Raw genomic sequence first — 138,741 nt, 5'->3', positions numbered from 1 at the left:
CCAAGTTCGAAGGGCGTTAAAAAACGCCATCCCTAGGAGCACCTGCGTGGCTCAGCTGGTTAAGTGACTGCTTTCACCTAAGGTCGTGATCCTGGAGTTCTGGGATCGAGTCCCACATCAGGCTCCATGCTCGGCAGGGAGTCTGCCGCTCACTCTCTTTCTCCCCTAAATAAATAAATAATAAATCTTAAAACAAAACAAACAAACAAAAAAAACCACTCTCCCTGGGCTGCCTATCACCCGCTAGCTGCCTTCCCGTTTTTCTCTTCCCCTTTGCAGCACGACTCCTCCCGAGAGGGAACCCACCCTGTCCAGATTTGCCTCCCCGCTTGCTGCCTGCCAAATCCGACCAGGTCCTTGTCAGATCCCGGCAGCTGACCCCACCGACCAGAGGCCGACTTCTAGAGACCCTGTCTTGGCTTGTTATCCACCCACCATCCAACCCCATGCCCGCTTCTAGTTTTTATCTCCCTGGGTGAGCCCTCGGGGTTTTCCTCTGCTGAGCCAGCCCTTGGACCTCTTCTCTTTTCACAGCTCACAAGCTACTCACCTAACCCTGTGGGTGGTGGTCTGACGTGGCTTTACACTCCATCTCTATTCCCATTTTCTCCTGACTCCCGTGGCCATGTTTAACTGCCTCCTGTTCATCTGTTTGAATGTATTAATGGGTGTCTTAAGTTCACTTGAGGTCATCCACCAAATACAAGGCACACATCCTCCAGCATTCCCCAATTCAATAAATGTTATGTCCTTTATCCCGTTTACTCAGGTCAAAGTTCTTGAAATCATCCTTGACTCTTCTCTTTGACCTTATCTTCAAAAATATGCTGAATTCCAACCACTTGTACCCTAGTCCCAGCCAAATCATTTCACTTGCACAGTCTGTTGTGCTAGGATCCTACTGATTTCCTGGCTTCTACTATTGATTCGGGAGGTTTTATGTGTGTGTGTGTGTGTGTGTGTGTGTGTGTGTATTATATATATGCCGTTTCTGATTACTACACTTGCCCTGTATACTACTGAGTGGCAGGGGCCCAGAGTGTATAAACTGCTTTCCCCAGGTTCTCATGCTGGAGCTTCTAAGAAACTTCTACCATGGGAAGGCATAAGCAGGAAATAAAGGAGGAGGAGGAGAGTAACCTGCTTGCTTCTGGATTCAATAGTGTAATCGTTGCTTGTACAGTAAAAGGGGCCCATTCCTGACTCTTAGCAGTTACTTCCTCAGTCCAAGCGACACTTTCGTAGTAAACAGAGGATGACAGTGACAGGCACCAGAGCTGGTGTAGCTCCCATGGGTTTCACCAAGAGTATTTTTAGCAGCCTCTAATCTTTGCTATCGCTCCATTCTTCCATTTGATATGTATGACTCCTAAAATTCCCTCTGCCTGAAATGACTAGAGTGGTTTTTTTTTCCATGGCTGAACCCTGATTAACACACCTTTCTACATCCTTTTCTCCAGCTGGCTGTCATGGGTCTTTGTTTATATCTGTCTTTTCCACTGGAATGTCTTATAAAGTCAAGGACTTTATCTTTCATGTTCTCTGTAATATTAGCATCTAGTGTAGAATGTGGCCATTGGTTGGTATTCAGTAAAGATTTATTGAATGAATGAATGATAGATACACTGATGATTAGTCTCAACGTCTTGGCACTGTCCACATTTGTGGCTTTCTCAATAGGATGTAAAAACTGAGGGTTATTCCAATGAACACATGAAAAAGAGCTCCACATCACTTGGCATCAGGGAAATACAAATCAAAACCACAAAGAGATACCACCACACACGAGTGAGGATGGCTAAAATTAACAAGTCAGGAAATGACAGATGCTGGCGAGGATGCGGAGAAAGGGGAACCCTCCTACCCTGTTGGTGGGAATGCAAGCTGGTGCAGCCACTCTGGAAAACAGCATGGAGGTTCCTCAAAAAGTGAAAATAGAGCTACCCTACGACCCAGCAATTGCACTTCTGGGTATTTACCCTAAAGATACAAATGTAGTGATCTGAAGGGCCATGTGCACCCTGATGTTTATAGCAGCAATGTCCACAATAGCCAAACTATGGAAAGAACCTAGATGTCCATCAACAGATGAATGGATAAAGAAGATGTGAGATAGATAGATATATAGATATAGATATAGATGATATAGATAAATACTATGCAGCCATCAAAAGAAATGAAATCTTGCCATTTGCAATGATGTGGATGGAACTAGAGGGTATTGTGCTTAGCAAAATAAGTCAGTCAGAGAAAGACAACTATCATATGATCTCCCTGATATGAGGAAGTGGAGAAGCAATGTGGGTGGCTTGGGGGGTAGGAAAAGAATAAATGAAACAAGATGGGATCGGGAGGGAGACAAACCATAAGAGACTCTTAATCTCACAAAACAAACTGAGGAGGTGGGGGTAGGGAGAGGGTGGTTGGGTTATGGACATTGGGGAAGTTATGTGCTATGTTATGTGCTATGGTGAGTGCTGTGAAGTGTGTAAACCTGGTGATTCACAGACCTGTACCCCTGGGGCTAATAATACATTATATGTTAATAAAAAAAAATTGAGGGTTATTTAAAGAGAATCTTAGGAAAGGAAGAAGTTGTCATGACCATCAAACTCTTCTCCTCTACTTCTCCTTTGCCTTCTTATGGCCAAAAGAACTGGGGGGGGGGGGGCAGTTCACATGGACATACCATATTAAAGGGAGAGTGTGGGCTTCTTACATTCAGGAAGAGCTCTAGTCTCTAACACATACCAAGTCTTTAAACCAACTCTGACTAGCAAAGCGGCCTGTGACTAGCAGCCCAGCCACCGAATGTCAATATTGAGGATTGTAGAACAATGTTTGAATTAGCTCAGTATACCCAATTATCTTTTTAACCTGATCTGAGTGGCCACTTTTTTAAAACTCTTAGCTAACAGCCATTGTGTAATGGACCAGGTAAATCAAAATGCAAATTCTGCCCCAATTTTTTAAAAAATGTAAATGATGAACATAATTCCAAAGTGAAAATAGAAGGGGAATCAGTATCCTCTAAGTAAGGTAATCTCTAAGGGGCAAAGGCGGTTTTTGCTAAGGATGACTTGTGAGGATTTCTTTAAAAAAAAAACTATTATGACTCTAATGGCACAGTCACCTAGAGTTTGGATTCTTAGAGATTCTTAAACATTTTCTTTATTAGTCCGAGAAGTCGATGGCATTCTGTTGGGCGCCATTTTAAAAAATCGCATCAAAATACATTCAACAGAACAAGGTGATATGTGTACGGACCCAATGAGAGACTCATTCTTTGACCACACTCCCAAGTTGAAATATTCTCCCTTTCAGCCTTTGAATATGATAAACTCATTGATTCAAGTAGCTGTGAGCCAGTGAAATCACCCCTCCAAGATCCAGGACTAGGGAGTGAGGGCGTACAAGCTATTTCTTCCAGGAAATGTGATAGACTGGTGATTTGAGTCTGCCTTCCCACCATACTTTTCCTCCATCCCTTCTTTTTTGTTGTAAAAGACAATTTCTTTATCGTGGGTAACCCACTCTGTGTCCCCTCTTCATCACCTCAGGGTTTCCATGTGACCCATGCCTATCTAGTCAGAGTATCAAATCTTCCTAGCCCACAGTGATTGATTTAGGAATTTCCAGGTGGCCCAGGAACTTTTGTTAGAACTATCACCAAAGATGCTTTTCTTTTTAAATTTTATTTATTTAAGTACTTTCTGCACCCAATGTGAGGTTTGAACTCACAACCTTGAGATCAAGAGTCATGTGCATTACTGACTGAGCCAGCCAGCCACCCCCAGTCCCATCACCACCAACCAACCCGGGGACATGGTTTCCCTATGGGATCACTAGCTAATTTGTTGATACTCTAAGAGAAATGACTTGCTAAGAAGAAAGCTAATACAGAGGAAGGCAGAGCTCGGAGACAGTGTCTTCATAAGACTACTTGTATCTAGTAAGGCTTAAAGCTAAAGGCACATCTGTGAAGTACATCTCCAGTTTCTTAAGCCAATAAATTTCCAAATATTAGGGACCTGAAATTTGAACTGAATCTTTGCCACTTGCTACCAAAAGAAACTTTATTATAGAGAGACTTGCTACATTCAATTAATTCTGTTGTTCATGTCCTTTGATTAATTCCACTATGGGGTAAAAGGAGTTAAAAGATCTTAAATGTGTGAAAATATACATAAGCAGTCAATGTATTCGTTGCAGGGAGCACAAGGTATGAGCAAACCTTCCAGCTTCGTAGGAATCCAAATTAGGGCCAGAAGGAAGAGAGGAGTCCTGGACATGCACTCACAACGTTAGTCTCTCTGAGATCCAGAGAATGGAGGGTGACTATTTCAGCTTTACCTTTGAGAAAACTCTCCCTGCTGACAACTGAGGAGATCAAATATATAAACTTTGCGTATAAACTACAGTTGTTTCAAATAATAAACACTGCATTTTTATTTGCTGTGACATAAATATAAAATAACGTGTGAATTAGAACTGTATACAACGGAGAGGCACCTGGGTGGCTCAGTCAGTTGAGCATCTGCCTTCTGCTCAGGACATGATCCCAGGGTCCCGGGACTGAGCCCCACATCAGGCTCCCTGCTCATCAGAGAATCTGATTCTCCCTCTGCCTGCTTTCGTGCTCTCTCTCACTCTCAAATAAATAAAATCTTAAAAAAAAAAAAAGAAATGTATACAATGAATTATTACAGAGTCATCCCACCTTTGTGTCTACCACTAGAACATTACCAACATCCCTGTTATGCCCCTACCTAATCTGCTACAGAATTTCTGGGTGATAGCAAACAGGTGCTAACATGTTTAACTTTCAAATCATTCTCCAACATGCTTACACCCATTTTATTCCCCTCTGATAACATATGAGAGTGACTCATGTCAGTTTTGAGAAATGAACTCTTCTGGTGGTTCTGTAGTGGTATCTCTTGGTGATATTACCTTGCATTTTCCTGCTGGCTAATGATGGTGGACACCTTCTCCTATGTTTATTGAATATTCACCTGTCTTTCCACGGCAGGGATAACAGATTTTATGAGAGGTGTTTAAGACAACAAATTTGAACTGAAGCCTCACTGTCCTACCTGTCCTAACAATATACGCTTCTTCAGTGAATGTTTGCCTGATAATGATCTAAAAAAATCTGAAAAAGAATTTTTTTCAATGATATTTTTAAGTAAGATTAGTGTATAGTTCTGTGTGTGTGTGTGCAACCTTTCTTGGGTTTTGTTATTGATGTATTAATATTATCAGTCAAAGGAAAGAATGAACATAGAACCCAAGCACAGACATTACACACATGCATGCACAACCCACATACCTCTAAGGAAGAGGAGACAAAAACCTTATACAAAAGTTTATCCAGATATATAGTTCTTATGTTCTCTTGAGAAATAGAAACAATATTTGAAAAAAAAAAGCTGGAAGTAATAGTTTAATAAATAGATTAAATAGAATGAAGAAATAGACAAGAAAAAAAGAGGACAGACAAGTAATTAAAACTCAGGAATGACATGGAAGAGAAAAAGTATCCCTTAACAGAGGTAGAAGCCAGCTCCAAACATCAGAAGGTAAAATAAGCAAGAAATAAAAAGGAAAGTTTGGCCAAATGCCAGAAAATGAAATGAAGATAAATAGTGCATGGTTCCACATACACCAGTTGTGGAAGGTAATCAGAATCACAGAGGCAGAAATAGCATGGTGTCACCGAGTGCTGGAGGCTGCTGATGGTGATGGGGAGTTACTGTTTAATACAGTTTCCACTTGGAATGATGAAAACAGTTCTAGAGATGGATGCCAGTGAACACACTTGATGCCACTGAATTACACACTTCAAAATGGTTAAAATGGCAAATCTATGTTATATACAATTTATTTATTTTTAAAGATTTTATTTATTTATGGAAGACAGAGCATGTGCACGTGCACACACAAGACAGGGGAAGGGGCAGAAGCAGGGGGAGAAGCAGGCTTCCTGCTAAGCAGGGAGCCTGATTTGGGACTGGATCTCAGGACCTCTGGGATCATGACCTGAGCCAAAGACAGACACTTAACTGACTGAGCCACTCAGGCACCCTATGTTATATACAGTTTAAAAAATGAAATGAGAGGGGCGCCTGGGTGGCTCAGTGGGTTAAGCCGCTGCCTTCGGCTCAGGTCATGATCTCAGGGTCCTGAGATCGAGTCCCGCATCGGGCTCTCTGCTTGGCAGGGAGCCTGCTTCCTCCTCTCTCTCTCTCTGCCTGCCTCTGTGCCTCTATGCCTACTTGTGATCTCTGTCAAATAAATAAATAAAATCTTAAAAAAAAATGAAATGAGAAAAAGTTGTAAAGCTTATTGCAACAAGATGAAAGGTTCTTCAACACAATGGAGGTCATTTATGAAAAGCCGATCAGGGGTGCCTGGGTGGCTCACTTGGCTGAGCATCTGACTCTTGCTTTTGGCTCAGGTTGTGACCTTGGGGTCCTGGGATCCAGCCCTGCGTAGGGCTCCACGCCTGGCAGGGAGTCTGCTTAGGATTCTCTCCCCCTCTCCCTACCCCTCTTACCCTCTCCCTGCTTGCTCTCCCCATCTCTTTAAAATAAAGAAATAAGGAAGGAAGGAAAGGAAGGAAGGAATGGAGGGAGGGAAAGCTTGACAGCTAACATCATACTCAATGGTAAAAGACAAAGCTTTCCCCCAAGATCAGGAACAAGACAGAATATCTAGTTTTGCCTGGGTGGCTCAGTGGGTTAAGCCTCTGCCTTCGGCTTGGTCATGATCCCAGGGTCCTGGGTTCGAGCCCCACATCAGGCTCTCTGCTCGGTGGGGAGCCTTCTTCTCCCTCTCTCTCTGCCTGCCTCTCTGCCTACTTGTGACCTCTGTCTGTCAAATAAATAAAATCTTAAAAAAAAAAAAAAGAATAGCTAGTTTTGCTACTTCTGTTTAACATGGTATTGAGGTTAGAGGCAGAACAATTAGCAATTCTTTGTTATCTCAATCCCAGACTTGGGGCCCTCCATGTTTTCATAAAATGCATACTTCTCTGACACTCTCAGCTTTTAGGTTCACTTAGCTGAGGAACATTTTGGAAATGCTAGCTTCTGCTCAGGCATACTTTTATCGTTTTCCTTAAGAAGATTTTATCCTTTTCTTGTTAAATGTATTGCTGAATATTTAATCTTTTTCTTGCCATTGTAGGTAAGGCCTTTCTTCTCATTATATAATCCAGGTGGCAGTTGCTGGGTGTGTGGGAGGACTGTTAATTCCTGTATGTAAATTTTGTGTCTTGTTAAAATTTTCAAATTCTCTTATCCTTTGTAGTAGTTTTCAGCTGATTCTCCTGGGTTTTCCCAGGATACAATTGTATCATCTACTAAACAAGGTGAATTTTATATTCTCCATTCCAGATTTAGACCACTGGTTTCTTTCCCTGCTCAATGGCTATACTAGTGTAATAACCCGATGGGATAGTGGAAATGCTGGTTGTGTTTAGGACTTCAGAATAACATTTCCAAAGTTTCTCTACTAATAGTATGCTGGCTTTAGGCAAGAAACATGCACATGCGTGCAGGTGCGTGCACACACACACACACACACACACACGAGTAGGTTTATGTGTCCACGTTCTGTAAAGTCATGTTCGGGAAGTATCCAGGGATGCTTTTTTGAATGTGTACAACGAGAATGATTGAGCATTTTGTCCAACAACTTCACAGTGCTTATAGAGATGATCCTATAGTTTTTCTCCTTAGATCTACTTTGGCGATTAAAGATATTAATTGGTTTCCTCATGTTGAAAAATTCTGGTTATTGTTATTAAGTTGCTAGATTTGATTAATATTTTATTTTAGAATTTTTCAGGTGTGCCTGGGTTGCTCAGTTAAGTGTTGGGCTCTTTAAAAAGATTTATTTCTGGGGTGCTTGGGTGGCTCAGTGGGTTGGGCCACTGCCTTCGGCTTGGGTCGTGATCTCAGGGTCCTGGGATTGAGTCCCGTGTTGGGTTCTCTGCTCAGCAGGGAGCCTGCTTCCCTCTCTCTCTCTCTGCCTGCCTCTCTGCCTCCTTATGATCTCTGCCTGTCAAATAAATAAATAAAATCTTTTTAAAAATAAATAAATAAAATAAAAAGATTTATTTCTAATTTTATTTTTTTTTTGTTTATTTTTCAGAGAGAAGTAGAGTGTGCACAAGCAGGCAGAGTGATAGGTAGAGGCAGAGGGAGAAGCAGGCTCCCTGCCGAGCCAGGAGCCTGATGCAGGACTCGACCCCAGGACCCTGGGATCGTGACCTGAGCCACGCAGGTGTCCCAATTTTTAATTTTATTTTATTAAAGATTTTATTTATTTGACAGAGAGAGACAGGAAGAGAGGGGACACAAGCAGGGGGAGTGGGAGAGGGAGAAGCAGGCTTCCCACTGAGCAGGGAACCCAATGCGGGACTTGATCCCAGGACTCTGTGATCATGACCTGAGCAGAAGGCAGATTCTTAATGACTGCACCACCTAGGTCCCCCCCCCTCCCCCTTTTTATAGAGGGAGAGAGAGCACAGGGGCAGGACAGAGGGAGACAGAGAGAATCTCAAGCAGACTGCCCACTGAGTGTGGAGCCCGACCCAAGGCTCAGTCCCACAACCCTGAGATCATGACCTGAGTTGGAAATCAGGTCTGAGCCAGACATTTAATTGACTGAGCCACCAAGATGCCCCTAAGCATCTGACTGTAGATCTCAGCTCAGGTCTGGTCTAAGGGTTGTGGGTTCAAGTCCCAAATTGGGGTCCACCCAGGGTGTGGAGATTATTTAAGAAAAAAATTTTTTTTCAACAATATTTTTAAGTAAGATTAGCTTATCATTCTCTCTCTGTGTGTGTCTCTCAAGTTTTTATATTGATGATATTAATATTATTCTTAACTTCATAAAGAGAATTTTTTTCCTTTTTGTATGCCTTGGAAAAATTTAGAGTAGGAGTGATCTGTTATTTAAAGGTTTGGTGAAGTTGTTTTTTTTTTTTAATTAAACTATCATGACCTGGTGTTTTGAAGGAATTTATTCTTGCAATTTTCGTGATTTTATCTCTGAAAATCAGTTTGTTTAGACTTTCTATCTTTCATTGGGCCAACACTGGAAAATTATATGTTTTTTAAATAAAGTTATCCACTTAATCAAGATTCCAAATGTATGGAATTGTGCAAAATAATTTGTCATGGGCTTTTGGGGTAAATTGTTGTATACATGTACTGGATTTTTTTTTTAAGATTTTATTTATCTATTTGACAGACAAAGACCACAAGTAGGCAGAGAGGCAGGCAGAGACAGAGAAAGAGGGAAGCAAGCTCCCTGCAGAACAGAGAGCCCAATGCGGGGCTCAATCCCAGGACCCTGGGATCATGACCTGAGCCGAAGGCAGAGGCTTACCCCACTGAGCCACCCGGGCGCCCCTGTGTTCTGCCATTCTATCCATATATGCTTTCTCTATAGATTTCCTTCAATAACAATGATTGTATTTTTTTTTCTTTAGAAAAAATATATAGTCTAGAGGACTGACTGAATGCTGTAGTATGTATTCACATAGCTCATTTTTTTCTGTATCCAACCAGTGCACTTTACCATGTAAAAATTTGGAATCTGCCCCCATTTCTCTGTGAAATTTTTAATCTTGCGGCTGCTCTGAGAGCCTCCCTGTGTCCACACAAACAGGTGTTTCATTTATTTTAACTTTTTGGAAATGTTATTTGGTGGCTTAATGAATAACCATCTCCAGTGTCATCTCTCTTTTTCATGACAGGTACAGCCTGGGAGCCTCTGGGGCATTTGGTTAATATCTGGCAGGATTTTGTCATTCTGCATCTGGGACTCACAATTACCAAATGCTTATTACCATCTCATCTCTACCATGGGGGCCTAAACCCCGGGAGGTACAATTTAACCAAACTGCAAAAGCGTCTGCCCTAAGGAGGCTGCTGAGGCTTTATGATTCAACTTTACTTCCGAAAAGCAAACACATAAAATCTCTTCCCTATTAACCTCTAAGCTTCTTTAGAAGCACAAAAGTGCTTCTTGCTATGGTACTTAGTAGGCACTCAGATTTCTAAAATAACCTTTTTAAGTTATTAAAGTTATACTTTAACAATATGGAGTACTTGTGAAAATGCATAAAAATATAAAGTAGAAAATTTTAAGTTGCCTATTATTTCACCCCTCTAATATAAAAAATGGAGTATTTCAATGTATTTTATTCCAGTATTGTAGGGGAGGGACAAGATGGCGGGGAAGTAGGAGGAGGTGCCTTTATTCCAGTACTGTAAAATTGTTTTTATGCCAGTATTTTTTATTTATTCACAGATGTAGGGCTACACTGAATATGTGATCTTCTCCTATCCCATGTGAAAGACATGGTTTTTAGTACCTCTATAATGTTTCCTTGTATCATTTCTCTAATGCTTCCCTAACAGTGGACACTTAAATTTCTTCTCTTTATAAATAAGATTTTTTAAAAGATTTTGACAGAAAGAGACACAGCGAGAGAGGGAACATGAGCAGGGGGAGTGGGAAAGGGAGAAGCAGGCTTCCCACTGAGCGGAGCTTGATCTCAGGACCCAGGGATCATGACCTGAGCTGAAGGCAGAAGCTTAATGACCGAGCCACCCAGGCGCCTCTATAAATAAGATCGTGATGAGCATCCTAGGTGTATGAATTACTAACATACCTGAATCGTTCCTCTGGACAATTCCTAGGGATAGAATCCCTTCATTAGAGGGTGTAAACTGTCAATCGACCTTCTCAACAGAAGAGAACTTCTGTTGAATCCTCAGGTGTTTTGTTGAATTCCAGGTTTGTTTTATTCCTAGGAGTTGACAACAGACCAGCCTCCCTGTGCCTTTGCCAGCTTGGGGCCCTGGATGTGGAATGAATGAATGAATGGACTAATTCTCAGTCTATGCCAGATTCCATCTCTAACCAACACTGACCTATTTCCTGAGAGCCCACTTCTGCCCATGCCATAGGATCGATGGTGTTTTACTTGGTGCTTGATCTTTGAAAGGTCCTTCACCAAGCCAGGGTTCACCAGAGAAGCAGAACCAGCAGTAGATATGCACATATGGGTTTATATCCGTTTGTTACAGCAAACTGGTTTGCACAATGCTGCTTAAGCATTGTGGTTGTCAGGGCCTCTGGGGCTGGAAGTTGGGAGTCAGTGGGGGAGGCCATCAGAAAAGATGAATATAAAGCAGAGGAGATCTAAGGCAGACTGGGAGCCCCAAGAGGTTGGGACCCCATGAGGAGAGACTGAAACTCCCATCAGTTCCTGTGGCCTTTAAGCTCAGGGACAGAGGCATACCACCAAAGCTGGCCGCCGTCAGGGAGCTAAGCGCACCCATCTGGCCCTTGAGTCAGACAAACGGAGGAACCACCAAGGTAAGAGAGGGCAGGTACCACTGCAGACCGGCATCAATGTGCCTGTCTTTCCTTGGGATTTTCTCTTGGTGTATTTGTTTTCACTGTTGTGAATACGATCTTTTTTTTTTTTTTTAATTAAAATTTCTAATTGGTAATTCATGATGCAGAAAACTCTTGGGGTTTTGAAGGCTGACTTTGCATCTTACAGGTTTCCTAAATCCCCTTCGTTCAAATCATTTTTCAGCTTTTCTGTAGTTTCTGGGCGGGTGAGCTGATTACATGCAAATAATTGCATTCTTGTCAATTTCCTTCCTGCTTTTGCACCTCGGTGGTAACCCTGGTTGGCTTGAAGAGGAGGGGAGCCAGCAGGCTTGCTCATCATTGCAGGAGTTAACTGTGAGGTTTGCTCTGCTGCTATGTCCACTCCTGGCACTTAATTCTGTGAGCTCTGCTCTGGTAGAGTGTTTATTTAGAAACGAGGATTCAGGACTTTGTGCTCACACTAATACGGCTGTCACCTCAGGCTACTGAGGAGGGATAGGTCTGTTTGTCCCAAATCTTCCCGAGAGCCTGCTTGAATTATCCTGGTGATGCCCCAGAGCCCCTCGCTGTTCTCTGCATGTAACTCTAAGCCCCGTGATTTTCTGGCATTTTGTAGGAAACTGCTATTTATAGCAGCCTTCTGCTTAGAATCTGGACTGCGTTTCCTCCTAATTTTCTGTCAATCTGATCCCATCAGTTTTTTATCACTTCAGAATTGCCCCCAAGCTCAGTAATGGTATTTTTTACCATGTCAAGGGGACTTGGAGCCCGAGGAAGAGTGATGTTAAATGTTCAGTCTGCAATGACACCTAATCTCCCCTACCGATAAATTTTTAATGTTTTTTTCTTCATTTCCATTATTTCTTAAAAACAGCATGTAATTGTTTTTTGAAGCATGTCTAAGAGAGGAGAAGCCAAAGCTCCCATTCCTCTTCCATGTTTCTTCTAGTTCCTCACCAAGAAGAATCGTCGTTAATCGTAAGTGGGTCAGGTCCCGGGGCCCTGAGCCATATTTATTAGTGGAGTAAGAGCTTCTAAAAATTAAGGTGCGGGGGAAAGGAAAGAGACAAAAAATGAAAAAGAGGAAAGCTTTCTTTGCACAGATATGGAAATATCTCTAGAATACATTGTTTTGAAAAAAGCAAGATGATGCACGGTGTATGCTGCCATTTGTTTAAGAAATTGCGGGAATAGGGTGCCTGGGTGGCTCAGTCAGTTAAGTGTCTGCTTTCGGCTCAGGTCATGATCCCAGGGTCCTGGGATGGAGCCCCACATCGGGCTCTCTGCTCAGCAGGGAGCCTGCTTCCTTTTCTCTCTCTCTGCCTGCCTCTCTACCTACTTGTGATCTGTCAAATAAATAAATAAAAATCTTAAAAACAAACAAACAAACAATTGTAAAACTTCAGAAGAAACTAGTGACTGTTTCCTCTGGCCAAGTGTGGTCGCGGACAAGGGTGCTTCCTCAGGGGAGGTGAGGAGGCCTGCTTCAGCGGTGTTCAGCTGTTCATGTATGGCTGCTTATTTATTATTTTACTTATTTCATTTTCTCTTCTGTAACTCCACTATGAACTTTATTATGAATATGGAATTTATGACTGTGAAGTTTATTATCCCATTTGGTTGTTTTTTTTTTTTTTAATTATTCATTTAACATACAGTGTTACTGGAGCGCCTGGGTGGCTCAGTGGGTTAAGCCTCTGCCTTCAGCTCAAGTCATGATCTCAGGGTCCTGGGATCGAGCCCCGCATTGGGCTCTCTGCCCAGTGGGGAGACTGCTTCCCCCTCTCTCTCTGCCTGCTTCTCTGCCTACTTGTGATCTCCATCTGTCAAATAAAATCTTAAAAAAAACAAAAACAAAAACACACAGTGTTATTATTATCTTCAGTGACTCATCAGACTTATGTAACACCCAGTGCTAATTACCTCCCATGCCCTCCTTAATGTCCATCGCCCAGTTACATCCCCCATCCGCCTCTACTCCAGCAACCCTCAGTTTGGTTCCTATGGTTAAGAGTCTCTTATAGTTTGTCTCCCTCTCTGATTTCATCTTGTTTTATTTTTCCCTTTCCGCCCCTATGATCCTATTTTGTTTCTAAAATTCCACCTATGAGCGGAATCATATGATAATTGTCTTTCTCTGATTAACTTATTTCCCTTAGCATAACACCCTCTAGTTCCAGCGACATCATTGCAAATGGCAAGATTCCATTTTTGATAGCTGTGTAATATTCCATTGTATATATACACCATCTCTTCTTTATCTATTCATCTGTCGATGGACATTTAGGCTCTTTCCATAGTTCGGCTATTGTGTACATTTGCTGCTATAAACATTGGGGTGCAGGTGCCCCTTTGGATCACTATATTTGTATCTATTAGGTAAATACCCAGTAATGCAATTGCTAGGTCGTAGGTAGCTCTATTTTCAATGTGAGGAGGACCCTCCATACTGTTTTCCAGAGTGGCTGCACCAGCTTGCATTCCCACCAACAATGTAGGAGGGGTCCCCTTTCTCCGCATCCTCGCCAACACCTGTCATTTCCTGACTGGTTAATTTTAGCTCTTCTGACTGGTATGAGGTGGTATCTCACTGTGGTTTTGATTTGTATTTCCCTGATGCTGAGTGATGTTCAGTACTTTTTCATGTGTCTGTTGGCCATTTGGATGTCTTCTTTGAAGAAAAGTCTGTTCATGTCCTCTGCCCATTTCTTGATTGGATTATTTGTTCTTTGGGTGTTGAGTTTGAGAAGTTCTTTATAGATTTTGAACACTATCCCTTTATCTGATATGTCATTTACAAATACCTTCTCTCATTCTGTAGGTTCTCTTTTGGTTTTGTTGACTGTTTCTTTTGTGGTGCAAAAGGTTTTTGTCTGGATGAAGTCCCAATAGTTCATTTTTGCTTTTGTTTCCCTTGCCTTTGGAGACTGTCTGGCAAGAAGCTGCGGTGGCTGAGGCCATAGAAGTTGCTGTGTTCTGCTCCAGGATTTTTAGGGATTCCTGTCTACCATTTAGGTCTTTTATCTATATTGAATGTATTTTATGTACGCTGTATGGAAATGGTCCGGTTCCATTCTTCTGCATGTGGCTGTCCAGTTTTCCCAAACCATTTGTTGAGGAGACTGTCCTTTTTCCATTGGATATTCTTTCCTGTTTTGTCAAAGATTAGTTGACATTGGATATTCCATTGGATATTCTTTCCTGTTTTGTCAAAGATTAGTTGACCATAGAGTCCATTTCTGGGCTCTCTATTCTGCTCCACTGATCTATGTATCTGTTTTTGTGCCAGTACCATACGTCTTGATGATTACAGATTTTTTTTTTAAGATTTTATTTATTTGACAGAGAGACAGAGATCACAAGTAGGCAGAGAGGCAGGCTGAGAGAGAGACAGGAAGGGAAGCAGGTTCCCTGCTGAGCCAAGAGCCCAACGCAGGGCTCGATCCCAGGACCCTGGGATCATGACCTGAGCCAAAGGCAGAGGCTTTAACCCACTGAGCCACCCAGGCGCCCCTGATTACAGTTTTCTAATAGAGCTTGAAGTTTGGAATTGTGATGCCACCAGCTTTGCTTTCCTTTTTCCACATTCTTCTGGCTCATTGGGGTCTTTTCTGGTTCCATATAAATTTTAGGATTATTTGTTCCAGCTCTGTGAAAAAAGTTGATGGTATTTTGAGAGGGATTTCACTGACTGTGTAGATTTCTCTAGGTTGCATAGGTATTTTAACAATATCATGGTGAGGATTTTTTTTTTTTATAAACATATAATGTATTTTTATCCCCAGGGGTACAGGTCTGTGAATCGCCAGGTTTACACACTTCCCAGCACTCACCATAGCACATACCCTTCTCAAAGTCCATAACCCCACCCCCCAGCAACCCTCAGTTTGTTTTGTGAGATTAAGAGTCACTTATGGTTTGTCTCCCTCCCAATCCCATCTTGTTTCATTCATTCTTCTCCTACCCCTTAACCCCCCATGTTGCATCTCCACTTTTTCATATCAGGGAGATCATATGAGAGTTGTCTTTCTCCGATTGACTTATTTTGCTAAGTGTGATACCTTCTAGTTCCATCACAGGTAGACTGTGTAGATTTCTCTAGGTTGCATAGGTATTTTAACAATATCATGGTGAGGATTTTTGAATTGTGTTCACTAGGGGTATCGCTCTATAATTCTCCTTTTTGGTGGGGTCTTCGGTTTGCAGATCAAGGTAGTGCTGGTCTCATAAAAAGCATTTGAAAGTTTTCCTTCCATTTTGATTTTTTGAAACAGCTTCAGAAGAATAGGTATTAATTCTTCTTTAAATGTTTGGTAGAATTCCCCTGGGAAGACTTCTGGCCCTGGGCCTCTGTTTTTTTTAGGAGATTTTTGATGACTGCCTCAGTCTCCTTGCTGGTTATGGGTCTAGTCAGGTTTTCTATTTCTTCCTGGTTCAGTTTTGGTAGTTTATATGTCTCTAGGAATGCATCCATTTCTTCCAGATTGTCTAATTTGTGACATATAGTTGCTCATAATATGTTCTTATAACTGCTTGTATTTCTTCAGTGTTGGTTGTGATCTCCCCTCTTTCATTCATGATTTTATTTACTTGGGTCCTTTCTCTTTTCCTTTTGATAAGGCTGGCCCAAGGCTTATCAATCTTATTCTTTCAAAGAAACAGCTCCTAATTTCGTTTATCTGTTCTACTGTTCTTTTGGTTGTTATTTCATGATTTCGGCTCAAATCTTTATTATTTCTCTTCTCCTGCTGGGCTTAGGCTTTATTTGCTGTTCTTTCTCCAGCTCCCTTGGGTTTAGGGCTAGGTTGTGTGTTTGAGAGCTTTCTTGTTTCTTAAGAAAGGCCTGTAGTGCTACATACTTCCCTCTTAGGACCGCCTTCGCTGCATCCCAAAGATTTCGAACAGTTGTGTTTTCATTTTCATTTGTTTCCATGAGTTTTTAAAATTCTTCTTTAATTTCCTGGTTGACCCATTCATTTTTTAGTAGGACGCTCTTTAGCCTCCATGTATTTGAGTTCAAATTTCTTCTTGTGATTGAGTTCCAGTTTCAAAGCATTGGGGTTGAAAATATGCAGGGAATGATTGCAATCTTTTGGTACCAGTTGAGACCTGATATGTGACCCAGTGTGTGATCTATTCTGTAGAATGTTCCATGTGCACTTGAGAAGAATGTGTATTCTGTTGCTTGGGATGGAATGTTCTGGATATATCTGCGATGTCCATCTGGTCCAGTGTGTCATTTAAAACCTTCATTTCCTTGTTGATCTTCTGCTTAGATGTTCTTCCATTGCAGTGAGCAGGATGTTAAAGCCCCCTACTATTACTGCATTATTGTCGATGTGTTTCTTTGAATTTGTTATTAATCGACTTATATAATTGGCTGCACCCATGTTAGGGGACAAATATTTACAATTGAGATCTGGTTGGATAGACCTTTTAATTATGATACAGTGACCTTCCTCATCTCTTATTACAGTCTTTGGCTTAAAATCTATTTTGTCTGATATAAGGATTGCCACCCCAGATGTCTTTTGGTGTCCACTAGTATGATAAAGTGTTTTCCTCCCCCTCACCTTAAATCTGGAGGTGGCTTTGGGTCTAAAATGAGTGTCTTGCAGATGGCATATCAATGGGTCTTGATTTTAATCCAATCTGATATCCTGTGTCTTCTGGTCGGGGCATTTAGCCCATTTACATTCAGGGTAACTATTGAAATATATGAACTGAGTGCCATTGTATTGCCTGTAAGTTGCCTGTTACTGTATATTGTCTCTGTTCCTTTCTGGTATGTTACTTTTGGACTCTATCTTTGCTTAGAGGACCCCTTTCAATATTTCTTGTAGGGCTTGTTTGGTGATCACAAATTATTTTAGTTTCTGTTTGTCCTGGAAGATTTCTTCACTTCTTCTATTTTGAATGACATCCTAGCTGGATCACATATTCTTAGCTACCTATTTTTCTCATTTAGCACCCTGAATATATCATGTCCATCCTTTCTGTCCTGCCAGGTCTCCATGGATAGGTCTGCTGCCATCTAATCTTTCTACCCTTGTAGGTTACAAATCTCCTGTCCTGAGCTGCTTACAGGATTTTCTTTGTCTCTGAGATTTTTTTTTTTTAAGATTTTATTTATTTGACAGAGAGAGAGAAATCACAAGTAGGCAGAGAAGCAGGCAGAGACAGAGGGGGACAAAGGTTCCCTGCTGAGCAGAGAGCCTGACAAGGGGCTTGATCCCAGGACCCTGAGACCATGAACTGAGCCGAAGGCAGTGGCTTAACCCACTGAACCACCCAGGTGCCCCTGTCTCTGAGATTTGTAAGTTTCACTATTAGATAATGGGGTATTGACCAATTTTTTTTTATTTTGAGGGGGGGTTCTCTCTGCTTCTTGAATTTTGATACATCTCCTTCCCCAGATTAGGAAAGTTCTCTGCTATAATTTGCTCCAACATACCTTCTGTCCCTCTCTCTCTTTCTTCTTCTTCTGAGATCCCAATTATTCTAATATTGTTTCATGTTATGTTATCACTTATCTCTCCAATTCTCCCCATGTGATTTAGTAGTTATTTATCTCTCTTTTTCTCAGTTTCTTTATTCCCCATCATTTGGTCTTCCATATCACTAATTCTCTCTTCCGATTCATTTATCCTTGTAGTTAAAGCTTCCATTTTTTTTTTTTTACTGCATCTCATTAACAGCTTTTTTTTAATTTGAACTTGTTAGATTTTTGTTCTTTCATTTCTCCAGAAGGGGATTCTCTAATGTCTTCTATGCTTTTTTCAAACCCAGGTACTATATTTTTTTTTTTTAGATTTTTTTTTTTTTTAATTTGGGGGAGAGAGAGAGCACAAGCAGGAGGCACAGCAGGCAGAGGGAGAAGCAGGCTCCCTGCCAAGCAGAGAGCCCAATGCTGGACTCAATCCTGGGACCCTGGGATCACAACCCTTGCTGAAGGCAGATGCACAATGGACTGAAACACCCAGGCATCCCCCAGCCAGTACCTTTATAATCATTATTCCTGATTCTAGTTCCACCTCCTTACTTGTGTCCACATTGATTAGGTCCCTGGCAGTCAGTACTGCCTCTTATTCTCTTTTTTGAGGTGATATCTCTTTCAGTGTTCTCATAGATGGGTAAACTTAGTCTTGGATGGATGTTCTTTGCTGATCTTCTATGGGAGGGACCTGTTGCCATGATTCTCAAATGTCTTAGTCCAAGGGGGAACTGCTCTGCCCTTACCAGTGGCCAGGGTAAGTCATCTCTGGTTTTCTCTCAGACACTTTTGTTCCCTGAACGCTTTCTGTAGAGCTCTGGAGGACAGAATGAAATGCAGGCCTCCCAGTCTCCAGCCGAAAGGGTCCAAGAGCTCAGTACCCCACTCCTCAGTGCACCCTCAGAGAAAAGCAGTTAGTTCCCTCCTGTCTCCCTGGTCTCCTTACTGCACTCCCAAGCTCACCCGGCCTGTGACCGAGTATTTCTACCTCTGGTGCTTGGCCCCTTTGGGAGTCTCCAAACCCAGCAGATTCCTGCAGCATGCTCCCACGCCGCTCCTCCCCAGGGAGGAAGGAAGGGGTCTCCCCAGATCTGCCACTTGTAGGGTCCCTGCTCGAAGAGCAGTGGCCTGACTGTGCCTCAGATCATGGTTTAAGGTAACCCTGAGCTGAGAGCCTTACACTTCAGCTCCGTCTCTGCAATACTTGGCAGCTCTGCCACACACAGACACCCTGGTATATCTGACCCCGCAAGGGCTGTCGCTGTCCCCGCAAGGGCTCCCCCCGCCCCCGCCCCACTTAGCCTGTGGAGCAATGTCCCTCCATGGAGCAGACTTCTAAAAGTTCCAATTTTGTGCTCCGCTGCTCTATCACTTGCCAGGAGCTGGCCCTCCCCCTGCGATCTTTCTTTCCATGTATCACCTCAGATTCACTTCTCCACACATCCTACCTTCCAGAAAGTGATCAGTTTTCTATTTGTAGAGTTGCAGCTCTTTCTCTCTTCGATCGGTTGAGTTCTCAGGTGTTCAGAATGGTTTGATAAGCAATCTAGCAGAATCCGTGGGACTAGACGAAATTAAGGTCTCCTACTCCTCCACCATCTTATACAGCACTATTTTTTAAAAGCAAATTTTACCAAAATTCAGTGGAAAAAAAAAATCAAAGTAAAACTGAATTGGTGACTTTCAAGTGGATTTTCATCACAAAAGACATTACTGAATTGAAATATCCTTTAAGATAAAACGTTTTTTAAAAATTTATTTAAGAGGGGTGCCTGGGTGGCTCAGTCGTGGGGTATCTGCCTTCAAATCAGGTCATGATCCCAGGGTCCTGGGATTGAGCCCCACATTGGGCTTCCTGCTCAGTGGGAAGCCTGCTTCTCCCTCTCCTCCCCACTGTTTGTGGTTCCTGCTCTTGCTGTCTGTCAAATATATAAATAAAATCTCTTAAAAAATATTTAAAGAAAAGTTGGGAGGCTTATTTATACCATAAATTTTAACCCTATTCAAGATATATATGTATCTTTTCAATTAGAGTTTTGCTCTGAGTAAATATCTAGCAGTGGTATCACTCGATCATATGGTATTTCTATTTTTATTCTTCTGGGAAACCTCCATACTATTTTCCACAGTGGATGCACCAGTTTGCAATCCCACCACGTGCCTGAGTGTTCCTTTTTCTTCTCATCCTCACCAACACTTGTTATCTCTAGTCTTTTTTATTCTAATCATTATGACCGGTGTCATGTGAGATCCTCATTGTGGTTTTGATTTACATTTCCCTGATAATCAGTGATGTTGGGCATCTTTTTTTTTTTTTTTTAAAGATTTTATCTATTTATTTGAGAGAGAGAGAATGAGAAAGCAAGCATGAGAAGGGGGAGAGTCAGAGGGAGAAACAGACTCCCCGCTGAGCAGGGAGCCCAAGGTGGGACTCGATCCCAGGACTCCAGGATCATGATCCGAGCCAAAGGCAGTCACTTAACCAACTGAGCCACCCAGGTGCCCAATGTTGGGCATCTTTTCACATGTTTGTTGGCCATCTGTATATCTTCCTTGGAAAAATGTGTATTCAAGTCCTTAGTCCATTTTTGGTTTTTTGATGTTTTTGTATAAATTCTTTATATATGTTAACCCCTTATTGGACATATCATTTGCAAATATCTTCTCCCATCCAGTAGGCTGCCTTTTTGTTTTGTTGATCATTTTCTTTGCTGTGTAGAAGCTTTTTATTTTGGTGTAGTTCCATTAGTTTATTTTTGCTTTTCTTTCCCTCATGCAAGGAGACATATCCAGAAATATGTTAAGGTTGATGTCCAAAAGATTACTGCCTATCTTTTCTTCTGGGATTTTTATGGTTTCAGTTTCTACTGAAACCAAAATCCATTTTGAGTTTATTTTTTGTCTGTGGTCTAAGTAAGTGGTCCTTTTTACATATGGTTTAGAATCATGTTATCAGGGCGCCTGGGTGGCTCAGTGGGTTAAGCCGCTGCCTTCGGCTCGGGTCATGATCTCAGGGTCCTGGGATCGAGTCCCGCATCGGGCTCTCTGCTCAGCAGGGAGCCTGCTTCCTCCTCTCTCTCTCTGCCTACTTGTAATCTCTGTGTCAAATAAATAAATAAAATCTTTAAAAAAAAAAAGAATCATGTTATCAAGTTTCATCCAACTTAGAGCATATATCAGAATTTCATTCCTTATTAGACTGAATAATATTCCATTGTGTGTATATACACCATTTTGTATATCTGTCTACCTGTTGACAGAACTTTGGGTTGCTTCCACCTTGCCTATTGGAAATTATGCTTCCATGAACATTGGCATAAACGTTACCTGTTTGATTCCCTGCTTTCAATTATTTTTCTATAACCAGAAGTGGAATTGCTGTATCATATGGTAATTTACATTTCATTCTAAAGACCACACATTCTATCTGCTGCAGTGGCTACGTTATTTTATATTCCTTTCAGCAATGCACAAGATTTCCATTCTTCGTACGTCCTTGCCAACACTTGGTTTTTTGTTATTTTTATAATGGCCATTGTAATTGGCGTTAAGTCTTGTGGTTTTAATTTGCCTTTTCCTAATGACAAAAAATGATGTAAAGAATATTCTCTTGTGTTGATTGACCATTTATCTTTCACCGAAACATGTCTATTCAAGTCCTTTGACCATTTACGAATTGGGCTATTTGTTTTCTGCTGCTGTTGACGTGTAGAAATTCTTCATATATTCTGGACATTAATCTCCTTTGTATATAGGATTTACAAGTATTTTCTTCCACTCGGTGGGTTGCCTTTTCATTCTCTTGAAAGTATACTTTGATGTGTAAGAGTATTTAATTTTGATGAGACCCAGTCCATCTATCTTTTCTTTTGTTGCTTATTCTTTTGGTATCACATCCAAGAAATCATTACCTAATCCACTATCATAAAGATTTTCCATGTTTGTTTGTTTACAGTTTTAGCTCTTATAACTAGGCTTTTATTTTTGTCCAATTTGAATTAATTTTGTCTATGGCGTTAGGTGAAAACCCAACTTCATTCTTTTTCATGCAGATTTCTGATCTTTCCAGCATCATTTATTCAAAAGACTGTCCTTTCCCCCATTGAATGGTCTTGGCTGTCTTGCTGAAAATCATTTGGCCATGTATGTATACATGCAAAAGTTTATTTGGGGTCTCAGTTCTCTCCTTTGGTCTTTATGTCTGCCTTTATGCCAGTGTTGCACAGTTTTGCCTCCTACATTTTTGTAGTAAGTTTTGAAATCAGGAAGTGTGAGACTTCCAACTTTGTTCTTTTTCAAGATGCTTTGGCTGTTTGGGTCCCTTGAGATTTCATGTGAATTTTATTATGGGTTTTTCTATTTCTGCAAAATGTCTTTGGGATTTTACTACATTGTATCTGTAGATCACTTTTAGTACTATCATCATCTTAACAGTATTAAGTTTCCATTCTGTAAACAAAGGATGTCTTTTCGATTTATTTGTCTTTAATATCTTTCAGCAATGTTTTATAGTCTTCAGTGTAGATTTTCTACCTCCCTGGTTAATTTACTCATAAATATTTTATCTTTTGGGGTTTTTTTTAAAGATCTTATTTATTCATTAGACAGAGAGCACACAAGCAGGGGGAGAGGCAGAAGGAGAGGGAGAATCAGGCTCCCTGCTGAGCTGGGAGCCAAACGTGGGGCTCGATCCCAGGACCTGGAAATCATGACCTGAGCCAAAGGCAGGTGCTAAACCATCTGAGCCACCCAGGTGCCCTTATTTTATCCTTTTGATGCAATTGTATAATGGGATTGTCTTCCTACTTTCCTTTTTGGACTGTTCATTGCTAGTGTACAGATAGAGATACAACTGAGTATGTGTTTCTTTGTATCCTGCAACTTCGCGGAATTTATTGGGTCTAACAGTTTCATCGAATCTTGGGTTTTCTACACATAAGATTGTGTCATTAATGAACATAGATAATTTTACTTCTTCCTTTGAGGTCTGGGTGCTTTTAATTTCTTTTTCTTGCCTAATGCTTTGGGGCTAGACCTTGCTGTAGTGAATAGAACTATTCACTGTAGTGAATAGAACTGATGAAAGTGCGAATACTTGTCCTGTCCCTGATCTGCTGGGAAAAACTTTGGGTCTTTCATTCTTGACGTTGATTGTGAATTTTTCATAGAAGGTTTTCATTATGTTGAGGGCATGCCCTTCTGTTCCTAGTTTACTGTTTGTTTCTGAAGGCAGGGTGTGAATATAGATACAGTGGGATTAATTATTCTCTTTGTTACTCTTTCTATGTGCTTCTCCTATGCTCTCATTTTTTTCTCTTTCACTTTCTTTCTGCCTTCCCTGGTTTTAATTGTGCATTTTATATGATTCTATTTTCTCTCCTCTGCTGGCATAGCTATTATACTTTTCCTTAAGTTTTTAGTGGTAACCCTAGGGTTTGCAATATACGTTTACAATGAATCTCTCCCCCCCCCCTTTTTTTTCTTTTTTAGGTAGAGAGGAGGGCAGAGGGAGAGAGAAAAATATCTCAAGCAGGCTCCACTCCTGGCACAGGGCTTGATCTTATGAACCCCAAGATCACGATCTGAGCCAAAATCAAGAGTCAAACCCTTAACTGACTGAGCCACACAGTCACCCCTCTAATTCCTCTTTAAAATAATACTTCATGGGTAGTGCAGATGCCTTATAACAGAGTATTCCCAATATTTCCCTCCCAACCCTTGTAATACTACCATCATTCATTTTAGTTATCCATAAGTTACAATAGCCAAATACATTGTTATTATTTTCAACAAACCTTTTCACCATTAGATAAATTAAGAATATTTTTTAAAAAGATCTAATTTTACCTTCATTTGTTTTCTAAGGCTCTTCCTTTTCTCATGTATATCCAAGTTTCTGATGTAGACCATGTTTCGTCCTTCTAAAGAACCTCTAACATTTCTTGCAAGTTGGGTATATGGTTGACAAATTTCCTCAAGTCTTATTCATCTGAGAAAGTCTTTATTTCCTTTTCACTTTTGAAGAATAATTTCCCTAGGTACAGATTTCTCATCTGATTTTTTACTTTCAATACTTTAAATATTCCACTCCACTCTCTTCTTGCGTGCACAGTTTCTCAAGAGAAGTCTGACATAATTCTTCTGCTTGCTCCATTAGGGGTACTGTTTTTCCCCCTCTGGCTTCAAGACTCTCTTCAATTTTCTGCAGCTTAAATATAATATATGTAGGTGTAGAGTTTTGGGTATTTATCTTACTTGGTGTTCTTTAAGTTGAATCTGTGGTTTGGTGTTTGGCATTATTTTGGAAAAGTCTCAGTTATTAACTTTAAATATGTCTTCTATTTTTTTCCCCTCCTTCTGATACTCCCATTCACTGCATGTTACACCTTTTCTTATTTTTTTTTTAAAGAATTTATTTATCCATTTGACAGAGATCACAAACAAGCTGAGAAGCAGGCAGAGAGAGAGAGAGAGGAGGAAGCAGGCTCCCTGCTGAGCAGAGAGCCTGACTCGGGACTCGATCCCAGGACCCTGAGACCATGACCCAAGCTGAAGGCAGAGACTCAACCCACTGAGCCACCCAGGCGCTCTTCTTTTTCTTTCTTTCTTACTTTCTGTTTCTTCCTTTCTTCCTTCTTTAGTTTCTCTTTCTTTTGCATGGTACACCTTTTCTAATTGTCCCACAGTTCTTGGATGTTCTTTTTTTCCTCCCACTCTTTTTCTCTTTGCATTTCATTTGGGAATGGCTATATCTGAATGCTTAAGTCCCCCCAAAGTCACATTTGATCCCAAATTCACATTTAAGTCCTAATTCCCAAGGGTGATAGGATTAGGAAGTAGGGCCTTTGGGAAGTGAATGGATGGGATCAGTGTTCTAAAAGGGGCCCCAGAGAGATCCTTTGTCCCTCTACTTTTTGAGGACTCAATGAGAAGGCACTGGCTAGGAACCAGGAAGAAGGCCCTCAACAGGATGAGACCACACTGAATCTTGACCTTGGACTTCCCAGCCACCAGGACTGTGAGCAGTAAATCTCTGTTGCTTATAAGCTACTCATCTGTAGTATTTCACTATCACCCCCTGAACAGACTAAGACAGGAAGTTTCTATTGAAGTTTCTAAAAACTCACTGATTCTTTCACTGGTCATGTCCAGTCTATTTCACTGGTCATGTCTAGTCTGTTAAGTCTAATCATGCCCCACAAAAGGCACTTTTTTTTCTGTTATAGTATTTCTTATTTCTAACTTTTCATTTGGATACTTTGACTCTCTCTCTCTCTCTGATTTACATGACCCATCTGTTTTTGCTCGTTGTCCACTTTTCCCATTAAACCCTTAACATATCAATCCTAGTTATTTAAAATTTCCGTCTGATCATCCCCAAATCTCTCCCATATCTGAGTCTGGTCTGATGCTTGCTTTGTCTCTCCAAACTGTTTTGCCTTTAAGCAGGCCTTGTAATGAACTACCTGTGGGAAGCTAGCCTGGATGAACTGGATAAAAGGAACCGAGGTCAACAGGTTTCTGATGTGAGGATTTATGTTTATTTACCTGAGGCATAAGCTGTCTATAGTTTTTGTGACTATAGCTGCCAGGGGCTAAAATTTCCCCTGATGTCTGCTGATTTTTGTCTCTCCTTGTCTTTTGGCTTTGCTAGAGTTAAGTAAGGTTTGAGATGTATCATTCTTTCCATTGTAATTTCTTGGTATTATACAGGAGCTAAACTGACGTGATGGTAAGGTGCGGCAGAGGGAAGTGTTCCGTAGTTCAGTGATAAGGTCTCACTCAAATCTTTTAAAGGGCCTGTGTGTCTCTGGACTGTGCCTACTCTTCTTGAATGATTCTGCTTCCCTCTATCCCCTAGGATGACAGAAGGATACAGGGGTCTACATGGGTATTCCACTTCTCCTTGTGGAAGGCTGGCAGGGCTGGAGTTTACTTCTTTCCCTCCCACCAGTTTAGGTTCTGATAAAACCCAACGTAGTTGGCCTCTAGTAAGTTTCCCTTGAAGGTAGGCTTTGGTTGAACAGCACAGAATGCCCTGGGCATATTTTTTAATGGTTCCATTTCCCTCACCTTCTACAGAAGCATGGAAGGATTTTTCTCTGATCTACACTCTGAGAACCTGATGGGGCCCTGAAGATGAAATTCATGGGATTTTATGGGGCTCACCTAAGACGAAACCCCCTTGGAATTTTTAACTCTTCAGCTTGTCTGCATTAAGCCTCCAGCAACTAGTCAGTTTCAGTTCCAGTTTTCCTGTTCCTGGCTCCAGCCACCTCTGCTCGGGTAAGCTGTATCTGTCCATCTCTTCAGCTTCTGGTGGAGAAGTTATCTTTGTGACCTCAGTTCTCTGAGGGATCTAGCAAGAGGAGTTAATGGTTCGGTCAGCTGTTCTCCTTTTGTTACTGTGACATCCAAGTGCCCAAGGTTTCTGATCAAGAGCTTCTAAAGCCCTTGAGATTTCCTGAGGTGAGAGGAGCATCTTTTGTTATGCATGATGAGGCCTTTTAACCTTGCCCAAGCTTATGCTAAGAAAGTCATTCTTTTTTTTTTTTTTTTTTTTTTAAGAAAGTCATTCTTGATGGGCCCCTGGATAACTTCGGGATGGGGAATGGTCAGGTCCGCTGAAAGACCAACATGAGATTAGAGGGTTGGGACTTGCTGCCCCGCCCCCCCCAACCTCCAGCAAGGGGAGAGTGACTGGAGAGGAGTCCAATCACCAATGGCCAGTGGCTCAAATCAATCACACTCTCTAATGGAACCTTCAAAAAAGCCTCTAAGCAACAGGATTTGTAGCGCTTCTGGACTGGTGAGCACATGGGGAAGCTGGGGAGGGTGACCTGCCCAGAAGGAGCGTGGGACCTCTGAGCATCATCACCCCTTGTTACTTCCCCTGTGCATCCCTTCCATTGAGCTCTTCCTGAGTTGTATCCATCATAATAAAACAGTAGCCATATGTCAAGCATCTTCCCAAGTCCTGTGAGCTATTCTAGCAAATTGTCGAATCCAAGAATGGGGCCCTGAAAAACCCCCAGCTGACAGCTGGTCAGTCAGAAAAAGTTGGGTGGGCATGGACTTGCAATTGGGCTTCTCAAGTTGGGGTCAGTCTTGTGGATCTGAGCCCCTAAGCCTCAACCTGGGGTGTGACACAAACTCTGGGTATGTAACGTCAGAATTCAATGGAATCATCAGACCTTCAGCTGGTGTTGGGAGATTTGGAGAACCGGTTGTTTGCCTAGAAGATCCACACATATTTGGTGTCACATGTGACAGAGAAGAAATGAGTTCTAGAACTCTTGCCTGAGAATTCTTGATGACCTCCAACCTCCTGACATGTCACGATGGAAACAAAGTCTTCTATTTTGTTTTTAAATTCTTCCATAATGTTTTTAGATTCCCAGAGTACTTAACGTTTTTTTTTTCTTATCACCTGGCAATGGATTTTTAAGATATGATAACAAAAGCAGAAGCAAAAAAAGAAAAGATAGATGAACTGGGCTTCATCAAAATTAGAAATTTTCTGGGCACCTGGGTGGCTCAGTCAGGTAAGCGTCTACCTTTGGTTCAGGTCATAATCTCAGAGTCCTGGGATCAAGTCCCACATCAGGCCCCCTGCTCGGTAGGGAGTCTGCTTTTCCCTCTCCTTCTGCCCCTCCCCTGCTTGTGCACTCTCTCTCTAATAAATAATTAAATAAAACATTTTTTAAAAAGATTTTACTTAATTATTTGACAAAGAGAGACAGCACACAAGCAGGGGGAGGGGCAAGCTGAGAGAGGGAGAAGCAGGCTCCTCGCTGAGGAGGAGCCTGATGAGGGGCTCGATCCCAAAACCCTGAGATCATGACCTAAGCTGAAAGCAGATACTTAACCACTGAGCCACCCATGTTCCCCAAGTAAAACCTTTTAAAAAAACCAATAGTTTAGGGCGCCTGGGTGGCTCAGTGGGTTAAGCTGCTGCCTTCGGCTCAGGTCATGATCTCACGGTCCTGGGATCAAGTCCAACATTGGGCTCTCTGCTCAGCAGGGAGCCTGCTTCCCTTCCTCTCTCTCTGCCTGCCTCTCTGCCTACTTGTGATCTCTGTCTGTCAAATAAATAAATAAAATCTTTTAAAAAAACGATAGTTTAGGGCCGCCTGGGTGGCTCAGTTGGTTAAGCAGCTGCTTTCGGTCAGGTCATGATCCCAGCGTCCTGGGATCGAGTCCCACATCAGGCTCCTTGCTTGGCAGGGAGTCTGCTTCTCCCTCTGCCTCTGCCTGTGGTCGCTCTCTCTCCCTCTCTCACACAAATAAATAAAAAATCTTAAAAAAAAAAAAAAGATAGTTTAAAAACAAACAACAAAATCACAAATGTACTAAATGTACAAAATGCTACTGAATTATATACTTCAACTGGTTAATTTTATGTTATGTGAATTTTAGCTCCAAGGTTTTCCTGGAATGTTTCATTCTAGAGCTTCCTATTATAGATCATGGTTGCAGTATTTGGGGTTATCCCTTTGAGGATGTAAGTCCTCTTTATCCTATAAAGTCTCGGTTTCTTTTCAGTTGCCTTCTTGTATTACTGTTTTTTCACAGCTGTCTGGTCATTCTAGGCTTGTTCTCATTTCTGAGAAAGAGATGAAAAGCCAATGGGGACACAAGTCACTTGGTGGGCTTTGTGGAGGGGATCCCCAATATTAGGGTTTGTTTGTTTTTAGTATTCTCTATTTGGATTGCTCAAACTCCCCATAAAGGCTTTAAAACCCTGCTGGGAGAGGGCCACATTTGGGGAGCTAAGCAGCAGAAGACAACACAGATTGATTCTTTAATACAACAGTTGCCACAAAAATGTGTTTGAAGGTCCAAAACTAAAAGTTAGCATTTCGATAGCTTTTATAGCCTCAAATATCATTAGCACGCATTTTCAGTTTTAAGGTGTTTAATTTTATAAAAGCTTGTATGGCCATACCTGAGATAGGACTTGAACAGGCACTTAATACATACCCACTGGTAAGAGTAAATACACTAACAGAGAAATACAAACAAAGCTGGTTCAGCAATCAGTTTTACAGGGCAATGAACTTTCCTGAAAGAGGGAAGACATTCAACATAAGAGCACAGAACACTTCCAGCAGGGACAATCAAATTTACAGATTTACAATGATATAGTTTACATGATATAGTTAATGTCTGGGAGAAACTTAGAATTCCACCTCTGGCCTTGATCTCCACAAAGACAGTGCAGATTCTTGGGACAACTAAGACGGCATGGAATGATCATGTCTAGTCTGTGGGCTGGTGCTAAGCTTCTATTTTAGCCACGGTCATTGAAGACCCTTACTAAAATGCCTGCTAAAAGAACGGCGACAGCGACAGCTAGAGCTATTCCACGATAGAAAATCAACTGTCTTCCTGTCAGGACATCCCCGATGGTTGAAACGGTGTACTGGCTGCTTTCGTCTAGGACCATTAGTTGGAAGGTCTGGCTCTCGGGTGTGAGGACTTCAGGCAGAACTACTCCATCAGTTACTTCTTTCTCCAAGACAGGTAGATCTGATGGCAGAGGACAGTGGCATATATATACCCTTATGTACAGGGTTCAGTAAAGAGCTATTATGGGAAGTTCCCTAAGGACACGCTCAGCAATGACCATCAATTATTGGCTGGTATTATGTGAAACTACATTGAGAACATTTCACAGGAGAACCCAGTGTTGATCTCCCAATTAGTAGGGCAGGGACAAGATTATTACGCAAGAGAGCAGGATCTCATAACTAATTAACTGTGGCTACACTAAGTTTCGGCCTCATGAGGCAGATCAAGGCCACTACACTGTGCTCTGTTACCTGCTGGTGACGGCGTGGTCTCTTTGATCCCCTTCAGCCCAGCTCGGACCTGTGCCTGAAAACAAGCATCACAGAAGCCAATGAAGTGTACATCAAGTTGGGCGAGTATTCTCTTGTTAAAATTTCACCCGAGCTACCGATGGAACCACTCCTAATGAGCTCTAACATTGGGGCGCCCGGGTGGCTCAGTCGGTTAAGCATCTGCCCACGGCTCAGGGCATGATCCTGGGGTCCTGGGATGGAGTCCCGCATTGGGCTCGCTACCCAGTGGGGAGTCTGCTTCTCCCTCTGCCCCTCCCCCTGCTCGTGCTTCTCTCCTGCTCCCTCTCTCTCAGATAAATAATCTTTAAAAAAAAAAAAAGAGCTCTAACATCTAGCACCGTCTTTTCTGGTCCTGAAAACACCAATGACCATAGAATGTGATGGACACATAGATGTAATGGACAACCACTATTCTCCCCAGTGCTCAGCTCACAATCATAATGTAAAAGGCAACTTGTGCCTATAGTTGCAAATTTCATATTTTTCTTGCACTGCACATTTCAGTGTTCCTAAGCCCTGCTATAAGAAATAAAGTCTAAAGACGAATGGTGTTATCATATAAAGGACGGTTTATGGCCTAGCTGAATGTCCAGTACTACTTCCTCCTTCCATTCATCACACTAAGGTAGGAAAGATGCCATACATCACAAGTAGGAAAACCAAAGGCATGTGAACCTGGGGGACAGGACACAAAATTGAAGCAGGGGTGCTTTGTGCACTAAATTCAGCCCCTGTCTCCCTATCAGTAACACATCCCCTACTCCAACCTGTCATCCATCTCATCTTGACAATAAACACAGCTTACAAGTCACACCCAGAGAGGCCCATACAGTCGAGATCCCGTTCCTCTACCCGGAGGTTATGGCTCTTCCCCCAAGCATTCCTCACTGATCACAGATCCTCAGCACGCTGCCTTTTAGGAAAACGTGGACCAAAAATGTTTCTAAAAAGAGGCCTAGGGGCGCCTGGGTGGCTCAGTGGGTTAAAGCCTCTGTCTTCGGCTCGGGTCTTGATCCCAGGGTCCTGGGACTGAGTCCCGCATAGGGCTCTCTGGTTGGCGGAGAGCCTGCTTCTTCCTCTCTCTGCCTGCCTCTGACTCCTTGTGATCTCTCTCTCTCTGTCAAATTAAAAAAATAAAAATAAAAAAACAGAGGTCTAAACACAGATAAGTCTGTATAATCAGGATTAAAAAACTACTATTTTTATACTAAAACGGAAAAATATTTTCTAAGCTAATTCCTCATTTGTTGTTGAACCCTAGTAAGTAGATACTGAACTCATGGAACAAAGAAGAAAACATGTTGAAACGTGCTGTCTTTCTACCCCGAACTCACATTAGACAATTTCCATGAAATGAAGCAGTCATGCTGCCAATGGCCACCTTAGCATTTGACCTTCAGGTTCCTCACAGAGCCACGGGACCGAGAAAGAGCCACCCTTCTAGAAGATGCTATTACCTGCTCGGCAGCTCTCTTCCAATTCGTCCTGCAGATGAGCACCAGATAGAAAAGGGCTTGAAAGAAAACACAGATGATCAATCCAGACCAGAGACCTACGGATACAGGATGAGAATCATGGCTTAGGTGTTCTTCCATGATGTTCTGTCATCGTTCACATTCTTCCAAGACAACTTCAGCTAAAAATAACTTCCTGTGGTGCTTGGATGGCTCAGTGGGTTAAAGCCTCTGCCTTCGCCTCAGGTCATGATCTCAGGGTCCTGGGATCGAGCCCTGCATCGGGCCCTTTGCTTGGTGGGAAGCCTGCTTCTCCCCTCTCTCTCTGCCTGCCTCTCTGCCTACTTGTGATCTCTCTCTGTCAAATAAATAAATAAATAAAATATTTAAAAAATGAAATAAAATAACTACCTTAAAAATTTACAGAAGTATAGACTGGCACTCAAGTTTACACTGATCGATCACGGCAGTCACTCTGGCAATAAACAGTCAAAACAACACAGAACTGTTGGCTGCTTATACGCTGATTTAACAAATATGTACTGGCTGCTTTGTGGCAGGTCGGGTTTTGAGGACTGGCCACACAGAGTGGGACAGGCTGGCGAGATCTGGGCCCTCCTAGAGCTTACATACTACTAGGGGAGACAGAAAACAGGCAAGGCTGCAAACGTGCCGGCTGGAAGGGTGAGAAGGGCCACGGAAACCACTGAACAGAGCGCCGCAACAGTGACCCACAGCCCAGAGTCCACGAGAAGGGCAGCAGCTCTCACTATGGGGGGGAGGGGAAGTGGCTGTGACAGCTCCAGGACAGGCCCGGCCGGTAGAGGCAGGAGAAGGCCCAGGCCCAGGGGGAAACCAACTGTGGTGTGGACAAGTTTACTGAGAATATAAATGGATCCTTTCAAAAAAAAGAAAAAGATGAAAACAATGCCTATTAACCTATGAAACTATTTAAGCTAGTTAAATGTCCATTACATACCAAAGTGGATATAAAATATCCACTTGTATGTCAATAGTTCCGCTACAAAGCTGGCTGCTTTGGTGAGAGATGGAATCTGTCAGAGATTGTCAATTAGTCCATTCATTCATTCATTCATTCATTCCACGTCCGGGGTGCCACACTGGCAAAGGCACATGGACGCCAGTCCGATGTGGATTCCTCATAATGAAACAAAACTGGAATTTAAGCAAACTCCTCAGAATTAAACAAAACTTCTCTTCCGTTCAGAAGCAGGTGGACTGACATCCCTTTGAGGGAGTGATTCTATTTCTAGGAATCCATCCTGAGGGAAGAGTCAGGGAACTTAGTGATTCACACACCTGGGAGGCTCAGCACAATCTTATTTATAAAGAGAAGCAATTTATTTATTTATTATTTACTTACTTATTTAATATTTTATTTATTTGGCAGAGAGAGAGCATAAGCAGGGGGCTGCAGAGGAGGGAGAAGCAGGCTCCCCGCCCAGCGGGGAGCCTGCTTCTCCCTCTCTCTCTGTAGCTCCCTCTGCTGTTCTCTCTGTCCCTCTCTGTCAAATAAATAAAATCTTAAAAAATACATAAATAACGAGAAGCAATTTAAATGTCCACTGTCAGGGAAGCACTGAAGAAATGATACAAGGGAGTAATGTAGAGGTACTAAAAACCATGTCTTTAACATCGAATGGGAGGAAATTATATAGTCAGTATAACCCTACATCTGTGAATAATAGAAAAAAGACTAGCATAAAATACACTGAATGCCTCTGCTGTTCTAGCTCAGTAGGGTAACTAAAGATAATTTAATTTTCTGTGTGTTTAAGCATTTCCCCAAATTTCCATACCATTAAAGTAAAATTTTAATAATTTAAAAGGACTTTTGAACAAATCTGAGCACCTACTAAGTACGATGGTAAAAAGCCTCTTAGTGAACAAAGAGAGGGAAATCTGCTTATTCTAAAGAAGCGTTAGATTCTACTAAGAGAGAGGTTTTAGCGTTTTGGGTTTTTTTAAGTGAAGGAGAATTATAAAACCTTAGCAGCTTATTGAGGAGGACAGGGGCTCTCCCAATTTAGGTAAACAGTATATCCCAGGGGTTTAGGGCAGTGTTTGATAGCACTACGAGACAGTAATAAACATTTGGCAGGTGTGTGTCCCAAACAGAGAATGACAAAGCCCAGCTTGACATTAATCAGCCACACAAAGGCCCCCAGGCAGGAGAAGAGAGATGACATTGAAGATAGTTATTCTTTAGGCCACCAAGTAATGTTTCCTAAAAAGTCAAGGTAAGAAACTAAGCACCTGTCTATGTGGACACTGGAAGGCTCTTATGACAACTGCAAGATTAAAATTTCACAGAGAACTGGGGTAGATTCAAAATTTTTACATGGAAAAACGTACTGATTGGATGCAGAACTAAACCTACTTGACTACATTCTACGGCATTTAGTAAGTCCTCTAATTAGACTATTTTTTCACTAAAAAAATAAAATTCAGGGCACTTGGGTGGCTCAGTGGGTTAAGCCTCTGCCTTCGGCTTGGGTCATAATCCCAGGGTCCTGGGATCGAGTCCCACATCAGGCTTTCTGCTCAGCAGGAAGCCTGCTTCCTCCTCTCTCTCTCTCTCTTTCTCTCTCTCTCTGCCTGCCTCTCTGCCTACTTGTGATCTCTGTCTGTCAAATAAATAAATAAATAAAATCTTTTTAAAAAATGGTGTTGGGGAAACTGTATAGCCACATGAAAAAGAATGAAACTAAACCACTTTTTTATACCATATACAAAAATTAACTTAAAATGGAGTACAGACCTAAATGTGAAACCCCCAAACCATAAAACTCCCAAAAGAAAACATAAGCAGTAATCTCTTAGACATATTTATGGATGTATCTCCTCAGGCAAGGAAAACAAAAACAAAAAACTATTGGGACTACACCAAAATAAAAAGCTTTCACACAGCAAAGGAAACCATCAAAAAGCCAAATAGGCAATCTACCTTTGGGAGACTGGGAGAAGATATTTGCAAATGATGTATCTGATGAGGGGTTAATACCCAAAATATATATAAAAAGAAGTCATATAACTCAACTCCAAAAAACAATCTGATTAAGAAATGGTCAGAGAACCTAAATCAACATTTTTTCCAAAGACTTACAGATGGCTAACAGACATGTGAAAATATCACTAATCAACAGGGAAATGCAAATCAAAGTTATCAGATATCACCTCACACCAGTGAGAGTGGCTAGTACAAGAAAGACAAGAAATAAAAAGGGTTTTCAAAGATATGAAGAAAAGAGAACCTTGAGGAACCTGGGTGGCTCAGTCGGTTAAGCACCTGCTTTTGGCTCAGGTTGTGATCCCAGGGTCCAGAATCAAGCCCCACATCAGGCTTCCTGCTCAGCGAGGTGCCTGCTTCTCCCTTTCCCTCTGCCCCTTCCCCTACTCATGCACGCACTCTCTCTCTCAGTCTCAAATAAATAAATACAAATCTTAAATAAAAAAGGGGGGAACCTCATACTCTGTGGATGGGAATGTGGGTGTGTGTAGCCACTTAGGGAAATAGTATGAAGGTTCCTCAAAGAAATTAAAGGAGGGGCGCATGGGTGTCTCAGTGGGTTGAGCCTCTGCCTTGGGCCCAGGTCATGATCTCAGGGTCCTGGGACGGAGCCCCGCGTCAGGCTCTCTGCTCAGCGGGGAGCCTGCTCCCCCTCACCTCTTTCTCTGCCTGCTGCTCTGCCTACTCATGATCCCTCTGTCTCTCTCTGTTGAATAAATAAATAAAATCTTTTTTAAAAAAAAGAAATAAAAGTAGAACTACGACATGATCCAACAATCCTGCTTCTGGGTATTTACCCAAAGGAAATGAAAATACTATTTCAAAAAGATATATATAGATAGATGGATAAATACATATACATATACATTCATCCCTATATTTATTACAGCATTGTCGATAATAACCAAGATATGGAAGCAACCCAGTGTCCATCAATAGATGGATGGATAAGGAAAATGTGGTCCATATATGCAACGGAAAATTATTCAGTCATTAAAAAGAATGAAATCTTGCCATTTGCAACAGCATGGATAGAGCTAGAGTAATTAATGCAAAGCAAGATAAGTCAGTCAAAGACAAATACCATATGGTTTCACTCAAATGCGGAACTTAAGAAACAAAACAAAGAAGCAAAGGAAAAAAAGAGAGACAAACTAAGAAAGTAACCCTTAACTAAAAGAACTAAGATGGGGGATATTGGGGGAAAGAGGGAACTAGGTGATGGGGATTAAAGAGGACACTTATCTTGATAAAATAAAATGTAAAAAATTAGAAATGGAGAAAAATTATTTCTAATTACATATGACATGATCCTATATATAGAAAATCTTTTTAAAAATCCACACATTAAAAAATACTACAGCTAATAAATTCCATAAACTTAGATCAACACGCAAAAATCAGTTGTATTTTAATATGCCATAACAGTCTGAAAAGGAAATTAAGAAAATAATTCTATTCACAATTGTATCCAAAAGAATAAAATATCTAGGAATAAATCTAACCAAGGAAATGGATAACATGGAAAATTACAAAACATTGACTGGAAGAAGTTAAAGACCTAAATAAATGGAAAGACATTCTGTGTTCATGGATTGGAGGACTTATTATTGTTAAGATTCCATTATTTTCTCCTAAGCAATGTACAGATTCAATCTAGATAAAAATTCTAATTTTTTTGGTGCAAAAATGGAAAACCTGACCCTCAAGTTCATATGGAATTCCAAGAATCCTCAAATAGCCAAAACAAAATTTAAAAAGAATACAGCTGGCAGGCTTACACTCCTTGATCTCAAAAATTATTTTGCAGCTATAGTAATCAAAACAGAGTGGTGCTGGTACAAGCCAGACATAGACACTAGTGGAGTAGAAGAGAGAGTCCAGAAATAAGCTCATACATCTATGGCCAACTAATTTTCAACAAGTGTGCCAAGATCATTCAGTGGGGAAAGAATGTTTTTCAATAAATGGTGTTCGCTTCACCTAGGTAATTCATCATGTTTCAGGTCTGAGGCTAATGCAGGACTACCTTAGGTAAGTTCCTTCTGGTAACTCTGTACTCCAACTTATGATAGGTGCTCACAGGGCCAAGGTCTTCTCTCCTGCTGTACTGAACCCAAATGCTGTACTGAACTGGGTAATTAATTAATCCTGGCCTCATCCTGAGGGCACAGATCATGTCTACTTTGTTCAAGACTGCATTTCCAGTGTTGTACACAGGAAAATAAGGCTGCTTTGTATCTCAAGCAGTTTTTCTTAATAAGACAGATAAGACTTGAGGTTGATCACTGAAGAATCAAAAACATACCTATTATCCCAAGTTTAGCAGCAAACATCAAAGATACTCCAATGGGAAAACCGAAAACATAATAACCAACGGCATTCAAGATAGCACCGATCTTTTGTTTCCCTGTACCTCGAAGGACTCCCCCGCAGGTGCCCTAAAGAGAGGAATACCAAAACCAACACTGCAATCATTTACCTGTCATCACATCAAGTTTGGAATACTACGTTAATATATCACAAGTTTGGATATAGTCAAACAGCTCCATCTGAAAACAAGAACTGAACATTATGTAAGAGAGAAAAAGGTTAGGCTTTTGAGGTTACGTTAACAACAATGTACTACAGCAACTTTCATTAGAAACCCACCAGGTAACATTATTTAAATCTCTATTTTAAAATATTCTGTGGCGCGCCTGGGTGGCTCATTCGGTTAAACGCCGGACTCTTATTTAGGCTCAGGTCATGATCGCAGGGTTGCGGGATAGAGCCCTGCATCATGCTCCACCCTCGGCATGGAGTCCGCTTAAGTTTCTCTCTCCCTCTGCCCTTCCCCACCAAATAAACAAATAATCTTTTTAAAAAGATCTTAACTTATTTCAGAGAGAGAGAGAGGGCACAAGCAGGGGAGACAGGCTGAGGGAGAGGGAGAAGCAGGGAGCAGGGAGCCTGAGGTGGGGCTCCATCCCAGGACCATGGGATCATTACCTGAGCCAAAAGTAGAAGCTTAACCAGCTGAGACACCCAGGCAACCCATGAATAAATCTTTTTTTTTTTAAAGCATATGTTAAAAAATGTAGAGGTTCGTTGATGGGTATCTCAGCAGAAACCAGTCTGATATCATGGCTGAAAAATATTAATGTGACCATGCACTTCAAAAATGCCCAGAACCAGAGTGGTGATGATCGTCCTGCTCTCTTCCACATTATTCTTAACACAGCCAGTGCTCAATATGAGTACCACATCTTCAGAGGGATGTGAACAAACAGAGGAAATTCCCTGGGGGGAAAAGCAAGATGGCCAATGTACCTAGAAATCATCTCATGAGGGCTAATTGCTGAAACTGGGAGTAAGCCTCAAGGCATCATTCTGGGGTACAGAAGCAGGGTCTTCAAATACCTACATATCTAGCAAATCAGCCTAGGGAAGGACTTTTTAGTGGTCAGAATGAACCCAAAGGTGGCCTGGCCTGCCTTGGCCAATACAGCAGAATCACCTTGGCCAATACAGCAGAATCACCTTGGCCAATACAGCAGAATCAGATGACTCAGATGTCACATGGGCATTTAGCCCCCAGACAAAGAAGAGGTTGGGTAACTCTGGTTTCTTCTACCTTGGGATGCTACGCTAGGGTACCCTGTCTTTCCCGCAAATGGCTAAGAATGCCTGAAGCAAGAGGTCTCTCTTCTCAAAGATGATATCAGAGATGTTTAATTTCAAAAGTTAGAAACACAAAACACATTTTGCCTTGTGTATTAGAGTTAAATCACTCCAAGTACTCACTGCGAGTGCATCAAATAGATGAAAGGGAGCAAAAATCGGCATCACTTGGCTCACAAGGTAAATAATATCTCTGTTGGAAAAAAAGAAAGTAGTCAGTGACCCAAAGATCACACATAAGCCGAGTACTAATTAACCACGGAGCTGAAGAACCTAACAAATTAATCAGGTAATTCAGTGAAAACACTACTTTTCTATTGGACAAAACAAGTACACAATAAAGCCTCAGTAACATAAGTTTTATAAGTTAGAATTTAGGGTAAAAGGGACAAAGTCTAGGCTGCCGCTACAGAGGATAATTGTTAAAGTTTTGTTTATGAGTGTAAAAACGTGCAGGTTGGAAAAAAAGGTTTCCAGCCCGTGTATAGTAATCTTCCTCTGTGAATGAGAGTCTTCCTCAAAACTGTAGAGTGGAAAGTCAGTGTTCATATAGGAAACATGTGCCTCCTCATGGGTCCTCTGAAGTCTGATTATGGTGGGAGATTGGCTTGGGGAGGGACTACAGGGAGGGTGGTGCTGAGATTTTGGAGAGACATATAGCAGAGTTGGAGGTGACTAAGATTGTGCACAATGGGACCAGTGAGGTTGCAATACATGAGACAGGCTATCATGCTCTCCTGCTTCCCTACCATTCACCCTAAATGGGAAGACTGGAGGTCAACAGGTACCATCACTATGGCCTGCGGTCTGACCTCTCACCAGGAGCAACCTCTTTGGAATAGACCCATAGGACTACAAAGTGACCTCCTGTGTACACGATCTTTACTAATCAAAATGACAATGTGGTCTTTTATTCAAACACAGACATTAACCCAGTGTTCACCAGACAATGAAGAAAATTCACAGCAAAAAAGGAAAGACCAAAATGAGGGTTCAGAATAGCTGATATGAAGAGCTGACATTTCTTTTTTTTTTTTTTAATTTAATTTATTTATTTGATAGAGAAATCACAAGTAGGCAGAGAGGCAGGAAGAAAGAAAGGGGGAAGCAGGCTCCCCACTGAGCAGACAGCCTGATGCAGGGCCCGATCCCAGAACCCTGAGATCATGACCTGAGCTGAAGGCAGAGACTTAACCCACTGAGCCACGCAGGCGTCCCAAGAGCTGACATTTCCTTAGCAAACACAGAACGCATGGGAAAAAAGGAGCAAATGGGGAAAAAAATGTAATGAGAAAGATGAACACTAAAAGAAAACATTCTATTTAAGGACCAGATAATGGAATAGACATGGATAAACTCTAAATTTCAATTTCAAAGATAAAGCTGAGGAAACATGCCAAAACACAGAGATAGAAAACAAGAGAAAAGAGGAGATTCAGATTAGTCCATAAGTTCTACCATTTATAGAAATTTCCCAGAACTAAAGAAAAATCCAGTACTTCAGACTGAATGTTTATAAAGTCCATGCTGAATAAAAGAAAAAAGATTCACCTATACTTAAGTACATCCAAGGAGAAAAAGACTGAGAGACTTCCAGAAAAAAAAAATCCTCCTTCAAAAGAGTAAGAGTCAGATTAGTACAAAAAGTCTATATCCAGATGATATCATGGTAGATGGTGGAATAGGAAGCTCCAAGAATCATTCCTGTTACCAGAACAATTCTTGAACTGGCAAGAAATACCAAAACCAACCATTTTCAGAACTCTGGAGTCTAGCTGAAAACTTGCAGCAAGAATGCCTGATGAACAAAGAGCCTAGTAAATATCCATGAATTTTGGTGTTTTACGAGTAGCTACCATTTCCCAGTCCCAGACAGCTATAGGGATGGCTCCCTGCATTCCTGATGGGGACAACTGGTGGCATGTTGGACAATAAGGATCTTTTCCTCCAAAAATCAGAGTTGCATGTTTTGCACTCCTTGGCAGTCCACTACAGAACTGGCAGAGAAGCTGGTCACTGTCTCAACGCCTCTGGGCTGAAGTGGCTTCCCACGCAGCGCCTGTCAAATCATTTAGAGAGACAGAATTTTTAAAACATATTTCTTTTCTCATTGGAATAAGACATTTAAGGAAATCGGTCAGGCCAATGGATGACCGAGGCGATAAGATACCACACATGACAGGGAAAACAGTCTTTGTAAAAAGTGGTTTGGAAAATCACTATACAAATGGACAACTGCGGAACAGCAATAAGAACAAGCAAGAACAGCAATGCCTAAGGAAAGAGGAGAACCCGATTTCCAGAATTATCTCATTACAATATTCAAAATATAATTTCAACAAAAGTATAACAAACATACAAAAGAGGGGCCCATTCACAGGTTAAAGATAAATTGTCAAACACTAGCAAATATTGTCAGAATCAATTTTTTCAGAACACTGGAAATTAACCAAAGGATTTCAGTGACCTGGGAAGTGCTTCTTCAAAAATAGCTGATGAATCTTGGCAAGAACGGTGAGCTTTGTGATGTTTTAACTAACTTTAGTACCATCCCCTGCTGCCAGCTCAGCTGTAAGCTTGAAAAATAACAGCCCATATTTATAAGACTGGAGAAGGAAGAATGAGTTGAACTTTTTCAAAGCTTCATTCTCAAAGAACAGCTGTTTTGCAGATAGACCAACCTGTCTAGTTGTTCTTTAGAAGATCCTACTTGAAAGGCTCTTTCTTTCAGTTGACTCAAACTCACCCAGTGCTAATGCTGATCTCTGAGAGATGTTTGCCAAAAGTCTCTCCAAGTAAATGTTTTAGCTCCTGCTGCCTGAAGCAAGAGTTAAGAGCTGGCACAAACAACAGACTATCCAAGAAGCTTGGTAGGAAAGTCTGGGCAATGAGATAGCAGCAGTGGCTTTGAAAGCTCTGATATATTCCTGGGAATCTAGAAGGTCAGAAGCATGCTTATGATTGTGCACATGCTCAGATAAGACCAAGGCTCTCGCCTCTGGCTGAGCTTGAGGCTTGCACAAGCAGGAAATGAGGGGTTAAGCCCAAGTTGTATTGGCCTGTCTGAGTGTTGAAGATATGTCCTGACCCATGCATAGAGGGCCCCTCAACAAAGAGTAGGCCATGTCTGGGCTGTAAGTATCTAAGGAGATCTTTGTCCAATAAGTAGCTGATCATACGCCAGAGACTTTAACAGCCATACTTGCTTGACCAAAAATACAGACTTTACCAAACTAGTTCATAAGTCACTAAGCAAACAACAGCAAATAGCAAAAACAAAAAACCTTGGGGAAGGGGAGGTCTGGTTTCCAGAACTGCCACATTATAATATAAAAAGTGTCAAGTTTTCAATGAAAACATGAGTAATGTAAAGAAATAAAAAAGTAGGGCCAATATACAGAGGGGGGGGAAGCAATTAATAAAACTTGTCTCTGAGGAAGCCCAGGCTTTGAATTCACTTAGAAAAAAACCCCTTAAATCAGCAAATTTTAAATATTTTCATGGAGTTTTAAACAACTGTATTTAAAGAACTAAAGGAAAGCATGAGAATAATATCTCATCTAGTAGATACCATCAATGAAGAGACAGACATTAAAAACCATGGAGTTGAAAAGTACAAAAACTTATGGGGCACCTGGGTGGCTCAGTTGGTTGGGTGACTGCCTTCGGTTCGGGTCATGAATCTGGAGTCCCGGGATTGAGTCCTGCATCGGGATCCCAGCTCTGTGGGGAGTCTGCTTCTCCCACTGACCTCTCTCCTCTCATGCTCTCTCTCTCTCTCAAATAAATAAATAAATAAATAATCTTTAAAAAAAAAGAAAATTATAAAAACTTAAATGAAAAATTCAGTAGATAGCCTCAATAGTAGATCTGAGCTGGCAGAAGGAAGAATCAGTGAACTGAAGATAGGATCATTGAGATTATTCTGTCTGAAGAATAGAAAGACAAATAAATGAAGAAAAATGAACAGAGATGCAGAGACCCATTGGAACACCAAGTGTACGAACACACACACATGATGGTAGTTCCAGAAGGTGAGGAGAAAAAAAAATTTTTTTGAAAACAGAATAGCTAAAAACTTTTATATAAGATATGAATCTACACATCAAAAACTCAACAAAAAAACCCAAACAGGATAAACTCAAAGTAAAGGCAAGCTCATTTGCTGAGAGTGACAGCCAAGGGTGGTAAGGAGGGATCAATTGTTTGAGGAATGTAGACAAGGTCTACTACAGACTGTACGGACGGACAGTGAAATGATCAAAGAAATGCAAGATAGACTGTGCTGAGGGTCTACTTGTGGTTGGTGGTCTTAAGTTTCTAATGGAACTGATGCGTCCTCTTGTATGACTTTTCCAAAATGATCAGTTACTGCTATAGAAAATTTGCAACTGGATTCTTCCAGGGTGGGTCAAAGGAATTTAAATTACTAGCAAGAGAGTTACTAAAGTAATGGCATCTAAGTTATCTAAGTAGAGAAGTAAAGGTAGGAAGGTCATGATGGATTGAAAATAAATGCAAGGTCAAAGGTGTCAACACACTGGAGGGCCACACGTTTGATGAACCCTCTTAAAAGTAGGTTGGAAGGACTGGGGTTGTAACCAATTGCAGGACTGGAGATGGGACAGTTCTATGCCCATGGGAGAGTATGACTAGAGTAGGGTAGAGAAGGTTACTGAGGTGAGGACTAGGGCATTAGAGTGAGGGTCGGACAATGATGGCTCATCCACATGGATGCTAAGTTCACCCACAATGCTGGCAGGACTTTGGGCTAAAGAGGAAGACTATAATGAAGATGCCAGAGTTGTACGTAAAAGAGGAGAAAATGGAAATATAAAAGTATATATCACATGTTCAGATGCCAGAAGCTGAAAAAGATGGGAAATACTGTCACTGACAGAACTGGGAACCAAAAATGCCATGATGAGTCAAAAAATAATAAGGATCAATAGGGACAAATGTAGGACGTTGCACCTGGGCCCAGGACGACAACCACATGAAGGGTGGGTGGGAATGTTGGGGCTGATTAGGGGCACACTGGCAATCAGCTCAACACAGTAGCCACCAAAAACTTAATACTTCTCTAGCAGTCCGTCAGTTAGAATGAGGTAGAATGAGATAGAATGGGAAAAGTGCTGCTCTAAATTGGTGGTGACCAAGAGCACTGTCTTCAGGTGTGTGTGAATTCAAGATGGCGGGACTCAAAATAACATTCCATAAGAAATGGCTGGAGGAATTATACATGTCTACCATGGAGAAGACTGCAGATCATGAAAGCCTCCTTCAAACAGCTGTAGGGCCGTTAACTCGGAGATAGATTTAGATTCTCACAAGCAGAGAACTGGAGTAAATGGTGACAGTTAACAGTGGGGAAGGGTAAGTTTCAGCTCAAAATAAGAAGGGTGTCCTGAGAACCAAAGCTGCCTTAGGAGACAGCAAGTTCCTTGTTGCTGAGGTTATAAAAATGTAAGCTGGACCACTTGGTGAGGATCTTTTGTTGGAATCCCAATGTCAGGTGAGTGATTGTATCAAATAGCCTTTTAGATGCCTTTAATCCTAAAATTTACTAAATTTGGAAAGTTTTTTGTCATTATTTCTTCCAGTGTTTTTATCAGTCCCCAGTTGTCTCTCCTCTGCTTTGAGAACTCTAGTTATATTTAGGTCATTTATGGCTCACTGATGCTCCATTCGTGTTTTTCTAGACTTACTTCTCTCCCCATTTCATGGAGGATATGTGCTATCTCTCTATCTTCAAGTTCACTTCTCTTCTACAGTGTCCACTCTGCTATTATCTCATCCAATCCATTTTCATCTTTTTTTTCCCAGCTCTGTAAATTCAGCTTGTTTTAAAAATCCTTGATGAATTACGTTAACATGCTCATGTTTTCCTCCAACTTCTTGAAAATACAAAACAAGGTTACAAAAACTTTTAGTATCCCTGGGCACTAACTGTATGTATCACCCATTTCATCCCTGGGTTGGTTTCCTTGATTGGTGTGTCTTCTCATTAAGGATTTCGGTTTCTTGCTTTTTTGTACGCCTCATCACTTTTGACTGGATACAGATGCTTTGTAAGTTTGAGTTTCTTGGGTACAACCTAGTCTTGTACTAGTTTAAATACTCCTGAGGCGTGATGCAGTTAAGTTCTGGGACGCGGTTAAATTTCTTGAAGATAGTTTGATCCTGTAAGGTTTGCCTTTAAGTTTAGTTGGGTGGCACCAGGCCAGCCTTCCTCCTAGGGCTAATTCTCCTCCACTGTCAAGGCAAGATCCATATGAGAATTCCACCAGTTGTCCCGTGTGATGAGGTTTGCTTGCTCTGGCTGGTGGGAGCACAAATTCTTCTCAGCCCTTCATGAGTAACAGGGGTTGTTTTGCCTTCGACGTTCAGAAGATTTTCTCTTAGCCTCAGTCACAACCTCACGTGAGTGCGCAGCTCGGCGATTAGCTGACACAAAGGTGACCCGCTGTAGTTCTCCACAGCTCTCTCTAGAAGCTCTCTCCCCTCTGGCACTCTGCTCTAGTCATGTGGCCTCCCCAAAACTCGTACTACACTCCTTCAGTCCGGGAGAGGGAGGGGCTTTGCCAGGTTCCCTCCCCATCGGGGCTGTGGCCTGGAAATTCCCTTGGGGTAAACTGGAGCAGTCATAGGGTTCTCTTTGTTTCTTCTCTCAGGAATTACTATTCTGTGCTGCCTGTTGTTCAACATCTGAGAACCATTTGAAAATATATACACTTTGCCCAGTTTTTTAGTTATTTAAAGCAGGAGAGTGACCCCAGTCCCTACTATTTCACCTGACCATCTCCTCAGTCCTAAGATTTTTTTTAAGATTTTATTTATTTATTTGACAGAAAGAAAGAGAGATCACAAGCAGGCAGAGAGGCAGAGAGAGTGAGATAGGGAAGCAGGCTACCCGCCGAGCAGAGAGCCCAATGCAGGGCTCGATCCCGAGCCGAAGGCAGAAGTTTAACCCACTGAGCCACCCAGGTACCCCAATCCTAAAATTTTATAAGAATACTTCAGGACGCCTGGGTGGCTAGGTTGGTTAAATGTCCGCTTTCTGCTCAGGTCATGATCCCATGGTCCCGGGATCAAGTCCTACATCAGGCTCTCTGCTCATTTTCTCCCTCTGTCCCTGCCCTACCCTCTGCCTGTGCTCTCTCTCACACTCTCTCTCAAAATAAATAAATAAAATCTTTAAAAATTAAATAAAACAAACCAAGAAAATGAAAATAAGAGAGCACACTTGGAAGCAGTAAAACTGAATTTCTTCAGAGAACTAATCTGAGGCAACCAGTGCAAATTACTGAAGCCCTATCATACAGAGGATCTGGTTGATTCAAACAACCCTTCATTATATCAAAATAATTGTGCAAACATGTCATTACAGAAAATACTGTAAAATTCAACCTAAGTTTGAGTTAGTGATCTATGCAAATTCTGCCTTTTGGATTCAGGCGTGCATGGCATCTGTGTGCTCTGCCTTGGGCAGGGGGTGCGCTTCTGGGGATGAAGACGCCCCATGTGCTTTTTCTGGGTGTCTCTGAGCCAAACCAGCACTGAACACAAGAGAAACCCCACTCAGGCTCGATAACTGAAGAAACAGGGTCTTGGAGGAATGGGGAGTGGTTACCATGGGCTTCCTTCACCCAGATTCATCCAAATTTAGTAACCGTGGCTCTCACTCCGGGCTATACTGCGGATTTTCCTGTTGAGGGAGAACAGTACTCACCTCTTAGAACCAGGAAAGTACACTGGGGAAAAAAAAATCAAGCAAGCATAAAACAGAAAACATTTCTCAAGAAGACGAGTACATACCTGTCACTGGTAAATATGTAGGCAACCACATCCCTCAAAGCTGCGAGTAAAACGCCCACCACGAGTGCGCAAACGCCTGGAAGATACAGAAAAAGCAACCAGAAGTGAAAATTCCCCCAAGGGTAATAAATCCTAGATCTGGACCCTCAGGAGATGGTTGTGTCAAGGATTTAGGAAATGTGATAGTTTGAAGAGTTTCTTCTTCCTGTCTGTGAAAAGATCCAAGGTGGTCAAACAACTCTCACGGCAGATTCACAGGAAAGACGTCAGTAAGAGGCCAGGCCAACCAGAATCTTCTCTAACTGGTCAGATGCCACAACATTAAAGCCACTAGAGGAGGCCGGGATCCAGGAACACGGAGAAGCGGTCACCCAGACTTTGGTCAGAAAACAAGCCTGCCGGTGATAACAACTGGAAAATTCTTCAGCAGTACCAAGCGTAACATTATGTCGTTGGTACCAAAGGACAGGAAATCATAAGAACTTTCATTTAACTGGGTAAACCTGAAAGAGCTTGAGGAATACTTCAGTTGAGTTTATATGGGTAAATCGATCCCCAAGAGAAGTTCCGATGTGTGAGCGTTAACTGACAACACCCAGGAGGGCGCCGGAGGGAGGCAGTGCTTGGACTCACCGGCGCAGAGGACAACGGTGACGCTGGAGTGCCGGGCCTGCTCAGCATTCCCCGCGCCCAGGGCATTGCCCACGCGGACACTGGCCGCCACACCAAAGCCAAGGGGCAGCTGAGAAGAAACAATCACAAATCATAAGATATCAGGGGGCCTGAGACTTAGAATATTAGGGCCCTGGAGTCCAACCACACTGGAACCCAAGAGAGAGAGTAATCTGTGTTCTAGAACTGGCTCTATTACATCCAAGCCATGGGAGCATAACCAAACTGCCCAGTCCCCCTCACACCCAACCTCTTCGTTGCTGGAACAATCTAGTCGCTCCCCCAACTGCCCCCTGGATCAAGTCCACCAGGGCAGAATCCCTTAATGAAGCGGGACTTGCGGGCTGGACACATACCATCAAGACTCAATTCAATCTAGCTACATTCAACAAGAGAAGACTTAATGTAGTACAAATAAATAATCTGTAAAAATCGAATGAACCCTGTGAAAAAGCACTTAGAACAAGGCCTGGCACACTATAGGAACTGATCAATGCTGACAGACTCGGACTCGGTGAGTCCATCACCTCCAACAGCCCAAACGGCTAATTATCTGGGACACTGACCAATGTCCCTTCAAAATACCAAAATTTTACTTTCCATCATTCATAATGGCAATCTGAAGCTATAAGCTTCCTTGCTTCTTGAACAGACCATTATTCAACCTTCAGGGTCATCCTTTTGACTTCGTATTATTACTCTAACACAGTGTTGCCCTCAGGAGCTGTTCAAGTAGTGTTGGTTGTATAGAAAATGGGTTTTAGCTGTCATGTCTGCTGAAAATTTAGGCATCATATTTAACCTCTCATTCCCACTAGAAACAGCATCCTCCCAGCAAGCATCCTCACAGCAATAACCTGTAAGTTATTGTCACTGTTTGGAGAAGCCAGCTTGAATTGGTAAAAACAAAACAAAACAAAAAACCCACAAACATTATAAGACTTGCATGTCAGAATATGCCTAATATCCTCCGGTTCAAGATGAGTGACTGTCTTTCATCCTTAACTGTCTTGGCTCCCCAGTACTGTTAAAATACCAATAAAGGGGCACCTGAGTGGCTCAGTGGGTTAAGCCTCTGCCTTCCGCTCAGGTCATGATCTCAGGGTCCTGGGATCGAGCCCCGCATTGTGCTCTCTGGTCAGCAGGTAACCTGCTTCCCTCCCCCTCTCTCTGCCTGCCTCTCTGCCTACTTGTGATCTCTGTCTGTCAAATAAATAAGTAAAATCTTTAAAAAATAAAATAAAGTACCAGTAAAGACGCTAAACAGAAAAGACGTTCATTCACATCACCGAGAATAAGAGAGCAGACCGGCTTCTGGAAGACAGAAGGCACATGTCATAACCCTGGGGTAGAACCACAGGAAGCCACAGTCCAGAAGATGAACAGGCAGAGGCCTGCCCGCTCTTCCCCACACAGCCTAAGGAGGCTTGAAACTTCAAGTCCATCCGCAAGGCAGCAGTGAGCACTGCTCAGGGGGGCTCGCTGCAAACAGCAGAGTCAGACCCCACTGCCTGCCTCATCCTCCCTTAGACTCACTGCAGACAGACAGACTAGGCTAACATAGAAAAGCCAAGTTGGGGGTGGTGGTTAGCTCCCTGTGTGGTGTGAGCACCTCAGAACCAAGCCCTTCTTGGATTCTGTCTTGAGGACGGTACGGAGGAGCTGTGGATGAGGAGGGCAGACTGCCCGCTCCCTGTTCCTCACCCACAAACCCTAAAATGAAGGTGTCACTTGACAGATACCAGCTTTGTGCTAGGCTTCCTCTGGGTGCTTCCCACTCAGGGGAAAGGTCTGTTGGAGAAAAATTCCCAAACGAAAAGGTCAGAAAAGCCATGCCAGCCATTTATTTTATAAATCAATGTGTTCATTCTTTCGTCAATACAGAGGGACCAATAAAGATCAAGGGATCTTTGGGGAAAACCAAAGAACATATCCCCCCCAAAACCAAGATAAATAAAAGGCCAACTGAGCTAAGAGGTAACAATGAGGTGATTGAAAGCATGGAAGAGAATGTTTGATCGTTCAACTTAGTACCCTAAGATTTCTAACAGATAATGCAGCATAAAACAAGAACAGGTTCCCAGAAAGAAGGGACCATAAGAGAAAAAGAAAGGGATATTGGAAATTAAAAACAAAAGTGAAAACATTTAATAGCAAAAGCACAAAGTTCTTTTTTAATGGATGAAAAAAAAATACCCAAGTTCAATACTAGAGGTCAACCTCCACCTAGGTGGAAATTAACAAGAATAGAAAAAAGGTACAGAAAAGGGGGAAGGAATAATATTTTTAAAAACTTCTCAGAGTAAGGGGAAAACAGAAGTCTTCAGTCAGAAAGGATATACCAAGCCCCCAGAAGCAGGATAAGCAAAGTAGTACCTTCACAGAAAAGCATACTTGTGAAAGTTCACAAAGTGCATGGACAAAGAAAATAAATGTGATAACTTTCAAAGAGAAAAACCATGTCATCACAAAGGAATAAGAACCAGATTAATATCGGACTTCACACTAGGAACTCAATGCCAGATAAACACACAGTAATATCTTAAAAATTCTGAGGAAAGCTTGCTTTGAACCTACAAATCTATACTCAGCCAAGTTACTGAACACATATACGGGGAAAATAAAGGTTCTTTCCAACATGCATGGCTCACAGCTTACCTTCCATATAATCTTAGGGAAAAGTTTTTTACTAATAATCCAAATTTTTTAAGAGGGTGGAGTGAGGCAGTGGGAGAGGGAAAGAGAGAATCCTGAGTAGGACCCGTGCTCAGGGTAGAGCCCCATGTGGGGTCTGATGTCACCACCCTGTGATTATGACCTCAGCTGAAATCAAGAGTCAGACGTTTAAACTGAGGCACTCAGGTGCCCTGATAACCCGAATATTTTTCTAAAGGAATATAATAAAATAGAAGAAGCAAGATCCCAGAAACTGTCGATTTAATTCATGAGGCCAGTGAGAAATAATTATGGCATGACAGCCGTGGGGCACCCCAGGAAGAAGTCTAGAACTCAGGGATACAAATTAAACCAGGGAATCAAAGAGCTCTAAAACCTTCAAGAATAAAAGGGAATCACACCCAACAGTCCAGTCAAACACTGTGTGGCCTTAGTGAGGCTATACTCTGCTGACAACAAGAAATAAAGAAACCCTATGAAAAGTCCTCCAAAACTTAACAAAGGGCCGTAGAGAAAAGTCATACTGTAAATAGGAAGCAAGCTAGAATACATGATTTTGATAAACTGATGAAAGCAAGAAAAAAATAACACTCATCACCTTTCACTTATACCAGTCTCTTTCCAATGGGAATCTGGTATGTACTGGGATATTTCCTTCCCATCCAGAGCACACTATCACTTGGGTCTGCACATAATTCTACACCAAAAACTCCTGATACCATCTGGTCACTAGTGTTACGTGGTTTCCAGATTTTCAGACATGCTCTAAAACATGAACGAGACGACAGTGATTAGCGAACACAATTCAAAGGTTATAGCCTTTACAAAATAAAGACAAGGACGGCTGAGAGGCAGTATGACACCATGATTAAGAACTTGAACTTTCCAGGCGCCTGAGTAGCTTAGTGGGTTAAGCTGCTGCCTTCGGCTCAGGGTCCTGAGATTGAGTCCCGCATCAGACTCTCTGCTCAGCAGGGAGCCTGCTTTCCCCTCTCTCTCTGCCTGCCTCTCTGCCTACTTGAGATCTCTGTCAAATAAATAAAATCCTAAAAAGAAAAAAAAAAAAAGAAGAAGAACTTGAACTCTGAAGGGAGGCCTCTGGGATCCGATCTCAGCCAGTTGCTTCCCTGAACTTGGGCCAATCCCCGTCTCTGGATCCCAGTTCCTCTGCTGGGAGGTCGGTGGGAAATAGCAGGAAATCCCTCACACAGGACCCCATGGGCTACTCTGCGAAGTGTCTGGAATAGTGCCTGGCCCACATCATGTGGCTGTTGTTAATATCTTATTGGATTTGGGAGGAAACCGGGAAGAAAGATGTAAAGAAACAAGGACACAACGTTCCTCATCTCGGAGGTTAAGTTCCAGGTGTCTACGAAGGTGTGGGATCAGGGAATAGAGGTCTATCTTTACCATTGTGGGTCACAACAGTAACCACTAAGAGAAGCAGAAATAACCAGCACCTCAAGGTAGAGGGAGATGTTGTGGAAAGTGAGTGGCAATCCTCGTCCTAAACAGGGAGTCAGCGGTGATGGGAAATGTAGGAATAAAGCTCTCGGCTCAATCATCTGAAATAAAACCAGCAAGGATTCTCAAGTGGCCACCCCTGGGGAACTGGCCTCAAAAGGAGGAAGCAAATGTATTTTTAGTTTGTGACACCCAAAACTATGTGAGCACATTATGTGCTGCTTAAGTATGAATTGGTTTTATAATAAAACATTTTTTTAAAAGATTTTATTTATTTGACAGAGAGAATACTGTAGTATTAAATAAATTTGTCTGAATTTTGTCTTTTGGGGACTAGCTTGTTTCCCTTAGCATAGTGTACTCAGGATTCATCCACGTTGTAGCAGATGTCAGACCCTCCTTCCGTTTTAAATTTTTTTAAGATTTTATTTATTTTGACAGAGAGAGATCACAAGTAGGCAGAGAGGCAGGCAGAGAGAGTGAGAGGGAAGCAGGCTCCCTGCCGAGCAGAGAGCCCAATGCGGGACTCAATCTCAGGACCCTGAGATCATGACCTGAGCGGAAGGCAGCGGCTAAACCCACTGAGCCACTCAGGCGCCCCTCCTGAGTGGGGCGATGTATGTCTATATCATGTTCTGCGTATCCATTCATCTGTCGTGGACATCTGGGTCACTTCGACCCTTGGCTCATGGGAATAATGCTGCTGTGTCCATGGGTGTGCAGCTAGCTTCTGGAGATCTTGCTTTCTTTTTCTGTGTACCCCAAAGTGACATTGCAGGATCATAGGATACATTTAATTTTTTGAAGAACTGCCACGTTTTCTTCCCATAGTGGTATACACCATTTTACGTTCCTACCAATGGCACACAAGGGTCCCAATTCTTCCGTCCCCTGAGCAAGCCCTATTAGTTTCTTTGTTTTTTGGGTATGAGACGGTATCCGAATGTCGTTTTTTGTAAGTATTTCCTAATGATTATTGATGTTGGGCATTTTTTCATGTGTTTATTGTACATCTTCCTTCCAGAAATATCTATTCAAGTCCTTGGCCCACTTTTTAATCGGTTGTTTGTTTTTTTTGCTACTGAGGTTTAGAAGTTCTGTCTATATTCTGGATAATAATCTCTTATCCATAGGATTTGTGAATATTTTCTCCCATTCTGTGGGCTGCCTCTCTCCTCTGTGGATGTTATCTTTGGATGCACATCGTTTTTCAATTTTCATGAAGTCCAGCTTGCCTGTTTTTTTCTTTTGTTGCCTGTGCCTTTGGTGTCATGTGTAAGAAATCATTGCCAAATCCAATGTCATGAAGCTTCTGCCTTGTATCTTCTTCTAAAAGTTTTACTGTTTAGGGCTTACATTTAGGTCTGTGATCCGCTTTGAGTTAATCCGTGTATATGGTGTGAGGTAATGAGACTGCAACTTCATTCTTTCTCATGTAGATGGATACCCAGTTTCCCAGTACCCATCACTGAAAAACTGTCCTTTCCCCCATTGAATGGTTGTGGCATCTTTGGCAAAAATCATCTGATCACATATGCAAGGGTTGGTCTTTGTATCTAATTTCCATCTGCTTACATGTCTTTGTTTTATTCTGGAATTTCCACCAACTGGTCAAGTTCATTATTTGATTTTCCAGCTTTAACTTCTCTGTTCATCCCATCGAGTATTACATTTGTATGGCTATAATTTGTAATTTTAAAAATCCTATCTGGTTCTTTCCCAAATATTGCTTTTTTCATTTCAGCTCCTCCTTTTATGTTGAACGATTTTAGTTAACCATGTTTTATTTTATTCCAAAATGTTAACTATTCCAAATCTTTTTTTTTATGTTGAACGATTTTAAACGTACTTTTCTATTCCCCAATTATTACTTCATCATCTCAAGCTCTGAACTCTAATTTTTCTGTTTGTTGTATCTGTCCAAACTTTTGCTCACGGTGGATTATTTCTTTGTATTTTGTGATTTTGACTGGATGTTCACCCCTGTGGGGACTTGTTTTTTTCCCATAGGAAATAATGAAGAATTATTGGCTTACTGCCTCTAACAAAGGAAAGCCTGTGACAAGAAACAGAAAGCAGAACAGTGGTTGCTAGAGGCTGAGGGCAGGGGGAGCAGGTAACTGTGGAATGGGTAGAATTTAGAGTTTTATGGAACAAAAAGGCTCTGGAGCTTGGCAGCTCAACAATGTTAACAGAAATAAATTGCACAGTTAAAATTGGTTAAGATTCTAAATTTGGGGGCACCTGGGTGACTCAGTCACTAAGCATCTGCCTTCACCTCAGCTCATGATCCAGGTCCTGGGATTGAGCTCGGGCATCAGGCTCCATGCTCAGCGGGGTATCTGCTTCCCCCTTTGCCTCTACCCTGCCCCCCCACACCCCTGCTTGTGCTCTCTCTTGTGCACCCTCCCTCAAATAAATTAATTTTTAAAAGACGGTATATTTTATATTATGTGGGTTTTAGCACAATTAAAAATAAAAAAAAAAAAAAACAAAGGAAGGCTATGACAGAGCAGGTAGAAAAACAGAAGATCTGAAGAGGACAAATGTAGAAGGTAGTACTGTTGACCACTTAGCTATCACAAGCTCTAGCAGCCCCATGAAAATAAAGAAGCAACACCAAAACCCTCCCTTGATGGGATCATTTTCCACCATCAACTACCAAACCTCCAGACAGAACTGTACCTCAGCAGCCTCTGCTCCTTCGCCATGGCTCTTGCTTCCCCCAAAGGTCTCCGATGACGCGAAATCTAACGGACACTTTCCATCCTCACCTAATGCGGAGCCCCTCCCAGGAGCCCCCACCCAATTGTCATTCCGTCTGTGAATGGTTCTTTATCACCTGCCTCCTGTATGACACATTCTCCTGATTTCCTTCATTCCAACTGGCCTGCCCTCCCTTTTGGCTGGGTTGTCCTATTCCTGACTTCTACATCTTGCAGTTTTCTCCTAGACACTCTCCATTTGTATTCGTAAACAACGTCATCAATCCCCACTAAAAAAAAAAAAAAGTTTTCATTTTTAAGAATAAAAAGAAAAAATACATGGTGGGGCACCTGGGTGGCTCAGTGGGTTAAAACCTCTGTCTTCGGCTCAGGTTATGATCCCAGGGTCCTGGGATCGAGTTCCGCATCGGGCTCTCTGCTCGGCAGGGAGCCTGCTTCCCCCTGTCTCTCTCTGCCTGCCTCTCCACCTACTTGTGATCTCTGTCTGTCAAATAAATAAATAAAATCTTTAAAAAAAAAATACATGGAAACAAAAATGGCCCATAATCCCAGATGGTGTTTGTTGAACTTTAAAAAAAATAAAAGAATCAAACAAACAAACAAAGAGGAGTATCTGTACAGGTTTGGAATATTCCAAAAGAATCAAGAAGTACAAGACACAGTTATCCAACTACAACACAACTAACTCACTTTTCTCCCGGTCCACCAGCAGCATCCTATGTGCTCACCTAGATGATTCCAGTAGCCTGCTCCAGAACTGCCCAACCACCTGTGCTCCCTTAAGCCAGCTTCTATGTGTCACACCCTTCCTTCCTCATTAGCCCAGGTTCCTGTTTTGAGTCCCGGAACATGCCACGTGCTCTCTTCCACTGGGGAGCCGTGCAGTCAGCTCTTAGCCTCTGGCTTCCCGGGCTGCCTCCCACTCCCCATTCCAGTCTCAGCTTACCAAGTAACTCAGAAGAATGGTTTCTGATTGTCCTCCCTAAAAAGGTATCCATCTCTATTTTTATGCATCTCAGACCTTTTTTTTTTTTTTTTTTTGCTTCCTCTAAGGGATGTGTCATCTATGTTTGTAATGTTCTTGTGTACCTGTTTACTTCTTTATCTCCGTCTCCCTGCCAAACCACAGGCCACGAGAGGGCAGGGACTGTCTTTGTCCCCCTCTCCATCAGGTCCTAGCACCAACTCCCTAATTGTTGAATAGACATGCCAGGCACTGTGCTAAGTACTTTAACACATTTTCTATCCTATTCAGTCTTCACCTGCTACATACATACTGTTTTTCCCATTTTGTAGATGAGAAAAGTGAAGCTTGGAAAGGTTAAGTAATGAATCCACAGGTGCACAGTTAGGGAACAGCACAGCAGGACTCAAACCCAATGTCTGGCTCCAAACTCCATGTTCCCCCAGGTATGCTGTGCTCCCTCCCCTGCTGTCTGTCTGTCTCCTCTCTCCCTGGAGCATGGCATGGAGGGCTGAATGAAGGCAGTGACAATGGCCCAGCAGAGTTTATGCAGAGAAAGTGCCAGGTCTCACCCTGAAGGTCTTACCATGTAGGCTGCAGAAGCCAGTTCGTAAATGATGGCCTGGGCCCCAAGCTCTGTCACACTAATCAGACCTGAAATATAGGCACAGACACATACAAAACACAACTTAGAAGGTGGGTTAAAACAAACATTTTCCTTAGGAAACTAGAATAGATCTTAATTTAGAAGAATCGAGAGGGTGCCTGGGTGGCTCAGTCGGTTAAGGGTCCACCTCTTGGTTTCAGCTCAGGTCATGATCTCATGGGTTGAGACACTGAGCGTCACGGGAGTCTGCTTGAAGGTTCTCTCCATTGGCCCTTTCCCCCAACTCATGTGCATGCTCTCTTTTTCTCCCTCAAATAAATACATGAATCTTTAAAAAAAAAAAAAAAAAAAAAAAAAGAATTTAAAAAGAAGCCAGGATTGGGCCCAGAAGCATAACCCAGTGGCACAATTCACTATGCATGCTGAGGAGAGCCCCAGATGTCTGCTCCCAGGACGATTCCAAGCATTGGGGTGGCTAAGACCTAATACAGGTTCAATCTACAGGCCCCTGCTCCACCGAGGAACAAAACGTCAGGTTTAGAGTAGAAAACAACAAGACTCCTGGGGTTGCAGGTCATTCCTGGGAGCCATAGGGTCACAGTATGGGAGGGGAAAGACAGAATGCAGCGGAACTCTGTATAGAGCATGGCGGGATGACAGGAATATTCAACTGTCCCCAGATCCTTTGTCTCTATTATTTCCTCTATTGCCTTACTAGCAGTAAGATGGCTAAGGTGAAAACTTATGACCAAATTATCAGATCTCTGATAGAAACAAAGATCACATTGAAAACACAGCAAAGGGGCGCCTGGGTGGCTCAGTGGGTTAAAGCCTCTGCCTTCGGCTCAGGTCATGATCCCAGGGTTCTGGGATCAAGCCCTGCAACGGGCTCTCTGCTCAGCGGAGAGCCTGCTTCCTCCTCTCTCTCTCTGCCTGCCTCTCTGTCTACCTGTGATCTCTGTCTGTCAAATAAATAAATAAAATCTTTAAAAAAAAATTTTTTTTTAAAAAAAGAAAAAACAGCCAAATGAGGAACTCTGTGTTTGTAAATGGCTTAAAAACTTGCATGATCTCTAGCAAAAGTCAGTGGAAGCGGAGGGTCTGAGTCAGGAGACCCAGACTGGGGTTTCTGCTCCTCCTCTCCATGACCTTGCCAAACCTTTTAATTGGGGCCTCCCTTTCCGAATCCTTAAAGTAAAGGGCAGGGGGCAGAGCTAAAAGCCCCACTCAACTTGAATATGGTTACAGCTGGACAAGGATTTAAACCTATGTTGAAACTTCCAAGAACATCTGACACAATGGGAAAGAAGGGGGAGTAAGGCCCATGGCTCTTGAGAAGCCCTGGAGACAAGGGCGGCCAGGCTGCTCTCGGATTTCTGCTGGACCATTAACAAACCTGCGAGGAAGGTTCCAATCTCAAAGGTCCACCACTCAATGCACACCATGAACATACTGGGAATAGCCAGCTGGATGTAGGAGCCCCATTCTTGGAAACAGTCCCAAGTCCAACCTGGAGAACAGGGAAGAAAGGAAACGGCTTTTACTTTGCAGCAGTCTCTGATACCAACAATTCTGTTGGTATCTCCTCCTCCAAATGGCCAGAGACTGCAACCACAATCATCCAGAAAAATAATACATTTTAAAGATGTCAAACAAGACCAGAGTTTGAGATGGTGGGGACAAGGCTGACAATACTTAGTGAAACTAAATTATGTATATGCCCTCCCATCCGCACATTTCATGCCTGGGTATAAATGGTAGAGACCCTTTGATAGAGCTCTGTGAGAACAGATGTAGGCTGTTCACTGAGGCAGGGTGTGGGTGTAGGCTACTGGGGGCATCGAGGAGATCATCACTAGGAAGCTAGAGAAGCAGACTCTGATCAATGCATATTACGGTTAAAAGCAGAACACCAGATCTGTATATGGCAATATGGTTAGATCTGAAAATAGACTGCCCATGGGCAAATAATGTAAAAACAGAACCTCCCAACTACATCAAAATTTAAAACTTCTGTATATCCAAGGACACAGTCACCAGAACAGAATCTGACAGCCTGTGGAACAGGAAAAAATATTTGCAAATCATGTATCTGGTAAGGATATGGAGATATCAAGATAAGCAGAATATACAAAAAACGACAAAACAATCTAACTAAAAAATGAGCAAAGGACTTGCACAGACATTTCTCCAAAGAAGATATGCAAACAGCCAACAAGCACATGGAAGAATGTTCAACATCACTAACCATTCGGGAAATGAAGATCAAAATTACAGTAATAAGATGGTACCTCACCCATTAGAATGGCTTCTTTAAAAAAGAAACAGAAGGGGCACCTGATTGGCTCAGTGGGTTAAGCCTCTGCCTTCAGCTCAGGTCATGATCTCAGGGTCCTGGGATCAAGCCCCGCATTGGGCTCTCTGCTCAGCAGGGAGCCTGCTCCCCGCCCCGCCACCTGTCTCTCTGCCTCCTTGTGATCTCTCTGTCAAATAAATAAATAAAATCTTAAAAAAAAAATAGAAAGAAATAGAAAATAACACCTCTTGGTGAGGATCAATTGTAACCCTTGTGCGCTATTGGGGGGAATCTAAAATGGGGCAGCTACTGTGGAAAAGTAGTGTGACGGTTCCTCAAAATATTAAAAATAAAAGTATCCTATGATCTAGAATATCACCTCTGAATATACATAGAAATAACTGAAAGCATGACCTCCAGGAACTGTCTGCACACCTGTGGTCACAGCAGCATTATTCCCAAGAGCCAAGAGGTGGATGTGACCCAAATGTCCACCGACAGATGAGTGGATACGCAGAATGCAACACAGACATAACAACTGAGTATGATTCCGCCTTAAAAAGGAAGGAGGGCCGGGGTGCCTGGGTGGCTCAGTGGGTTAAAGCCTCTGCCTCTGGCTCAGGTCATGATCCCGGGGTCTTGGGATCAAGCCCCACATCGGGCTCTCTGCTCAGCGGGAAGCATACTTCCCCCTGCTCTCTCTCTGCCTGCCTCTCTGCCTACTTGTGATCTCTGTCTGTCAAATAAATAAATAAAATCTTAAAAAAAAAAAAAGGGAAGGAGGGCCTGACAGGTGCTGCAACAGGGATGAACCCTGAGGACACTATGCTAAGACGCAAAAAGACAAATACTGTATACGATTCCACTTCTGTGAGATATCTAAAGAAGTCAAACCGGAGACAGATAGCAGAATGATGGAACGGTGGTTGCTCCGGGATGGAAGGAGGGGGAATAGGAGTTTCTCTTTAATGGGGACAGAGTTCCAGTTTTGTGGGATTAAAAAAGTTCTGGAGATGGATGCTGGTGGTGGTGGTCGTACAGAGTGAATGTGCTTTCACACTACTTAACTACACCCTTCAAAGAAGATGGTGTATTTTAGGTTATGTATGTTTCAGTACGACTTAAAACAAAACAACACAATATCGTGCTAAATCAGAAAGGTCAATAAACTTCTTCTGTAAAGGGCCAAATAGTAAATATTTTCAACATTGCTGGCCAGACAATCTGTGCCACTGTAGCAGCAAGGAAACAGCCACTGGCAACGTGCAAGTGATTAGGCATGGCTGTGTTCCAGTCAAACTTTGGTTACAGAAACAAGCTGCAGCTGGATCGGGTCCATGAGGCTGTTTGCCAATCTCTGTAGCAAGTGAAAAAAAATTATGGGGATGGGGGAGAAATCTGAACTATAATACTATTAGGCAAGTATAAACATATATGTGGGCCAAAAACAATAAAACCAATTTGCAGTTTTCAAAGATGCAAATGAAGACATATACAAAGCACAGAGAGGGAGCCCTGAGGGAGGAGGATACGAATTACGAAATGGAGGGAGAAACAGTCTAAAACAGAGAGGAGCCCTATAAGACACGACATCCATGCACCATGAATTGAGTGTGAGAAACTCAGTGCTTCAGATCTAAGGTCCAGGGTAGGAGAGGGGAAGAAGGGGGAGGGGAAGAAGGCACTGAAAAACACTGAGGAATTCTTGTATCATAAGAACAAAGAAAGGTACCAAGAGCCATCTTGCCACTCACCTTACTGGGTTCCAAGGGAAGAGAGGGCCTAGGACCCCACCCCACCCCCAAATTTGGAGGAGAAGGCTTGAGGGGAAAACAACATCAAGAACGAATGGAGGGGTGCCTGGGTGGTTCAGTTGGTTGGGCGACTGCCTTCAGCTCAGGTCATGATCCTAAAGTCCCAGGATTGAGTCCTGCATCGGGCTCCCTGTTTGGTGGGGAGTCCGCTTCTCTGTCTGACCTGCCCTCTTCTCATGCTCTCTCTCGCTCTCATTTTCTCTCTCTCAAATAAATAAATAAAATCTTTTTTAAAAAAAGAAAAAAAAGAACGAATGGAGGAAGATGGGAGAGGAATAGATCTTAATTTCGTCTGGTCCCAGGAATTCCAGGTCCCAGGATTTGCTATCAAATCATTCTTAACACCTGCAAACTCAACCGGAGACTGAAGACAAGAAGAGCAGCAATTCTAGGAACAGAAAATCGACCACCATCTGGAAGGAATGATGTGGGGAGAAGTGAATCTGAGGTGACATATAGGAAGATAGACCATGGGGGGAGGGGCCAGGTCCCAGCAAGCAGTAGAGCAGGAAAGCACAAAATTGAAACTTGTACAAGTCTGCTTCACTGAGTGACATCACTCCAGAGGCTAAGTAGGGGTGGAGCCCTCGTGGGGACAGTGTGGTCTCAGGACCTGCTGGGTCACAGAAGGATTGAGGGTGTCTAAGTGTGGCAGAGCCCCAGGTATCGGAGTGGGGAAGCCGGCTGCAGAGACAGAGCCAAGGTGGGGGCTCTCAGCTCAGGGTTACCTTAAACCATGATCCACAGCACAGTTGGGCCACTGCTCTTCCAGCAAGGACCCCACAAGTGGCAGATCCGGGGAGACCCCCAGCGTGAGAGCGCACAGCAGGAATCGGCTAGGTTTGGAGACGCCAAACAGGGCTGAGTGTCAGAGACACTCGGTCGCAGGCTGGGTGAGCACAGAGCAGCAGCCGGAAACCAGGGAGATGGGAGGGATTGAGTGCTTTCCTCCAAGGGTGCACTGAGAATGGGACCCTGAGCACTCAGCTCCTCCAGGCTGGAGATTAGGAGGCCACCATTTTCATTTCTGTCCTTCCCAAAGCAGTATGGAAAGCGCTCAGGGAAAAAAAGCTCCAAAAGCAAACCTGAGCAGATTGCTTAGCTCGGTCCCTAGCAAGGGTGGTGCAAGTCCACCTCAGGCAAATACACTGGAAATGCCACACAACAGGTCCCTCCGCCAGAAAATCAGTAAGATCATCCGGCCATCAAGTTTACAGATCAATGAGAATTGCAAAACTCCAGCGCTAGGGGAATACAGCACATAGAACTTGTGGTTTTTCCCCCATGATTCCTTAGTCTTTCAACTTTCATTTTTTTCTTTCCTTCTCAACCAATTTCTTATTTTATCAACTTTTAAAAATATTTTTTGATTTTCATTTTTACAGTTACATTCTATCCCTTCATTATGTAAGTTTTTCTTTCTTTATAATTTTGGGATGCAACTTCTTCTAACAGACTAAAATATAGTCAAAATCTAATGTCGGATCATATTCTCTTTTATGTTGTTGTTTCTTCATTTGTTTTGTTTTGTTAAAGGCTTTTAAAATTTTCATCTTTGCAGTTCTATCTTTTCAGTGTATTTAATTTTATCTTTTACAATTATTTCTTCACAATTTTGGGGTCTAGTTTTCTAAAATAAAAAAAAAAAATACACACAAAATCCAATGTATTGCTCTATTCTGCTCATCTGTCTAATTATACTCTTTTTTTTTCTTTCTCCCCTGACCTCCAGTTTCAGGTATCTTCTGATTTGTTTAGCATATATTTTTCTGGGGTCATTGTTGCCATTTTGCATTTTGTTCTATCATTCATCTATTCTTCTCTGGATAGAACAACAAGACGGAGAAGTATCAAAAGGTGACTATCAAAAAAGAGAACAAGAAGCAGTACTGACTGCAAGGGACCTAATCAATATGGACATAAGTTAAGATGTTGGAACTAGAGTTAGGAATAATGATTACAAGGATATTAGCTGGGCTTGAAAAAAGCATAGAAGACACTAGAGAAACCCTTTCTGGAGAAGTAAAAGAACTAAAATCTAACTGGTGGTGGGTATTATGGAGGGCATGTATTGCATGGAACACTGGGTGTGGTACATAAGCAATGAATTCTGGAACACTGAAAAGAAATTTTAAAAATAAATAATTTTTTAAAAGTGAAAAATATTGTCAATGAGATGCAATAAAAAAATGGAGGCTCTTGCTAGGATAAATGAGGCAGAAGAGAGAATTAGTGATATAGAACACCAAACAATGGAGAATAAAGAAGTTGAGAAAAAGAGTGATAAACAACAAGGGGAGAATTTGAGAGCTAAGTGATACCATAAAGTGAAACAATATTAGAATAATTGGGATACCAGAAGAGGAAAGAGAAAAAGAGGGGCACAAGATATACTGGGCACAAGGTATAGTGGAGACTTCCCTAATGTGGGGAAGAAAACGGACATCAAAATCCAGGAGGCAGAGAGAACCTCCCTCAAAGTCAATAAAAATAGGTCAACACCCCAACATATGATAATGAAACTTACAAATCTCAAGAGAAAAGGAGAAAATCCTGAAAGCAGCTCAGGACTAAAGATCTGTATCCTACAATGGTAGAAATACTAAATTGGCAGCAGACCTGTCCACAGAAACCTGGTAGGCCAGAAACCATGGATATGATATATTCAGGGTGATGAGAAAAATATGCAGCCAAGAATACTTTACCCAGCTAGAATGTCATTCAAAATAGGAGTGATTTAAAAAAAAAATGTCAGGACAAACTAAAAGAATTCATGTCACCAAACCAGCCCTACAAGAAATATTAAAAGGGATCCTTTAAGCAAAAAGAGAGCACAAAAGTAACATAGACCAGAAAGGAACAGAGACAATACACAGTGACAGTCACCTTACAGGCAATACAATGGCACTAAATTCATATCTTTCAATATCTATCCTGAATGTAAATGGGCTAAATGCCCCCAATCAGAAGACACAGGATATCAGACTGAATAAAAAAGGCAAGACTCATTTATATGCTGTCTGCAAGAGACTCATTTTAGACCCAAAGATACCTCCAGATTGAAGTTGAAGAGGTAGAAAACCCTTTATCATGCTAATGGACATCAAAAGACAGCTGGGATGGCAAGCCTTATATCAAACAAAATATATTTTAAACCAAAGACTGTAATAAGAGGTGAGGAAGGACACTATGTCATAATTATGAGGTCTATCCAACAAGAAGATCTAACATTGTAGATATTTATGCCCCAAGCATGGGAGCAGCCAATTACATAAGCTCATTAATAACAAAATTAAAGAAATCAATAATAACACAATAATAGTAGGGGATTTTTAACAACCCCCTCTCTGCAATGGACAGATCATCTAAGCAGAAGATCAACAAGGAAATAAAAGCTTTGAATGACACACTGGACCAGATGGACATCACAGATATATTAAGAACATGCCATCCCAAAGCAACAAAATACATATTAATCTCTATTACACAAGGAACATTCTCCAGAATAGATCACATCCTGGGACAAATCAGGTCTCAACTGGTACCAAAAGACTAGGTTCATTCCCTGTATATTTTTGGACCATAATGCTTTGAAACTGAAACTCGATCACATGAGGAAAGTTGGAAAGAACCCAAATACATGGAGGCTAAAGACCATCCTACTAAAGAATGAATGGGTCAACCAGGAAATTAAAGAAGAACTTTAAAAATTCATGGAAAAAGATGAAAATGAAAACATAGCTGTTCAAAACCTTTGGTATGCAACAAAGGTGATCTTTTAAGAGGGACATATATAGCACTACAAGCCTTTCCCAAAAAAACAAGAAAGGTCTCACATACACAACCTAACCTTACACCTAAAGGAGTGGGAGTAAGAAAAACAAATAAAGCCTACGCCTAGCAGAAGAGAAATAATTAATATTAGAGCAGAAACCAATGAAATAGAAACCAAAAGAAGAGTAGAACAGATCAATAAAACTAAGAGCTGGTTCTTTGAAAGAATTAATAAGATTGATAAACCCCTGGCCAGACTTATCAAAAATAAAAGAGAAAGGAGCCAAGTAGATAAAATCATGAATTTAAGAGGGGAGATCACAACCAACACTGAAGAAATACCAACAAATTAGATAATCTGGAAGAAATGGATCCATGATATAAACTACCAAAACTGAACCAGGAAGAAATAGAAAACCTGAACAGACCCATAATCAGCAAGGAAATTGAAGCAGTCATCAAAAATCTCCCAATAAACAAGAGCCCAGGGCCAGACGGCTTCCCAGGGGAATTCTACCAAATGTTTAAAGAATTAATACCTATTCTTCTGAAGCTGTTTCAAAAAACCAAAATGGAAGGAAAACTTCCAAACTCTTTTTATGAGGCCAGCATTACCTTGATCCCAAAACCAGACAAAGAGCCCATCAAAAAGAATTACTGACCAATATCCCTAATGAACACAGATGCAAAAATTTTCACCACAATAGTAGTCAATAGGATCTAACAGTACATTAAAAGGATTGTTCTCCACAACCAAGTGGGATTTATTCCTGGGCTGCAATGCTGGCTTAACATCCACAGATCAATCAATGTGATATAATACATTAATAAAAGAAAGAAGAACCATATGATACTCTCAGTAGATGCTTAAAAAGCTTTTGACAAAGCATCATTCCTTGATCAAAACTCTTCAAAGTGTAGGGATGGAAGGTACATACCTCAATATCATAAAATCCATATACAAAAACCCCACAGCAAATATCATTCTTAATGTGGGAAAACTGAGAGCTTTTTCCCTAAGGTCAGGAATATGGCAGCGCTGTCCACTATCACCACTGCCATTCAACATAGTACTAGAAGCCCTAGCCTCAGCAATCAGACAATAAAAAGAAATAAAAGGTATCCGAATTGGCAAAGAAGAAGCCAAACTCTCATTTGTTGCAGATGACATGATACTCTGTGTAGAAAACCCAGAAGACTCCACCTCAAAATTGCTGGCACTCATACAGGAATTCAGCAAAGTGGCAGGATATATCAAATCAACACACAGAAATTAATCGCATTTCTATACACTAACAATGAGACAGAAGAAAGAGAAATTAAGCAGTCCATCTCATTTACAATTGTACCCAAAACCATAAGATAGGTAGGAATAAACCTAACCAAAGAGGCAAGGGGTATGCACACAGAAAACTACAGAATGCTCATGAAATAAATTGAGGAAGACACAAAGAAATAGAAAAACGTTCCATGCTTATGGATTGGAAGAACAAATATTGTTAAAATGTCTATGCTCCCTAGAGCAATCTACACATTCAGTGCAATCCCTAACAAAATATCATCAACTTTTTTCACAGAGCTGGGACAAAAAAATCCTAAAATTTGTATGGAACAAGAAAAGACCCCCAAATAGCCAAAAGAATGTTGAAAAAGAAAACCAAAGCTGTTGGCATCACAATTCTGGACTTCAAGCGTCTATTAGAAAGCTGTTATCATAAAGACAGTATGGTACTTGCACAAAACAGACACATAGATCAGTGGAACAGAAAAGAAAGTCCAGAAATTGACCCCCAACTCTATGGTCAACTAATCTTCAACAAAGCAGGAAAAAATATCCAATGGAAAGGACAGTCTCTTCAACAAATGTTGTTGGGAAAATTGGACCGCCACATGCAGAAGAATGGAACTAGACCATTTCCTTACATCATACATAAAAATAGACTCAAAATGAAAGAAAGACCTAAATGGGAGACAGGAATCCATCAAAATCCTATAGGAGAACATAGGCAGCAACCTCTGTGACCTTGGCCACAACAACTTCTTGCCAGACAGTCTCCAAAGGCAAGGGAAGCAAAAGCAAAAATGAACTGTTGAGACTTTATCCAGATAAAAACCTTTTGTACAGCAAAGGAAACAGTCGACAAAACCAAAAGACAACTGACAGAATGGGAGAAGATATTTGCAAATGACGTATCAGATAAAGGGCTAGTGTTCAAAACCTATAAAGGACTTCTCAAACTCAACACCCAAAGAGCACATAATCTAATCAAGAAATGGGCAAAAGACATGAATAGACATTTCTCCAAAGAGACATAATAATTGGCCAACAGACATAAGAAAAAGTGCTTGACATCACTCGGCATCAGGGAACTACAAATCAAAACCACAGTGAGATACCACCTCATACCAGTCAGAATAATTAAAATTAACAAGTGCAGAAACAACAGATGTTGGCGAGGATGCAGAGAAAGGGGCACCCTTCTACAATGTTGGTGGAAATGCAAGCTGGTGCAGCCACTCTGGAAAACAGTATGGAGGTTCCTCCTAAGGTTGAAATAGAGCTACCTACAACCCAACAGTTCCACTACTGGGAACCCATAGACACAAATGTAGTGATCTGAAGGGGCACCTGTACTCCAATATTTATAGCAGCAATGTCCACAAGAGCCAAACTATGGAAAGAGCCTAGATGTCCAGCGACAGATGAGTGGATAAAGATGTAGTGTGTGTGTGTGTGTGTGTGTGTACATATATATATGTATATATATGTGTGTGTGTGTATATATGTATATATGTGTATATATATGTGTGTGTATATATGTGTGTATATATATATGTGAATATATATATATATGTATGTGTATACAAACACACACACACACACACAGTGGAATACTACACAGCCATCAAAAGAAATGAAATCTTGCCATTGGTAATAACATGGATGGAACTAGAGGGTATTATGCTAAGCGAATTAAGTCATTCAGAGAAAGACAATTATCATATGATTTCACTCATGTGTGAAATTTAAGAAACAAAGCAGGATAACAGGGGAAGAGAAGAAAAAATAAAACAAGATGAAAACAGAGGGAGACATGGGGCGCCTGGGTGGCTAAGTGGGTTGGTTATACCTCTGCCTTTGGCTCAGGCCGTGGTCTCAGGGTCCTGGGATCAAGCCCCACATCAGGCTCTCTGCTCAGCAGGGAGCCTGCTTTCCCCTCTCTCTCTGCCTCCCTCTCTGCCTACTTGTAATCTCTCTCTCTGTCAAATAAATAAATAAATAGAATCTTAAAGGAAAAAATATATATAACAGAGAGAGACAAACCACAAAAGACCCTTAACTACAGGGAACAGAGGGTTGCTGGAGGGAAGGGAGGTGGGGGGATGGGGTAACTGGGTGATGGGCATTAAGGAGGCAGGTGATGTAATGACCACCGGTGTTACATGAAACTGATGAATCCCTGACCTCTCCTCCTGAAACCAGTGATACATTATATGTTAATTAAAACAACAGCAACAAAAGAACCAACGGAGAATGTTCCACATGAATTACATTACAGCTATGGCTGGTGACAAGTGTCAGGGGTCAAGGTATAAGCCCCGGTGAGCAGGGAGCATTCAGAGCCAGGGAAGCACTGTCCCTTTGCTGTCCCCCATTGAAAGCCTAGAAAACCTGCCTGTCAGTCTAGAGCCATGGGCACAAATGAGCCATGAGCAGAAAGGGTCACTGCGTATAGGAGAGGGCTTGAACCTGATGTACAGTCATGGTGAGGAAACCCAAGTTAAGACACTGGGACTGGAGCAGGTATGTTTCATTTGACCTGAACAGACACAGAAGCTTTAAAAAAAATGGGCAGGGCATGTATGGGACTCAGAAGGAGGACAATCCCCTTGGGAAATAAGGTCACAGACAAAATCATAAAGAAGCCAATTGAAACCACACTCTGAGGTAGCTAGCATGTCAGATGACGCTTCATGAAATCAAGTATGGTTTTCAACACATCTAAGATATCATTATAAGCCACAAAGTATCTGCCAATTAAATGACGATGTGGCATTTTAGCACATCAACTGAAAGAGAAATTCTAAATTTTAGAGATACAAAAATGCAAAAAAATATGAGCCCTGGAATTAACAAAATGTGGGTAGACATATGTTTCATGACCCAGGATATAAACAGATTTTTTTTAAAATCTAATACCAGTAAATAAACTCCACAAAACAACATAGGAAAGATTTACACCTGACAGAGTAGAAATGATAGGGCAGCCTGAAGAAAAATTCTTAAGTAAGAGTTCTGAGAAATAAATAGTTTTGAAATAAGGATAGGCAGAAAAAGGACCAAGTAATCTTAGAAATAAAGAATGTAACTGTTGCAAATTTAAAATAATAAATAAATAATAAAAAATAAATAAACAAATCAGAAACTAGGCAAGTCACTGCTTAAAAGATACTTCGCAAAAGATAGGAATGAGCTCTCTCAAAGCACAGGAAAGAGTTGTGGAGAGAGAATATATGAAGAGAAATTAAGCAGTCTGGAAGGTTACCTGAGTGAGAGGACAGGACAGTCAGAAATGGGAGAATAAACAGAAGGAAGGGCTAAACTTTCCCATGGTTTAATGGAGGCCCTCAGATCAAGAAAGCTTACTGAATGGCTACAAGATACTTTTTTTAAAAAATCCTCATGTGTCCATGTTATAGTACAAAAAGGAAGAGAAAATCTTTAAAACTACAGGAGAAAATCCCCAATTATCTACAAAACAAAGACAACCCAGTTGATGATAGACTTGTCACCAAGAACAAGAAGGACATAGTGTCATATCAGTCATGCAGAGCTACTATCAACTTAGATTTTTAAACCCAGCAATATTCAAGAATATTGAATATTTGGGACGCCTGGGTGGCTCAGTTGGTTAAGCAGCTGCCTTCGGCTCAGGTCATGATCCCAGCGTCCTGGGATCGAGTCCCACATCGGGCTCCTTGCTCCGCAGGGAGCCTGCTTCTCCGTCTGACTCTGCCTTCCACTCTGTCTGCCTGTGCTCGCTCTCGCTCGCTCTCTCTGACAAATAAATAAAATCTTAAAAAAAAAAAAAAAGAATATTGAATATTCAATATCCAAGAAATTTATTTCTTGAGGGTGAGGCACAAGTAGGGGGAGGCGCAGAGGGAGAAGCAGACTCCCTGTTGAGCAGGGAGCCTAATGTGGGCCTCGATCTCAGCTCCTTGGGCTCATGACCTGAGCCAAAGGCAGAGAGTTAACCAACGGAGTCACCCAGGTGCCCGATAAAGGCATTTTTTTTTTTTAAGAATTTTTTTTTAAGACACCCGCACACTAAGGGTTTACTCCTTACCTGCCCTTCCTGAAAGGACCACTGAAAGATATAGGTCATCAAAAATAAAAAGAATCTGGAAGGGACGGACAAGATTCAAGCAGCAACAGTGAAAATATCTGCATCTCAAACATGTTGATAAATCAAAATACGACAAAATAATGTTTTATTAGAATTTTTTAAAATTTGCAACTCAACTTATAATGAACGATAATGCAAAAGAGAAGGCAGGGCAGGGAAGGGTTGCAAACTTCTCTGGGAAGAAAACAAAGAGAAGAAAAAACACGCATTTTCAAATATTACAGTGAGCAGGAAAGTTGCCTGGACCACCATCATCCCTGCCTTTCCTGGAAACGTAATTTTCACGCAAGGTTCCAGAGCCCCTTGCATGGAACACCGAAACACCTACCCTCAGACTTCCAGTCACACGGGTCAGTTATGTGAAGTTGTAATGGTTACACTAGATTGAGTTGGTCGTTTGGTTTTTGTAACTTACAGCTGAAAGCATCCAAACTGTCCCAACTATGCATCCTAATAATCTAAGAATATATGAAATCACCAACGTAGTAATTATTCAAGTGAGAATTGGCAGTGGACATTAGAGCCATTGGATGAAAATTTATTGCCACAATGGAGAGTCAAACACTCTCCATCACATTACAGGCTGCTTTCTAGTCACGAAGGAGAGAATGTGTATTTCCAGTGGGGAAATCTGGCAGTCGCTGCTTCAGCCAAATGACCAAACCCACACCACCTGACACCACAGATCTCCACAGGGGCTGAGTCTTGTATGTAGCATTCCTACCCAAATGCTTTCTTCTGCCTCTGCTCATGAGGAAACAAATGGATCCAAGACATTCTCCAAGACAACCAGCAGAGGCTCTTGGGAAGATGAGTGTCAGGAAAACAGAAGAAGGTGGGGAGGTTGGGTAGCTAAAAAGGGGCTAAGGACAGGGAATAAGAACAACAAATATGGCAAAATGTTAACCGTCGGGAAATTCAGAGAACGTGCGGCTGAATGACCGCTAAACCATTCTTTGTACTTTTCAGTGGGCGTGAGCATTTTGCAAATAAAAAGTTGGAGAGCACAATGAGAAAGGTTTGGAACTGGAAAACCACTGAAACCAGGTAAGGGCAAGACACAGGTATCCAGTACCCTTCGTTGAATGCCTTATGTCACAGTCTTTGTCCTAAACCCTTCATGTGGGTAACTCCATCAATCCTCTCAACAATGAGAGGACGTAGGTCCTGTTTTTAGGACTGCTATTTCACATGTGGGGAAACAGAGACATGGAAGTTGGGTAATAGTCCCAGTTTCCACTGAAGAGGCGGGACCTGAACAGAGGTGGTCTGGATCCAGAGTCAACGAGTCAACGTGTTGAACGATGAGGCAAGCGGCGTGCCCACTGCATCCCAAATGAAGAGGGGTTACAGTAAGAATACAACAAAGACAGACAGACAGACAACTGACAAATACAGGAAGAGGGGGGTAGGGAGTAAACAAACCACGCAAAAAGAGAAAACATAAAGTAAGTAATTCCTAGTAAGTGCGTCCTACCATGTTTTAGTTACGATAAATGCAAAAGAGTAAAGCCACGGATTTGAAATTAGAGATCCTTGGAGAGAAGAGGGTAATGTGCTATTTATGAAAGAAATGCCTGAAACAGAACGACTTAATGGTAGAATAGAGAAAGCTGGCTCAAGAGACAGGACAAGTTGCTCTCATACATTCTGGACACAAGTTGTTGGGGTGCTGGTCCATGGCAATTGATCAGAAAGGAAAACAATTTCAGTTTCAGTGAGCTGGACTGACCAAAGGCCTTGGACTTCGGGCCACCAGATCCACACAGGCCCCATACAGAGCAAGCAGCTGCAAAAGAGGCTTCAGGCTGTGCTATGGGGACAACACAGTCAGAACAAGGCTTTGAAGCTACATAAATATCAGGCTGGATGACAAAGCGGAGGAAAAAAAACACTTAGTACAAGTATCTTGGGGGGGTGGAAAAAACCGCATCTGAGTGGTCATAAACAGTACTTTGGAAATACTTGATGTAATGGAAAAGTCTACCCATAGGGAGGGGAAGGGCTCTTATGCCAGGTCACAGACACAGGGCACTATCCAGAAAGACAAGTCCAAGTCAACCCCCCGAACCACTGCCTGCCACCAGCATCCTTAAACCCAGCCCATCGGAGAAGGTCACTTTGCCCTATAGGCCGGTGGACTAAAATCATTCCTGGAGGAGAAATAAGAGCAGAAGTAAGAATGAGAAAAAAGAAAATGAAAAAAACAAATTCATATTTTTCAAATTAAGACTTCTGTAAATGAGTCTAGTGTGAGAAACCTATTAGTTTGATAATCATTAAACATGTTGTATATAATCTTTTTTTTTAAAGATTTTATTTATTTGAGGGGCGCCTGGGTGGCTCAGTGGGTTAAAGCCTCTGCCTTCGGCTCAGGTCATGATCCCAGGGTCCTGGGATCGAGCCCCCCATCGGGCTCTCTGCTCAGCGGGGAGCCTGCTCCTACTTGTGATCTCTGTCAAATAAATAAATAAAATCTTTAAAAAAAAAAAAAGATTTTATTTATTTATTTATTTTTTTAAAAGATTTTATTTATTTATTTGACAGACAGAGATCACAAGTAGGCAGAGAGGCAGGCAGAGAGAGAGAGAGAGGGAAGCAGGCTTCCCGCGGAGCAGAGAGCCCGATGCGGGGCTCAATCCCAGGACCCTGAGATCATGACCCGAGCCGAAGGCAGCAGCCCAAACCACTGAGCCACCCAGGCGCCCCAAGATTTTATTTATTTGACAGAGAGAGAGAACACAAGTGGGTTTGGGGGACGGGAGAAGCAGACTCCCTGCTGAGCAGGAAGCCCCAGGTCCCTGGGATCATGACCTGAGCCAAAGGCAGCTGCTTAACCGACTGAGCCACCAGCCCCCAAACATTTTGTTATAATCTCAAAACTGTTTTTAAGGTGGTTTGAAGCATTTATGGGATTGACAGATTAAACCTAAGGTTTTAATTAAAAGTGTGAAAGTGATAAATTTACAACCAATGTTTAAATGTCTGGGAAGTCTAAATTGTCAATTCTAAGTTTTGGGGTCTTATGTAAGCACTGAAGGAATATTTAGACAAATGATTAATTAAAGGATGTTAAATAGTTAATAATTTCACAACAGGTAAATCAGTCCATACCAAAATCCTACCCCTCCTCCCAACATTATTAAAGGATCCACCAACCTTGTACAATGAGCTGAATCTGCAGAGGGTCCCAAATACGCATTTATGTTTATAAAAACCCATTTAGATATGGCCCTTCCCCTCCATCATTAAAACCAAGCAGCACCTGGGTGGCTCACAGGCTTACGCCTCTGCCTTCTGCAGGTAGTGATCTCGGGGTCCTGGGATCGAGCCCCGCATCGGGCTCTCTGCTCAGTGGAAAGACTGCCTTCCCCACCCCTCTGCCTGCCTCTCTGCCTACTTGTGATTTCTGTCAAATAAATAAATAAAATCTTTAAAAAAAAAAACAACAACTAAGCAGTGGTGGGGGATAAAAACAGACAAAAATTGAGCAAGGAGCTAAGAATCACTTTACACGGGATATGTGAGATCACCTTCCTTACCTTGTTTATTGATCATTGGTAATTAGCCACCTCTGCAGAGGCCCTTAGTTTGCCTCATAATCGGATGGTTTACATACCACATAAAATATTCATGATGGTCCAGAAAAGGTAAATCTACAGAGACTGAAAGCAGATTAGTGGTTGCCAGGGACTCACGATGAAGACAGAGATTTTTCTTTCTTTCTTTTTTTTTTTTAAAGATGCGGGGCTCGATCCCAGGACCCTGACACACAGAGATCAGAGGTAGGCAGAGAGGCAGGCAGAGAGAGGAAGAGAAGCTGACTCCCTGCTGAGCAGAGAGCCCAATGCGGGGCTCGATCCCAGGACCCTGGGACCATGACCTGAGCCGAAAGCAGAGGCTTTAACCCACTGAGCTACCCAGGTGCCCCTATACACCATTTTATATGTTAAATATATATAATATGTGGTATATTATAGATTATATATATTAGTTATTGTAATATATATTATATATGTGTTATATATATTATATATTATATATCATACAGGTATCTGTATCATATAACTCAACAAAGCTATTATAGAACCAGTGAAATAATTTGACTTTGAAACAGAAAGAATCTGAAATGATTAAGAACTGTGATCTGACAAGAGAAAATGACTGAACGTCATCAGCATTTGGATGTGGAGGCTAGCCAGAACGATGCTAAGACCTTCTCTAAGATGCCATTCATTTCTGCTTTGGAAAGTGAAAAGAAAGCTGCTCCTGAGTGGCTCAGTTGGGTAAGCGACTTCCTCCGGCTCAGGTCATGATCCTGGAGTCCTGAGACCAAGTTGTGCATCGGGCTCCCTGCTCGCAGGGAATCTGCATCTCCCTCTGACATTTCCCCTCTTGTGCTCTCTCTCTCTCATTTTCTCCCTCTCAAATAAATAAAAACTTTAATAAATAAATAAATAAATGTATGTTAAAAGAAAAATGAAAGGAGGCTGATTATAAGAAAGAGTTAAGGTGTAAGGGCCCAAGCTCGCTCTTCTTTTATCACTTCTAACAGCTTAGTTTCATTTTCAAATGTGCATATAGTATTTTTCTTACTGTGGGCAAACTCCAATCTCAAGTCTGCAGCATTTGTATGAATATACTGGGACCCAGCTGATGGAAAGCGAGCATGCCACAATGTCAGGTTACTTATCTAAGAAGGATTTAGACCCATCAGGAGAATGGTAAATAACTTCTTCAGGGGACTTCTTTCTCCAGCATGAGCATGCAAGAAATCCCACAAGACAAATGAAAATCCGGGGTGAAGGCAGAAAAGCCACAGCTGAGTTATGTTCCCAGGTGGTCTCCACTGTTTGCCCACCTAAATCTGTGTCCTTACCCTTCACAGAAAGAAACTTCCAAAAATCTTAGAGGTCACATGTACATTTCTTGCAACTTACTAGGACCATACAGAGAGGTACCGGCCTGCAGGGCAAATCAGAATTGGTATGGGGAACTTTCCAGAAGTTTTGCCACACTTAAAGGGAGAGTTTGAATGTCCTGTTCTTCTCCCTCCTCCTTCCTACTAACTGGAATCCAAGAGCAATGTTGGAGCCACCGTGGTCCACGAAGTGACCTCTATTAACCTATTTAATGCCCCTTGCGAGTGGATACTACACCATGACATACAGCTCAGGCAGAAGATCCATGCTGAGGTCCTGTGCTAGGGCGCATGGTGAATGAGGCCCAGGTAGGATTCCAGCCCTCCCTCCAACTGGCCACCTGTGGAGTTCAACCAACACTTATGGCCCTGCACATGACCGTGACACTATAGAAGACGTTACAGTCCCAGACACCTACCTCTGAGTATCCTAAAGGGGAGAGAAAAATAAAACTCCAATCTTTTTAAAGTAATTGTTATGCATAGTAGAATGAAATCCTAACTAACGCAAAGACTATCTGTAATCTTTATTTTTTAAGTAGCAGAAAGAAATTGCTACCATCTATTAAATCTGGTACTGTAAGTTATGGGGGTTATGTTATTCTCTATACTTTCCTGTGACTTTTAAATAGTCGGTAATTTGGGACTTTAATGCTATATCCACGGGGCAAAAAACACAAGATAGAGAATCCAATCAGATACCACTGAAGTGTGTGTTCCAGTTAACAGAACAGACAGCAAAAGACCTACTCAGCAAAAGTCTACTCAAGTGAGAAAGGTGGAAGCCAGGGTAACAGAATTACATAAATGTGTAAAGTGTCTGATGGAATGGTGTGATAGAAAGTGTCCTGGCCAGACAGGGAGCTGGAGAAATGTAAAGAGAAAAGGAAATACAAGAGCAAAGCAAGTCAAGAAACACAAGATACTCAACATCATCCACCATCAGGGAAATGAAAGTCAAAATCATAAGATCCCTCTTCCTACCTAATAGGATACCTGGAATTTAAAAAAAGGAAAGAAAGAAAGAAAGGAAAATCCATGCTGGTGAGGTTGTGATGGGAATGTAAAATCATGTACCCAGTTTGGAAGTATCTGCCAGTTCTGTAGATGGTTAGTCATAGAATTATCATATGACCTAGAAATCCTACTCCTAGCTATTTACCCAAAAGAACTGAGAGATAGATCCACCCAAAACCTTGTACATGAATGTTGACAGTATTATTCATAATAGCCAAGAAGTGGAAAGCAAGTATCCATTAGCTGTTGGGAGTGATAAGTAAAGGACGGTATTCCCATACGATGGAATATTAGTCAGCTGTAAAAAAAGAAATGAAGTGGGGCGCCTGGGTGGCTGAGTGGGTTAAGGACTCTGCCTTCGGCTCGGGTCATGATCTCAGGGTCCTGGGATCGAGCCCCGCATTGGGCTCTCTGCTCAGCAGGGAGCCTGCTTCCCCCTCTCTCTCTGGCTGCCTTTCTGCCTACTTGTAGTCTTGCTGTCAAATAAATAAATAAATAAAATCTTTAAAAAAAAAAAATGAAGTGCCTATAAACACTACAGCATGGCTGAACCTTGAAAATTTTGTGCTCAGTGAGATAAACCAGTCACAAAGGGCCACATATTGTATGGTTTCATTAATGTGAGAAGTTCAGAATAGACAAATTCACAGATAGGAGGTAGGTTAATGGCTACCAGAAAGATAGGAATATATACATCTGAGGAGCTCAAGTTATATAAACTCAGTGAGATCCACAGCAAGACATATTATAACCAAACTGCCAAAAGACAAAAGATTTTTTAGGCAGTGGGAGAGAAATGACTCATCACATACATGGAATCTGCAATAAAATTGACAGCCAACTTCTCATCAGAAACCACAGAGGCGGGGCGCCTGGGTGGATCAGTGGGTTGGGCCTCTGCTTTCGGCTTGGGTCATGGTCTCAGGGTCCTGGGATCGAGCCCCGCATCGGGCTCTCTGCTCAGCGGGGAGCCTGCTTCCCCCTCTCTCTCTCTGTCTGCCTCTCTGCCTACCTGTGATCTTTCTCTCTGTCAAATAAATAAATAACATCTTTAAAAAAAAAAAAAAAAAAGAAACCACAGAGGCCATAAGGCAGTGGAAGGACATACTTAAATTGCTGGGGAAAAAAACTGTCAACCAAGACTTGTGTATCGATGAAAATGTCCTTAAAAAATGAGAGAGAAATTCAGAGCACCTGGGTGGCTCAGTCAGTTAAGCATCTGCCTTCAGCTCAGGTTGTGATTCTGGGCTCCTGGGATCAAGCCCCATGTTAGGCTTTCTCCCTCTCCCTCTTCCTCCTCCCCCATGCAATGCTCTCTCATGCTCACTCTCTCCAATGAATAAATAAAATCTTTTTTTTTTTTAATGAGGGAGAAATTAAAATACACCCATGTAAACAAAAGCTGAGGAATTTTGTTTCCACTGGACCTGCCCTAAAAGAAATGTTAAAGGGAGTCCTTCAGGTTGAAATGAAAAGATGCCAGAGAGTAACTCAAAGTTGTGTGAACAAATAAAGCCCTCCAGTAAAGGTAACTAAGCCCTCCAGTAAAGGTAACTATAAGGGCAAGGAGAAAAACCAGGGTTATTGTATCTTTGGTTTGTAACTCCATGTTTTACTGCCTCCATAATTCAAAAGACAAATGCACAGAAAAGAATTATGAGTGTTTATTACCAGGCACACAAGAATGAAGATGTAATCAGTGATGACAATAACGAAAGGTGTGGAGGAGAGACGTGTACATTAGCAGCATTTTCAGATGCTCCTTAAGTTATACTGGTATCAATTCAAACAGGATTGTTAGAAATTTATGTTAAGTATGTAAGTAAAATCCCACGGTAACTATGAAGAAAAAAAATCTAATCTACACAAAGGAAATGAGAATGGAATCGAAACAGTTCACTACCAAAAAACAAAAAACAAAACCAACAACAACAGCTCAACTAAACACAAAAGAAGGCAGTAGGGGAGGAAATGAAACAGAAAAACATGTATAAGACCTATAGAAATCAAATAGTAAAATGGCAAAGAAAGTGCACCCTTATCAGTAATCACTTGGAATGTAAGGGGATTAAATTTTCCAATCAAAAGGCAGAGATGGACAGAATGCACTAAAAAACATGATCTAACCATATGCTATCAAGGGGAGACTCACTTTCAGCGACAGAGTGACTTACCAACCAACAAATAAGCTGAAAGAAAGAGGACCGAAAAATATTTCCCATCCAAATAGTAGAGAGCCGGGATGGCTATACTAACAGGAAACAAAATAACTCTAAGTCAAACCTGTTAGAAAAGACATAAGAAGAACATTATATATTGATGAGTCAGATCATCAAGAAGATATAACAATTATATATATGTACGCACCACACAACACAGTCCTCCAGAAGATAAAGCAAACATTGACAGAACTGGAGAATCCATTTCACAAAACAGTTGGAGACAGCAGCACATTATTTTCAGTAATGAACGGAACATCTATACAGAAGATCATTAAGTAAACAGAGGACTTAACACAATACTATACACCAGTTGGCCCTAACAGACATCTCCGGAACACTCCACCCCGTACCAGCAACATTCTTCTCAAGTGCACACGGGACATTCTGCAGGACAAACCATATGTTAGGCCACAAAACAAGTTTAAATTCATTTTAAAAGACTGAAACATATGTATATATATATATATATATACATATATATTAAAAACACATATTTAAAAAATAAAAAATAAGAAATTTTTTTAAAAATAAAAAAAAATTAATTTTAAAAAATAAATAAAAATACTGAAATGATAAAATGTATCTTCCCCAATCACAACAGAATAAGGACAGAAACTAATACTAGAAGGAAATCTGAAAAACTCACATATACGTAAAAATTAAACACCTTCTTAAACAAAGCACAGGGTAGGGTTCCCTGGTGGCTCAGTCAGTTAAGCTTCTGCCTTTGGCTCAAGTCATGATCCCAGGGCCCTACATTGGGCTCCCTGCTCAGCAGGGAGCCTGCTTCTCTCCCTCCCTCTGCCTGCTGCTCCTTCTGCTTATGGTCTCTCTCTCTTGCTATCTCTCTGTCAACTAAATAATTATTTAAAAAAAAAAAAAACAGGAAATCAGCAAATACTCTGAAACGAAAGAAAACAAATATGTAACATGTCAGATGAAATGCAGGGAAGGAGCACTACAGGGGAAATTTATAGCTGTAAATGCCTACATTAAGAAAGGGAGAAGCTTGGGGCGCCTGGGTGGCTCAGTGGGTTAAGCTGCTGCCTTCGGCTCAGGCCATGATCTCGGGGTCCTGGGATCGAGTCCCGCATCGGGCTTTCTGCTCAGCAGGGAGCCTGCTTCCTCCTCTCTCTCTGCCTGCCTCTCTATCTACCTGTGATCTCTCTCTGTAGAATAAATAAATAAAATCTTTAAAAAAAAAAAAAAAAAAAGGGAGAAGCTCTCAAATTGATAAAACTAATTATACACATTGAGTTTCAAAACAGAAAAAGAGCAAAAAAGAGCTAAAAAGAAATACAGAACAGAAAAATAACAGAAGAAACAAAAAGTTGATTCTTCGCGGGGGAAGGAAAAAACCAGATCCATGAAACTGACAACACTTTAGGTAAACTGACCAAGAGAAAAAGGGTGAAGACTTAAATAACTAAAATCACATATAATAGTGGGGACATTACTACCAACCTCACTCTAATAAAAAGGTTTATAAGAGAGTACTAGGAACAACTATATGGAAACAAATGAGATAACTAGATGACATGACAAAATTCCTAGAAACGCAAGAATCACCTAAACTGAACCAAAAGAAATAGAAATCCTCAGTAGGGTGCCTGGGTGGCTCAGTGTTTTGGGCGTCTGCTTTCAGCTCAGGTCATGATTCCAGGGTCTTGGGATCAAGCCCCGCATCAGGCCCCCTGCTCGGCGGGAAGCCTGCTTTTCCCTCGCCCACTTCCCCTGCTTGTGTTCCCTCTCTTGCTTTCTGTCTCTCTGTCAAATAAATAAAATCTTAAAAAAAAAAGAAAGAAAGAAAGAAAGAAAGAAAGAAAACTTCAACAAACCTTTAATAAAAGATTGAATAGGTGATCAAAATTTCCAAACAGAGAAAAGTCCAACTCTTAGGGCTTCACTGGTGAATTAAAGCAAACATCTGAAGTAGAACTGACACCAAATTTGAGTTTCTCAAACTCTTCCAAAAAATAAAAGAGTAAGTAACACTACCGAACTCATGGCCTCGTTCTGTGAGGCCAGCATCACCTTGATACGAAGGCCAGATTAAGACAACACAGGTTGGGGCTCCTGGGTGGCACAGTGGGTTAAGCCTCTGCCTTCAGCTCAGGTCATGATCTCAGGGTCCTGGGATCGAGCTCCGAATTGGGCTCTCTGCTCAGCGAGGAGAACCTGCTTCCCCTTCTCTCTCTCTGCCTGCCTCTCTGCCTACTTGTGATCTCTATCAGATAAATAAATAAAATCCTTAAAAAAAAAAAAAAAAAAAAGACAACACAGGGAAAGAAAATCACAGAGCAACATCCCTGATAAATACGGATGTAAAATCCTTGACAAAATGCTAGTAAACTGCACCCACAGCATATTAAAGGATCATACGCTGTGACCCAATGGGATTATCCAAGAAACACAAGTGATGATTAACACCAATCAGTGCAACACATCACATTAATAAAACAAAGGGGGAAAAAACAAATACTGCTCATCTCAGTTAACACAAGAAAAAAAAAAAAATCCAACACCCTTTTATCCACAAAAACACTCAACAAACTAGGAACAAAGGAAACTCCTCAAACCTGGGAAGGGCTTCTGTGAATATCACACATGTATCCTATCAATGGCCAAAGCTTTACCCCTGAAATCAGAAACAAGACGAAGATTCTCACTTTTGCTATTCAGCATTGTCCTGGAAGTTCTATCAGATCGATTAATGAAGAAAAGAAATAAAAGGCATCAAAACTGGGGGGGGGGGGGGGAGAAGAAGTAAAATGCTCTCTGTCCACACATGGCGTGATCCTGCATGTAGAAACACCAGAAGAATATACAAGAAAGCTGCTAGAGGTAATGAAAGAGTCCAGCAAGGTTTCAAGGCACAAGATCAACGGGAAGCAGACTGGGCGTTACCAGGGGCTGGAGGGAGGGAAATGGAGCGTTATTGCTTAACTGGTACAGGTTTCTATTTGGGGTGACAGGAATGTTTTTGAAAGACGTGGTGGTGATGTTTACCCAACGTCGTGAACGTACTGAAGAGCACTTAAAATGGTTAAGACGGCAAGTTTTCTGTGATAGATGCTTTACCACAATTTTACTAAATTTACAAACGCATGTTACACTATTTAAGGGAATTGAGCCACCCTGTAAGTTAAACCGGTTTTTTGAGTTCAGTCTGTTCATTTGCATTGATAAGACATTAACCAAGCGCTGCTTTACTACACCAGGATTAGTTGCAAAGAACAGTCAGGACTTTTATATCCGCAATTTTAATTCATTAAGTATTGATTCTTACAACCAAACAGCTGTCAGTGGTTTTTTATGACCAAAAGCTGCCTTCGCAGACATAAAATAAAATTTTAAAAAATCTCATATTGACCTATAACTTTTATATTTTGACCAATTTAAATATTTTCTATAATTTTTAAATTTTCCAAAAGACTAAAAAAAAAAAAAAACCACACACATAAAAAAAACTCTCGGAGTTGGGGGACAATTCCCCAAACCAGAATTACATCCTTCTGAATAACAAATAACAAAATGTAAGAAATCAAAGTCCTCGTACCTCCCCAGGTGTCGACGTGAATTTTTTTCCACCACACATACAGGAAAAGAAGAGCAGACAGGAGAAACTGGGAAGTGGTGTTTGCCCAGGCAGATCCTCTGAGGGAGAGAACGTGATCATTCCCTGTGAGTGCCTTTCATGCAAGTACAAAGAAATAGGCTACCCCTCATGAGCTTTGGCTCCGTTAGAGAATCACAGTCTTTAGAAAAGCCTAGAACCTGGGGGCGCCTGGGTGGCTCAGTGGGTTTAAGCCTCTGCCTTCGGCTAAGGTCATGATCCCAGAGTCCTGGGATGGAGCCCCGCATAGGGCTCTCTATTCGGCAGGGAGCCTGCTTCCTCCTCTCTCTCTCTCTGCCTGCCTCTCTGCCTACTTGTGATCTCTGTCTATCAAATAAATTTTTTTTTAAATCTTAAAAAAAAAAAAAAAGAAAAGCCTAGAACCCGTAGGCTACCTTTTAATGGTCTAAATACAGTACCCACTTAAGACAGACGTGTTTTCTTTACAGCAATGCTAAATTTTGGAAGACCCAAAGGTGACTAATCGTCATCCAAAAAACAAAAGAACATATAAACATGTGTCACCATCCTTTGTCCTCACAGCTTCACATAACCCATCAGATAACTTCTTACACATAGATACATAGAGTATCAAAACACAGCTACTATGTTCAAAATACTGGTCTAAGGTTCATGGCGGTATTATTTCTCAAGATTGTAATAAACTTGTTTGCTATTACAAGATAACCTTAGAACATCCTCGACAGATATTTTATCCCACGAATAAAACAATGCCACATCCTGGCACAAGGAGCCCGGGGCTGCTTGCTTTCTATTTTTTCACTTCACTCTTCTGACCGATCCTTAAATTTTATCACCGATTAATCCATTCCCGTGGGTTCTTCTTCTCCTCTTACCCAACTATCCCCCCCCCAACTGTCCTTTGTAGATTTGTTCAAGAAACTTTTTTTTTTTTTAAAGATTTTTCTTTATTTATTTTGTTCAAGAGACTTCTAAGAGAGGGTCTGTAAGGTGCACCTGCAGGGGAAACCCGGACCCCCCACTTAGCTGTTTACGTGGGTTGACGTCACCAGCTCACAAACCTGTCGACTCTAACTCACCACCCCCGTCCCCATCCCCAGCCAAAGCCTCTTTCAGCTCTTGGCATAAAGAAGATGTTACAAAACTTTTTTCATTGATTATTCTTATACCCCACCTCTCCACTCTCCTTTATTTAATGGCTTTTATATATATTTCATACTGCAAGTAATAGTAGGAAAGAAATTTTCTATCACTACCTGGTACCCACAACAATATGTGTACACACATGCACACACACGCAGGAACAAACGTCCCCTGAAAATACGCTTGTACCTTCTCGTGTTTCCTATTCTATCACATTTTATTCTTTGTCATTCATAATATACCTCATTTTTTAAAGTGTCAATCAAGACCGACTAAACCAATTTTCATTTAGGAAGAAACACGGTGCCCTAAGGCATCCAGACACTGCCAGGGCTCAGGGCTGCGTCTCCAGGCTCTGGTGGGACCAAACCTGCCACCTGCGGGGGAGGCTGGCTCTGGGCCAGCACACACCGGGAGGTTTAGCTGAGGGATGGACTGACAGCATGGCGCCTCCATGGGACCCTCATGTTCTCGAGCTTCATAAAGATGGAATTGGCTCAATTTCTTACAACTCAGAGAGAGCAGGAGAATTCCCCACCGTGCTCTGCCCCCACTCCTGCCTTTGCTTAGGTGCCCATCTCCATCTGCACAGGCTCCTCGGGCTAACTCCAGTCTGACATGCAGGTGCTGGTTCACACAGCACTTTTTCCAGAACATTCTCCCTCATCTCCCCCAACTAAACCCCTCACTCCCTCCCCAAAGCCTGGGCTGGCTGCCCCTCCTGAGCACCAGCCCCTGCCCCGTACTAAGGGAAACCTGTCAGGGCTCCCTCCCAGGCTGCCTCACTCCCCCATATCCCAGCCCCTGGCTAGAGCCGGCACCCGGCATGCATTAGGGATTTGGGGAATGAGAGGGTCGCTACTTACACAACCCCGAGGTCCAGGGCGTAGAGTAGGAGGCCGTTCATGCCCACATTGATCACATTCGCTGCAATCCCAGTGATCACTTGCGGCATGATGATGCCCTAAAATCCCCAAGAAGAAAACAAATAGCATTTTCAAGAGCTAATCAGGTGGCGTGAAATAAGGGAAGACACATATACTGGTCTTGGCCCCTCTCATCCCCCCAGTTCCCAGCACAGATCTCCTAAATCCCTTGTGATTCCCCCAGCGATAAGAGCACCGAGGGGAGTCCTTTGTTCTAATATATGGTCTTCAACCCAGGTTCTTGACACGGAGTTCCTAAATCCTTTGGAATGTCTTGGGTGACAAGGGTGCCCTCTGTCACAATGAGGGGACTGTGAGTGGGCTCCCGGATGGGAACTGGTCACCCGAAACACCAAGCCAGGGTTAGAAGCTCGACTGTTTCAGCCCCTCTCTCATAATGATCAATCCTGCCTCCCCGAAAAGCACACGATTCAGGAAACTTCCACGCTGGTGAATGTAAGGACGTGCTGGGAAGATGGCACCCCTTTCCCACAGACCTTGCCAGCGGGGTGGGTGCTGTCGGCATTCTTTGTCATTTCCTCTGAAAATGAACTGGTAGATCGTAAGCAAACTTGTCCTCGGTTCCATGAGTCCCTCTAATTAAATTAGTGGAACCTGAGCAGGGGGTCGTGGAAGCTTCCGATTTGCAGCCCATCGGTCACCCGGGTACAGCCTGGACTTGCCATCGGCATGTGGAGGTGGGGAGGCTAGAAGGTGGGAAGAGCCCTCCACCTGTGGGCGGTCCCCATCCATGCAGGCAGAGAGCAATCTAACTGAGTTAAGAGGTAGGCCAGGCGCTGCTCTGGCAGAACTGTGTGGTGCGGAAACAGCTGCCACGCCTCCCGGGGAAGGAGTCCTGTGAGAGCGATGAAATGGGCAGGAGGAAGAGGGAGTCTTCCTGAACAGGGGGGCAATCCGAGTTACGGATTTTTTATGTCATTTTAAATGACAGCACAGGACCATCGCCGGCCTGCCTCTCCCACAGCTCATGCTCAGTGAGTTCTCACCCTCTGACAAATAAAATCTTAAAAAAAAAAAAGAGTGGCTTCAGTGCACAGTAGTCACACAGATGCAAGCAGGCAGCTCAGGAAAGAGGGATCGGGGAGGGTGGCGTGGTGAGCCAGAGGTCACCCATCACCTCTGCCCTCGCCCGTCTTGCCTGTGTCCCTTCTCCCTTGGGTGTATTGGGGGCACCGTGAACCCTGGGCACTTCTGGGGTTGTGGCCCTTGGAACTCTGCAATCTCTTGAGGCACCAGGGCCAGGCCTGGGCCCAGACACAGAGCCGGTAGGTAGCCCACGGGAGAGGTAAGGGGTGGAGGGTGCGGAATGCACAGTAACACCAGGGGTGGGCGCAGGAGTCAGTCAGATGGAGACGGATGTCTCCCCTGAGCTGGACAAAATCCATCCACGAGACGTCAGGTCTCCCCAACAAGGAGCTCTGGGTAGAATTCCAGGAAAAAAATAAAAAATGAATTACTTTCATAGAAAATGCCCTAAGAATACTCACTCTACATTTCCAGTACCGTGGAGTAAGAAAAGACAAAGAACCTGTACCTGGCTTTGCAAATATCTCGTCTGCAGCTGGAAGAGGAAGGCTGCCTGTAAGACGAAACCAGAAATGCCCTGGTTAACATCAAAGTGTCAATCCAACAGTCCCTGTGAGTTCTGTTTTTCAAGAAGATATTTCCTCTTGATGAAAGACCACAAAATCAGAGAACCAGAGCCACACCAGTCAATGCTAGCATGCTAACTGTTTGGAATCTTCCAGAAAGGACTGTCTGACAGAACAGACAAGTCAACCTCTAACTGGCTGAAGCAGAAAATAGCTCACTGCCTTGACATCTGAACGGCTCTGAGGGTACCAACGGTGGGGGTGGGTATATCCCCAAATCCCAGGGAAGCCCCGGAAACATCCTGATTAGCTTGCAATCGAGAGTAATCACGGCATAAGGAAGGGAAGTTCTTCCCATGATCAATGTGTGTATTTCCTATAAGCTGCTGGACCTCAAAATGGTACCAGCTTTGAGAATCAGAAAGGGAGGGATGGCAGGTCCAAGAGATACTCGCAGAACGGACACAGGAATAGCATTATATAAATGAAAGGACGGAGGCACACACATGACCACATTCATTAACTGCTTCACACAGTGCAACGCAGGGTGCCTGGGTGGCTCAGTCGGTTGGGTGTCCGCCTTCAGCTCCTGTCCTGATCCCAGCGTCCTGAGATGGAGCCCAGAGTTGGGCTCCCTGCTCAGCGGGGAGTCTGCTTCTCTGTCTGTCCCTCCCCCGCCACACTCATCCTCTCGCTCTCTCTCTTTCTCACTCCAATCAATCAATCAGTCAACGTTTAAAAAATAAAAGATTTTTAAAAATACCCTTGACACTTACAGGAAGAGCAGGAATAAAAATCATCACATAAATCTGGGCTATCCTGAAATATACAACAAGCAGTGTTGGTTAACATTCAAACAATTGCTGATCATACTTCCTCAAACTGAATCCATGCAGTACTTTATAAAAATTAAAACTGAACATAATTTACATGGGGAAATTTAACGCTCTTACGAGACTTTTCCAACAACCCAAATTAACCCTACAGTAGGCGGGCTGCAGGAAAGCTGGACTTCACACCTCCCAGCTCATTCTTCGCCAAAAAGGTAGAAGGAACGCACAGCAACATGAACTGGAAACTTGGCAATACTTAGAAACTGAGTCAGGACCGTAGGTGTATCTCACACTGAAGCCGGCCAAATGGTCTTCTAGAAGAGCAGAGGTGCCTCCCCGCATCCCATGTACCCTGTAGGCGATCCCACAGAGCTTGCTGGAATTATAGCTTAAAAAAAAATAACACCCCAACTCGTAAAACAAATGGGAAGAAGAAAAGGGAAAAAAAAAAAACAGGAAGGAGACTGTGTTGCCATTCTGCTTCTGGGAGGAGAGAAGTACTCTGCGTGTTTACAAAACACACATACACACATTCTTGTCCTACATCTTTTCACTCGGGACATGGCATCAGGTCACTGTGTTACCCTGTGTCACCCCGCGTCACCCCATGTCAGATGGTCCCCCACCAGCCCTCTCTCCTATGGTCTGCACATCACAGCTTCTGTTTGCCATAGGGTTGGAGTCCAGGAACGTGGACGTGAGGAAGAGGACCGGACAGCCCCTTACTCTGAACCTGGGGTTCTGACATGAGTGATGCTGCTGACCTGGAGACTTCGGGGTCTTGCTTTAAAAGCAGGAGGATGCGCTCCGTGTTGATGAAGACGGCCCAGCATGGAAAGCAGCACAGCAGCAAGATGAGGATTCCTCTCTGAAGGATGATCCCCACGCGTTTTAGGTTCTTGCCGCCAAAGGACTCGAGAGAAGAAACACATAATGGTAAAGAATGCCACGGTGTGGGGCGTGTGGGTGGCTCAGTGAGTTAAGCCTCTGCCTTCAGCTCAAGTCATGATCAGAGTCCTGGGATCGAGTCCCACATTGGGCTCTCTGCTCAGCGGAAAGCCCGCTTCCCCCTCTCTCTGCCTGCCACTCCGCCTGCTTGTGCACTCTCTCGCTCTGGCAAGTAAATAAATAAAATCTTAAAAAAAAAAAAACTTAAAATTGACTTAAAAAAAAAAAAAGAATGCCATGGTGTGCTGAGAGCAATCTGGGAGAGGCACAGGGCAAGCTGCGTGTCTGGGACCAGGGAGGGGCACGGCAGCTGCCCCAGTGGCCTCCACAGTGAGACGGAGTCGATGGAAAAATGACATAACCTGCTGAAGTCTAGGAGGGACGAGGGTAGAGAAGCCAGAGCTGAGCAGCTGCTGGGTGGCCAGACCACGAAGCAGAGAGCCGTCCAGGGGAGGACAGGGCAGGCCCCAGTCAGAAGCAGACCCGACCCAGGCCGAGGGGCTGCAACCTCACAGTGGCCTTGCTGAGTCTGGGTCTCGTGGAGCTTTTCCCATGTTCCCTTTCCTTCAAGTAACCAGAATGATTGTCTCCTTCCACACCCAAAAAGTGGTCTACCTAAAAATACTGTACAAGAAGCAATAGAATCAAATTTTTTAAAAAAGCAATATAGGGGCGCCTGGGTGGCTCAGTGGGTTAAAGCCTCTGCCTTCAGCTCAGGTCATGATCTCAGGGACCTGAGATCAAGCCCCGCATTGGGCTCTCTGCTCAGCGGGAGCCTGCTTCCTCCTCTCTCTCTCTCTGCCTGCCTCTCTGCCTACTTGTGATCTCTGTAAAATAAATAAATAAAATATTTAAAAAAAATAAAAATAAAAATAAAAAAATAAAAAAGCAATATACATGACAAAGAATATTATAAAGGCAATGTGTGCACCTGCTTCATACCACGTTCTCCAAAACACATGGTTTAAAACCATGCAGATTTTAGAATGGTGTGGATGTGTGAGTGTACACAGATGGAAGTGTTTGTAGGACAGTCACCAAAAAGTTAATAGAGAGAACTCAGAAGATTAAATTTTAGTGATTTTTCCCCCATCTTGTTCAAATACTTTTCTAGGTAATCTGAAGTTTCTATATGTACTTGACCTTTAACTATCTTTTTATTTTATTTTTTATTAATTTTTTTTTTTTACAATCTTTTTAAAAGGCTATTTAAGGGGCGTCTGGGTGGTTAGTTGGTTGAGCGGCTGCCTTGGGCTCAGATCATGATCCAGGGTTCCTGGGATTGAATCCCACATCAGGCTTGGAGAGCCTGCTTCTCCCTCTGCTGCCCACCCCCCAAGCTTGTGCTCTCTCTCTGTGTCAAATAAATAAGATCTTTAAAAACTAAGAATAAAGGGATGCCTGGGTGGCTCAGTCATAAGTGTCTGCCTTAGGCTCGGGTCATGATCCCAGGCTCCTGGGATCGAGCCCTGAAACAGGCTCTCTGCTCAGTGGGGAGCCTGCTTCTCCCTCTGCCCTCCCCCCTGCTTTTGTGCATTCTCTCTCTCAAATAAATAAATATTTTAAAAAATAAAATAAAATAAAGAGGCTATTTAAAATCCAGGAAAGGGGCACCTGGGTGGCTCAGTGGGTTAAGCCTCTGCTTTCAGCTCAGGTCATGATCTCAGGGTCCTGGGACTGAGCCCCACATCAGGCTCTTTTCTCAGCAGGGAGCTTGCTTCCGCCTCTCTCTCCTGCCTCTCTGCCTACTTGTGATCTCTCTCTCTCTCTGTGAAATAAATAAATAAAATCTTTTTAAAAAATAAAAATCCAGGAAACAACGTGCTATTATGGAATACATTTACTAATACAGAAGAATGCCCATTATATATTGATAGATGGTGAAATAAGTCATAGATGTCTTTGTTTTTTAAAATATGAATAAAAATAAATGGTGCAAAAAAAGGACAAAAAACTAGCTTAAAATAAAAATTCACATCCTACACCATGCCAATCCAGAGCTAACTTGAACTTAAATTGCATTAATTCCTTTAGAGCCATGTCTGGCTTAGCCCATAGAAACCATCTCAGGACACCTTCATGCACAAATGGCCGCGGAGTTGCACAACAGCTCAGGAGACACCACATATGCCCAGTGCTGCTCCCTCCTTGGGACACAACCCTGTCCTCACTCTCCCAGGCATTGGGTTTGAAGGCAGGACCCATTTGTCATACATCCACCACCCATCTATCCACCACCCATCTATTCACTCATTCATCTACCAACCACCCAAACATCTATCCAACTGTCCATCCATCTACCCAACCATCTGTCCACAGCATCTACCCATCTCTGCCTGCTTCCCTGCCTTCCTGTCACTCATTCAACAAACTTCCAGGGTATAGAAAGCACAAGGCTGAACTTAGGGATTCCAAGACTGAATGGGATAAAGGCTCTCTCCCCAAGCATCTGGGATCCTATAGAGGAAACCACTATGCTTCTAAAGTAGGCAGGTGAGGGTGCCTGGGTGGCTCAGTGGGTTAAGCCTCTGCCTTCGGCTCAGGTCATGATCTCAGGGTCCTGGGATCAAGTCCTGCATCAGGCTCTCTGTTCGGCAAGGAGCCTGCTTCCTCCTCTCTCTCTGTCCCTGCCTTTCTGCCTACTTGTGATCTCACTCTGTCAAATAAATAAATAAAATCTTAAAAAACAAAAAAGTAGGTGGATGAGATGGAAGACAGACCCAGCATTGAAAGGCCTGGACCAGAATATGACTCTCCTTTGATTATGCTAGCACACCCAACCAGAATTCCCAATCCCATGACAGCCAGTGAGGACGGAGAGAAATGAACAGATTCTCTGCTAACATACGGAGATGGGAGATAAAGGATTCTGACTTGAGTGGAGGACAGTGTATTCTTGTGAGAGAAACAGTTCAGGTGGGAAAGTCTGATGAGTTTAGTTCTGGTCGAGCTGAGTTTGAGATGTCTGGAATGTGACCAACTTTCAAGCCTGGACCTCAGGAGACAGATGGGAGCAGGAGATGGACACGTGAGTCTTCAGCACCGGGCGAGGGAGGGCAGTTTTAGGGTAGGAGAGATCATAACAGGAAAGAAAAAGGAAAGCCCCACCTGAGCACAAAAGGAAGCTGACTCTCCTTATATCCAGTCACCAGCAGCATCGTATTTGACAAGTAAAAGCCACAGAGGAGACAGTCCCCTACATGGTCTCCCACAGGAAAGGTAATCGACCAAAACGGGTCCTCACCTGAGACATCAGAGTGTCGCAAGCGGAGGCCAAGCCAGTTCCCACGGAAATCCCAATGACATTCACCACCTGCAAGGAACAACATGGAGCTTGGGCCAGCACCCCAGGGACCAACGGGGACAGTGGCTCCCCCCACACCAAGGAATGAATATCTTCGAAGAACAAGCAGAAGGCTTTCTCCTTCAGGTCGAACGGCTGACTGTCAACTGTAAACAGAAATGCACCCTCTGACGAGAGGACCACAATCCCTTCATGTCGACCAGGGTGTCTTACCAACTAAGTTTTCTCCACACAGTGCCCGTTGCGACATCTCTGTGAAGAAGTGAGGTTGTGACCCGCAGCTGACAGCAAGGACTCTGGTCCTCGATGTGCGAGGCAAACCTGTCCTGAGCAGGTGCCACGAGCTTGCCACAAGTTCCAGAAAGCTGCAGCCATCCAGGTGGTGGCCTGAGGCCGGGAAGGCTGGTCCCGGGCTTTAATCCCTTAGTGAGGCACAGGGACTCGTTCTGGGTCACCCACTGGCTTCGGCCTCAGCCTGGGCCCCTGACAATGGAGGGCACAGCCCAACATGCTGTTTTGCAGTGGCCGGTGGGGGGTAGAGGGGAGCTGGAGGCCCTCGTTTTTATCTCCCGTCTCACCTTTAGCAGGGAGGTCGACCCCCCGTGAGTTAATTTCTTGACTGACCAAGGTCACAGACTCCAGCCCCCCAGGGAGTCGGTGACAGGCCACACACAGAGCAAGTTCCTGGGCCCTGGTCCAGGGCACAGCAGGAGACGCCCACACCAAGACACCCTGTGCTCTGCCTGCCAGTCCAGGGCAGCGTCAAGGTTTAAAACACCAAACACTCCTCGGCCTTCCAGGAAAAGACAGGGAAGCCTCCCTATCCCTCTTCCTGGAGGGCTCCGAGTCTCTCCCCAGGTCAGGGTCCTTGTCAGAGTCTGCCCTGACTCCCATCAAGGGCTGCTAACCCTAAGTTCTGATGTCACCCCCTCCCCATACAGTGACCACCTGTATGCTCAGCGGGTTCCAGACTTGCTCTGTATCTCCGTGACAAGCTATCCAGGACACCGTCTTCCACTTTACCAAAGGAGCTGAGAGACATTCCTCTGACTCGATATCAGAAAGGCCATCCTTCCCCCGAGTACAGGGCTCTTTAACATCTTGGGCATGCTGGGAATTTCTGGAAACTACCAGGGCGGGAGTCCAGAGTACGATTTGCACCTTCTTGGGTGCTGATCAATCCTAGCTGAGTCTTTTTCTATGCATGTTTCTCTATCCTACCAGCTATTTATTTATCCTTCTGTCTTGGAAGTATTTTTATAAACCAACTCAAACTTTTCAGGAAGCAAGATAAGGTATAAATAAATGTTCCCAGGGGGCGCCTGGCTGGCTCAGCTGGTAGAGTATGGGACTCTTGGTCTTGGGAGTCGTGAGTTTGAGCCTCACGTAAGGGGGAGAGATTACTTTTTAAAAAAAAATTTTTTTTAATGTTCTTTTATTTTAAAAAACAAGCACTTTGGGGCACCTGGGTGGCTTGGTCATTTAAGCCTCTGCCTTTGGCCCAGGTCACCATCACAGGATTCTGGGATCGAGCCCCGCATTAGGGTCTCTGCTCAGCTGGGAGCCTGCTTCTTCCTTGCCCTTCCTCCTAGTTGTGCTTTCTCTCTCTCTCCCTCTCTCTCTCCCTCTCAAATAAATAAATAAAACATTTTAAAAATAAATTTTTTTAAAAACACACTTTGATAAATCCTCTCATTCCACCAACAATTTTTCGTAAGGCAGAACATTTTTTAATGTATCCAGCTTTCATGAATAGTTGTGGGGTTTTTTTTAAGATTTTATTTATTTGACAGAGAGAGATAGTGAAAGAAGGAGCACAAGCAGAGAAAGTGGGAGAGGGAGGAGCAGGTTTCCCACCAAGCAGGGAGCCCAATGTGGGGCTCGATCCCAGGACCCTGGGATCAAGACCTGAGCCAAAGGCAGACGCTTAGTGACAGATCCACCAGGCGCCTCTCATGAATATTTTGATACTGGGCCTGCTGTCTTCTTAGCAATTAGTTATAGCTTAACAGCTGGTCAAAAACATAGTCTAACCACCCATTGCTTAAGGAAGGACAGGCACAGACCCCTTGACCTTGAACCTTAGCTACAGAAATTCCTCTTTTTGGAATACACCAACCTTCCCATATACCCTTTTCAGGCCTATTACCTGAATTTCAGGTTTCTTTTCTTTTCTTTTCTTTTAGATTTTATTTATTTATTTGACAGGCAGAGATCACAAGCAGGCAGAGAAGCAGGCAGAGAGAGAGGAAGGGAAGCAGGCTCCCCACTGAGCAGAGAGCCTGATTGCGGGCTCGATCCTAGGACCCTGGGATCTTGACCTGAGCCGAAGGCAGAGACTTTAACCCACTGAGCCATCTAGGGGTCCCGAATTTCAGGTTTCTATTCACCCTGTACCTATGAATTTTTTCTTCAAAACGTAAGAACTCTTCTTATGCTCTTATCATCAGGTGCTTCGGGATGGAAAAGTGTGAAAGAATAGCGCTGGGAAGGTCATGCCCAGGACATGCCCAGGTGAAGCCCAGCTCACAGTTCCCCGGAGCTATGTCCTTCTCTGAAATACCCACTTGGGCCAGATCTGAGCCAGGCACCAGGCTCAGCAAAGCTTAACATGAGCCGCCCAGTCGACAGGAGGGCATGCTAGGACATAGAACGTGGCAGAGCCCCAGAAGGACAGGCCCTACCTGGGGCTTCCAGGAAAGCTTTCTGCAGATGCCCCAAAGTCACATCTAGAAGCATACGCCCCAGCCTCCCACGCAAGTCGCAGAATGCAGTGGGCACCCATAGGCAGGATGCCCCGTGCCTGGATTTCACTGCCTGGTGCCAGGAGCAATGAAGGGGTTAAGCCAGGAGGTGCTTTGATTTTTTTTTTTTTTTTTAACAGCTGGGACTGGAGGAGGATGAGATGGGAGTCAGATCCAGAGGAGGGGCAGCCCAGGGCTGGCAGGTAGTGTGCAGACCAGGCCAGGACAGTGATAGCAGGAAACAGAAGATGAGGAGTCATTTTAAGAAATTCAGGACAGGAGCACCTGGGTGGCTCAGTGTGTTAAGCCTCTGCCTTCTTCGGCTCAGGTCATGATCCCAGGGTCCTGGGATCGAGCCCTGAGTGGGGCTCTCTGCTAAGCAGGGAGCCTGCTTCTCCCTCTCCCTCTGCCTGCCTCTCTGCCTACTTGTGATCTCTCTCTCTCTGTCAAATAAGTAAATAAAATCTTTTAAAAAAAAACAGAGGGGAGGGTCTAGGTACTCCCGGCGAAGATGGTCACTCGAGCTTCACACATTTTCTGAGTGTGAGGGAGTCCTGGCATATTCAAGCCGACGGATCCCGAGCCGGTTAGACACGGGAGGGGGCACGTTGGTCAGGGAGGGAGACACAAATCTGAGAGGCATCAATAAAGAGGAGGAAGGAGGGGAAGAGACAGAGGTACACCTGTCAGAGGGTGGCAGGAGATCCGAGGAGAGTCAGCAGAGGAAGCAGAGAGGAGGCCAGGGGTGGCAGGGAGGCCCGGTTAGGGCGAGGCCCCCGGAGAAGGCAGAACGGGATGTCACGGGCAACATTAGGGCACATGAAACAGAGTAGTGGAGAAATACAGGCCACCCCGCAAAGGGCAGAAAAGGAAATAAAGACCTAAGACTTTCTGGCAAAGAGCAGAAGTGGCTAGAGGCTGGACAGGGGGCTTGGCAGGCGGACGGGGGCTGGAGGTGGTTTTACAGAAAGGGAGAGACCTGGATACATTTATCCTAGTGCAGAGGGACCAAGTAAAGAGAAGAAATGGAAGAGGAAGGATGGTTCTGGAACACAGGTGGTCTTGAAGAGGGGAGTAATGGTGATCTGGTGTTGACGGGCAGACGAGGGGGTGTCAGGCATGGACTGACCGGCCCACAAACCTGGGAGGGAGAGAAGATGGAGGGACCACAGCATGGGAAGAGCCCACGAGGTCAAAGGCAGGTAGGTGTGGGGAACTGACGGCACAAGGATAAAACGTTGCCAACAGGAAAGTAAAGTTTAAAACATCTACAGGGGGTCTATGCTGTGGGACAAAATGTGTACTGTGTGAGCCCTGGAGTAGATCTGGGGGACCCTGGAAGCCAGTGAGATGGAGGGACACTGGGCCCACCCCACATCCAAGGAGATGAGCGCCCAGATGCTGGAGTGTTTGCTGAACACTGAAGAGACCCGGTTCTGGCCAGTGGATATCCTGACAGGGAAAAGTAGAAGATGTTGTACCTGGACGTAATGTTCAGACACGGGTATTGCAAAAAGACAGTCTATTCGATAAAGGGTATTGGGAAAGCTGGACAGCCACAGGCCAAAGAATGGGACTTACACTATACACAAAAAAATAACTCCAAATGGATTAAGGGCCTGAAAGCAAGACCTGAAGCCATCAGAGAGCTTGATGAAAACATAGGCAGTAAGCTCTTTGACATTGGTCCTGGTAATGATTTTTTGGATTTGATACCAAAAACAAAGGCAATAAAAGCCAAAACAAGCCAGTGGGACTACACCACACTCAAAAGCCTCTACCCCGTAAAGGAAACCACCAACAAAATGCAAAGCCAACCTACCGAATGGGAGAAAATATCTGCAAATCGTGTATCTGGTAAAGAGCTCATCTCGAAAGAGACGAAGAACACATCCAGCTCAACAGCAAAAGAACCCCAAACAACCTGATTAGAAACTGGGCAGAGGATCTGAATACAAATTTCTCCAAAGACATACGAAGGGACAATGAATGCTAGAAAAGATGCTCAACATCACTCATCCTCAAGAAAATGCAAATTAAAACCACGAGGAACTACCACAGCACATCTGTGAGAGTCTGGGACAGAAAATAACAAGTGTTGGAGAAGATGGGAAATCCTTGTGAACTATGGTAGGGGACGCCAACTGGTGCAGCTACCTGGGAAGACAGTAGGAAGGATCCTCGAAAACTTAAAAACAGAACTTCCATACTATCCCACAATCCCACTTCTGGGTTGTTTTCTTTTTTTTAAAGTTTTTATTTACTTACTTGACAGACAGAGATCACAAGTAGGCAGAGAGACAGGCAGAGAGAGAGGAAGCAGGCTCCCCACCAAGCAGGGAGCCCGATGCAGGGCTCGATCCCAGGACCCTGGGATCATGACCTGAGCCGAAAGCAGAGGCTTTAACCCACTGAGCCACCCAGGCGCCCCCAAATTCTGGGTATTTAACCAAAGGAAACAAAAACACTAACTCAAAAAGATATCTGCCCCCCCATGTTCACTGCTTATTCCTAAGCCAAGATAAGGAAACGACCCAAGTGTCCCCTGATGGATACACAAATAAAGAAAATGTGGTCCACACCCACGTGTGCGAGCTCCGATGCACAGTATAACTCAGCCATAAAAAAGAAAAAAATCTTGCCTTTTGTCATAACATGGATGAACCCTGAGGGCATTATGCCAAGTGAAATAAGCCACTCAAAGACAAATGCTATAGAATCTCACTTATATGTGAAATCTTAACTAAAGAAAACTAAACACATAGATACAAAGGGCAGACTGGGGATTATGAGAGACTGGGGGGTGGGCTGGGGGCCGAGGAGCTGGGTAAAGGCAGTCAAAGGGCATAAGGTTCCAGTGACAAAATATGTAAATGTGGGGATACAGTGTACAGCATAGTGGCTATAGTTAATAATATGTATTGCACGTTTGAAAGTTACTAAATCTTGGAAGATTTCATCATGTGGAAAAAAGTCTTATGTTTAGTGACAGATGTAACTAAACTTAGAAGGGTGATTATTTCGTACTATATACACATAACGAACTAATACATTATACACCTGTATGTCGATTATGACAGCTCAGTAAAAAAAATTAATTAAAATAAGTTTTTAAGAAAAGACACTGGGAAAGAAAAGTTTGGAAGCTGGAAGGTAGAACCCTACCCCCCCCACTGTGGGCCCCATGGAGAAACAGACAGAAAGTGTCCCTCCAAGTTCCCAGTAACAACCCAGTATTAATATCTGTTCACAGCCAACAGAATTACCAGGAGTTCAAGGTGTCTCAGGGGCCACAGTGACCTATGGGGGTAGGGGTCAAGTTCATCCTCTCCAGGGGACATAGTTAACAACCGGTCTATAAAGCTTCTCTGCTTTCTTGGCTCTTTCTAGAAGCCCCACGTAAACTTTGAAAGGAAGAGGAAATATCCCTTCATGTGAATTAGTTCCCTCAATGACAGACCTGTAAATAAAACGACTCATTCCACACAGTGAGGTCATCCCAGCCATAAAGCCACAGAGAAACTTCGGTGGTCCCGCCGGCAGACACCCACTTTCAGTGGGAGCGAAGGAGGCATTTTCTAAGACTGGGAGTCCACCTTGCCGTCACCCCTTGGAAGGATTCTTCACTTTCCCTGAAAGCCTGGATGAAAGGCAAGAGCGAGGCCCCTTTCCATTACATCACTAACAAAAACCCAGGGACAAAAGACCTCGAAGGAGGTGCCATTTCAACCCACGGCCCACAGGGAGCCACTATAGGACGAGTGTGAAATACTGCGCCCATTGCGAGCTGTGTAATTCGAACCAATGGCAGACAACCTACATTACCTCTAAGTTATTTGATTAGATTTTGTAACCGGGGGTGGGGGTGGGGGAGCAGTTCTGTACGTTTCCCCAGCACGATTTCTATCATTGCCACCAACTCCCTTTGATCCCTGGCGGGAGGGTTACCAATACGCGCGCACGCCTGGACACGACCTTCTTTCAAACCTACGGACAAAGCGAAGACAGGAACCCCAGGGTCAAGGTCCGACGGGGCAAGGGAAGACCTCCGCCGTCAGACAACGCCAGTTCCGTGGCTCCACCACAGGGTCGACCCCGAAGGACAGAGGCGAGGGAGGACGGACACCTACCGACACCGCGAGCGTGACGGCGTCCAGCTCGACTCTGCCCAGATGCCCGCAGAAGATGGAGCTGACGACGCTAATGAGGAAGATCATCAGCTGCGCCAGGAACTGCCGAGGGAAAAGGAAGGGGAGCGCGAGAGTGACGCCAAGCCGCGGGGGAGGCTCCGGGAGCGCCAGCAGCAGGCGCTGCGCTGCGCCCGGGCTGGGCCGCCGTCGGGGGTGGGGGGCGCGGGGCCACGGGGCCGTGCACTCACCACGGGGCCCGCGAGCGCCACCAGCGCGGCCGCCTCGCGTCGCACGTCGGGCGGCAGAGCGCCCCGCAGGCCCCGCAGGCAGACGCGCCAGCCTGGGACGTCGGGCGGCTGGGCGCTGTCCCGAGGGGCGATGGCGGCGGCGACTGTGGTGGCGGCGACAGTAGCGGCAGCGGCTGCGGTGGCGGCGGATGGGGGCTCCATGCTGGCGCGGGCAGTGGTGCCCGGAAGGCGGCGGTGGGCTGGGGGCCCTGGCCCCGCCCCGCCCCGCGCGGCCTGGGACCGTCCCACCTGCGCTCGCGGTCGGGGAGGGGGAGGGGGAGGCCGTGCCCCGACACCAGGGACGCCCCCGCCAACCGTCGCGGTCCGCAGACCCCCGGGAGCTAGGAGCGAGGACCCCGAGGGGCAGCACACAGTGCGAGGAGCTGGAGGCCGCGTGGAGTGGGGGGCTGGGGGCCTCGCGAGGACAAAGGAGGATGTGGGTCGTTACAGTGAAATGTGCGGAGGCGGGGGTTGGAGAGGGCGAATTCGTAATTCCACCCTGCGCTCCTCCGGAGCCCGCTGCTGCCCTTTCAGGTGACTCCTCCCTCTGCCTCGGGTTACGAGTGTGTTGAAGTATCCCTCGGGGGTGCGCTCCTCACAGGCAGGTTGGAACCGGGAGATAAGCCTCCCCACCCCCCATCCCGGGGGCTCCTACCGGAGGGCAGACTCCGTGAGAAGTCCCTAGAAGGCTAGGGAGTAGGAGTCCGGGGACCAAATGAAGAGGGTGTGTATGAACTTGCTAAGGAGAGCGTGGAGAGGGGATGTTGCCGGGCCCAACCTTCAGGGCCGCCTTTATCTTGGTCCCCACAAAGAAATGATCCTCTAGAAAGAAGCAAGCATTTTAGGTGGAAATGCCTTAAGGTGGCGCTGGGTAGTTTTCACTCTTGGTAGCAAACTTCAGATCTGGTCCACTATCTGTTCTCCCAGGGCAACGACCAGGCCTAGCTCTTTGTATCCATCCAAGCACCCAGTGTGCTGCGCTAAGGGGTGGGCCCCACCCCCAGAAGGCTGAGTCCTAAATTCTACGTGTCCACTGCTTAATCCAAGGCCACTATTGAGGTCTCGTGCCCTGCTTCCCCTGAGAGGAAAGAGCAATGGCTTGGATTGTCACAGCTCCAAAGACTTCCCTAACTATTCTCCAAGGCCCCAGGGGAAGAAGGGAACATTCACTGAAACCTCACCCTTTTGAGACAGAACTACACAAAACTTCCTGGATACACCATGCTTGCCACCAAAGCTGGGGTGCCTTTTTTTTTCTTTTAATATTTTATTTGACAGAGAGCCCAAGTGGGGGAGTGGCTGACAGAGGGAGTGAGAGAAGCAGGCTCCCTGCTTATTAGCTCCATGTGGATGTAGGGTTTGCTCTCAGGACCCTGGGATCACAACCTGAGCCAAAGGCAGATGCTTAACCAACTGAGCCACCCTGGTGCCCAGCTGGGGCAACTTCTTAAAGACAAAGACACAAACAGAAGATGAAAGGGGCCTGCCCAAGACTCAGCCTCACATCTCCTAGACCCCCCTCTTCATTTCTTCTACCTTCCAATTTAACAATCCCCCCCCGCCCCCTTCTATCAACATGAGAAACCATCTGACTTCTTCCTTTGCCTGAATGAGCTCTTCAAACCCTGTATTAAAATTTTAAACAAATTTTAACAAGTTTAACAAATTTAAAACAAATTCAAAATTAAAACATTTTAAGACAGGAAGCTTGCTCATCAATGCCCTCTGACTCCTTTCTGCTTAATCTACATCTTCTCCCCTTCTGGTTTCTCAAGCGACGCCACTGCTCACAGCTCCTGTGATCTAGATATTAACAAATGCCATTGGCCCGTTGCAGAATCACTGAAGGCACGAGGAAAGATATAGTGCAAAATATATTTTAAATAAGACAGTAGGAAACCTGAAGCACTCAGTACAAGGGTTTATATCTAAAGAAACATTCAGCATAACAAGTAACCAGCAAAGCTGTACATGAATGTAGTCAGTACACAGTGGTCCTTGGTTAAGACAATGGCACATAAATTGAATCATTGTCACTCTGAACTTTCCAACATTGTCTTGGACAGGAACATAATTTGTACCTTAGTTCCTTTTCCTCATGAGAAAACATAACTTGGAACTTGTAATTCTTCAAACCCATGAGCCCAGTTGAAACTAACTTAACTAAAAGCAAATTCCCACTGTGGGGCCTCTGCATTTTTTTGTCAGCTCAGAATTATCACTTGTCCTGACTCTCCCTCTCTCTTTTGCCTATCACTCAATTCTGACATACACTCTCACTAAAATCCCTACGATCAAGATCAAAATAACCCCCAGGAGCAGAAGCCCCCGCCACAGCACCAAATGTTTCCCAGTCAAGTCAGTCGTGTCCCTTGGCTGGGCCTGAACATCTTCTTGGTGCCTGTGCTGGTCCAACCAGGTCTCGTGTTTTCTCCTCACATCTCTCACTCTAATTCCTCCATGGCTCCCGGGGCCCCCTGAAGGGAAAAAGAAACTTAGTTAGCAGTCCAAAAGGATTTTTTTCCCCCTAGGTATACAAGATGCCATATAGAGGAGCCTGGGTGGCTCAATGGGTTACGCCTCTGCTTTCGGCTCAGGTCATGATCTCAGGGTCCTGGGATCGCACGCTACATCCGGCTCCTTGCTCAGCAGGGAGCCTGCTTCCCCCTCTCCCTCTGCCTGCCTCTCTGCCTAATTGTGATCCCTCTCCATCAAATAAATAAATAAAATCTTAAAAAAAAAAAAAGATACCATATATACATGTTACTCATCAGAGGCAAGTTTACTCAGGAAGAAGTTGCTACCTTGGATACATAAAAGAAATTCCATTTCAGAGTCCCTCTCCGCTCACTCACCCACAAACTCTGACTGGATCCGACTGTTGTCGGCCTGGGTCTTCTAGGGAGCTCGCCCCCCACCCCACAAGAACTAGAGAAATACGTGGCCTCTCGAAGTGAAGGTTCATAGGGGAAGTTTTCAGGGAGCCAACACTCGTCTAATGAGCAGTCCCAAAGGAGAACAAGGCCAACAGAGGAGAAAATAACCAAAGAAAGAATCCAAGGGCATCCCCAGAACTGAAGAGAGATGTGGATCGAGTCAGAAGGCCTACTGAGCATCCCCCGGGATAGTGACAGATGTATGTCGTCTTCCCACACTCCCTGAGGGAAGAATAAAAGCAGTTAACCTAACAGAACAAGAATAAGATGAGCAGAGCGCCTGGGTGGTTCCGTGGGTTAAGCCTCTGCCTTAAGCTCAGGTCATGATCCCAGGGTTCTGGGATCGAGCCCCGACTCAGGCTCTCTGCTCAGTGGGGAGCCTGCTTCCTCCTCTCTCTCTGCGCCTGTCTCTATGCCTACTTGTGATCTCTCTCTGTGTCAGATAAATAAATAAAATCTTTAAAAAAAATCAAAATAAATTTAAAAATAAATAAATAAAAAATAAGATGGGCATCAGACCTCTTAGTAAGCATAATGGGTATAAGTTGTGAGAGAAAGGAATTTCAGAGTAACACCAGCTCTCACTCTCACAAGATGCTTTCTCCTGGTGGGGGTGGTGGGCTTCTCCCTCTCCCTTAGCCCCTACCCCCTCCTCATGCTCTCTCTCAAATAATCTTTTTTAAAAAATGTGTTTTCTCCACATCAGGCATCGTTCTCAGCCCTTCACATGTACGAAGCTCACTTGCCTCTCAAGACAGCAGCATGAGGTACTAGGAAGTATTGGTACTCTGCTTTTATAAATGGCAGACAGGAGAAAACTTGGACCAGCCATTCTCTGAAGACAGTTACAAAAGCTGGACAAGATAAGTGAAAAGTATCATCTTGAAGATGTCAAGAGTGCTTACCAAGGTAATGAAAAGTCGTCAGGGCAAGATCTAGGGGAAGCTGGAGACCCAGAGTTGGGAGCCAGCCTTTGGAGCCTCTTTGGACCTGAGAGTTCTCCATCGGGATGGACCAATGCTTTCGGGAGTTCAGTCCCTACCCAGGTAAACCCCTCTGACTTCAGGTTGGATCTCAAGGGCTGCATCCAAGACTTAAGGACGGACCAGAAGCCAACCAGCCCTCACCCCAGTTGCCGCCAAGTCAGCTGGATGGGCTAGGAGTCTGGGTTGTTTCAACCGCCCTGCGCTGCTGGTAACCCTAAGAGTTTGACAGAACCAAAGGAAAATCCTCTCTGAAGACCGAAATCGTCGTTGGCCTCCAATTACTTCTACCCACAGTGTTCAAATACAAGATCAGGAACCAGGCACATAGGGGACACTATGTGAAAACTAGTGGGAGCTGTAATTCACCAGCCACTGAGTTCAAAGGGGTTCAGTTAGAAAGCAGCAAGGAACAAGTCTGAGTCCATGACTCAATGCCTGAGGAACTGGGAATAGAGGGGGGTTTACTAATGGGACAGAAGGAAAACGATACCTACAGTTGCACCCTGCTCCCCAGAAACAAAAGTTAAAAACAATAATCTGGGGGTGCCTGGGTGGCTCAGTGGGTTGGACCTCTGCCTTCAGCTTGGGTCATGATCTCAGGGTCCTGGGATCAAGTCCCTCATCAGGCTCTCTGCTCAACAGGGAGGCTGCTTCTCCCTCTCCCTCTGCCTGCCTCTCTGCCTACTTGTTCTCTCTGTCAAATAAATAAATATTAAAAAAAAAAAAACAATCATCTGTTTAAAGCCCACCTATGTGTTGGCCTGGGGAATGGGGGAACCCCACGAACATAAACTTACTCATGTCAGTCTCCAAGATAAGGGTCCCAACACAGGATCAAGCATTAGAAATGCCTTTGAGATGCTTACATCCAAGGCATGGATGACCAGAAGCCTCGAACCATCTAGAGCAGTGTATTAATATCCGGAATGCAAAGCAAACAAACTTCCAAGTCTGTTGACCTCAAATTGGTGTGACTTTATCATTTATCATTTACTGCCCGAGTTCAGGGGGCACTCACGGCAGCCAATCTGTTTGTGTCCCACTGACAGCCCCTTCCAGGACCACCCGGAGAGAGACCTATTCCCAGAGCCAAGGCAGTTTTCCATACCTGGGTCCTGGCAGGCAGCTGCAGGCTCATCCTGGACCATGTTCAGTCTCAAATTGGCATGGATCTGAGCCTAGAAGATGAAACTCCAAGTAAATTCACAAGGCTTTATTTACCATACTGTTAGGAAACTGACTTGACCACTCCGCTTAGAAAAAACCAAGCCATTTTCTTTAACTGACATGAGATTGGAGCTTCTCTAGTTTACAAGTACGTAATCATCTTTCTGAATGATTGACATGGGGTCTCTGGGTGGGAGAAGGACGGATGGAAAAGCATAACATCAAGGGGAAAGCAGGGCCCGACATCATAGAATCCGTTCCTTTCCCTTCCCTTTATCTCTTAACCTACCATCTATTTTCAGACCCACACTGACCCTAGCAAGTTGGAGAGAGAGAGACACGCAGGTATCCTCATGAAATATTTTGGGATCATAAAAAACAGTATCAGGATGAATTTGCTGGCTTCCCACTGTCCCGCCAGTTCCAGATCTTGTCCTGAAATTGGTTTTCTGGGCACAAGGCTGGTAGCTTACTATAGGACACAAGGAAGAACGGAACCCCTATTTTTTAATTCACTGACTAAAACAAAGGGGAATGGATAAATGGATAAGATCCAGGGTCATCTGGCCCTTTGCATCCGAATTAAATGCAGCTAAAACAATAAAGTAGCATTGGTGATAAAGGGGGAAAGGCCCTTTCAAAATGAGAGAGAGAGAGTGCCTGAGCTGATTTTGTTTTCTAGGACAGGAATTTTTACCCGGCCAGCAACGAGCACAGTTACCTCTTCACAAGCTTTTTTCCAATTTAGCCAACCAATAAAGCCAAGAAAACACAGAGATTGTGTGATGGAACAAATGATGATCCCCAACCACAGACCTAGAAGTGAAAATATGTAATAGAGGTTAATTCACTGGAAAACCAGGCGTCCCTGGGGAGTAAGCTGGTCCCCTGTCACTTCTGAGAATCCGCTTTCATGACCCCGGGGTGGAACCCACAGTGAGACACAGACCTTGCTCGTGCTCCCTCCTTTGGTTCCCAGAAGGTTCTGGGAGGCCCAGGGCAAGTCACTGCCCAGGCCTTCTGGATCTCAGAACTGACATTCAGAGCCTTTTTTGGTCTTTGGGAGCCTAACTATTAAGAGAAGCACTAATTATAAGGAGAAGAGGTTCCCAGGACAATCTATTTCCTACTTCTAAGAGCACGGTACTTCCAAACAGCTATGTTCTATTTTCCTCAGCTAACATGTTCAAAATGCAAAAGACAGTATCTGCCTTGTACATTCCCTCCTTTGGTGCTTCCTACAGGCCCTCACTGGCTCTGGGCACAGACTTCCAGAGCTCCCAGGATAGGGTTGTCCGCAGAGAGAGAGAGGACCACACCAAAGGAGAGGCTGAGTGGAAATGTAAAATGGGAAGGGCCACATGGATCCCAAGATCCCATCACACTCCACCTAGAAAACCCACACCGGACACAGAGGGAAGCCCCAAGCAAGGAGGGTTTCTTTAGTCAACAGTGAAAAAGTGAATATACCAACGGGCAACTGTCAGACCATAGGCAAAACAGAACACTGATCCATAGCCTACAGCAACACTGATCCATAGCCTACAGCAACCCATCGCTCTGCCTGCCTCTGGGTCTCTTTGCTTTTCGCATCGGGTTGGTTTTTATTTCCACAGCCCATTATGGAGGCCCCGCAAGACCTGGCCTATGCTACCAAATATCATGGACGCCAGCATTCAACCAGATGTGGGACCCGCAGAGGCCCCTTGTGCCTTTCTGCACGTGGCGCATGCAGTCCAAGGGAACGTGGTAAGTTGGGGCCAGGTCCACAACCCAGTCTCTATAGTGACTGCCTTGGCTGTATCTTCATTGGTTTGGTGCCTGGGTACCGTTGCTTACCATGTGTTTGACATCCTTGATGGAATTGGGGTTCCTTTTCATCCCTTTTGCTGTGCTCTGTGCTCTTTTTGTGGTGCTGGTCAAGTATTGTCACAGAAGGAGAATTAGAAGCCAGGGCATGGCCTGTTACATGTGTCTATCCCCTAGACCTGTGAGTTTGTGGTTCTCACCCAATGGGCACCCATTTGGACCAGTTCTTGCTACAGGTTACCCCAAGAACCAGACAAGGCTCTCCTGTTGCAGTTTCGGGTCCTGAGAACTTGGCTTTGATCCAGAGAGCATTTTCCGCCCACCCGTGCCACCTGCCGTTCTGGAGTCTAAGAAAGTGCTGATGTGTCCCCACTGCTGCCCTTCCGTCTCCTTACATCCGTGAGAAAGTGAAAACTGAAATTGGAGCCCTCATATGAAAACAGAACCTGATATGAAAAATAGCCCTTTCGCCAAACGACAACACCTGGCAGAACATTTGGAAAGGACTTTGGGACAAAAATGAGACGAGACCCAAAGTAAACGAGGAGCCCCACAGAGAGACAGCTGGGGAACCTAACCCCTACTCTCCCCACCCCCCAGCCAGCCACCTACTACAAGAACACTGGTAGACATCGCAAAGAGAAGGATGCTAAGAAAGATAAACCAAGACAAGGCAGAGTCTCTCATTTCAGATCAGTAAGAGTCCTCAAGGAGGCCAAAAGCACTCATTAGACCCTCCAGGGGAATAAACTGTAAATATAGGCGGTCATTCTCTTCAACGCCCGGTGGACACCTGCTACCCTTGCCCACCTTCAGCCTCAGCCTCCATGTACCACACAGGTGGCTGGTATTCCAAATACGCCACAGGTTTTCCCAATCTCCCAGTCTTGAACTGGGACCCTTGAACCCTCGACTAAGAAACACTCCTTCCTGCATGTGATTACCAGCCCTGTGGAATGTCACAGGCAGAGACTGACTTTGCAGACAGAATTATGGTATCAAAGGCACAGCAGAGGGAACCAGGTCTAGAGGTCCCAGACAACTCTTTTTTTTTTTTTTAAGATTTTATTTATTTATTTGACAAAGAGAGCTCACAAATAGACAGAGAGGCAGGCGGGGGGTGGGGGGACAGGCTCCCCGCTGAGCAGAGCCCAATGTGGGGCTCGATCCCAGGACCCTGGGATCATGACCCGAGCCGAAAGCAGAGGCTTTAACCTACTAAACCACCCAGGCGCCCCATCAGATGACTCTTTTATTCATAATCAAGTCGGGGCTGCTCCGGATAGATCTCGCCTTCTCTATCGTGTTGGATGGTGGGTTCCAGACAAGGAACTTGACCCTGTACCTGACACTCCACGGCCTTGATATCCTACTGACAGAGCCAAGTAATTGCAGCAAGATGCATAAAAGTTCAGATCGCTCCTACTAAATTCTCCCTAACCTTCCTCAGCATCCCTTCAAGGCCAGCAAAGGGAATCAAACCCAGAGCTGAAAGTCTTAGCCAGAGGTCTTCTCATTCCCCAGATGGGCCCTTGTAGCTGCCACGAAAAAAAAAATTGGGCACCTGGGTGGCTCTGTTGGTTAAGCGACTGCCTTCAGCTCAGGTCATGATTTCAGGGTCCTGGGATCTAGTCCCACATCGGGCTCTCTGCTCAGCAGGGAGCCTGCTTCCCTCTCTCCTCTCTGCCTGCCGCTCTGCCAACTTGTGACCTCTCTGTCAAATAAATAGATAAACCAAATCTAAAAAAAAAAAAAAAAATCAAATGAATGAGGCTATTGATTTACGCAAGACTCAGGGTCATCAACAAAATTGTGATCCCTCACTTGCGGCTAATACTTAACCCAATACCGTCCTGACATCAATTCTGCCTGAAGCCACTTGCTACAACAAGGTGGGTCTTTGGTCTGCCTTGTGCAGCTGCCTCTACACCGGGACAGCCAACAACTCTTTGCTTTCGCTGCAGAGGACAACAGTGGGTCTGAAAGTCAGGCCCCCTCCTATTTTTCTCAGCATCTCCATCAAGAACCGTAAACATCTAAATTTCCCTTGTGATTCCGATCTCCTACATTTAGCACCAGAGCTCCTGCCTTGTGCAGAAAATGAGGAAGCCCGTCTTACAAATCCTGTTTTCTGGTTCATGGCCTTGGCACAAAAGGGACCTCGTTTCAAAAGCAAAGTCACGATTTTGCCAGAACACAGCTCATTTAGGGTCTGACCTCAGTCTGGGATTTCTAGGCTTAGCTGGATATTATAGACAACGAGTGTCAAATTTCCTTGAGATCGCAATCCGTCTTTATGAACTGACGAAGTCGATAGGGATAGACCCTCTGCTCAGGAGGCCCCAGGTTTCTGGAATCTGACGAAGACTCCTCAACCACCTCCTTCAAGCCCAGGCATCCCTAACTACCCAAAACCCCATTTTGTCAGTTTGCTCCTGAGCCATCTGGATAAGCCCCTGGGGTTTTAACTCAACCTCTCAGGTTCAGGCAACAGGTTCTCTATGCATTAAAAACTTCTGATGCCCGAGTTCTAGGCTACCCCCCAAATCCCACCCCAGATCCCACTGCTGGGAACACACAGCATTCTTCAGCCAGTGGATTAACAGAATCTTCCAAGATTCTGTTGCTGCGTGTCCCCTCCTCTCCCACTACTCTTCACCCCAACGGCCTAAGAGTCCTGTCACTCTCCGAAACTCCCAGAAGGGGAGCCTGGTGGCTGTCTTCCCTGTGCCAGGGAACTCTCTGTACCTCACTCAGCTTTATCTGAGAGCCCTCTTGACGACTCTGACCTAATGTTATTCGCTGGTGAGTCGTACCTTTGCTCGGGAGCTGGAGGTTATTGGCCAGGATGTGCTAGCCCTAGTGTGAGCTCTCCTTCGGACCACAGTCCTCCCCCTGCAATCAGCCCAGACAACGGACCCCGTTGTGCTTCCTAAAGCCGCCATAGACCAGAGAGGGAACATCTGTGCGGGCAGCCCATTCACACCTTTGGAAAAGCAGCCGCTGGTTTGGGGGTGCTTGGGAAACAGAACGGATTGCTCTCTTGTGCTGGAACCCCCATCACAGATGGACAGCAAATTAAGGAGCTTTTTTTTTTTTTTTAGATTTATTTATTTGAGAGAGAGAAACATGAGCAGGAGGGACAGAGGGAGAGGGAGAGAGAAGCCCAAGTGAGCTCCGCATTGAGTGCAGAGTCAGATGTGGGGCTCGATCTCACAACCCTGAGAACAAGAACCAAGACCAAGAGTTGGGAGCTTAAGCAACTGTACCACTGAGGCACCCTGACAAGCTTTTAAATACACTCCTATTACCCAGACAGGAGGCTGTTCTAAAGCCGTGGCCCCGGTCAGACAAGAAAATGTGGGCGCTGTAGGAAACGTTCCCATATCATTGATGCCAAAAAGCGACTTTAACCAGGTTCTGGTCCTATCTGAGGCCCCAGAAGATCAGTCTCTGGAGGGTTCAAAGAGGCCATCATAAAACATCAACATTACGAGATGCCTGGGTAAATCAGTCAGTTAGACGTCTGCCATCGGCTCAGGTCATGATCCTGGGGTCCTGGAATCGAGTCCCACATGGGGCTCCCTGCTCAGCACAGAGCCTGCTTCTCTCTCTTCAACTTCCCCCGTGTTTGTGCTCCCTCTCTTGCTATCTCTGTCACAAATAAATAAATAAAATCTTAAATAAATTTAGTAATAAAACTTATTTTATTACTAAATTACTAAAACGGTGTCTCATTCTAGGATAGACTGAAGCATGTCCTTGCTGAAAAGCTCCAACCTCACCATCACTAAAAAGATGCTTGATTTTTTGTTTCCAACCTGAGACATTCCAAGTTTTTTATCAAGTGACTGAGACACACCCACTACGGGAACCATATAAAGAAACTCTGTAAGATATTGCCCCCATTCAAAAACGATCCTGTCCTCCTCACCCACCATGGGTGGGAAAAGTCCTGGAAAAGGAGAAAAGACTAATGTCCTCCTTGAACTGAAATTAGCAAAACTTTGAGCAACACTTGAGCTCCCTTGGCCAAAGGTACTCCCTATAGTCTTTGCACACCATATACAACAGACAGTCACCACTCGCAGGGACACATCAGCTGCCTCTATGAATTCAGAACTGGAAGGCCTATGTCTAGGGATTTCAGCCAACACCAGACTGACCAGACTGACCAGACTGACTGGCTACATGCCAAATCTTACCAGGGTCCTACTGCCGACGCTTAAGCCTGCCTTTCCCACATCTTCCTAAATAACTTCTTCATCATCTTTAGCCAGGAGATTTCATCTACTGGAAGAGACAGCAGAGGGAAACTGCTCCTGAACCTTGTTAGAAGGGACCCTATCAGGGCTTTTGAGTCTGGCTGACTGCATTTTCTCCCAAGTCTGGAATGTTTCTGTGCAGCCATTCTCCTAGGGGGTGACCACCATGATGGACACCATCAAGGGGCTCGAGAAGATCTTGCAATACAGTGGACCATGAGATGACTTTATAATCCCAAGTGGTAAAGATCTGGCTCTCCAGCCTTCCCTGAATTCCCTGAGTTTCTAGTTTTCCTTGAAAAGAGACTGAGGCACTGAATACACAGACAATGGCCACACCATGTATCAGAGAACTATGACCCCCCAACCTGTAGCAACATATCCAGGAAACCCCCCATCTACGATAAGCATCCCAAAAGTGAGCCTGCTACCATCAGTCTCACGGGAAGCTAGACTTCTATCTCTAGGATTATTGCACCGAGCTCAACAATAACTTCCATAACTGTTGACCCCAAATGGCCAGGATGCCATCAGTAACTGACAGCTTCTTCCATTTCTGTCTCTGCTTCCAGCTTAGGGCCAAGCAGAGAAAACCAAAGCTGCATCCCGCCTGATCAGCCACACAGGACCCCCCACTTCGGTTAGCCCACATCTTTCCCAGGCCACCGGCGTCCATCAGGGTCCACCTGACACTTTCCTGTTCTCCACCATGAAGCTCTCTCACTCCTCGGCCTGCCTTGGGGTCTCTGCCAAAACTCTAGTGATGGTGGTCAAGTCCCCTGCTGGGGCAAGCTCAGAATAAACAACTTTTGCTTTTCCCATTTGGCTGGTCTCGGTTTATCTCCACAGCCTTCCAGATCTCAATAAGGGAGAGGTGGCTAGACAGGGTTTACAGGTTCCAGTGGCCAGACTTGGTGCATAGTTTACAGATCTGCTCCTTGATACCAGCAGTCACACCCATGTCACATGTTTCAGGAGTGATCAGCCCAATATTTAGAAGAGTAAAGTTGATAGCCACCTGCCATTCCTATAATGGACTAATAAAAGCAAATACAGGGGCGCCTGGGTGGCTCAGTGGGTTAAAGCCTCTGCCTTCGGCTCAGGTCATGGTCCCAGGATCCTGGGATCAAGCCCCGCATTTGGGCTCTCTGCTAGGCAGGGAGCCTGCTTCCTCCTTTCTCTCTGCCTACCTCTCTGCCTACTTGTGATCTCTGTCAAATAAAGAAACAAAATCTTTAAAAATATATATATATGCATATACATATATGCTTTCTCGTTCAAATCCAGTGTTCCCGATCCATAAAAACTACCAGCTTACTCTAATCACCCTAAACAGAAAATAACCAGATATCTCTACCTAATTTGAAAGTGATGGGTTACATTTCCAGGAAATTCATTATATACCATTTAAAAGATTGATTGGATTCAAGGTAGGAAGCCCAAAATAAGGTGTGTGTCAGAATCCCCCAGGAATGTATGTATTTGAAAAGCCTCCCTAGGGGATCAAGATGGGGACTTCCTGATTTGTGGGAGCTGCCTGTGAGGGTATTAAGGGTAACTGGTGTGATGCTCGCCATTGCATATCCTACCAATGGTGACACAGTATTTGAAATCCGAGTTAGTTTTATACTTTTTTTATTTTCTGGAAGAGGCGAGTGGCAGGGACTAACTACAGTCTCCTCACAGAGCACTCACCTGCCCAGAGCTCCCAACATTTCTTAAATTGAGATATAACAATTAGTTTCAAGAGTGTGACATCATGATTCAATATTCGTATATATCACAGAACGATCACAATAAATCTCAGTACCTTTCTCCACACATAGTTAGAAAGTTCTTTTTCTGAGGATGAGAACTTTTGAGACCTCCCTCTGTAACCTTCAAACGTGCAATACAGTATTACTAACTATAGCCACCATACTACACATTCCAGCAACAAACTTTGTAACTGGAATTTTCTACCATAGCACTTCCCTTAAGTGAGTCTTCACTCCCTTGACTCTGCACATACTAGGTAGGCTTTTGTCAAATGAGCAAGTGAGCCTCGTCCAGCACTGGGAACATGTGTAGATCTGTGTTTTTATTTCTCTTAAATTTATTTTCTTATTTTTGTTTTGTTAGATCCGTACTTTTAAGAAGATTTTTCCAATATTGCCCTTAGCTTTGCCACCAGCAAATCCAAAATACGAGTAATGCCAGAAACTCAGCTAAGTCATTTTCGGCACCACGATGAAAGTCCAGTGAACTTTGCATTGGCAACTCCAATCTTGGAACATCTCCCCTATTTTTTATTAAAATATTATTGACCTTGAGAACAACAGGCAGTGTAATGGGATGGGGAGGTCACTCAAGATATCAGGATGACTTCTCACCACTCGGGGCCTGCCAAGTACTGATGGGTAAATAAGTCTCTCACTATTTCACCCAAAGATAATGTGTCCGGGTTTTAACAGAATCTTCTATAAACTGCCAATGTATTCCAAATTATTATTTTAGAAATCAAAGCTGAGCAGTTTTCTGTTTCCCTACTCTTTTAAAGGTCAGCTCTGGTCATTCCAGACCCTGTGGACTAAGTTCTTTCCTCCCCAGGTGGTAAGGTGATTAGAGTCCCCTGCTTTCTGTGATGTTTACACACATCCCACCCATGCCCTTTGGCGGGGGGGGGATGCCTGGAAGACACACGGCTTAAGGCAGGAGATGGAAGGTGCAGAATGGCCATGAAGGTGACCTCCAGAGCGCAGATCCAGGTCCGGCATGGGCTAAGCCACAGCGGGCATGATCTAGAACGTATACACCCACCATACCACGTATGTTGTCAGGAGTTCTATTAAGAATCACAGCAGGGCTGATCCCTGGCTTCTCCTGCCTCACACCACACAACTCCAATAGGGCCAATTTATAATGGCTTCAGCTCACCCCCAGGGTCCCACCATAAAAGGACTGTCACCAAAGGACAGGACTGGGGCCACCAAAGGTACACTTCTGAATGCTTTTTCAGCCCTCCTGCTGTCACCAGCTTGGAAGAAGTGAGAACTTGATGACACAGGACAGGGAGAGGAGGCAGAAAGGTCACCCGGCTCCACTCAAGTACGTCAGTGTGGAAAAGGGCCCAGCGGGGTAGGAGGGGCATGAACTTCCAAAGCCAAGTCTCCCAAAAAAGCTACAGTTCCAGAGGTCATTTCCGGGGCCCGTGAGTGAGAGACCCACCTGCCCGTGGTGAAGGCTTACCAACCACTCCCATTCTGGCTGCAAACATCAGCGAAATCCCGATGGGGAGACCAATCAAATAATACCCAATGGTGTTGACAATGGCCCCAGCCTTCTGGTTACCGCTCCCCCGAAGAATGCCTCCACCTGTGCACTGTAGGCAGAAACCATCCGTTGGTGAGAACGTTCCCCAAAGTCTTCGGAAAGACTAGCCATCCCCGAGCACGCCCAGTCCCCAAAAGACTCAGACTTAAAAATCCATCATCATGGACCAGTTTCTTTGTCAAGTGAATACGCTAAAAATATTCAGTATCACCTACCTGCCCCCCAACCCCAGCCGCTCTTCTCTGCTTAAATTTACCACCAACAGAAGGTACATTTAGATCATAAAGTTGCTTAAAGGAGTATCGCAGGACGTGGATGGCTTAGTCGGTTAAGCGTCTGCCTTTGGCTCAGGGCATGATCCCAGGGTCCTGGGATTGAGTCCTTCATTGGGCTCTCTGCTCAGCGGGGAGTCTTCTCTCGCTCTCTTTCTCTCTGCCACTGCCCACCCCCCACTGGTGAGCTTGCTCTCTCAAATATAAGTAAGTAAAATCTTTTAAAAAAATAAAGGGAATATTGAAGAATACTTACAGCCAGAGCTTCAAATAGATGGGAAACAGCAGAGATCGGAATCACCTTAGCCACTAGAGCAATGATTTCTCTGTTAGGAAAAGAAAGCACATGGTGATCGAAGGAGACAGACACGTGGGAAAAACCAGACTACTTGATTCAGGTGAGAGCACTTGGCTTCCACATACAACTGAACTGGCTTGTGCATTCCAGCCAACACCCAATTTGGGACAATCCTTCTGTTTCTTGGCCCACAGAGGAAACCAACCCAAGTCGATGCATCGCATGACTTGTAGAAGAAATATCTAGTCCAGTCAGCCAAGGCAGACAGTTCAATGATTTGGTACTCCACTGCCCCCACAAAGAAAATTTGGTTTATAGTGCCATCCTTCTTTTAACATGATTCCATGTATATCTCTCCATGTGTCTGGAGAAACCACATGGAGTGGTTAAGTTTCTCCATGTGGAACCAAGGTAGGCAAATTATAAAGGCTATGGGTATAGTTTACGGAATTATCCACAGTTCCTAGAAATCGTCCCTAACCTCTACAGCTAGAGACTTTAATTTTAATGCCCACAGTTAAGGAGAAACTAGAAAATGTTGCCCCTGACCCAGGGAGGCAAAAATAAATCTGTAATACTTTCAAGTGATTAACAAATAAGCCTAGAATATTGTCTAGCAATAAATATTTGTTGAATGAATTAAACAAACAAACAAGAAATCCAGCACAGACCATGACAATCGCTCCCCTGCCCCTCCAAAAAAAGGACAGAAACACAGTTCTTTTCTTCAAATTGAGTTTTATTTTCGGAATATGCAACAGTTAAGAGGAATCAAACAATATGAAAAGGATATCGAGAAAAATCTTACTTCCGCTCTGTTCCCAGCCCACCCATTACCACCACCTCCCCCAAGATGAGGCAACAACAGTCCTTGGTACTGTTCTTATTTGTCCCTGTCCAGATACAAATGCACACTCTTATCTGCCCCTTCCAGCCTCCATCATTTCATGTTCTAGCATTCTCTACACGGTGTTCCCCAACTTGATTTATCTACCTGATAGATTATATTCACTTCCACAGTCTACCAACTGTATTATCTTTTATGTGCTGCTGAATGTGGTCCACAATATATTTTTCTGGATTATAAGACAGAAGTTAATAAGTGAGATTTTGTCTGCAACTTTCTTTTTCTCTTGTACAAACTCTGTCAGATTTTGGTACCGATATTCTACTTTTGCTTAGTCCTAAACAGAGTGTGGAAATTTTCCTTTTTCTGGTCTCTGAAACAGTTCGACAGCATTGGAGTTACATTTTGAAGGTTCTATAAAATTCTCCTTTGGAACATCCAAGGATTAGCGCTTTTTTGAGATTTTTCAAATAAATTTTTCTTATTTCTTCTAAGGAAATCGGTCCAGTTAGCCCTTCTATGTTTTCCAAGGTATGTTTTGGTAACTTATTTTCCTAGAACGTTATTTATTCCTTCCAGATTTTTTTTTTAGTTTACTTGCAAAAGTCATGCAAACTAGTCTCTCATGGTTTAAAAAAATGATAGTTCTTTTAGTAATTTCCTCCTTTCTTACTTTGAATCGAGCTCTCTCCCTTTTTCCTCTTTGATTAGGTTAAATGTCCATATTGTTGTTAAAAGTCTATGTCACCGATGCGGCCAGTTCCTGCTGATCCCCGCCAGCTCGTAAGTAATTTGATTTTCTGAGTTTTCTCTGTCTCGTAATATCATCAAGGCTATGGTTTGTGGGCCTTTTGTTTTCCCATGCTTTTGCCTGCCCTGCACGGCTTCCAGAAGTGGACAGACTCAGGATCCAAGGTCTGCCCTGTGCCTACTGAAACCATCAGCACAGATACACATCTGAGGATGTTAATTCTGATTCACTTGTAAGATCACGAGAATGATTTCTGGTTGCCTTTCCATTCACTCTCAAGTGAGGCACACTTAAACACTGTATTTCCCCACAGCAAAATGGCTGAGGCTGAAAGAGGACAACCCAAGATCAGAAGGCAAAAGACAGGGGTGCCTGGATGGCTCAGTCAATTAAGAGTCCGATTCTTGTTTTGGCTCCGGTCATGATCTCAGAGTTGTGAGGTCGAGCTCTGTGTTGGGACTCCGTGCTGAGCGTGAAGTCTTTTTGAGAGTCTCACACCCTCTCCCTCTGCCCTTCCCGCTCGTTCTCTCTCTCTCTCTCTCAAATAAATAAATATATCTTAAAATTTTTTAAAAAAGTCAACAGACAAATACCCAAAGAATGAACTGGGAACAGCAGGCCTGTCCACCATCTGCTTTTTAAATCCATGAAGGAAAAGTCAATTTTGCATTTTGTAATTGCTGATGAAAGAATCCCAAATCAGGGGCACCTGGGTGGCTCAGTGGGTTAAGCCGCTGCCTTCGGCTCAGGTCATGATCTCAGGGTCCTGGGATCGAGTCCCACATCGGGCTCTCTGCTCAGCAGCGGGCCTGCTTCCCTTCCTCTCTCTCTGTGATTTCTTCCCTTCCTCTCTCTCTGTGATCTCTTCCCTTCCTCTCTCCTACTGTGATCTGTCAAATAAATAAATAAAATCTTAAAAAAAAAAAAAAGAATCCCAAATCAGGGGTTCCTGAGGGGCTCAGTAAGTTAAGCATCTGCCTTTGGCTCAGGACATGATCCTAGGGTCCTGGGATCAAACCCCGAATTGGGCTCCCTGCTCAGCTGGGAGCCTGCTTCTCCCTTACCCTCCACCCGCCACAGCCCACCCCCCCCCTGCACTCATGATCTCTCTAATTCTCTCTCAAATATATAAATAAAATGTTAAAAAAAATCCTAAATCAGAATTATCCTTCCCATATATCCATGTAGTCAAAACACACCACAACCAACCCAACAGAACCCAAGAACCACAGAGCCAATCCATTCATTGCAAGAATTCTCAGTGATCAGTCTGAAAATGTGACTTTTTTTGAGATGATTCATTAGGAGGATTTTAACTTCAATTTGAACTGACGAGTATATGACCCAACTCGTCCAAACCAGGCACTTGGGCAGATTCTGAGATACCAAAATGATGCATGTCCCTGGGAACAGAATATTTAACTGGAAATGTAATCGATGGGACCCAAAAGGAGTTTCCTTCTTTAAAATACATACATATTCTGGGGCGCCTGAATGACTCAGTCTGTTAAGCATCTGCCTTCACCTCAGGTCATAATCTCAGGTCCTGAGATCAAGCCCCACATCGGGCTCCCTGCTCAGCAACGAGTCTGCTTCTCCCTCTCCCTGTGTGATCTCTCTCTCTCTCAAATAAATAAATAAAATCTTTAAAATACACGCATATCGGGACACCTGAGTGGCTCTGTGGGTTTAGCCTCTGCCTTCAGCCCAGGTCACGATCTCAGGGTCCTGGGATAGAGCCCCATGTCAGGCTCTCTGCTTAGCAGGGAGACTGCTTCCCCCTCTCTCTGCCTGCCTCTCTGCCTACTTGTGATCTCTCTCTCTGTGTCAAATAGATAAATAAAATCTTTAAAACTAAATAAATAAAACAAAATACATGCACATCCCAAACACCAGCAGCATCTATCAGAAGATTCTGGATGATAAATTAGCTCCCAGAGCGGACCCATTCTTCCCAGGTATACGGCAGCGGGTTTCTGATCTTGCAAATGGCTCAGAGACCCTCTGCGAGGCAGCTCTCCCAGGAAGGCATCTACCCAACCATTTTTTTACTGCAGATTTCACATTTCAAGAAAACCTCCACACTCACCGGTCGGTAGTGAAAATATACCCCACGAGATCCTTACAGCTTAACATCAGGACACAGAAAGTTACAGCAAAGAGTCCTGGAGGTAAAAATGGTAGAGAGACAGCGCAGTGAGAAGGGAAGGCTGTCGGGAACTGGGCAGCTGGGCTTCCCGTGCAAAGACCCATGTTCAGGTGAGTCACTGATGGGAGACTCTAAGCACCTGTGACCAGCAGGGAGACAGCCGATGACTTCTTGGCTTGCTGGATGTTTCCCGCGCCCAGTGCGTTCCCCACCCGGACGCTGGCAGCCACACTGAAGCCTGAAGGTATCTGAAATACAAAAGGAAACATACAGTAATGACAAGGAAAAGAGCAAGCAAGGAGCAGAGAGGCAGCCCTGCCTCCAGAGTCCATTCTGAGCCCAACTGTGAACCTTCTCCAGGACAGAGGTGTCACTTACGGGGCTTTTAAAGTATGCAATGGAGGCTTATGTTCCTCCTTCCTCATGTGGGAGGGGGGACCGCCAGGAACCCAAGCTAAGTCTGAGAGACCAACAACGGATCAAGTTTAGAAGACAGGGGCAACTGGGTGGCTCAGTGGGCTAAGCGGCTGTCTTCCGCTCAGGTCGTGATCCCGGAGTCCTGTCATCGAGTCCCACATGCGGCTCGCTGCTCAGCAGGGAGTCTGCTCCTACCCCCACTGGTGCTCTATCTTGCTCACTCTCTCTAATAAATAAATAAAGTCTTTAAAAAAAAAAGTTTAGAAAACAGAATCCTAAACAGGTGCCCTTCCACCTTCCCCCAAATCTTAGGTGAAAAGGAACTTAAGAAAACAGAAAGACGCATACCAAGCTGAGAGCAGGCTACCCTTTTGTGGGGGGGTGTCGGGGAAGGACAGGATTAAGAGTGGTGTTAAAGCAGACCCAGGAAGGCCAGGATGCCACAGTGGTTAGGAATGGGTATTTCCTTTTTTTTTTTTTTTTAAGATTTTATTTATTTATTTGACAGAGATCACAAGTAGGCAGAGAGGCAGGCAGAGAGAGAGAAGGAAGCAGACTCCTTGCTGAGCAGAGAGCCCGATGTAGGGCTCGATCCCAGGACCCTGGGATCATGACCCGAGCCGAAGTCAGAGGCTTTAACCCACTGAGCCACCCAGGAGCCCCAAGGAATGGGTATTTCTGAAGCCACGTGCCTGGGTTCAAGTCCTGATGCAGACATTTATCTGCTGGGCGACCCCGAGTGAGTTACTCACCCTCTCTTGCCCTCAGTTGTTTGCTGTGAATGGGATCCTGTAACAGAGCCTAGCTTGTAGGGTTACTGTGGGGATGGGAGGAGTCCATATATGCTAGCTGCTTAGGACAAGGCCTCACGTGTAGTAGCTCTTCAATAAAAATTAGTCATTACTAATACCTACAATTTTACCCCTGGTGAAAGCAGGATTAGGTTAAAAAAAAAAAGTCATCAACCATTAGAACATGAATTTTGCCTCCTGTACAGACTGACCGAGGGGTAGGATGGCAGAAATCTCAGAGTGAGGAACACAGGAGACCTGCGAGACTGAGTACACACCGGAAACTCACTAGTGGGAGCAGACACACAGCTCTCCCACTGATCATGTATTAACTACCAAGGGAAAGAGCCGACAATACCTTAACCACGAAATGAGTTAGTATCACCCATCGTGGAACAAATCCAGGTCACCGGACAGAACACGCAAGAAGCACACAGCGATACTTCTGTTGTATTCCTGCCAAAAATGCAGACTCGGAAACCATTCACAAGGAAGTGTCACCTCCGCGCATTGAGGGGAAGTCTGTATAAAGTGCCTCTGTTCTTCAAAAGGTCAAGGTTGAGAAAGACAAAGGAAGGCTGGGGATCTGCTCTAGATTAAAGAAGATTAAGGAAGCCTAACCCTTTAGGGGCACCTGGGGGGCTCAGTCAGTTGAGCGGGGGGCTCAGTCAGTTGAGCTCCGACTCTCGGTTTTGGGTGAGATCACAGTCTCAGGGTCCTCATCTTGGGTCATGGGATAGAGCATTGGGCTCTACGCTCAGTGAGGAGTCTGCAACATTCTCTCCCTCTGTATCTATCTCCCCACTTTCACTTGTCTTTGCACCCACATCTGCACACTCTCAAATAAATACATTTTTTTTTTTAAAGAGGGAGCAATTGGGCAGCTCAGTGGGTTAAGCATCTGCCTTCCGCTCAGGTCATGATCCCAGGAAGCTGGGATCAAATCCCACATCAGGCTCACTACTCAGCAGGGAGTCTGCTTCTCCTTCTCCCCTCTCCTCCCCGATCAAACGCTCTTTCTCAAGTTCATTCATTTTTTTAGAAAAGCATAACACTTTAGTTCCAGAAGAAAAGTAGTTTTAAAGGACATTATCAGAACAATGGGTGGTATTGGAATACAGGTTGTGGAGGTGATGGGTAGATACACAGATTGATCAATAAAGTGAGGAAACAGGCCAAAATGTAAACAGCTGGGGAACAGGAGGAGTAAAGGATACAAACTCTTGTTTCGATTAGAGAAATACAAGTGTAAATTCTTGTAAGCTTTGGAAAGCATATGGCAATATATGCAAAAGACATAAAACTGTAATTAAGTTTCACTTTTAGGAATTTATTTTAAGGTAAAATGTAAAGATACTTTGTTCTAAAGCATGGAATATTTAATTCTGCAGTAAGAAATGGGTTTAAAAATTATACATGTAAGGAGACATCGGTATGCATTTTGATTTGGATATACTTACAGAACTTACTAAAATTTAAAAATATAAATAAAATATCAAGAGTTGAAGTGGTGAATACAGGTTTAGAAATTCCGCCAAACATAGAATAAAAGAAAAACAAAAATCAGAGTTCTTTGGGAGATTTATTCTTTAAAAAAAAAAATGGGAGATATGGGGGCATCTGGGTGGCATAGTCAGTTAGGCATCCGACTCTTGGTTTCAGCTCAGGTCTGATCTCAAGGTCGTGAGATCAAGCCCGGAGTCCTGCTCCATGCTCAGCGGGGAGTCTGCTTAAGAGTGTCTCTTCCTGGGGCACCTGGGTGGCTCAATGGGTTAAAGCCTCTGCCTTCAGCTCAGGTCACGATCCCAGGGTCCTGGGATCAAGCCCCACATCGGACTCTCTGCTCAGCAGGGAGCCTGCTTCCTCCTCTCTCTCTGTCTGCCTCTCTGCCTACTTGTGATCTGTCTGTCAAATAAATAAATAAAATCTTTAAAAAAAAAAAAGAGTGTCTCTTCCTCTCCCTCTGCCCCTCCCCCTCAAGTGCGTGCCTGCGTGTGCGCACGCGTGCTCTCTCTCTCTCAAACAGATACATCTTTTTTAAAAAAAAGTAAATACATATTTTACATAATTCTTAAACATAACCAGACCCAAGGTGGGGCGGGGGGTGGGGGTGCTAAGCATTAGTGTGCTGTCTCCAGTCCCTTCCACATTATAATTCTCCCTTTCTAAGGGACTGGGCTAGAGAAGAAAACCCTTCAGAATTTCTAGTTGCTGTTTTCAATTTTAAAACAAAATCTTTTTTAAAACAAAGTCAAAGGAAAGCCTCTAATAACTGGGATTCGTCTCTAGCACATGAAGATATTTCCTTTCCAAGGCTGAGTAATAGTCCATTGTACGGACAGACCACAGTGTGCTTCTCTGTCCATCTCTTTTTCTTAAGATTTTATTTACTTATTTGACAGATAGAGATCACAAGTAGGCAGAGAGGCAGGCAGAAAGAGAGGAGGAAGCAGGCTCCCCAGAGAGCAGAAAGCCCGATGCGGGGCTCGATTCCAGGACCCTGGGATCACGGCCCCAGCCGAAGGCAGAGGCTTTAACCCACTGAGCCACCCTGGCGCCCCTCTCTGTCCATCTCTTGATGGACACTTGGGTTGGTGCCACCTTTTGGCTATTGTGAACAATGCTGCTGGGGGCTTTGGCGTGGCTTATCTGTTGGAGACCCTGCTTTCATGTCTTTAGGGTCTAACCCATGAGGGGTCTGAAACCTCAGACCCAGGCAGCAGGGGAGCTCGGGGACCCACAGGAGCTAGGCTCTTCTTGCCACGCACCTAGCGCCATCGTCCTTCAGGCCCCCACCTGTACCCCACCCTGGGCATTTGAATAGTGACAAATGGAAAACATACATCATGTTTGGCAAGTGTGGTAATAAAGGACATGCCTGACCAGCCCTGAGCATCTCATTCTTCCCAACTTTCCATAGCTCCCAAGGAAGACCCCATCATTCCAAATGGACCCTCCCAGGCTCTGGGATGAAATTTTATTTTCCTGAATCAGTCTATAAATTACTGTGGGGCGCCTGAGTGGCTCAGTCGTTACGCGTCTGCCTTTGGCTCAGGTCATGATCCCGGGGTCTTGGGATCAAGCTCTGCATCAGGCTCCCTGGTCGGCAAGAAGCCTGCTTCTCCCTCTCCCACTCCCCCTGCTTGTGTTCCCTCTCTCACTAGGTCTTTCCCTGTCAAATGAATGAATGAATGAATGAATAAGTAAATAAACAAAAATTACTCATGGGAGGAATAATAATACTTGTTCTTCAGACTCTTTGTTCAAGGGAAACATCTAGCACCTCTCCCCATGCCCGGCTCCCAGACACTCACCATGTACAAAATGACGGTCAGTTCATACAGGACAGACTGGGCTCCCAGCTCTACCATGCCGAGGATACCTGGTGGAGAGAAGCAGCTGACACCACACTTCCAGACAGGACCCCGTGTTCACACCGGCCATCACCACCTGCCCCCACACTGACCGCTCAGTAAGCTCCCGATCTCGTAGGCCCACCACTCCATGCACAGCATGAGCATCCCGGGGATAGCCAGGCTGAAAAAGGAGGCCCAGTCCTCCAAACACTCACGGGACCACCCTGTAACAGTGGGGACATAGACCTATTAATGACACACAGGTGGCTGGGTCAGGCCTCAACCCAAGACAAAACCCGTGTCCAACCTGGAACGCAAACGGCGGTCTTTACCTCCCCAGGTAGCTTGGTGCAGGTTCCTCCCAAGGATGTAGAAGAAAAGGAGGAGTGCCAGGGTGAACTGGGAAATGGTATTTGCCAGTGCCGACCCCCTGGAAAGAACAGTCCCAGTGAGGGGAGGTGCCCGTCCTCCATGCTGCTGGGACCCCTATGTATGCCCCGAATGTGTCTTCTTTCTGGGGCAGCCTCACTGTCCGGAGAATGTATTCCAGAGTGGCCCAGGGAGGGGACCACACAAAGACACGTTGACCAGGTCTAGGTTTCCACCCCTCCCACCATCCTGCCCTGGAAAAGCCACACGGACATTCCTTCCCCGTCCCAAGGTCATTCCTTCCCCCAGTCCCCAGGTCACTCCTTCCCCCCCATCCCAAGGTCATTCCTTCCCCCGTCCCAAGAATCAGTTGCACTCACATCACCCCAAAATGCAGCTGATGAAGAAAGAGATAGTTGAGGAGGGCATTGACAAGGTTGGCTGCTACTCCGGTTAGGACCTGGGGTACTACGATTCCCTGAAAGAGAGACCACACCCCATGCTGGAGACCAAGGAGCGGGACTGCCACTTCGTCCCCAAACACACAGGCAGGGAGGGCTGCTGCAGGCATGCCCCAAGGACGTAACTGGATGCCCATCCTCACTGTTCCTACCTGCCTGCCTCCTATACCCTTCTTCCAGGGCCAGGAAACACGGAGCTCTGGCCACTGGCAGGCAGGCAGGTGAAAACGAGGCCAGGAGACAAATTGGTTGGCCTTCCAGAGTGCAAGGACTGACAGGGACGGAGTATAAACAAGTCACGTTCAGCACTGGATGGTGCGTGAGAGCTCAGCGCTTTCTTGACCAAATGGCAGTTCGATGATGTAAGAAAACCTAGGATGACCTCCCAAACCTAGAATGTGGGAAGCACTCCATCACACCTGCTCTGCTTGCAAGTACAGGGCAGAAAATTCCAGGCTATCCGGCATCTCAATCGAAGACTTCCAGCAGAAGGGGAAAACGACACACACAGGCTGGGGACGTACCGACCCAGCCACCAAGCATCGGGACAGAACCTCGGACACCAGGAAGCCAGCGGTGACCATGACAGGAGGTGCTGTTTCTCCGGCTGCAAACAGGTCACCTTGGCCCCTTCTCTGAATGCTTTTTCTCTAAGAAACCTGGCTCTCTAAAAATCCCAGAGCACAGGACATTTGGCTGTTTGAAGTCATCTCAGTAGACCTCAAAGATCCCTCAGCTGCCTGGGGGATTGAAGTCACTCTCAAACACACAAAAAGAAGCCCCGATTTCCATCTCAGGGGGGCTGGCTTCTCATGGGTTTCTGGATACGGCCATCTGCAGCTGAGCTCCCCAAGGAAGAGAGGTCTTAGTTAGGTCCACTTGGCAGGGCAGACCCTTTCCTGCTTTGCTCGGAGCCCACCAAAACATGGCTTCCCTTGGATTGCTCCTGAACTCTACTCTTCAGAATCATAGCTCTCTTTTCCCTCTGTTGAGTGAGAACCACACTTCTCTGACCTCCGCTATGGCTGCCACGACTCTGTCCTGCTGCGTGTTTGTCTCTAGTGGTCTCAGTAGTCCCGGGCTCCGGGACCAAGGCAAGGATCGTGGCCAACCACTACTATGGGTCACCAACTTTTATCAGGTGACCTGCTTAGTTTTTAGCAAAGGAGGCAGGTGACCACACCTACCTTTCAGGTAGAAAGTAAAGGAAGCAGCATGGTATGGGGTTGGCCCAGGGAAGGAGGTTTGGGAAGAGGCCCCTGCAGTTATCACAGAAGGAAGGAGGAGGAGAAGAGAGGAACCGAAGTGGGGGGCGGGGGGTAAGGAGGGGAGAGGCAGGACCTACAGGACCGTCCCTGATGGGCTGTGAGAGTGAAGGAAAGGATGGAGTGCCACATGAGGCCAGGTTACCCGAAGAAAAGATGTTGGAGGCCACTAACTAGGAGGGAAGGCAGGCAAGTGGAGAGGCAGGCCTGGGGGATGAGAAGGTCAAGGGCGCTATGTGCACAGGCCTCCCACGGGCAGCGGGCAAGACTGGTGGCTCGAGCTGGAAATGTGGGAGCTGTGGACACACAGATGGAAACCGAAAACATCCAAGAGACAGCTTCCCGCAGGTGGTCAGTGGAAGCTGGCGGGGTCACCTTCTCTAACCCTCCCCACTGAAAGTCTAAGCAGCCCCCTGGTTTCATCTAGGGCTCTTCCCAGCCTCCCCAACACTGTTAACATTGTCCCCAGCCCAGCTGCTTTGCCCCAGGATGGAAGCTGGGTTACACCCAACTCTTGGCTCTCCTGCCGGTCCCTTTAGCCAAGAGTCATTTCATCTTATAGGAAATATCCCAACATAGGACTTCCGTTGGTTCCACAGGACATGCCTTCTTGTTAGAGACCCACGGCATCTTTTGTCTGGACCATGTCTGTAACTCCCCTCTCCTCCTCCACCAATCCACTGGTTTCCACCAACTGAAATATCCTCAGCAGGGAACAAACACAGAGCCCCATGCGCTGAGCCCAGGCCAACCCACCTCCCTGGCTCTGTCCTCCACTGTGTCCCTCTACCGTGGTCGTGGTCTCGGCACTCCAACTCCTCAGTGACTCGGATGCCTTGGGAGCTCTGCATGCTCTCCAAAGCCCAGTAAATGCCTCCTGGCCCTTCTCGGCTCCGGGCTCCTCCTTCTAGGTCTCTCCCTGTCCCTCCAAGGATCGGAGAGAGGGGTCGTCACTCCCAGTCTTCTCACTGGACCAAACTGAGCCTGTGGTCAGAAGCCCCCGCATTTGCTGGGAGACCATGGGATACAAAGGAGGTCCTGAGCAGGCTGAGGCCTCTACGTGGGTTCGGACAAGGTTACAGGCTGACACCAGACATGGAGTCTTCTGCCTCTTTACAGACACTAATGAAGATTTGAAATGTTTCCTTCACAGGGGGAGCTCTTACGTTTAAGAACACTTAACAGCTGGAAAACCACCTCCCTTCTCTCTTCCCTGCTTTGGCCCCTCCATGCATCCTGGAGAGCCTGCTTCCATGGCCATGACCCACTGCCAGATACCCTCATTTACCTGGACCATCTGGAATCAAGTCCATGGTCCCAGGACCATGGCGTCGCAAATCCATACGTCCCGGCCCCGGTCTTTGACTGTTGCTGCTAGTCATGTGGAGGTCTGACCAACATGAGGTATAATTACAAGGTGGGCCTTCATGTCCCACCGAGGAGTTGTGGGGCCCTTTGGACAGATTGGAGCTGAACAACATTGGAGCCCGACAGGCGCCCTCTATAGGCCGCACAGCCACACACCGTCACTTCTAGGGAGCCAAAGACAGCTCCAATGCTAACCCTATCCTGTCAATGACAATATTTCCAAGGGGGAATCGGATAAGATTTTTTCCAGAGCCAACAATAACGTATACTTTCCTTGATTTCACCTCATAAACCTCTCCACACCAAAGTCCTGCACCTTCAACACAGGGAAACGGACTTCGAGGGTTCCTGAGTATTTTAGGGCAACCCCTCCCCAACTGCATGAACTCCCATGAGCTCCCCCACCAAGGAGAGCAAAGAGTCTGTATTACCTGGTTGAGTAAATATTTCACTTGTAACATATAAAGAAAGGTTGCCTGCGAGAGAAAAAGAGATGAAGATTAACATTTTGGCCTTGCCACGCAGGTGTGAGGTGGGAACCACAGCTTGGCTGCCCCCGGCTCCCACATGGAGCCACAGAGACACGCCGTGACAGGAGGGGATGGGGGTGGCAGCCAAGGTGTCTGGGCCCAGGGTGTTCCAAGGGGAACAGTTAAAGAATATTAAGCACTAAAGACTTCAGGATAAATTCAAGACCACAGGGGCGCCTGGGTGGCTCAGTGGGTTAAGCCTCTGCCTTCGGCTCAGGTCATGATCCCAGGGTCCTGGGATTGAGTCCCGCATCGGGGTCCCTGCTCAGTGGGAAGCCTGCTTCTCCCTCTGCTTCTGCCTCCCCCCTTCCCTCTATTTCTCTGTCCCTCATGAGTAAACAGAAAATCTTTAAAAAGTGAAAAATAAGAAGTAAAATAAATAAATATGTAAGTTAAAATGAGGCCATTAGGTGGGCCCCAGGGCTGCCCCTGCTCAGGGGAACACCTGTGAGAAGAGGCAGCAAGAAGGAGGCCATCTACAAGCCACGGAGGGAGGTCTCCGAGAACACCAACCTGGCCACACCTTGACTTTGGACTTGCCCACTTCCACCAGTGTGAGAAATATCAATGTCTGTTGTTAGAGCCAGCCAGTCTGTGTTCTGTTTTATGACCACACGCAAAGCAAAGACAGGCTTACCACCCAGCTGAATAAAAGGAACTCTGTCACAGACCACACGTTATTGTGTCTAAGGTCGCACACTAAGGGGTCTATGTGATCACATACCATGAGGGGAAACAAACCTCGAAGTTCGGAGGCAGGCCCTGAGGGCTCAACACAGGGAAGAATTTACCACCACACCAAAAAAAAAAAAAAAAAAAAAGACTGAACTCCTTTCCGTGGATGATTCCGAAAGGTCCCTCCGGCTCTAAGAGTTCAGGATAGGGCCCCTTGGACTTGCTTTGACCCAGGTGTTTCTTGAAGGACAGACGTCCGTGTCTTTCAGGGACATAATTAAAGCCATGCTTCTTGAAAGAGCCAAAGTCATGTGTGCAAATCCCCTAGGACTGACCCAGACTGACCCAACACACTGAGCTCCCAGGTGTCCCAGCTGCCTTCTACCAGTGAACCTCAAGAAGGGGGCCTTGTAACCCTTGGACTTACAGGAAGAGCTGGAATGAAGGTCATGACGTAGTCCTGGGTAAGCCTATATGATGAAAAGAGAAAAAGGTGGCAGAGGTCTCCATTCCAAGGCCAGGGTAGGGAGGCTAAGCTAACTAACACCGCCTTTCCCATTCTTGGCTCTTCCCGAATTAATGGGTTTATCGTGCTAGCAAGAATGTGGAAATGGACACATAGACCTTATCAGCTTAGATCCCAGATGACCTCTCTTGGTTCTTCCAAATCTTTAAGCCTAGGAAAGGGTTTTTCAAACTCAGTACAATGGCCAGAGAATTCTCTACTGTGCTTTGAAAGAGGTTTTATATTCTCTCTGGCTTCTCCCCATACCAGTTCTGGCAACCAGAAGTACCTCCCAACATTGCCAAACGTCCCCAGGTTCACAGCCACTGGTCGAGGACAAGAACTTATTTGAACTAAACCAGCAGACCTCAAACTTGGCAGCAGATTAGAACACTCTAGGGGAACTTTTAAAGACACTGATGCTCACACTGCCCCCCCCCCAAGGCTGGTTAAAACAGAATGCTAAGAAGGGGAGAGGGACCAGGTATGGATGGGTTTTTCAAACACCCAGGTGACTTGCAATATCAGCCAAGGTCAAGAACCACAAAACCATGAACAAATGCCACAAACTACTATGTCAAGTGGAGAATGTTTGCAAGTCTTGTTTTGCTCCCAACTTTTTACCCTGAAGTCAACTCAAGTGAGGACCAGTGTAGACCCTGGGTGCCAGGTGTGGACAGCAACACGGCCTGGTGGAAGCCAGCTGGGGGAATCCTTGGACCTCCCCTTCTCAGTGTGTGGCCTCTGTAATTCCCAGAAGCTAAACTAGGACAGGTCCATTTTTCTGCCCAGAGGGACCCAACCCCACCACGGAGCCGGCCCGCCTGACCTGGACACAGTCGGGTCCTGCCGGAAGAGCAGCAGGATCTGCTGGGTGTTGAGGAAAAGGGCCCAGCAGGGGAAGCAGCAGAGAAGGAGCACCAGGGTCCCCCTTTGCAGGATGACCCCGACGTGCTTCAGATTCTGGCTCCCGTATGTCTAGGGGCACAGTCAAAACAAACCCGTTAGCAGAGGAAGGGTACCCCCCACACCCCTGGCCCCGCAAAGGCCTGCAATTGGGATCCATAAAGATGGTCCTAAGACTTTGCCACACTCCTTAGGGTTTCGTGGTCTCAGACTTGGCTGCCCTTTGGAATGACCTGGAGGGCCTTCTGAAAACCCCGATGCCATGGTCCCACCAAAGACAAGTCAGGATTTAACACCCGCGAGGTGGGGCCGCAGAGAGAAGTCATTCTTGAAAGATCCCCATGAGATCCTAATGATCTACTGGTCAGCTGGAAACCTCTTAGAGATGCAGTATCCTGCTGCCTATCCCCCAAGCTCAGAGCAGAAACTCTGAGCTTCCAAGGGCTTCCAGAAGCCAAACTGTGCATGTCTCTCCCAGGCCCACATTCAGTGACGTCTATGTGGCAGCCTGAGACCGGCTCCAGAGAAAGTAGCTCCTCCTGCCACCGCAACGAGCAAACCATGCAGGTCAGGACATTTCCCTCCTCCCGCCCAAGACCTGGACATTCAACATTTACCAGCAGGCCACTGGTGGGAAGCCCCCGCCCACCACTCCAAGGTAGCTCAGGTGGGCACTCAAGTTTGAGAAGCGTGGGACAGTGTCAAACTCAGGGATGTGGTTAGTACTGGGACTTATACACAGTGTCCCCTATGCGGTCAAAGGATAAATACAGCTTCCCAAGCCCGCAAACACCTGGCCACATTTCCAAGAAAGCAGGCAGTGGAAAGCAGAATGGAGGACTTGCTGTCTGGGAGTCCCTCCCTCTGTGCACGAAACCCTTCTTCCTGCCAGTGGGGCCCTGCCACCACGTGTCAAGAGTTACTTGCAGGGTCACCTGTGGTTTCCGTTTACCTGGGACATGAGGGTGTCACAAGCAGAAGATAAGCCAAAGCCCACGGAGACACCAGCGACATTGATAACCTGGAAAGAAACAGATGTCCATGCAGGGTAAAAGGGAGGCAGGAAGGTGATTTCTCTGTCCACCCAGATCAGAGGCTGCTGTGTGCCTCGGGCAACCCTCCCAAGTCAGCCGACCTAGCCCTGTCCCTCCCCTGGAGCCCTTGCACAAACACCCTGGGCCCACTAAAGGACCGGCACAAGTTTGGAGAGAGAAGAAAAAGTCTCAGCCAGAGGTTATTACCAAGCCCTTTCCTTCTGTAAGTCCTGGGCATTTTGATCCTCAATTTGGGGTTCCGCCCAATTTTAGGTTTGGACACCAGGATTTCACCTTCCAGTTCTATATCATGGAGATAGGAAGTGGGGACAGGAACCAGAGCTCCATGAATTACAAATTCACTGATCTGGGAGAATGAACAACAGCCCTCCAGAGATGTCCGGTCTTAACCCCCAGATCCTGGGAAAATGTGAAGTTACATGACAAAGGAGAATTAGAGTTGCAAACAGAAAAAAGGGGACAGCCCAGTCAACACCTTGTTTTTAGCCCAGCAAAGCCCATTTGAGACATCTGACCTCCAGGACCATAAGATAATGAACTGTGCTGGTTTAAGCCATTAAAGGATGGGAAGCAGCAAGAAGAAACCCATAAGGACAGCTTTCAGAAAGGCATGTTAGGAAGTCCCATACATACCGCGATCGCAAGGGTGACTGCGTCCAGCTCCAGCTTCCCCAGGTGGCCACAGAACACAGAGCTTATGAAACTGATCAGAAACACCATCAACTGTGCCAAGAACTTGGAAGAGACAGAAAAGGAGCCGCAGGTGAGTCCCAACCATCACAGCGGGAGAAGGGCATGAGGTGCTGGCGGGGTGCCCCCCCAAAATCAACTCTAGTCAGAAGTAAAGAAACGGGGTGGCTGGGTGGTGCAGCTGGTTAAGCATCCCTTTCTTGGTTTCGGCTCAGGTTGTGATCTCAGGGTCGTGAGATGGAGTCCTGAGTCAGGCTCTGTGCTTAGTATAATCTGCTGGAGATTCTCTCTCTCCCTTTGTCCCTCCCACTAGCATTCACTTGCTCTCAAGTAAATAAATAAAACTTTAAAAAAAAGTAGGGGCTCCTGAGTAGCTCAGTGGGTTAAAGCCTCTGCCTTTGGCTCAGGTCATGATCTCAGGGTCCTGGGATCGAGCCCCGCATTAGGGGCTGTGCTCAGCAGGCAGCCTGCTTCCTCCTCTCTCCCTCTGCCTACCTCTCTGCCTACTTGTGATCTCTGTCAAATGAATAAAACCTTAAAAAAAAAAAAAAAAGTAAAGAAATCCTGCCATCAGTGAGCCTCTGCCATCTTTCACAGGCAAATGTGCAACTTCTGGTAGCTTTCTTGAAGGATATTAAAGAGTTTATTTGCAGTTGCGATCAGTATCAAATCTTTGAGAACTTCCCCGTTTTCTGAGTTGATTTTTCACGCTTTCGATTCTCAGGCCGGAGATCACAGACCTATTTTCTCTGAAATTCTCAGAGAATTCTCAGAGGCTGCCTTCTGGGATAACCCCCTCATTATCTCAAATTCCCAAGGAGGCCTAGAGGGAATACAACCTTCAAAAGTCAGCAAGAAGGGGCGCCTGGGTGGCTCAGTGGGTTAAAGCCTCTGCCTTCTGCTCAGGTCATGATCCCAGGGTCCTGGGATCGAGCCCCACATCGGGCTCTCTGCTCAGCGGGGAGCCTGCTTCCTCCTCTCTCTGCCTGCCTCTCTGCCTGCTTGTGAGCTCTCTCTGTCAAATACATAAATAAAATCTTAAAAAAAAAAAAGATTTTCCTTTAAAAAAAAAAAAAGTCAGCAAGAAGGGCGCCTAGGTGGCTCAGTGGGTTAATGGCTCTGTCTTCGGCTGTGGTCATGATCCCAGAGTCCTGGGATCAAGACCCGCGTCAGGCTCTCTGTTCGGCGGGGAGCCTGCTTCCCCCTCTCTCTCTGCCTGCCTCTCTGCCTACTTGTGATCTCTGCCTGTCAAATAAATAAATAAAACCTTTAAAAGAATGGGGTTCTTCAATCGGAAGATCAGCTGGTTCTGGAAATTGTGGGATGAGAATCCCTTTAATTCCTGACTCCTTCAAGGGAAACAGACGCCTCTGCTCGCTAGCTGGGAGTCCCTGTTCTCAAATCCTGGTTTCAAGCTCTTTGGGTGGGCTCTTGGCCATCGCACTGTGGTTCCCGTACAGGAGGGGCCCCTGGGGACATTGCTCAGCCCATCGATGCCCCGCCCTAGCTCAAGTGACATCCCAGACATCTTTGGGGCTGTGGGATCTACCTTTCAACACCCCCACGCCCACCGCATCCACACACCCAGTCAAGGATGAGACCCATCATGGGGCCTGCTGCTGTGCCTGAGGAATTAGGCAATTCTGTTCCCCCCGCGTGGCTCACGGATGGCTGTCTCAGCAACAGCCTCACTGTCAGGGGCTAGCTGTAGTCAAATGCACAAATGAAATCATCAGACTGAGATCGTGTCTCTGTTTCTTCCCGCCACTGAAGCCCCGCTCGTGTTTTTACCCTGGCAGTATAACCAAAAGTCTTGACACCTGCAGGCTTTGGAAGGGAGCTCCCCAGGGCCGGATGACATAGAGGCAATGGCTAGAAGCCTGCCCAGTGTGCTCGCTATGTGAGCACCATGCCAGAAGCCCTGGTTTTGCCCCTTCCCGTGGATGCCTGAAAGCTCACTCCTGGTATTGAAAGGTTAACATTGGAAGGAGCTGCAAGGTCATGGGGTACAGCCTCATCACTGACACAGGAGAAAACCCAGGAAGCCCCAAAGCACACAGAGGTTCATCACAGAGGGACAACTGGGACCCAAGTCACTTGACTTACGGATGATCAACAAGGGTCAACATCTTTGGAGCACAAACCACACGCCAAGCACTGGGGACATGGACAGAAGCACAAGGAATGCTGTCACTCCATTCCTACCCTCGTGGGACACCCCCTAGCACAGGGGAAGAGGCTCAACATGAGATAACACGGCCAGTTACCCAGGAGATAGGCACTGCAAAGATGACAGGAGCTCCAAGAGCACAACCTGGGAGTCAGAGAAGGTTCTGGAAGAAATGAAGTTCCACAGACACCTGAATGGTGAACAGGCAGGAGGAAGGTGGGCTGTCCATCCAGGCAGAATGATGTTCCAGGCAGAGGAAACAGAGCAGCAGGAAGGTGTGGGGTCTGAGACAAGGCTGAGGGGAAGGACCACCAGGAACCAGACAAACTCCTGACAGGAGCCAAACCCCATAGGACCTCACGAGACCAACAAAAGAGGGTGACAAGCTCACATGCACATCCCCTCTGAAGAGGACTTTGGTGGCTGGCTCCACGTGGAGCATTTAGGGCGCCTAGCTAAAGGCAGAGTGCAGAGGGAGGCTGCCATGGTCCAGGCATGGAGCATGGATGGCAGAGGGGAGGTGAGGATCCCCTGGTGTCCCCCGCCCACCTGCCCCCACGCCCATCAGCCTTTGAAATGCCTCTTGTTCTTGGAGACCGTTATCCAGCCGCCCCTCACCCTGTGGGGCTGGCTCTGGTCCTCCTGCCCTGCAGCCCTAGAAGGCTCTCCAGCTCCCTCTCAGGCAGTCCTTTCTGCACACAGATGGAAACGAACTCTCTTGGTTTGGACCCAAGCTATTCCACACCATTTCCATCCTTGGCAATGCAGCGCACAGCCCATGCTCCTGGACAGAGTGCCATCCCTCTCTGGGATTATTTTCAGGACTCTGACCTAGTCTCGCGATAAAGGTAAAACACTTTAAAAAGGGGAGGGGGGCTCAGTGGGTTAAAGCCTCTGCCTTCTGCTCAGGTCATGATCCCAGGGTCCTGGGATCAAGCCCCGCATCGGGTTCTCTGCTCGGCAGGGAGCCTGCTTCCCCCTCTCTTTCTCTGCCTGCTTTCTCTGCCTACTTGTGATCTCTGTCTGTCAAATAAATAGAATCTTTAAAAAAAAAAAAAAAAGATACAATCCTAACCACCAGAAGGAAGCATGACTGAAATGCCCAAGCCTAGGTACTACAGCTACGTCTCTCTCTCACACAAATACGTTTTCTGCACCACAATTAAAACACAGTGACATGTGTTCTGATATGCACCACTCTCCCTTGTGTTAGGAATATTCTCTCTACAGGCCTCACCAAAAGCGCAATGGGAGAGGGGTAAGGGAAGTCCGAACACCTGAGCCTGAAGCCTATCTCAGATCCTCAAGGGTCCATGTTCACACGAGAGGCCTGGAAAGCAGATCGTGAGTGGCAGAGACAAAATCAGAGACAGGAAATTCAGACCAGGAATCCCACCTAATTGATGGTAGATCCTTGGAAAGCAGAGTATGGGACACTTAGCACAGGAGAAGGAAGCAACTATCTCCTCTCCCTTCAAGCCCCTCAGGAAATAGAACGCTCACAGCAGATGGAAACCAAGCTGTAGAAAGACCAAGAGGGGCTCCATATATAATTCACAAGAAACTGACCAGATGCCAGAACTCTAGGACCAGAACAAGAGGGGCTCCATATATAATTCACAAGAAACTGACCAGATGCCAGAACTCTAGGGCATCACTCGGTAAAGCCATCACATACAAACCCACTCTCAAAGGACTGGAAGGAAAATGCGTTCCCAAATTATCTCAGTGGCGTTTTTCCTTCGGTTGCCTGGGTCTTCTAGTTTTTTTTCCTACAAGGACAAATATTAATTACATTCGTAACTAACACAGTCCCATACATCTTTACGCTGTATACGCACGACATTAAAGGACCAAGCATGTCAGGCTGGTGCCCATCCTTGGAGACCTAGAAGGTCTCCTGCATCAAGGGGACCAGGTTACTTCGGAGACCTGCAGAGAGAAAGGACTGGTCCCAGGAGAGGCGGGGTCTCAGGAAGCTGCCTTGTGGTGTTTGTTGTTTTACTACATCAGTAACAGTCTTATGGAGAGAACTTTCTCACAGCGGCTCAGTGAGAGAAATCTGGGCAAGGATTATGAGCCTCAGTTTATGGATGGAAAAGCAGAGGCTATAACAGTGTAGGGACAGGGAATTACTCAAGGTCACACAGCTGTTTCTTAACCTGCCTTCTGAGATCAAAGCAGGGAACTGGTCCCCAGGTATGGAGAATGGAGATTCCAAACCATGCATTCTTTCCATTTTGCAAGAGAGCTTCACAAACACCTTTTTGGTGGATGGATTTTCATTTTCTGGCTTTCTCCCTGGCATTTCTCTTGGTCCCAGAACAGCACAGCAGGTATCACACGATCCCACCAACAGCGGTGCCAACGCGCCAGGAACACGCACCAGCCCATCTTAACCTTCATGGGTTCGTAATATCTATGCAGCAGCCCAAAACTTATCCCTTAAAACCACAACGGACTCTTCTTGTCCAATGAAATGACACACTCCGCTGACTCGAAAACCACCCAAACGGTCAGGAAAACAGGGACAGGATTCTATTTCTTGTGGTTTTTAAAACCCACATAACTTTCAACTAGATAATGCAGAAAAACCCCTAACCTAATGATGGGAAGAAACCTCAACCTCAAAGAGAACCACATAAAGAATTTTTTAAAAAATAAACTCACTAAGGGGAGGAGAGTATGGGGCAGAAAAGGATGCCTCTGGTTTCCTTCTGCAGAGTCTGAGTAACTCTGAAGGTTTTTGAGATCTTGATCCAGAACAGACAATTTCACCCCCTTCCTCCCTGCCTCACGGAGGATAATTTAGCTTAATTACTAAATTACTAATGTAGTTTAATCACTAATTACTAAATGGCTAATTTAATTACCCTGTCTTGGGTGAATTTAGCTACCTGAAGTCCCAACTCGACAGCTAGTTCTCAAACAATGTCAAACGGTTCCACGAACTTGTTTGCTTGATGGAGTCTGCACCCCGAGAATGCGCCCGGGAGAGCCTGGAGGCGAGCAGGTGCCGGCTACCTGGGGGCTCCCCACGTCCGGGCGGGTGCCAGAGGCGCGCGCTGTGCCAAGTGTGCCAGCAGCGCCCAGCGGTCCACCCCGGCGAGGGTGCAGAGTGCCGCACGCGGCACCCGGACGCGGGCCCGCCGGGCTCTCTCTGGACACCGCGTCCCCCAGCGCCCGCCCGCCGGCCGCCAGCTCACTCACTCCCTACCCCCACTCCCCGGTCACCCGGGACCACACGCGCGTCCCGGGTCCCCGACGCGCGGAGCCGACCTCCCACCGACGCCGCCTTACTCACCGCGGGGCCCGCCAGAAGCAGGAGCGCTCGTAGCTCCTCTCGGAAGCCGGACAGCAGCGGGCAGCGCGGCCCGGGGCTCTCGGGGTCGGCCTCCTGGCTTCCCGGCCCGGGGCTCTCGGGGCCGGCCCCCTGACCTCCGGGCCCGAGTCCCTGGCCTCCCGGACCGGCCCCCTGACCTCCCGGCCCGGGCCCCTGACCTCCCAGATCGGCCCCCTGGCCTCCCGGCCCGGGCTCCTCTACAGCCTCCATGCGCCTGGCGCTCTGCCTTTGGGGAGCGCAGAAGGGGCCTGTGAAAGGGCACAGGACCACCTCTGCGCTCTGCGTTTGAGGGGCGCAGAGGCGGCCTCTGAAAGAGCACAGGGCCACCTCTGCGCTCTGTGTTTGGGGAGCGCAGAGGCGGCCTCTGGGAGGACTCAGGGCCGCCCCCGCCCCAGTCCCCGCCCCGGGCCGCCTGCCTAGCATTGCGAGCCCGCCAGCAGCCCAGGGCCCAGCCGGGCGTGCCGCCTGTCCGGCCGCGACCTTGGGCGCATCCCTTGCATCTCCGCACGAGCGTGGACGCCCGCGGGTCTCGCAGAGGCCTACATACTCCCGGACTGGGAACCCAAGAGGTTGCACAAGGTCTGGGACCAGACGGAAAGCGTTTTGGGCGCCTGGAGCCTCCGAGCCTCGGACGCCACGGTTTGCCCGTGTCTTGGGCCTTGCGCCGAGGGCTTCAGGTTGTGAAACGTGTGGCAAAGAAGAGCCTGGAGTTCTCACTTCGCCAGGGCGGTCGGCCAGGGGCGCGGGCTGGGCGCTCGCCTGCATCTCAGGCACCTGAGCTTTGGTGGGACTCGCTCAGCGCAGTGCGCTTCAACACGCGCTTTTTGAAGCTGCGTTTGGGACATGCGTACTCCTCCTCGCCCACCAACTGTATTGAAAAACTTAGTATCTACTAAAATAGAGCAACAAGCCCACGTTTTCCAAATAGAACTATGCGGGTACCTCCGGCCTCTTTGTTTATTTACCCATCAGCCTGAAGTGGTGGAACAAAAGTTTGTGAGCGTTAACAAACTCCGACTCGGGAGACACCTGCCACCCGCAGAGCAGAGCAACTTGCTTGCCTCCCAAAGCCTCAGTTCCCTCCTTTGTAAAACTGAAATGGCCTGTCCATCACTGGTTTGGGTGAGGACTCAGTAAGCTTGTGAAGGTGGACCCCTCGGTTTTCAGCCTGCTAAACAGTAATTGCCTAGCAGAAGTTAGTCCCTATGACAGGATGATTTCCCTAATAGTCGAAATGCCTTTGGTTGTAATAAGTGATTCAACTTTGGGGGCTCACATAACTAGAAAGTTTGGACTCCGGGATTTTAAAGTAAGATCTTACGCGTTCTCCCTCGCGCCCCCTTCCACTCTCCTCGTCCTCCCCTCGTTTTTTTATTCTCTCCCCAGTTTCATATTTTTCTCTGTAGGCAACCTTTCTTTGCCTGGAGGGGGCAGGGTGACCTTCAGCAACACTCACCCCTTTCTTTTCCACCTCCTAAACCAGGTAATAAGACCCTCCTTTTTCTAAATGGAAACAGACAAAAAAAAAAAAAAAAAACAGAGAGGAAACTTATGTTTGTAGGTTTCATATGTAGGTTTCTTGCTCACTTTGAAACAATCATCCTGGGTAGGGGAATAGGGTGGAATGTTTCGCTGGAGGGCACCCTGCACTCAGCTCTGTCCCAAAAGGCCTGGGTGCTAGTGATGAGGGAAACAAAGGCAAGACAAATGTAGCTTAAATTAAATCTTCTTCCAGCTTGCATCCCACTGATAAATACCTGAAATTTATAGAGTGTGACCTTCCTCAAGGAATTCATGGCTGCCTTCCTGCCTTAAGGTTTCTGTATTATTAAAGACTAAAAGTGACTTTATCTTAGCAGCTAGCAGCTAGCCCTTCAAGGTCCCGAAAGCCTTGCTTTCCAGTTCCTTAGAAACTTATGCTATTCCTAAGCCCCATTAATTAAAAAGTATTTTTTTAACACTTCACAAAACCAGTGCCACTCTTTTCTGTCCACGGGTCCTGTCCCCATGCTATAATGCAATCACCTTTTTGCACCAAAAACATCTCAAGAATTATCTCTTAGCTGTCCACTTACAAACCCAAAAGCTTTCAAATGTCACCACTGTAACTGCTAATAGACCCACCAGAATTTCATGTAGGGAGTGGAGGAGGAGGTGTGAGTCCCCACCAGACAAAAGCCCTAGGCTGGGCACTAGATCTCCAATCATTGCTATTCTTGACTTGAACAGCCTTCTGGAGTTCTGGCCAATGCAATTATACATATAACAAATGCAATATTTAAATATTAGGAAAAAGAAGTAAGATCTTGAAATTACAATTACACACAATCCAAATAAATAAAAAAATCCAAATGGGAAAGAAAGCTAACAGAGTAAGTAACAAGGTTTAACAAGTTGCTACATGCAAGTTCTTAACAGATAGTATCAGTCTTTTAAATTGGTAACACCAGGGGCGCCTGGGTGGCTCAGTGGGTTAAGCCTCTGCTTTCGGCTCAGGTCACGATCCCCTGAGATCGAGCCCCGCATGGGGCTCTCTGCTCAGCAGGGAGCCTGCTTCCCCCTCTCTCTGTCTGCCTCTCTGCCTACCTGTTATCTCTCTCTCTGTCAAATAAATAAATAAGGGGTGCCTGGGTGGCTCAGTGGGTTAGGCCGCTGCCTTCGGCTCAGGTCATGATCTCAGGGTCCTGGGATCGAGTCCCACATCGGGCTCTCTGCTCAGCAGGGAGCCTGCTTCCTCCTCTCTCTCTCTCTGCCTACTTGTGATCTCTCTCTGTCAAATAAATAAATAAATATCTTTTAAAAATAAATAAATAAATAAATAAATAAAATTGGTAACACCATATATGAAAATATTGGAAGAAATCTCAAAGTAGTAGTACCTTGTGATGTAGAACAGAATCCCCTCTTCAGAGGGACTATGTACAGTGACTTCCTTCCAAAGAGCACAGTATGCAAAGGGGGGAAAATCGTAACTTCAGAGTGGAGAAAACTGGCAAATGCTGTCTCAGCCAGATGATTAAGGTCATTGCCAAAATCATATTGATAGATGCAACTGTCCTAGGTCCCTATGGTTGCTGTGATAGGTTAACACAAACTTAGTGGCGGAAGGACTTAGGGGTGCCTGGGTGCCTCAATCCGTTAAACATTCTACTCTTGACTTCAGGGTCCCGAGATCCAGTCCCATGTCAGGTTCCATGCTCAGCACAGAATCTGCGAGGTTCTCTCTCCTTCTGCCCCTCTCCCCACATCCTCTCTTTTTCAAATAAATAAATAAATTTTAAAATAAAATAAAATCAACAACTCGGCAAAGTTGATTCCCTCTTGGGGGCTTGAGGGAGAATCTCTTCCACGCTTCCCTCCTAGCTTCTGGGGGCTGCCTGCAATCTTTAGCATTCTTTGCTTTGTGACAACATAATTCCAATCTCTCTCTCCGTCACCACATGGCATTTCCTGTGTGTCTACCTCTATGTCTCTGTTTTCTTGTAAGGACACCAGTCATGGGATCAGGACTCATTCTAATTACGACCTCATCTTAACTTCATCACATCTGCAAGACCCTCTTTTCAAATAAGATCATATTCTTTCTTTTTTTAAGATTTTATTTATTTATTTTTCAGAGAGCAAAAGCAGGGGGAGCAGCAGGCAGAGGGAGAAGCAGGCTCCCCGCTGAGCAAGGATCTTGGTGCAGAACTTGATCCCAAGACCCTGGGACCATGACCTGAGCTGAAGGCAGATGCTTAACTGAGTCACCCAGGTGTCCCTAAGGTCTCATTCTGAAAGTCCAAGTAGACAGGCCTTTGGGGGAGATGATGCTATTTAAGCAAGCATAGTACCTTTGATGTGATGGAATTAAAACGGAACTTAACCTCTGGTCTTCTCACCGAAACCCACAACCTCCCCACTTTTTTGTATCTGTATTCCTGTCTTTGTAAGTGTCTGCCTTTTCAGCTCAGGTCATGATCCCAGGATCCTAGGATCGAGCCCCGTACGCAGGGAGCCTGCTTCTCCCTCTCCCTCTACCTGCCGCTCCCCCTGCCTGTACCCACGCTTTCTTTCTGTCAAATAAATTGGTTAAGTAATTAAAATAATTATCCGTTCTTCGAAGGTTTGAAGGCATTCGTCTAGACAACTGGCTGATCCTTTTAGGGGCTATATTTTGTTTGAACATAAGAAAAAAAGGAAAAGGGAGCAAGTTGCTATTTCTTACGAGGTTGCTGGTGTATTCCGATTTTCTACCTCTTCTTGAATCGGTTTTGGCCAGTGATAAATGTTCATGGATTACGGCTGTAACAGATGACCGCAAACTTAGTGACTTTGAAACAAGAAAATGCAGGTGGGGTCTGAGGGTTCGAGAGCACCAGACTCTGGGGGTTCCCAGGCCAGGTTCAGCCACTTACTGCTGACAAAATCCAAAGGCAGAGAGACAGTGGTGGTGAAACAGACGAATTTACTTCAGTGAGGCCAGCACTGGGGAAGACAGTGAACAGTTTCAGAGACTGTCTCCAAAGTGCCAGAAATAATTCCAGGTTTACCTAAGGGAAGAAGGTCGGTGGGTCCCCACAGATGGGCAATGAAGATCTGGTCCATCATTGTCTTGGAGTCAGTCACCTGCGGAAGGGGTCCCGCTGGCTCGGGGCTGTTGTTGATGGCTTGACTGGATGGATAGTTCGGTTCCCAGCCCCGGTGACTTGCCCACCGGGTCTTTTGCCTGAGGTAAGAGATAAGCTGGAAAGAAGAACTTAATCAGTTAGAATGTTGAGGTCAACATGGAGATTGGTGGAGTCCTCTTTCAAAAACTTTATTTTGCAGCGGTCATAAGTCTGAAATGGGTTTCGTGGGGTAAGAGCAAGATGTGAGCAGGGCTGCAATGCTGCTGGAGGCTCTAGGGGGAAATCCATCTTCTTGCTTTTTCCAGCATTTCTAGACTGCCCATACCTCTTGGCTCATGGCTCCTTCCTCCATATTTTTTTTTTAAGATTTTATTTATTTACTCGACAGACAGAGATCACAAGCAGGCAGAGAGAGGTGGGGGGAAACAGGCTCCCCGCCAAGCAGAGAGCTCGATGTGGGGCTCAATCCCAGGACCTGGGGACCATGACCTGAGCCGAAGGCAGAGATTTTAACCCACTGAGCCACCCAGGCGCCCCTCCTTTCCTCCATCTTTGAAGTTCATTGCTCCAACCTCTGCTTCAGCACCACATTGCCTTTTTCTGATTTTGACCCTTTTGCTCTCCTCTTGTCAGGAGCTTTGATATTATATTGGCCCTATTTGATAATACAGGGTGATCTTTGCATGCAGGATCTTTAAATTAAGCCTGTCCACAAAGTCCCTTTGCCAGGCAAAAGGCAACACCCAGGGGTCGCAGAGGTTAGGGTCGCAGTGGCCATCTCTGGGGAACACTGTTCTGCATCCCACACTCACCGTGTTCTCAACGTGTCTCTGGTTCTCCTGATTCTTTATTCTGATGAACTCTTCATTATATAGCAGGTATTTTCTCGGGTTGCCATGTTTTAGAAAGGATGTGCAAAGTATCCTTTGTTTCTAGCATTGTGTGTTACAGATGAAAAATCCAAAGCCGCTCGGATTCTTTTTATTGTAAGGAACCATGGCAGTCATTGTGGCTAATTTTCCAATATTCTTTTTTTTAAGATTTTATTTATTCATTTGACAGACATAGATCACAAGTAGGCAGAGAGGCGGGCAGAGAGAGAGAGGGAGAAGCAGGCTTCCTGCTGAGCAGAGTGCCTGATGCGGGGCTCAATCCCAGGACCCTGGGATCACGACCTGAGCCGAAGGCAGAGGCTTAACTCACTGAGCCACCCAGGCACCCCTAATTTTCCAATATTCTTTTCACTCCAAATGATTCGTCTTGGCTAGTCATGGTAATCTCATTTTCCTCCTCAGGGCTCCTTGTTGGAATGGACACATGTGCCTCAGTCATGGCCGTGAAACAAGACAGCAAATCTGATGCAAGTTTCTGGGAAAGACAGCCTTGTTTCTAAGAAAGACTCCTAGAAGGGAAAAGCCCTTATTTTCCCCTTCAGGTGTTGCTATATTGAAGGGCCCGTGGACAAAAGGACGAGGCCGATACAAAGTGAAGATAAAGCAAAGCTTTATTTCGCGCCAAGCATCGAGAACCAAACCAACCAACCAGGGCCGCCTCTTACAGAGAGGGCGACCCCTCCCAGCTTCACAGACTAGCTT

The 138,741-nt window shown here is 44.9% G+C and overlaps 2 protein-coding genes across 3 annotated transcripts; both read right to left on the bottom strand.

Moving 5' to 3' along the window:
* Positions 1-28,804: 28,804 nt before the first annotated feature.
* LOC101677661 (multidrug and toxin extrusion protein 2) lies at positions 28,805-96,165 on the bottom strand. 2 transcript variants are annotated; one of them, XM_004776566.3, is made up of 17 exons: positions 95,805-96,165; positions 95,557-95,658; positions 88,623-88,691; positions 85,195-85,343; positions 84,374-84,416; positions 83,540-83,584; positions 81,925-82,022; positions 79,877-79,974; positions 56,259-56,372; positions 54,842-54,909; positions 46,387-46,495; positions 45,754-45,829; positions 38,059-38,128; positions 36,581-36,713; positions 31,245-31,339; positions 29,746-29,800; positions 28,805-29,452 (listed from the first exon to the last, which is right to left on the bottom strand). In XM_004776566.3, the coding sequence occupies exons 1-17, from the start codon at positions 96,003-96,005 to the stop codon at positions 29,214-29,216; spliced, it is 1,764 nt and encodes a 587-aa protein (XP_004776623.1). In that variant the 5' UTR covers positions 96,006-96,165; the 3' UTR covers positions 28,805-29,213. The 2 variants fall into 2 exon arrangements, with proteins under 2 accessions (XP_004776623.1, XP_004776625.2); XM_004776568.3 differs by lacking the exon at positions 95,805-96,165 and having other exon boundaries at positions 28,805-28,985; positions 95,557-95,735.
* A 1,397-nt stretch (positions 96,166-97,562) lies between these two features.
* LOC101678362 (multidrug and toxin extrusion protein 1) lies at positions 97,563-132,901 on the bottom strand. The gene is made up of 17 exons (XM_004776570.3): positions 132,498-132,901; positions 126,967-127,068; positions 126,231-126,299; positions 125,202-125,350; positions 124,295-124,337; positions 123,094-123,138; positions 119,949-120,046; positions 119,532-119,629; positions 119,310-119,423; positions 119,158-119,225; positions 114,775-114,883; positions 114,576-114,651; positions 110,847-110,916; positions 110,235-110,367; positions 101,654-101,748; positions 100,874-100,943; positions 97,563-98,320 (listed from the first exon to the last, which is right to left on the bottom strand). The coding sequence occupies exons 1-17, from the start codon at positions 132,744-132,746 to the stop codon at positions 98,097-98,099; spliced, it is 1,812 nt and encodes a 603-aa protein (XP_004776627.2). The 5' UTR covers positions 132,747-132,901; the 3' UTR covers positions 97,563-98,096.
* Between the last annotated feature and the right edge of the window lie 5,840 nt (positions 132,902-138,741).

Source organism: Mustela putorius, unplaced genomic scaffold (assembly GCF_011764305.1).
Source record: "Mustela putorius furo isolate JIRA1106 unplaced genomic scaffold, ASM1176430v1.1 tig00000731_pilon_pilon_pilon, whole genome shotgun sequence".
Taxonomy (NCBI): domain Eukaryota; kingdom Metazoa; phylum Chordata; class Mammalia; order Carnivora; family Mustelidae; genus Mustela; species Mustela putorius.
This window is presented reverse-complemented; position numbering and strand designations above follow the sequence as displayed.

Excerpts from the sequence above, each read along its gene's own strand:
- LOC101677661 (XM_004776566.3), bottom strand. The coding sequence starts at position 96,005 with ATGGAGCCCCCATCCGCCGCCACCGCAGCCGCTGCCGCTACTGTCGCC. Across the intron at positions 95,659-95,804 it reads TGGCGCTCGCGGGCCCCGTG|TTCCTGGCGCAGCTGATGAT; the intron begins GTGAGTGCACGG and ends TTCCCTCGGCAG. Across the intron at positions 38,129-45,753 it reads TACATATTTACCAGTGACAG|AGATATTATTTACCTTGTGA; the intron begins GTATGTACTCGT and ends TTTTTCCAACAG.
- LOC101678362 (XM_004776570.3), bottom strand. The coding sequence starts at position 132,746 with ATGGAGGCTGTAGAGGAGCCCGGGCCGGGAGGCCAGGGGGCCGATCTG. Across the intron at positions 119,630-119,948 it reads CAGCTGCATTTTGGGGTGAT|GGGGTCGGCACTGGCAAATA; the intron begins GTGAGTGCAACT and ends TGTTCTTTCCAG. Across the intron at positions 119,226-119,309 it reads GATCGGGAGCTTACTGAGCG|GTATCCTCGGCATGGTAGAG; the intron begins GTCAGTGTGGGG and ends TCTCTCCACCAG.